We start from the raw sequence: 144,179 nt of genomic DNA, 5'->3' as shown, positions 1-144,179 counted from the left end.
TTTTAAAAAATCATATAAAATTAAATTCTTAGAACGCAGTTGCAAAACCAAAACCAAAGTACACTTTAGGATTCCTATTTAAAATAAATAATAATATATTAGAATTTCTTTCGCCCCTTTTTTATATGTATAATATATTAGGTATATGTATAATATGTTATGCCTTTTATATTTGCATATGGTTAAGTTAATTGCTATAGCTGAAAATCATATGTTGTTGGCTTTATTGACACTTTAACACTTGAAGTTGTATTGTTATGGCTGAAAATTGTTTGTGCAATTCTGGTTGTTGTAATTCTAGTTTTTTGCACTTCTGTTTGCTAGAATTCCTGTTTTTTTGTACTTTTGAATTTGTGCCTGAATTTGTGCATTTGTTTATCTTTGTCTATTGCCTGTTTATCTTTGTCTTCATTTATTTTGAATATTTCCTTGTTATCTTTTGTTGTTTTCTGCATCATTTGTAGCTTCAGTTTAACTCTTTTATTTGATTTGGGCCTGGAACTGTATTGTTCTTCTCCTGCTGCAGTTTATTTTCTTTTCTATTTTTGTTGGGAGCCTCTTCTTCTAGTTGTGTCTGGATTGTTCTATTTTTGTATCTTCAGGTTCGCTAGCTTCTCCAATAATTTCTTCTAGCTATTCCCATTATTTGCATCTTGCATATGCCCTTCTTTGGTTTTTCCTTTTTCTCTGTCATCTCCATCCTCTCCATTTGCTATTTTTACCCCTATTATTTTAGTCCTGATCGAAGGTCCCTATTCTCTAGATTTTCATTAGGTTCCATCTTCTTTCTCCTCTGCTTTCTCGCAAGACCCTTCATCATACCCTATCATCCTACAAAAATAGCATATTATTGGGATCTTCTCATACTTGAAGTCATATAAAGATTATTAGAGTTGTGCTAACTGAAGCAGCACAAAAAATTATGCTAACTTTATTTTTTAAGTTGACATAGTTTTGATAATTTATACAACTATTTTCAATTTGGTTTCTAATTATTTTCAGTTTGATTTTTAAATTTTTATAATTGCGAATGTCATTATAAATATTTTTCTAATTACTTTTCTATATAATTATGCAGGATAATATTAAGGATGATAATGAAGATTAAGCTGTTTATTGATGAGCGGATAATTTATACGCTTTTTGGCAATGTTTTTAGGTAGTTTTTAGTAGGATCTAGCTACTTTTAGGGATGTTTTCATTAGTTTTTATGCTAAATTCATATTTATGGACTTTACTATGAGTTTGTGTGTTTTCTTTATAATTTCAGGTATTTTCTGGCTGAAATTGAGGGACCTGAGCAAAACTCTGATAAGAAGGCTGACAAAGGACTGCTGATGCTGTTGGATTTTGGCCTTCCTGCACTCGAAATGGATTTTTTGGAGCTAAAGAACTTCAAATGGTGCGCTTTCAACGGCGTTGGAAAGTAGACATCCAGAGCTTTCCAGCAATATATAATAGTCCATACTTTATTCGAGATTAGACGATATAAACTGGCGCTCAACGCCAGTTCCATGCTGCATTCTAGAGTCAAACGCCAGAAACACGTCACGAACCAGAGTTGAACGCCAAAAACACGTTACAACTTGGCGTTCAACTCCAAAAAAAGCCTCTGCACGTGTAAAGCTCAAACTCATCCCAAGCACACACCAAGTGGTCCCCGGAAGTGGATTTCTGCATCAATTACTTATTTCTGTAAACCCTAGTAGCTAGTCTAGTATAAATAGGACTTTTTACTATTGTATTCAGTGCCTTTGATTGTATTTTTTTTTATCTTTTGATCACGTTTGGGGGCTGGCCATTTGGCCATTCCTGGACCTTCATCACTTATGTATTTTTAACGGTGGAGTTTCTACACACCATAGATTAAGGGTGTGGAGCTCTGCTGTACCTCAAGTTCAATGCAATTACTACTATTTTCTATTCAATTCCGCTTGTTCTTATTCTAAGATATTCATTGCACTTCAACATGATGAATGTGATGATCCGTGACACTCATCATCATTCTCACCTATGAACGCGTGACTGACAACCACTTCCGTTCTACCTTAGACCGGGCGCATATCTCTTGGATTCCTTAATCAGAATCTTCGTGGTATAAGCTAGAATTGATGGCGGCATTCATGAGAATCCGAGAAGTCTAAACCTTGTCTGTGGTATTTCGAGTAGGATTCCGGGATTGAATGACTGTGACGAGCTTCAAACTCGCGATTGTTGGGCGTGATGACAAACACAAAAGAATCAAGGAATTCTATTCCAACATGATCGAGAACCGACAGATGATTAGTCGTGCCGTGACAGAGCATTTGGACCTTTTTCACTGAGAGGATGGGATGTAGCCATTGACAACGGTGATGCCCTACATACAGCTTTCCATGGAAAGGAATAAGAAGGATTGAAGGAAGACAGTAGGAAAGCAGAGATCCAATAGGGACAAGCACCTCCACACACTTATCTGAAATTCCCACCATTGAATTACATGAGTAACTCTATCTTTATTTTCTGTTTTATTTATTATTCGAAAACTCCATAACATTTACTATCCGCCTAACTGAGATTTACAAGATGACCATAGCTTGCTTCATACCAACAATCTCCGTGGGATCGACCCTTACTCACGTAAGGTATTACTTGGACGACCCAGTGCACTTGCTGGTTAGTTGTGCGCAGTTGTGACTAAGTGTGATTCACGTTTGAGAGTGCTACCAAGTTTTTGGCGCCATTGTTGATGATCACAATTTCGTGCACTAAGTTTTTGGTGCCGTTGCCGGGGATTGTTCGAGTTTGGACAACTGAGGGTTCATCTTGTTGCTCAGATTAGGTAATTTTCTTTTTGTTTTGTTTTCAAAAAATTTTCAAAAAAAAATTATCCCTATTTTCGAAAAAAAAACCAAAAATATTTTGTGATTCTTGTTTCAGTCTTGGGTCATGTTTTAAGTTTGGTGTCAATTGCATGCTTTAAAAATATTTCTTGCATTTTTCGAAAATTCATGCATTCATAGTGTTCTTCATGATCTTCAAGTTGTTCTTGGTAAGTCTTCTTGTTTGATCTTGATGATTTCTTATTTTGTGTCTTTTATTGTTTTTCATGTGCATCTTTGCATTTATATTGTCTAAGCATTAAAGATTTCTAAGTTTGGTGTCTTGCATGTTTTCTTTGCATAAAAAATTTTTCAAAAATATGTTCTTGATGTTCATTATGATCTTCAAGGTGTTCTTGGTGTTCATCTTGACATTCATAGTGTTCTTGCATGCATCATTGGTTTTGATCCAAAATTTTCATGTTTTGGGTCATATTTGTGTTTTTCTCTCTCATCATTAAAAATTCAAAAATAAAAAATATCTTTTTCTTTTCTCTCTCAACATTTCGAAAATTTGGGTTGACTTAGTCAAAATTTTTTAAAATTAGTTGTTTCTTGTAAGTCAAGTCAAATTTTCAAATTCTAAAAATCTTATCTTATTAAAACTTTTTCAAAAATCCAATCTTTTTCATTTTTTATTTAATTTTCGAAAATTTAATGTTTTAAAATATTTTTCAAAAATCTTTTTCTTAGTTTTATCTTTATTTTCGAAAATTATGCTAACAATTAATATGATTGATTCAAAAATTTGAAGTTTGTTACTTTCTTGTTAAGAAAGGTTCAATCTTTAAATTCTAGAATCATATCTTTTAGTTTCTTGTTAGTTAAGTAATTAATTTTAATTTTAAAAATTAAATCTTTTCTAACTATATCTTTTTAATCATATCTTTTCATTTTATCTTTTATATCATATTTTTTTCAAAATTTTATCTTTTTTCAAAAATTTGATTTTAAAATATCTTTTCTAACTTCTTATCTTCTTATCTTCTTATCTTTTCAAATTTGATTTTCAAATCTTTTTCAACTAACTAATTAACTTTTTGTTTGTTTCTTATCTTTTTCAAAACCACCTAACAACTTTTCTATCTCTAATTTTTGAAAATACCTCCCTCTTTTTCAAAAATTCTTTCTTTAATTAATTAATTGTTTTAAATTTTAATTTTAATTTTATTTCTTATCTTTATTTTTCGAAAATCATTTAACTCCTTTTTAAAATTTATTTTCGAAAATTTCTCCATCTCTCATATTATTCTATTTATTCATTCATTTACTAACACTTCCCTTCATCTCAAATCACTGCCCTTATCCTCACCCTTGTGTTTGGATTCTCCTTTCTTTATCCCCTTTCTTCTTCTACTAATAATAAGGAACCTCTTTACTGTGACATAAAGGATCCCTCTTCTTTTTCTATTCTCTTCTCTTTCATATGAGCAGGAACAAGGAAAAAGACATTCTTGTTGAAGCTGATCCAGAATCTGAAAGGACTCTGAAGAGAAAACTAAGAGAAGCTAAATTACAACAATCCAGAGACAACCTTGCTAAAATTTTCGAACAAGAAAAGGAGATGGCAGCCGAACCCAACAACAATAATGCAAGAAGGATGCTTGGTGATTATACTACACCTACTTCCAAGTTTGATGGAAGAAGCATCTCAATTCCTGCCATTGAAGCAAACAATTTTGAGCTGAAACCTCAACTAGTTGCTCTAATGCAACAGAACTGCAAGTTTCATGGACTTCCATTAGAAGATCCCTACCAGTTTTTAACTGAGTTCTTATAGATCTGTGAGACTGTTAAGACTAATGAAGTAGATCCTGAAGTCTACAGGCTCATGCTTTTCCCTTTTGCTGTAAGAGACAGAGCTAGAGCATGGTTGGACTCTCAACCTAAAGATAGCCTGGACTCTTGGGATAAGCTGGTCACGGCCTTCTTGGCTAAGTTCTTTCCTCCTCAAAAGCTGAGCAAGCTTAGAGTGGATGTTCAGACCTTCAAACAAAAAGATGGTGAATCCCTCTATGAAGCTTGGGTAAGATACAAACAGATGACCAAAAGATGTCCTTCTGACATGTTTTCAGAATGGACCATGATAGATATATTCTATTATGGTCTATCTGAGTTCTCTAAGATGTCATTGGACCATTCTGCAGGTGGATCCATTCACCTAAGAAAAACGCCTGCAGAAGCTCAAGAACTTATTGACATGGTTGCAAATAACCAGTTCATGTACACCTCTGAGAGGAATTCCGTGAATAATGGGATGCCTCAAAGGAAGGGAGTTCTTGAAATTAATACTCTGAATGACATTTTAGCTCAGAAAAAATGTTGACTCAGCAAGTCAACATGATTTCTCAAAGTCTGAATGGATGGCAAAATGCATCCAACAGTACTAAAGAGGCATCTTCTGAAGAAGAAGCTTATGATCCTGAGAACCCTGCAATAGTAGAAGTAAATTATATGGGTGAACCTTATGGAAACACCTATAATTTATCATGGAGAAATCATCCAAATTTCTCATGGAAGGATCAACAAAAGCCTCAATAAGACTTTAATAATGGTGGAAGAAATAGGCTCAGTAATATCAAGCCTTATCCATCATCTTCTCAACAACAGACAGAGAATTATGAACAGAGTACCTCTAACTTAGCAAATTTATTCTCTGATCTGTCTAAGGCCACTTTAAGTTTCATGAGTGAAACAAGGTCCTCCATCAGAAATCTGGAGGCACAAGTGGGCCAGCTGAGTAAGAAAATCACTGAAACTCCTAGTACTCTCCCAAGCAATACTGAAGAAAATCCAAAAAGAGTGTGCAAGGCTATTGATATAATCAATATGGCCGAACCTATAGAGGAAGGAGAGGGCGTGAATCCCAATGAGGAAGACCTCATAGGACGTCTCTCAAGCAAGAAGGAGTTCCCTATTGAGGACCTAAAGGAATCTGAGGCTCATATAGAGACCATAGAGATCCCATTAAACCTCCTTCTGCCATTCATGAGCTCTGAAGACTATTCTTCCTCTGAAGAGGATGAAGATGTAACTGGAGAGTAAGTTGCTCAATATCTAGAAGCCATCATGAAGCTGAATGCCAAGTTGTTTGGTAATGAGACTTGGAAAGGTGAACCTCCCTTGCTCATTAGTGAACTAGATACATGGGTTCAGCAAACTTTACCTCAAAAGAGACAAGATTCTGGCAAATTCTTAATACCTTGTACCATAGGCACCATGACCTTTGACAAGGCTCTGTGTGACCTAGGGTCAGGCATAAATCTTATGCCACTCTCTGTAATGGAGAAAATGGGGATCATTGAGGTACAGCCTGCCATATTCTCATTACAAATGGCAGACAAGTCAGTAAGACAAGCTTATGGATTGGTAGAGGACGTGTTGGTAAAGGTTGAAGGCATTTACATCCCTGCTGATTTCATAATCTTAGACACTAGGAAGGAGGAGGATGAATGCATCATCCTTGGAAGACCTTTCCTAGCCACAGCAGGAGCTGTGACAGATGTTAACAGAGGAGAATTAGTCCTTCAATTGAATGGAAACTACCTTGTGTTTAAGGCTCAAGGATCTTCTTCTTTAACAATGGAGAGGAAGCATGAAAAGCTTCTTAAGGATCTTCTTCTTTAACAATGGGGACTACCTTGTGTTTAAGGTATTATTTGGACGACCCAATGCACTTGCTGGTTAGTTGTGCGGAGTTGTGACTAAGTGTGATTCACGTTTGAGAGCGCTACCAAGTTTTTGGCGCCATTGTTGATGATCACAACTTCGTGCACCATTTATCATTGTGGTTTATGGGTTAAGATGGAGTAATGTTGAGAATGGATACATGGTAGACTAATTACTTTTATTAGAAGATACTTATATAGAATATAATATTTTAGTTTTCTGTAGAGTATTAGTAGTAAATTCTAAGTGGTCTCATGCCTATTTTGATATAGCTATATTTAATTTAGTGTGAGATGTATGAATATTAGTACTTTTGGATCATTATAAATATATTTTATTTACAGATAATTTTTATTATTTAAAAAAATTATTTAGTGTAATTATGTATTTATTTTTATTTTATAATATTTAACTCATTTAATTAAAAATACAGAATTATATATGTAATCATATTACTAAATATTATGTACAAAAAATTATTAGAATATATATATATATAATGAGGAACCTAAGGCTACACTTTTATAGAGTAACTATGGGTATACAGAAAATTAAAAAAAATAATGAGGGACTTAAGGCTACACTTATATAGAGTAGCTATGGTATACAATGTGGCTACGCTTTACAGGTGATGCAGTATCGCTGAAAAGCGTAGCTTATTCTGATAAAAATGGAAGCTGAAAAGCGTAGTCTTTGGTCCTGGACAGCATCACTTGAAAAGCACACCCTATTCTCAAAGAGCAAAAGCATAGCCCTTGGTGCACAAAAGCGTAGCCTTTGAGAATAGGCAACGGCCGAATAGGAATCACCCCAAAAAGCTAGCCGTAGCCCAGAAAGCGTAGTTGTAGCCTAAGGCATCATTTTTTTTCACTTTTGGCTACACTTTTCAAGTGTATCTGAATGGATATTTTTCTTGTAGTGGAGCAATATGAAGAACTGAAGTTTCCTTGATCTTGGCTTTCCCAACCAAAGTCTGGTTAATTCCTCCATCCATAGTAATTTGAATCACTCATTGGGTGTGAGAAGAAACCCATGTGATCCCTCTCCATAATTGTTCCTCAGCACAAACACCAAACAAAATTAAACACACCAAGTGGTAAACAGAAAAGTAAGATTTTTTTTTCAAAAATAAATAAAAAAGTAGAATACTAATTTAAAATAAGAAAAATAGCTAGAAAATTCAAAAAATTAAACAAAAAATTAGAAAGAAAGGGGTTTAAAAATTTTTAAAAATAAAAAAGAAAGAAAGAAAGAAAAACTAAGGAAACTCTAAACTTTAAAATTAAAACAAGATAAAGTAAATAATTAATAAAAAAGATTTGAAGATAAAGATAGAAGATTTAGTTTTAAAGTTTTTTTTCGAAAATTAAAAGGAAAAAGTCAATTAAAGATTTTGAATTCCAAAATTAAAGAAAAAAACTAACAAAATACTAAACTTTTAAAATTTGAATTTAAAATAAAGATAGGATATCAAAATTTAAAAATCAAAGAAAAAGATAAGATAAAGATCAAAGATCAAGATAAGATATGATTCAAAAATTAAAAAAATTTAAAAAGAAAGATGAAAACAAGATAACTAGAACAAAATTCAAAAATCAAGGACAAGATACATAAGATAAAGATCAAGAATCAAGAAAGATAAACAAGATATGATTTGAAATTTTTTAGAAAGAAAATTAATTAAAAAGAAAAAGAAAAGATTCGAAAATTTTGAAATTTAAAAAGAAAAAAGAAATAATAGAAGACACTAAACCTTTAAAATTAAAAGAAGCTAAAACAAACAACTAACTAACAAGATTTGGAAATAAAATAAAAAATTTGATTTTGAAAATTTTGAAAAAGTAAAAAGAAAGAGGCAATCAAAGATTTTAAAATTTAAATTTGAAAAGAAAAAGTCAAATAAGATAAGATAAGATTTTAAAAGATTTAAGTTAGAAGATTTGATTTTAAATGATTTTGAAATTAAAAAGAGAAAGTCAAAAAAAGATTTGAAATTCAAATTTTAAAGAAAGAAAAACTAACCAAATATTAAACTTTTAAAAATTGAATTTAAAAAGAAAGATAAGATAACAAAATTTTAAAATAAAAGAAAAAGATAAGATAAAAATTTAAAGGCAAAAGATAACAAGAAAATTAAATGAAAAGATTACCAATGGTGCACCAACTTCAAATTAAAATTTAAAATAAAAAATTTTGAAATTACTATATATTTTTATTTTTTTCGAAAAATTAAAAAGAAAAGTCAAACACTAGACGGACACCAAACTTAAAAATTTTAAGATCAAAGAACATAAAATTCAAAAATTTTGAAAAATAAAAACACTAAAAGATACCAAAGTTAAAAATTTTGAGATCAAACAAAGAAAAATACCAAGAAAAGTTCGAATACAAAAAGAAAAGCAAGAACAATTTTGAAAGATTCAAGAAAAGAAACAAAAACCAAAGGGACACCAAACTTAAAAATTGACACAAGACTCAACAAAATAAAAGAAAAGATTACTAAAGATAAAAATTTTGAAAACGGTTTTTCAAAAAGAATAAAAGAAACACAAAAAGAAAAACAAGTAAAAGTACCTGATCTAAGGAGCAAGACAACTGTTAGTTTGTCAATCTTAAACAATCCCCGACAACAGCGCCAAAAATTTTGGTGCGCGAAATTTGAACTCGCACAACTTAACCGGCAAGTGCACCAGGTCATCCAAGTAATACCTCAGGTGAGTGAGGGTTGATCCCACGAGGATTGTCGGATTGAGCAAGTAATGATTATCCTGCACTTCTTAGTCTAACAAATAGAAAGTTGATTGGTTATTGTTGAATGCGCATAAAATAAATAAGAAAACAATAAAGAAATAGCGAAGAAACAATAGTGAGAAATCAGTTAAGGCTTTGGAGATGCCTTATCTTTTTGGATTGACTTTTCTTTTTGTCTATTTCAATAATGAATGATTCATTCCATAGCAACCTGTAAGTGATTAACGCCACGGTAATGGTCATTAATCTCCTCTGCTTCACATTAAACGCCACGCTAATGGTCATTCAATCTGAACGAGGGTAAAGCTCTAGCAATTCAATATTTGGTGATCCTACTCAAAATGCCACAAACATGGTCAGATCTTCCAAATCGGAGAATGAAGATTTATGATTTTGGCTTACACCACAAAGGCCCTAATCACCCCGGCTCGGCTGAATAGATGTTCCAATGTCCCCAATGAATGCGTGGATTAGCCGTCTAAGAGATGTATAATCAAGCTTGTAGTTCAATGCTATCCCTCTTAAGACTCGCAAGAACTTATGCAGAACAAGGTGTCATATGCTAGTTCCACCCCAGATTCATAAGGATCAAAGAACGAAGATACATCTTAGAATGGAATCAAACATAGATTGAAATAGAAATAGTAATATTATTAATCCATGAGAATCAGCAGAACTCCTAACCTTAACTTAGGAGGTTTAGTGACTCATGCTTTACAGAAAAGAAATATGAAATGTGTAAAGGGTCAAGTGTTCCTAATAAGGGTGAACTCTTGTCTATATATACTAATCTAATGACTAAGGATTACAAAAATATGATAAACTGGACTTATGGTGCGAAAATTCACTTCCTGGGCCCATTTGGTTAGTGTTTAAGCTGAGTTTGGAGTGAATTCACGTGCTTGGACTCCCCTTGGGATGTTGAATGCCGGATTTGGTGCATTTTGGGCGTCCAAATGCCATCTTGCTCCCTTTGGGGCGTTGAAACGCTAGGCAGGGGGTCAGTAGGGCCTTCAACGCCCGTTTTGGGCCATCATTTCCAAAGGTAAGTATGAACCATTATATATTGCTGGAAAACCCTGAAAGTTAGCTTTCCATTGCCATTAAGAATGCATCAATCGGACCTCTGTAACTCCAGAAATGCTCGTTTGAATGTATGGAGGTCAAGATTTGACAGTATCTGCTATCCTTCTTCGCCTCTGAATCAGACTTTGCCAAAACTTGCCAATTTCACCCAAAAATCACCTAAAATCATAAGAAAAATACAGAAGCTCAAAGTAGCATAAAAAATGTGAATTTTTCCCTATGCCCTATTAAAACATAATAAAACTTAACAAGATATACTAAAAAACACTAAGAAAACAGTGCCAAAAAGCGTATAGAATATCTACTCATTAGGATGCCAGAGGTGAGCCATACCAACTGGGCAAGCACGATCGGAGGCCAGTTGCTCGGGAGTGGTTGGAGTTTATTCAGCGCTCCATCATCCCTATTAGTAATCGATCTAAAGTTATAGTGGACCAAGTAGTGATTATTCATTGCATCATGCTCGGTAATGAGGTGGAGGTACACCGTGTGATTCCTCAGGAGCTATACTGAATAGCCGAGAAGGCCTCCACCTCTGCGAGATTGGCCTTCCCTCACCTCATCTTCTGCCTATGTTCTGAGGCCCGAGTTTATAACATCCTAATATTCAAATCCTTATGCTCGAGTCATAAGTCATTGATAATAAGGTGGTACGAATCTCAAGGTAGATTTTTAATACATAGTTTATAAGTATAATTGAAAGGAGTATTAATAAAAAAGCCTTAAAAGAGTCAAAAATAAAATCGCGAAGTCGTAACACTCGCGTATCGACAAAAAGAAGGTAAAGCGTGAATTGAGAAGATATAAAGATAATGCCATTGAGAAGAATAAGATAAAACAAAATATAGATAGGTAACATAAATAATTAGCCACTAGTCACGACCCGCAAAGTTTAGGCCGGCTAGGGTACAGTATGAAAGTAGTTGACAACAGTATCTCCTAATCTCTCCCAAAAGAAACATAAGAGCCTCTAAAGGCAAGTTCAAAAGAGTTCAATACATAATATAAGCTTTTCAAAATAAAGGTGGAGAGATTCTAAGCAAAATATAATGTAGAGAATATAAAGATCTTCGCCGTCTCTCAAATGAGCCACAGCTCACTTCTGAGCACCTGGACCTGTATCTAAAAAACAAGAGATACATACGGAATGAGAACCCTCGACCTATGGGTTCCTAGTATGGTAAAAGTGCCAAATAAATACAATGCATTGTAATAAAAACTCAGTAAGCATCCTAAACTTCCTTTCACCCAATGTTCACCCTATATTATCGCTAATCCATAAATAGGCAAATGTCGTAAGGGAATGCTAAATCTAATTCTTCTTCCTCATGCTTCCCAACTTTCTAAATCTCCAACAAACCAGAATCAGAATCATAAGCCAAACCATCACCATTTATTCTGTCTCAGCAATTCTATATCAATACTTCATATCCTCACCTGGAGCAAGTGAAATCACTTCACTGCGTCTACCCAGGGAGCTCAAATTATCTTATTTTCTACCTGGAGTAGTGAAATCACTTTACTGCATCTACCCAAGGAACTCAAATTACCTCGTTCAAAAATCATCATTTTAAATTAATCATATCATTACTCCATCTCAACAAGAACAGCCCTCAGTGTCAACCGACACCAGCATAAGGGGCCTCTCAGTTGTACAAACACAAGCAATACAAACAAGTAATACACAATAAGGTACAAGCAGAACAAGTAGCACATAATCAGGTAACATAGCATGCTTGTACAATTTAGCAATTCAAAACAAATAGGCAAACGCAAACAAGTCAAACATAAGCAAATGATGTATGCCTGCCCTATGGCTAATGATATCATCTGTCGGTTACAAAGCCAACCCGACATGTCCTGGTAGCTAAACATTGGACAGTCTGTGCGAGCGCGCATCCCCAATCTCAAAGTCATAATCAATCAAAATAAAATATCTATGGAGGAGAACTCATCCAGAAAGGTATAAGTGTCCGGCCACATCTTACGACGCAGGGTCAACAGAATCTCGGATCTCAACCTGAAGCAAGTGGAGCCGACGCACTGCATCTACCTAAGGAAATCCAAAACTCAGATAGTCTCACAAATCTCAAATCAACTTCGACTGGGAGCAAGTGGGGGCTAACCACTACTTCTACCCCATGAGTTGTAAACCAAACCCGGAGCAAATGGAATCAATGTCACTGCATCTACCCAGACAGGTATATCTCACCACATCCCAGAGCAAGTGGATCAATGCCATTGCATCTACCCGGGCAGGTTTTTAAAAGCTAAACCTGGAGCAAGTGGAATCACCACTACTGCCGCTACTACCACGACGTCACAATCTTTGACCTGGAGCAAATGGCACGAACCACAACCCTTGCTACTACCTAGGCATCTCAAACATACATACATTCATTCAAAACTCCATAATTAAACTCAATTATCATAATCCTCCTTCCCCATCTCATACCCGGAGCAAGTGGATAACGCCACTACTTACTACCCGGGTTCACACATCACATTCAACATTTTCCATCATTATTCATTTTTCACATTTAATCATTAATCATATACATATACATACTCAGCCATAATTCAATTCTTATCACAGCCATCTGGCCCATACTATACACAGCACTTTCACCATCATCCTCAGCAACTCATACAATCATCATTACTCATCATTCATAATTGATTCTTGCTTTACTTCATCCACAAGTCACCACATGTCCTAGCTTCTTTTCATTACTAGGCATACTATAAAAATTTAGGACTTAAAGGATGAAAATGGAGGTTTAAAAGTCTGAAATTCGGCTTTAAAACTCAAAAATCAACTTTTGCTGAAAATAGGGTCACGCGTGTGCGTTGCCCACGCGCACGCGTGGAAAGCGGTAAAAGGAAGAGATGCGTGAGCATCGTCTAGGCGCACGCATGGAAGCAGAAAGGTAGTGCGACGCGTGCACGTCAATCACGCGTACGGTGGGTGCGTTTTGTGCTCCTCGCACAAAACCAGGACAGTACCAGCGCAACTCTCTGGATTTTCTGCTAGGCATTTGTATCAATACAGCAACGCGTATGCATCGGAAAGGCACACGCGTGAGAGAGTAAAAATCGTGAGTGACGCGTGCGCGTCGGAGTACGTTTTCTTAAAAATTTTATTTTCAAACCTTAAACTTCTGACACACATAACTTTTTCTACAAAATTCTTTTTTCAACCATTTTTGAACTGTTGGAAAGATCGTTGAACAAAATTTCATAAAAATTCTATTTTGAAGAATTTTTAACTCCAAGGACCGAGTTACGGGCCGCTAAAGTTTGTCAAAAATCATTTTTTATCCAAAAACAGAAATCACCAATTTTTCCAATGTTCACAAGCCAAATTCATTTCCACTCATCCAAATGACTACAACCCAACCACATTCACATAATTACACTCAACTAAAACCAAATCTACCTCATCTACACAATTCAATTCAGTTTCGTCACCTTCCACTCCTAAATTCCTAATTACTTATTATTCCACATTCCTCCCATTCATTCACACACTCAATATTCAATATCAATTCAATCTCATATGACACCACACAATACACACATTACTTACCTTCCTTACCTCTTTTCGGCCTCCGGTTCAAAATTCACGGCCTCCGGCCCAAATTCACAATTTAAATGCATATTCCAAAACCAATATTCATTATCCAATTCATCATATTCTCAACACACCAAACATACAAATTCACACAATTCTCAACCAAATCATTAATTTACATTACATATCAACTATACATATTAGTACCAACCATTTACACAATCCAAACTTAATCCTAGGGGCATCTAGCCTAAGAATTCTCATAACACCACATGGTACTTAAATGAAACTTAAATCGTACCTCTTGTAGCCAAAATAATTGAGCTTATTCTTGGAAGTTTCCACCAACCCTTAACTCCAAGCCTCACCAAAGCTCCACAAGTAACACCAACAATCCAATTGTGCACCAAAATCAACAAATACTCTAACATAACCAATTTCACACTTATAATCAACCTAGAGTTCATGAAATTGATAAATCACAAGGGTTAGAGGGTTTCTTACCTTAACCCACGAAATTGGTTGATGAAACTCACCAATTGCTCATATTAGAGCACTCCTAAACAACCAAAATCACAAGATTTTCTCAAAACCCAAACCAAATTCAAATTTAAAAAGAAAAACAAAAACTGGAAAGAGGACAGTGAAGTAATCACCACAAAACTTAAATATAATTGTAGAGGATGAAAAGAGCAACGCGTGGCCGCAAACGGCTTGTCAATCGGAGTTCTGGAGAGAAAGTTATGGTGATTTAAAGTTTGGAAAGCTAGATTTTCTTTCTCTCTTCTCTCTATCCGCCCCACACCCTTTCTTTAGGGTAAATGAGCTGAAATACTCATAACTAATGTTTATATATATTGGGTCATGGGCCCACTTGGGTCCGGTTCATTTGGTTTAACCCGTTGGCCGAATTTTCGGCAAAAACCTTTAAGATTAGAGTTTTAATTGGCATTTTAAATTTTTCTACCTTCCCTAATTATAAATTCTAATTTCTTATCCTTATTTACTTATAATTAGTTTTCTCAACTGTAGTACCAGACAGATCTGAGTCGGTACTGCTGTTCAAAATTTCAGTGCGTGTTTTTACGCAAAAAACTATATTTTCCGACTAAAAAAAATCCACTGAGTCCAAATATCATATTTAAATAATCAAATTCTGATTGCTAAATTTTCTAGCCATATTCGCTCCTATTTTATCTATTTTTTAATTAATACGGTTTGACTGGGTTTTACAGAGTTCGCATTGATGGCGATACCCCTATTGAAATTGACCGACCTATCACTAGGAGGGGTATGGAGTATGCTAGGGAGCATGAGCATGCACCACCATAGGAGCCAATTCCTCCTCCTTAGCAGGAGCTTCTGGAGATGCCTCAGGAATTCTATTTCCCTCCCCGTAACTACTGGAACCACTTGACCACATCCATTGGGAAGCTGACATCATTTGTTGATCAGCTGAAGATTGAGCATCAGGCTCACTCAGCCCTCCTTCACCAGCTAGTGGAGGAGCAGCTGAGGCAGAGGCACGACTTAGATGAGTTGAAGCGCTAGAGAAGATTCCCAAGAGGGAGCAGCAGCCACCATGATTGAGTTGGTTGAGTTTCATTATCTCTTGCTTTATCTATTTTTCTATTTTTCAGTATTTTATCTTATTTCCTATTTTCGGTTTGAAGATTTGGCATGATCACTAGTAGTATTTTATTGCTTTCTAGTTTAGCTCTTTATTTTGGTATTCTATGTTTATTTGAAAGATGTCTCATGTATTACTCACTAATCTTGAAAAAATCAAAAGAAAAAGAAAAGAAGTAGCAAATACATGAGGCTTGAGTTATATATTATGAGTTTTTCTAGTTACTTCGATGCGGTGGCACTAGCTTTAATTCAGAATGTATGAATAAACAATGCATATTTGATATTGAAGTCAAGAGCGTTGGTTCTTGAGGTACAAGAACCTAGAGAAATATTATGAAGTATCTAAAAGTGAGTGAGACATTGATCCTTGAAGTAAAACAAACAGCAAAAAGAAAAAGAAAATAAAAAGCAAGGTCCAAGACTCTAAGCATCAATGGTTAGGAAGGTCAAAATTGATCAAAAAACTCAAAAGAGTTTTTTTCCTAACAATATGCTTGTGGTGTGAATGTGTCAAGTAATCCTGGAGACAGAGCACTAAGAATCGTGACCAAGTGCAATTACAAAGTATGCCAAAGGCTCTGAGTACCACTGTCTGGGAAAGATAAAAAGAAAAATCAGAACTCAAAGAATTCCCCAGTTAAGTGCTTGTGGTGTTCTTGTATCAGGTTAAGCTTGAAGACAAAACACTTAAAGTCACGGCTAGGCTCAAAGTACAAAGCACCAAAAGAAAAAAAAAAAAGAAAAAGCTGTGTTCAAGGATCAATTAGAGGCTAAAGAAGAGAACCCATAATATTATCCAAGTTCTAGTGCTAAAGGATATCAATATTTCTGGGTTTCAAAGGATAGTGAGATGCTAAACCTGTTCAGAATTAGAATGTCTCTAGCCCCACTCAGTGATTAGATATGAGCTTAAATGAATACTTAAGTCATAGACATTTTTTCTTTTCAGTCCTATATTATTTTTAGTTGCATGAGGATAAGCAACACTTCAAGTTTGGTGCTGTGATGCGTGAGTATCTTGTACCCTTTTCCCCCTTGTTTTCTAGTCAATTTTAATAAGAACTTGTTAAGTTTTATTATATTTTAGTGCAAAAATCCTCTTTGGACGCTACTTTGAGTTGTTTTAATGTTTTTATGATTTTAGATGAAATTCAGAGCAATTTGGCAGAGTTTTGTGCAAAAAGAAGTATATTTGAAGTTGTCCCCCCTGGGCGCTAAACGCCAGCTGGGCATTTAGCGCCAGCAACACAGCAAGCCAGGGACGTTTTCTATCTCTTTGGGTGCTAAACGCCTAACTATCATTTAGCACCAAGCAATCTGAGCCAAGCCCACACTTTCGGGGACCAGTGGAGGCTCAATTCAGAGGGGTAAATTGGCTAGTTGGGCCGACACGATCTGAAGCCGGTTTCTAAGGGATGGTTAGAGTTCATTCAGCGGTCCATCATCCCAACAAGCAGTAATGATTTACTGTATCATGCTCGGGAAGGAGGTGGAGGTAGAGCAGGTGATTCCACAGGAGATTTACAGTGCGGTTCCTAATGGCTCCACCAACGTGAAGCTAGCATTCCTGCACCTGATTTACTACCTCTGTGATGTTGCCAGAGTGCGGATTGATCATGATACACTCATACCCATTGAGAGGCCCATCTCCAAGAAGACAATGTAGTATGCTCGAGAGTATGCGAGAGCCCCGAGGAGCCAGTTCCCCCACCTCGCCGGAACAGCCAGTGATGCCTCAGGGACACTATTTCACTCCACGGGAGTATTGGCAGCCACTAACCTCATCAATTAATCAACTGAGGATAGATCACGAGAGCCACTATGCTCTCCTTCAGCGGCTTTTAGAGGAGCAGCAAAGTCAGCAGTGGGAGATGGAGCAGATGAGCCGTGACTTCGGCTGAATGAGAGGATTCCTAGGAGCTCCGTCAGAGGGAGGAGGCAGCCACCAGGACAACTGAGGTGGTTAAGTTCTTTTTATATTATTTTCCTACATCTACTTTTGCTTTATTTTATTTCCAGCTTTCTGTATTTTGTTTTCAATCCTTTGCATGAGTATTTGTAATTTTAGTTTTTCTATTTCTAGTCAATTGTTCTAGTATTTTTAATTTTAGTTGAAAAAGTTGTCTCATGTATCAATCATTGAGCTTGAATTTAAAAAAATAAGGAGAAAAGAAAAGAAGTGGTATAATGCATGAGAACTTGGGTTTATATATTCTGAATTGTCTTTTTTATCTTGATGTTATAGTATTTATCTGTGGTTCTGAATATATGAATAGAATAGTGCATATTTGATATTGAAATTAAGGTTGTTGATTCTTGAGGTACGGGAATTTAGAGAAGTATTATGAATTCTCTAAATTGAACAAGAAATTAATATTTAAAGCAAAGAAAACAGCAAAAACAAAAGAAAAAGAATATCAAAAGCAAAGTTCAAGACTCTGAGCATCAATGGCTAGGAAGGTTAAGTATGATCAAAAGCTCAAATAGTTATTTTCCTAACTATATGTGATGCGTGAACATCTTGTACCCTTTTCCCCCTTGTTTTCTAGTCAATTTTAGTTAGAACTTATTATGTTTTATTATATTTTAGTGTAAAAATTTTCTTTGGATGCTACTTTGAGTTGTTTTAGTATTTTTATGATTTCAGGTGAAATTCGGAGCAATTTGCAGAGTTTTATGCAAAAAGGAGAGAATTTGAAGCTGTCCCCCCAGGATGCTAAACGCCAGCAACACAGCAAGCCAGGGATATTCTCTGCCTCTTTAGACGGGCATTTAGCGCCAGGCAATCCGAGCCAAGCCCACACTTTTGGAGTATCTCTAGTAGATTTAGCTTTTATTAGCTATCTTATCTTCTAATTTTGTAATTTCTATTTACATACAATATCTTTTAGTTATAGAATTTAATATTTTTATTTTAGTTTCAAATCAAATTAGGTTAGATATAAAAGGAAAAAGATTCACCCTAGAGGAGGATATTCTCACTTCCGCAATCGGAATCAAGTGACCAAGACATTGGCGGTTGATGAAGGTTAGAGGAGACTAAATCACTAAGAGATTAGGGTTTAGTCAATTATAGTTTGCCATGAAATGAATCTTACATGATTAAAGTAGTAATTCGTAAAAGTAAACATCTTTGATACCTTAACTGCTTTCTCTCATTTATTTCTCACCAATTCTCTTATTTGCTTTCTTTACTCTTGAATTACTATTCAATGCTATTTCAAATCACCAAACCCACTCTTGAATTACTAGTCAATGCTATTCAAATTACTATTCAATTCTTTCTTTAATTGAAAACTCAAAATCTCAGGTGAATCCACTTCTCAGTTTCATATTGTTTGTAGTTGCTTGAGGACAAGCAACAATTCAAGTTTAGTATTGTGATGCGTGAGCATCTTTTCTATATTTTCTTATAATTTTAGATATGATTTTTTTTAGTTTTATTTAGATTTTAGTGTTTGAAACCTATTTGGATGCTACTTTGAGGCGCACTGTGGTTTTATTTATTTCAAAAAAAGTCCGGGCGAGTTTGGCAGAGTTCGTAAAGAAGAAAAAGGAAGAAATTTGATGCTGCCAAGCTGGCACTAAATGTCGCTACTGGGCATTTGACGCCAGACGCCTAGTAACGTGTGCAAGCTTACTATTGGGTTGGCGCTAAACGCCATGCCTAAGCATCCTTTCTATATTTTTTATTATTTCAGATATGAATTTTTTGGGTTTTATTTGGATTTTGGTATTTGAAGCCTATTTGGATGCTACTTTGAGGTGCATTGTGGTTTTATTTATTTTAGGAAAAGTCTGGGTGAGTTTGGTAGAGTTCGTGCAGAAAAAAAAGAAGAAATTCAATGCTGCCAAGCTGGCGCTAAATGCCGCTACTGGGCATTTGGCGCCAAGTACCTTGTAACGCGTGCAAACTTACTATTGTTAGCATCAGGTGCTTCGTAAATCATGCCGAATTCACATGCTAGTGGTGTTAAATGTCGAACCTGACATTTAGCGCCAGCTTGACAGAAACCACAAATCCATTCGGCCTCAGTGGCGCTAAACGCCGAGCCTGACATTTAGTGCCAATAGCGCAAAATTGATTTTCAAGAAAGGGGCTTTTTGGCTTAGTTTAGGTCATTATAATTATTTTATGTTATTTTATTTTCATTATTATTAAAACAAAAGATGATCTTTTGGGCTTTTAGTAGGTATTATTTTATTTTAATTCAAATCATTTATTTAGGTATAAAAGGGGAAAAGATTCATCCCTTCGGGCTTCTTCTCTTCTTTCTTTCTTATTCTGCACTTTACACATTTTTGAAATCCTGGTTTTCTTTGAGCCATGACTAACTAAATATCCTCTGTTAAGGTTAGAAGCTTTGTTTATTCTATGAATTAATACTATTGTCATTATACTTTCAAACAATGTACTGATTCACATTCAAGAATTACTTTCGTTCTTCATTCTAGGTATTAGAGTATATTGGAAGATAACTCTTTTTCTACTTGAATTCTTGTTGAATCTTGGAGAAGTTAACTCACTTGAATAATAGCTTGAAAGTAATTTCTCATAATTCTCTGGTTATCTAGATTTAACATGATACGTGACATATAATCACCTTATCTTTGGGTAACTAGGGTTTGTGTGGCTAATAAACTAGAATTGGACTTAAACCTTTAATCCTAAATTAAGTAACCAAGGAATTGACAGTTGATTAGGTTAGAGAAGATTAAATCACTAAAGAATTGGGGTTTAATCAATTAGGGCTCGCCATGAATTGAATCTTGCATGATTAAAGTAATTGGTAAGAATTGTTAATCCAGAAAAATAAATATCTCTGAAACCTTAACTGTTTCTCATACACTTTTTACATCCAAGTCATTATTTGCTTTCTTAATTTCTGAATTACTGTTTAATATGAATTGCACTCAAAACATCTCTTTTTGCTTGTCTGACTAAGTGAATCACTCAATTATTGTTGTTTGGTCCATCAATCCTCATGGGATCAATCCTCACTCAACTAAGGTACTACTTGGTACGACCAGGTGTGTACCTGTCGATTCAGTTGTGGTATTCTAAAATCCGCACCAGTGATTAGCAACTATTTCTTAGGCCATTAGTGATTGAATGAGTGCTTATGGGATTGAATCATTATTGGGTCTTATCAGCTTGTTATTGGGCTTGTTTTGATTACTATAATTTTCTACACAATGAACAAACAAATCACAAACATAATTAGATTTTTAACCTAATAATAAAGTTTAGTCATCATCAATTAATTATTCTTTTTTTCTCAAACTTAACAATCTCCTCTTTAATGACAAACATTATAAAATAAATTGTAAATAAAAAAATGAGAAGAGTTTAATAAATTTCTTTTTGACGATACAATTTTTAAGTTGAATTTCCCCTTTCTTTCATTCTTTTGGATCCCCTAAATGTTAGCATTTTCTTATCCTATGATTAAAATAAGAGAGTCTATGCAAAAACGTATATTCACAAATAATGCCAAACATCCAAGATTAATACACGAGCAACCTTATGTAACAATCAAACTAAATGAACTAGTCTGATAAATCATTTTTTAAAAAATATTAATAAGACTATTAATCCTCAAAAATTATCATTCAACATCAAGCAATCATAAAACCAATATATCAATCTAAACAGCGGTAAAAAAGTATTTTATCAAATCTAATCATTACTAGCAGCAATTTTAATAAGTCATTAGCACCAATAAAATTATTATTGCTAAAACAAAATAGCAACACTAACTAACCAATAATTCATCTTTTATACTCACTTTCCTTCTTATTACCCTGCACAAAAATTTTTTAGTTTTCAACAAATGTATCAGTTCAATAAGTTTAAAGTTAAATGTTTATAAATTATTATTACAGTTATCCAAAAGAACTAAAAAGTATCAAAGTAACATAAGTTAAATATCAGAAATTAGTTTTTCATAATCGGCAGGAGCGACAAAGGACTTAGACATCAGATCCTTCATCCTTAGTTCCCAAGATATCTTCTTTTTGCTCAGACATCATTTAGTCATCTTTCAAGGATTCAATGTACTTTAAAAGTACCTCAACTCGACTTTGGAATTTTCTCAAAAAATGTTCATTTTGAATAGCCAATCTCCTAGCTTGTTGGATCGAGTTAATCATATGCTTGGTGAGATTTACAAACTGTTGCAATACATCTTTTACAATACCATTTACCAAGTACTTGATGGATGAAGATGTACTAGCAGCCGATGGAAGAGGAAAACTTTCATATTCTTCTTTTTTCATAAACGTGTCTTTAGCAGCCTTAGTCCCTTTTTCTTTAGTTTGTTTGACTGCACCACCGCCTTTAAGAGATAAAATTATATTCTCTTGGGTCTCATTATTCAGATCAACACTAAAATAATCAAAGAAACTAGTAAAAAATATGTTATATGGTAATGAAACATTTTTATAACTTCGGATACAGTCATACATATAACGCATCATCAGATATGCAAATGAAATTTCAGTTATGTTAACCAAGGTGTCGCAACGAGTAACCCTTTGATATGAACTGCTTTGTGGCAGGAGAATATGGACAACGATATAGTGCAACTGGACTTTAACAGGACCTAAAGCTCTATGGCTAGGAGTGACACCATCCATGTGTGAAATGTTCTCACATATATTGGCCAAAACATCCTTGTGTGAAATGCCCATATCATTGTCATACTTACCAGTGATGTAAGCATTGGCACCAATATCATAGTAATCTAGGGCTTCACCAATAGATTCTTTATTCAAATGTATTTCGCGGCCTTTAACATAAGAGTGAACAGATTCTTCATGGTAGTACATATTGGAATAAAATTCTCGAACTATATATCGTAGTTAACAGGTTTTCAAATATCAAAAAAAAAAATTCAGTCCAAATAAATGATGTTATCAACAAAATTTATCTCCTTTTTAGTCAGAGCCTTTAAATCAGCCACATAGGTTGAGCATAAGGGATGATTAGAAACTATAGCTCTATGAAATTCAAAATTCATCCTAGAAGAGAGTCGAAAAGGATCAAAATGAGATTTTAGAAGGTTACTGAAGTTAGATTTGAACCCAACAAGATTAGGGTTAGAAGGTTCTTTCACAGATTTGAGAAATAGTCTACGGTTACCTTTGATTGCTCTACTTGAGGCTGCAGAACATCCTTGTGGACGAGATGAAGAACGTGGAGGAGGAGACAATGATGATTTTTCCTCGGTCGTGGGCTTCTCCCCTTTGGCGGCATTAGCCCTAGATGTTCCAGTCTCAGGTGATATCGTTGATGGATGGTGAGAGGTTGTCATTGTCCTTGTCGTAGTTTCTGGAGCGGGAGAGGAATGCGAAAAAGAATGAGAGTGTATATGGATGTTGGTGTGTTCTTGACCTTTTGGTGGAGAGGGTTTTTAGGAGCACAGTAGACACCAGAGTCTTTTCTTGTAGCAACTTTCTTTTTCATCCTAATAAATGCTTAATGAATGTAGTTATGAGAATGATGGAAGTTGAAAGAGAATATGGCGGTTTACAAAGAAAAAATGCTATAAATACTTAAGTTTTGACAACATAAAATGATATTTAAAGAGATAAATAAATGTTTAAAAAATAAATGATTCGAAAAGATTTGTAACCAAGTAGTTAAAAAGATAAGTTAAGAAATTTTTGTTTTAAATGAACATGATTTGACTTAGTAGAAAACTCTAAAAACAAGTTAAATAAATATAAAATAAATATATTAAAAACTTAAATTTTATATATTTTTAATGAACTCATGGACAAGATAAATAAACGCTACAAATAAAAAGTGGAAAGTAGTCGACATGAATTAAGTGCAAAAAAAAAAATTTATTTATATCGAAATGATTAATTGAAAGAGGACAAACGTTTAGTCAACACTCACTAGTCAACCCATAATCAATTCACATTTTACTTATGTTCCCACATAAGGTTTGACCTTAACGTGCACACCGTTGACTAAAGTTTCATCCCTTGTGGTTCAAGTCGTGACCGTGTTTCTACTTAAATTTACATAGTACTCAAGCTATCATTATTGCAACTTTAGTTTGTGCATTCATTATATGTAAAGGGAAAACTTAAAAAGAAATTAAAAAAAATATAAAATAAAAACGAGTTGCTAAATCACTTTGCCACATATACACAAATTTCAGTGTTTTATGACTCTCTCATGTCGTCAATAATTAGCAATAATTAGGACAGACAAAGTTGCTTACACGTCTTATATAACTATCTACTAGTAGCAATTAATTAACAAGGAAGATATCAAATGTAAAAATGATATTTAAAATTAGTTGGAAAAATGGCTTAATGTATATCTAAATTTGTAGTATATACTTTATAGTCTAATAATATCTTTTGTGCCTACATATATCCTTTGTGGTAATGATGATCAGTAGTCACTAGTCAGAGTAATACTTTAACTTCCACTATCTATATATATATATATATATATATATATATATATATATATATATATATATATATATATATATATATATATATATATATATATATATAGATAATATGGTAGAAAGAAATCAATATTTGGCCATAATACTAAAAAATAGAATTTTAGAATGGCACTTTATATATTCATAAAATAGAAAAGTTCTGTATACAAGTCATTAAGGCTTGTATATTTTACAAGTTAATTAATGAATAAACTCTAAAAATACAATATAAGGTCTACGTTTTTTTTCTTCTTTCTCTTCCTCTTTTTCTTCTTCTTTTCTTTCGTTTCTTCTTCTTCTTCTTCCTGCACGTTCTTCTTCCTCTTCTTTTTCTTCTTTTCTTTCGTTTCTTACTTTTTCTTTCTCGTCTTTCTTCTTCTTGCACGTTCTTCTTCCTCTTCCTCTTCTTCTTCTTTTCTTTCGTTTCTTGCCTTCTCTTTCTCTTTCTCCTTCTTCTTCTTCTTGCTGCACGTTCTTCTTCCTCTTTCTGTTCTTCTTCTTCATTTACGTGCTTTTCTCTCTATTTTTTTTTCTTCGTTATTCTCGATTTCCATTGTTTTTTGACATCAAACTCTGAAATCGTTTTTGAAGAAGAAGAAGCAGCAGAAGATGATGAGGAGAAAGAGAAAGAGTTCTGAAATATGCATAAGGTGTACTTCAACGAATTTTGGGTGTATTTCTTAAATCCTTTGGGTGTATTTCTGTAATCCTTTGGGTGTATTTCTATAATCGTTTGGGTGAATTCCTGTAACCGTTTGGGTGTATTTTTGTAATTCTTTGGGTATATTTTTGTAATCGTTGGGGTGTATTTCTGTAATCGTTTGGGTGTATTTCTGAAATTCCATTATCTTCAAATTTGGTAAGAAAATTGTTTTTATGGAGGAAGAAGAAGAAGAGTCGTTCATAATTCATGGTGAGTAGCGCGCTTTGAAAATAGGAAGTTGTTGAATAACGTGCGTTTTATTTACTCTTGAATGTGGAAGTGTGTAATGCGTTAATTAAGTATAATGCGTGTGTTTTATTGGACTTGTAAAATTTATAAACAAAAAAAATTTGTATGTGTAGTATGTCTCAATATAAAGATATTTATATTCTAAATCTTACAACAAAATTATATCAAAAAGAAATTATTGAATAACTTATTATAATAGATATAACTGATATGATGATCCTATACTGAATAATATATATATATATATATATATATATATATATATATATATATATATATATATATATATGGAGTTTTCTAGATAAGATTAGCTAATTCACGTTGATCAATTAGTTGTTGATAGTCATTTTCTTTGATTGATGAGTTAGGTCAGAAACGTAGGTTGATTGATGAATGGCATTATGGCAATATAGAGATTGATGGTTCCGATAACGCGGAAATTAAAGAAAATGGAGCTACTTTGAAAAGTGTGTGTGTGTGGGTCCATTTTATGAGATGGGGTACCAGTACCACACAGATATTTATTTTGCATACCCTGCATTACTATTATGAGTAATCAAGCTTTCTAGAAGTAATTTCTTTGAAACGGTGCGTTTAAAAAATTTTAAAAGTAATTTTTTTAAATTTTTGACTTATAAAAAATAGTTTGATATAATTTTAAAATTAAATTATAATTTTTTAAAAAATTATTTAAAAATATAAAAAAATAAAAAATAGCTTTTTTTATAATATTATGTTTTTAACACATTTTTTTAAATAAATATTTTTAAAATTAAAAATTAAAATATAAAATAATTTATTTATAAACTATTTTTAATATAGTCATTTATTATTTAAACTATTTTTTTAAAAATATTTTAATTAAATTATTTTTTCAAACTGAATTTAAGTAAAACATATTATAATTAAGAATTTGGCTAATTTGTAATTTAAAAATATATGTTAAGATAATAAATTAACATCTTTTTTATTTAAAGTATAAAATATTTAAATTTTTAGTATTTATTAAAATTTAAAATTTTTTATTAATAATAATTTTATCATGTGTTAAAAAATATAATAGTATATATATTCTTACGATATACAAAAAAATCTATTCAATTTATATTTTTATTAGTGATTTTTTAATTTATCTTTTACTAATTTATTTAGTTTATATAAAAATAATTAAAAGTTGTAACTCCTTTCTAATTATTCTCTAAATTTATAAATTAAAATTTTGTATTTTTATCTTTTCAATGTTTTAAAAAAATATATATTTAAATTTTTTCTCATTTAAATACTAAAAAATAAATTTAGTCTCTTAATCATTATTCATATTTTATTATTATATATATTATATTTTTGCACTAATATTTTTCAATACTTACTTAGAAAAATACAAATTTATGTTACATATGTAAACTTATTTTAGCGGAAGCATTAATTAGGATTTTAAAAGTTTTGATCTTCATATTTAAATTGGTTGCCATAATAAATTTTGGTTATGGTAGAGTTGAACTTTAAAACTAGTTTAAAAGAGTTTTGGTTACGGTAGAATTGAACTTCAATACTGGTTTCTCTCCCTTTCCTTTCTTGCAGACGTTTATCAGGATGGCGGTTTTACAGTATTTTCTGTGAGTGAAATCTGTAAAGACATCGTGTATAGAGACAGAGAAAGGACCACCTTTTATGTGTTATTATCTTTAAATCTAATGCATCCATCAAACATTAGAATTAACGAATGAGATTAAATCATTAATAGTTTATAGATAATTACAATTAGGCCACAACAGAAGTTTAAACTACAATAAACTTCCAACATTCTCACACTTAGCCTAAATGTAATCATATTTTCACACGTTACATAATTGTTTTAATATAGTAAAATACTTTGTGTGAGTTATGGCAGTCATGCATTTAATATGAAACACATTTTCTTCCATATACTACAACCTCTAGCATCTTACTATACAAGCTACATAAATAACACAATTTTATATCGGTCCCATAAAGTTTCTCGATCATTATGTTATAACTCATAAAATAATATTACTTTAACTAGAAACAACAAACTATCAATGTGCAGAAAACACATAAATAAACATTGTGAACTCAGAGTGTTAGCATCATTCAGAAGAATCAAGACCCATTCTATGTACATGTTCCTTAAATGTCTTTGGTTGCAATCCTTTAGTCAATAGATCAGCAATCATAAGTCCTGTTCTAGCATGTTCTATGAACACTCTTTGTTTCCGAACTTCCTCCTTAATGCCAAAGTACTTTATTTCCATATGCTTGGCACCTTTAGAATATCTATCATTTTTTGAGAAAAATACTGCTGCAGAATTATCGCAATAAATTTTCAATGGCCTAACAATTGAGTCAACAATGCCAAGTCCTGAAATGAAATTTCGCAGCCATAAAACTTAATTTGTAGCTTCAAAACATGCTACAAATTCTGCCTCCATAATAGATATTGCCACAACGCTTTACTTGGAGCTTTTCCATGATATGGCAGCTTCTCCAAATAAGAATAAGTAGCCAAATATAGATTTTCTTGTGTCAGCACATCCATCAAAATCTGAATCTGAATAATCAATTACTTCTAATTGGCTAGACCTTTTGTACATGAGCATATAATTCTTTGTACCTTGAAGATATCTTAAAACCTTCTTTCGGTATATACATACATCAACAACATTTTTTTCAAAACCAAAAGAAAGAATGGTATTATTAAACTTAATATACCATTGTCGTGAGGCTTGTTTTAGTTCATATATTGATTTTTTAAGTTTACACACCATACGACCTTTTTCCTTCAGTTGAAAAGCTTTCAGGTTGATCCATATAAACTTCTTCATCAAGATTACCATTCAAAAAGACAGTTTTTACATCCATTTGATGTAACTCTAAGTCATAATGAGCCACAAGTGCCATAATGATACGCAATGAATCTTTCTTAGAAACAGATGAAAATATTTCTTTATAATCAACACCATTCTTTTGAGTAAATTCTTTAGCAACAAGTCTAGCTTTATATCGTTCAACATTGCCTTTTGAGTCTCGCTTAACATTGAAGACCCATTTACAACCAATACATTTAGCACCTTCTGACAATGCAACAACATCCTAAACTTTGTTATCTTCCATGGATTTTAACTCTTCTTCATGGCATCAATCCATTTTTCTGAATCATCACTATTTATGGCTTGTGTAAATGAAACTGGATCTTTAGATATTCCAATATCTTCTTCTTGTAAATAAGTCTCATAATAGCTTGGAATAGCTTATTTTCTTTTCCTTTGAGATCTCCTCAATGATATTTCTAGAAATTCATTTCTTTCTGATATTTGTGGGTTAGTTTTTTCATTGGAAGTATTATCATTCAAATCTTGTTCATCACTATTAATGTGTTCAACAATAGTTAGAACAACTCTTTTAGTAGGTGTGGATAAAAAAATACTAACATGTATAGGAACATTAACTTTAATTTTCTTTATTTCTATATTTTGATGATTTTCACTCCCACTAACTTCACCATTTTCAAAGAATTTTGCATTACCAGTTTCTACAATTCTTGGACTATGATTTGGACAATAAAAAATATATCCTTTAAACTTCTCTAGATAGCCAATAAAATAGCCACTCACTGTTCAAAAATCTATTTTCTTTTTTTGTGGGTTAAATATTCTTGCTTTTGCTGGACAACTCCAAACATGTAAATACCGTAAACTAGATTCCTATTAGTTTATAACTCAAAATGAGTCTTTGGAACAGTTTTACTAGGAATTCTATTTAGCAAATACATAACAGTATTTAATGCATACATCCACAAGAATTTGGGTAAAGAAGAATTGCTCATCATACTTCTAATCATATCCGTTAACGTTCAATTATGCCTTTCTGCCACACCATTTTGTTGCGGTGTGTATGGCATTGTGTATTGTGCACATATGCCATGTCTTTTTAGAAGTTTTACAAATGGACCAGGACATTGTCCTCTTTCATTATGTTTTTCATAATATTCACCACTTCTATCTGACCTAACAATTTTTACCTTTTTGTCTAATTGCCTTTCAACTTCTTTAATATAAATCTCAATAGTATCAACTGCTTGAGACTTTTCTTTAAGCAAATAGACATATCCATAACGTGAAAAGTCATCAATAAAAGTGATAAAATATTTTTCTCCACCAATAGATGGAGCATCAAAAAGTCTGCATACATCAGTGTGTATAATTTCAAGAAGGTGACTAGTTCTTGTGGCACCTTTCTTATTTTGTTTGGTTTATTTTTCTTTAATACAATCCACACATAAACCAAAATCAGTAAAATTTAGATTTTGTAAAATCTCATTCTTTATTAATCTTTCCATTTTTTTCTTTGACATGTGACCCAAACGTTTATGCCACAAGAATGCAGAACTTTCTTTAAACATATTTGGCCTAACTACGTCATTTTGGTACTCAATAAGCAAGGATTCAAAAAATTGATCAAGAAGTTTTAATCTATATAAGTCATTAATTAAAATACTATAACCAACAATATTAGAATTTTTAAATAAATTAAAATAACTATGTCCACCATTAAAAGAAAAATCACAATTGTCCAACTTTAAAATAAAAATTAAATTTCTAGACATTGAAAATACATAAAAAGTCTTAGCTAAATCTAAATGAAAGCTTAGCTTGTATCCAACACCAAACGATAAGTTGCTATCCCTATAATTGGTGCTTTCACACGGTTTTCTATGTAGAGGAACATTTTACTTTGACTTGTGATTTGGATCGTAAGGAATTTCTGCATTACATTAGATACATGAGTTGTAGTACCAGAATCAAGCCACCAAAAATTATGAGAAATATCAATTAAATTTGATTTATAAGTACATACATATGTTTCAAATATATCTTTCTTTTCGAACCATGCCTTACGTTTAGGACAATCCTTTTGAAAATGTCCTTCCTTCTTACAGAAATGACACTCTTTTGTATTGACATGTCCTTTCTTCTTAAAATTTTTGGACTTTGTCTTTAATTTCTTTTTTGATTTGTCAGCTCTTTAAACTAAGTTGACAGAATGACCGCCACAATTTTTAAGTCTATTTTTTTCTGTATGAGCTTTTCAATCAATTCATTAACGTCCCATTTTTCCTTCATGATATTATAATTAATTTGAAAAGCTCCATACTTAAAAGGTAGTGAGTTCAAAATGAACTGCACATAAAGGAGTTGTCAACTGTCATAGTCAGTGCCTTTAATTTTGCAGCAATATTAGTCATCTCAATAGTATGCTCTTGCATACTCTTAGAGCTATCAAACTTCATGGCCGTGAGCTGTGACATTAATGTACTAGCAAGTGACTTATCAGCAGAACGAAAGCGGTCTTCCACAAATGCAAGATATTCTTTAAGTCTTAACATAAGACTTAATCCAACAGACTTAAAATGGAACTTCACTTGTTCACTCCATTCAGAAAAATTTAAACCATTAAACATGGTAACAGATGAAACTTGCTAATGAATTGAAATACTTGTCATTTAATCATACAATGCGCATATTAAGTTTAATTTTATCATCTACTCATCTACTCAGATTACAGGACATAACAAAGCATACTACAGTTTACTTTTGGGTAAAATTCTATAATATACTAACATACTAACATACAAATAAATGTCATATTTATTATACTTGAAGATTAAAATTCTTTGCCAAATATATATACCATCTTTGGACAATACATATATCTGACCTAAGAATAATAAATTTTCTCGTTCAAGTCTATTAATAATAGAAGAGATTTTCTTTGGGTAAATCTAATTCTAAAATTAATTAACACATTATTAACTATACTTACATTTTACGTTATAATTTGGTCACTTTGGTGTACACAAGTAGTAAATAATTAAAATAAATTTAATACTATAAATAAAATATTTATAAATTTTTCATAATTTCATAATTGTCATCAACACTAAACATAAACTTAAAATTAAATTCATACATGAGTATAATTTATGGTCAAATTAAAATATTCAAAAAAAAAACATATAAAATATATACAACCACAAATATCCAATTTTGATGGCATGAAATTTGAAACCCACTTAATTAAAATCCAATTATAAATAATTAATCAGAAACATCATGGATATCATAGTTAGATCAGAAAAAATCACATACTTTCAAAACACATGCTCTGATATCACATGTAAATTTTTTTTAGCGAAAGCATTATAGCATTATTATCAGTGTAGTGTAAAGAGTTGTACTGTATTAAGATAATGCACCACAGTATTAAGATAATGCAATAGTACAATATCAATAATATTATAGTCTTATTGACTTGAGTCATAATTAAACACCATTAATTGATGTTTCAGAAGTTTTAGTTACTCCATTAAGTTCAATGCTACTATTATTACTATAACTATCATTATTTCCTTTGTATTTGTACCATCTTGAACACATCAAAAAGTACCCCAAATTCATGACTTCTAGAGCTGCAATCATGAAATAGAAGTAGTCCAATCTGCCCTTGTTAAGATCCTCCGGCAACCAATTGCCGGTGGCCGATTTGGCCGTGGTTTTGTGAACAATTGAGATCAACAGAGTGCTCAAGTAACTTGACCCTGCCATGCCACAATAGAATAGTGATTGTCCAATGCTTCTCATGTTCTCAGGGAATTGCTTATAGTAAAATTCAACTTGTCCAACAGCAGTGAACGATTCAGATAACCCTGCTAGTGCCAATTGAGGAATCAAAACAAGTGCAGAAACACTTTAAGGGCCATGTCAATCACCAAATTTAAAAAGTATTAATTTTTATGCAATAGTAAAATATTAAATATTAAATATTAATTTTTTTAACAAATTAAATACTAAACTTTAAGGGCCATGTCAATCACCAAATTGAAATAGTAAAATAAAGGACAGAAACACTTTTTTTTTTCTTTCTTTCTTCTCATCTTGAAGACATTTCCCAAACAGAAGATTAGAAGTGGTAGCAGAATGAAACACAAAGTCTTGAAACATTACCTGAACTGATGAGTGTAAGGAAGCCTAGAGTTCAAAGTCTTAGGTGGGACATAATTGAAGAGTGAGAGCATTGGATACTCTTTTTGAGGTAGTTTTTTGAGTCCCCTTTTCTTGATTGCAACCACTAAAACTTGCACAATACTAGTTATGGGGCTACCACTTGGTTGAACCTTCACATAAATCTTGGTACCCAAGAAGAAGACCACAACTGAAAGAAGCATCAAAGCTGCAGGGATTCCAAGACCAAGGGCCCAACTCACATTTGATTGAACATACACAATTAGTGTGAGGGACACCATTTGTGCAAAGGTGAAGGTGAAGAAGTACCAATTGAAGAAGCTGTTGACACCTTTTTTTCCTGATTCAGTGTTTGGATTGAATTGATCTGCTCCAAATGCTAAGTTACATGGCCTAACCCCGGCTGCACCAATCAGAAGAAGGCCGAATCCGCAGAGAAGAAACGCCATTTGACCCGCTGTTGGACCCTTGCATGTGCTGCTCTCATTTCCACATTTTGGTGGATGAAGATTCTTGAATGCTGCTGTTAGTTGAATCACAAGCAAGCCCTGATTTCATGCAGATACAGCAACATCATCAATAAATATTTCATAGGTTCATATGTGTTGTGATGTAATAAAGATGCATATCAAATTAAATAAACTATAAAAGGCACAATCATCTCGCGGTAATACAGAGACAACTCAACAGTTGCTCCAAGACTCAGTTGGCATATCAAATTAAATAAAATAAATTGACCTTAAAATTTGGAGTAGTACCAAGAAGGAGGTGGTAGTGCAGAATCCAAGTGTTTTGTAGCGACCGAAGTAAGTATCAGAGAAGAAGGCACCAATCAAGGTTGCAAAGTTGGTGCTGCCGTTGAAGATGTTGATCATGTTTGTAGCTGTGATGTTCTTCAGGTTGAAAACTGTTGTTAGATACACCAACAGGTTTGCTAAGGTTCCAATGGCTCCAAGTTTCTCAAAAGTTTCATTTCCTGCGGCAAAAGAGAGTGATAGATAGAATGAAAGAGTTGTTCCAATTGTTCTCAAGTGGTTAATTAGTGGCTTACCTATGATGAAAGGCATGGCCTTCCAGCCTCTGTAGTTAATCTTCCGATCATCATCATCATCGTGTTCATGTTGTTGTTGTGTTTGTGTGACATATTTCTCATTATTCTCCAATGTTGGTTTCTTGCTTGTGTCACTCTTAGTCTCAGTTTCTACCATTGTTGTTCTTGTGTTGAGGAATATGTGTTATGGCTTCTTATCTTTTAATGGTGAGTGGGGCAAAAGAGAATTGAAGGAGGGTGTAGTTATTTATGTATGAATGAACGGTTGGGAAAGAGTTGAAAACACTAAGGTCAGTTATGAAGCATTAACTTTCATATATACCAGTGCTTTGTCGTATAAGTAAAGATATATTTTTATTAATTATTTTTATATAATATTATATATAAAAGGAAATTACCGCTCAATAACTAAAGAATTTTTAAGAATTACAATTTGAAAAAAAAATCAGATTTGGTTTTCCACGATAACATTTCAAAGTTATTTTCCAAAATTGTATGAAAGAATCAAAATTCAAATAAAATTATGAAGAGTGTTAAGGACTAACAAGTTATGAAATTTTCACTTTTCTTTTATTAGTTAAGTATTGACCAAATTTTAATAAAAATATTAGTCCCTAGACTTTCTCTAAAATTATTTCAGTTGTTCTCAATGTTTTATTAGATAAATATGTGTTGTAATAATAAACTCTTATAAAATTTGTTTTTATTAGTATTTGACGAATTTTTTAAAAGAGAGTTTGTTTTGTCTCAAATAATGATGTCAAGGGCTATGTTGCCTCTATTTTTTTGTTAAAGGTCGCATTATCTGTTATGTGAATAAATAAATATTAAATTGGGTGTTTAGTCTAATAAATATGAGATAATTAATATGTTAAATACTTTTTTTTCCTAATAAAAGGTCTTGACATTCAAGGTTTTAAATTCTATTTTCAATATATTTTTCTATCTTCAAAAATTGTTCTTAAGAAAAGGCATGCAGACATAGGGGAAAAAATATTGATAATGGTTAAAAAAATTATATAAATAAAAAAATACTCCTCATAAGAAACTTTAATTAATAGAATAAAGTTACGGTCATTAATTCTTTTTCTAAAACAAAAATATTATTTATGCATTAAAATAAATTATTAAAATTAGTCACAATATATTTACACATAATTATATGTATAGGCCCTTTGCTTGGTTATTCATAAAAAAAATAATAATTATATATATAATTTAACTTTTTAATATTTATTTTATATTTTAATGTGTATTTTATACTAATAACTAATTTTAATAACTGACTTTAGTATATACTTAAGATAATTATTTCTAAAAACTATAAGAGACTTAGGGAAAAAATATTGATAATGGTTAAAAGAATTATATAAATAAAAAAATACTCCTCATAAAAAATTTTAATTAATAGAATAATGTTTCGTTCATTCTTTTTCTAAAACAAAAATATTATTTATATATTAAAATAAATCATTAAAATTAGTTACAGTATATTTACACGTAATTATATGTATAGGTCCTGTGTTCGGTTATTCATAAAAAAAATTATATATATAATTTAACTTTTTAATATTTATTTTATATTTTAATGTGTATTTTATATTAATAATTAATTTCATTAACAGATTTTAGTATATATTTAAGATAATTATTTCTAAAAACTATATCATTGTTATTTATTAAGGATAAAAATAACGAAGAAATTAATACATATAACAAGTAGTATTATTTAAAATAATGATATAACTAAGAACCCATTTTATTATAAAAGTGTAACGACTGTTTTGACTTATTAGTTAATATTTATTAGTCATACTAACTAATTCAAAATAATAAAAAGAATAATGATGAGTCAAAAAGTGTCTGTATACGAAGCATTTGCTGCATCTGTATGCGGAATAATTTTAATATAGATGTTATTTAAAAAAAAAATTCATATATTAAATAATTAGATTTGTTAATATTCACTATAAAAAAATACTAATTATCGTCAGATTTAACATTGTACACTAACATCAGTTAAATTGATAGTTTTAATGTGAAATTCGTTTGGTCAAATCGTTATTGACGAATTTCCGATTTCGACCGTAAATTCGTCGGTAATACTTAGAAGAAAAACGGAAAAATAAGCGCAAAATCTAGTGTGGAATTTACCGTCGAAACAATCCGTCGATAAACCTATTTTAGTGAAACGCTGTGTTTTGGTCACCCGTAACGAGTTACTGTTGGATATTTGTCGATAAATCCGACCGTAATAAACCCTAAAATTCAAAGCACGAACCCCTCTCCTCTTTCAATTCGAAACTACTCTCTTTGATCGTTAACCTCTCTCTAGCCATCTCTAAACTTGCCGCACCGTCAGTCCCACCACCGCCAATGACGACGACGCCTCCTTCCTCTCCTTGCACTTCCTGTTTGTCGTGACGTTTCTATTGCAGCCGCCGTTGCAAATCCTAGCCGTTGCACACCCTAGCCTCTGTTGCAGCTGCCTCTCTTCTCACCGCCGACAAGCGCCATTCTTCGCGTCGGCAACTTCTTCCCCTCGTCCACCACGCTTCGTCTGCCGCTAGGTTCGTCATCCTCCGCCAGGTCCAAGTTAGAATTTGATTTAGCATTTTTTATAACATTTTTTGTTGTTGTTATTCCCTTTTGATATTGGTTTATATGGTACTATACATTTATACATATATTATGGGTTTTTTTTAGAGAATTTTATAAATTTGCTAACACTTGCTGCAATAGATTTATACTTAAGATTATATAGATAGATTTAGTTTATTTACCATGTGGTTGAAGATTTATTTTTTGCTGCATATATTAACAAGGATACATAATACTTCTCATTAGAAATCTTTGCAAACTTCTCTTTAGTTAACATGTAAATTTTATATTTTTATGTAGTTTCTTTATCTCACTTGTAGCAATTTAGTGATGTTAATGTTAAATTTTTTTTTCTGCAACCTATCATGACTTGTTCTAATGAAAATTTGTGATATTCTAGTCTGGCTATGAATTTGTGATATTACATATTATTTTATTAGAGTGTGAATTACTGTAAACTTATATTATTTATTGATATATATACAATTTACGTAGCATTTAAATTTTATATAATATTTAGATTTTATTGATATAATATTCTAATAAGGTGATGATTTTACTTTAGCATTATGTGAATAAAGATGTCTTGTTGAATTTAAGTCATATGAAATTAGTTGAGTAGTGAATAACGCTGTGGATTGAGATTAGTTGGATTTGTAGAAACTGTAAAGGTGGATATACGTCTAATTTAAAGGGAGGTTATGTCCAATTTTTCTGGAGAGTTTTGTTGAACGATTTGTGTAGTATATATGCCGATTAGGGTTAATAATATATTCTCTTTGCAAACATGATGAGTGGTAGTAGAAGTAGATCGAGTGGGTCTCGCTTGCGGTCGTGGTAGAGGGAGGATTTTCACAGAATCTCCAGGGACTGTTCAGTCATTGCCCTTTATCCCGACTATCCCGTCGATCCCTGTGACGTCATAGGCAGGTCCAGTAGATCAGCAATTCATCATGGTTAGAAATTCGAACTACGTGCCTCCTTCTACTACGCCCCATGTAGATCCAGTGACAGATACCGTAGTGAGTGAGACCTCCAGTGCCTTCAGCAGGATGTCCCACCACTAGCACCCGTCATCTGATTGAGGATTTGGCTCGATGGTATGCAGACATGAGTACATATAATTTTTTAATCTTAAGTTTGTTAATATTAAGTTTATGTGTTTATATGTGTTTGTTAATATTAGATTTTTTCTTTGACAGGTTTGTACCAAACAACAATGCTTGCACACAGGAGATCTCTGAGGTCATTAGTCAATGTACGACTATCCGTGGTCGAGCTACACGAAGATCCTGGCTGAGACCAAAGAGAAATAGTTTTAGAAGTGGGCGGTAAGAAACCAATAGTGCTGAATTAATTAATTGTATTTGAACTATATTTTATCCCAACTAACTAATGTGGTTGAATCACTTTCTGTAGTTGAAATTCATATGGGATACAGAACATAATCTCATGATCAGAAAGATCTACAATCATTGTGTAGCTAAACGGATTCAGCAGATGATGAGCAACGTTTATCAAGAGCACAACCACCTAACGACCTGGATCCGTTCATCCATCAAAAAGGAACTGGAGATCCATTTTATAAATAATAAGGGGTTCAAGCGTCACTGTTTGACGAATATTAATATGTTAGTGTTCGAATGGTAAGATTTATATATGATTAAAGCTATGATACGTGTATTAATATTTTGAATCAATTAATAAAAAAGTATATGATTATATTATTTAAAAAATAATATTTTAATTTATTATTAATTATATTAAACGTAATTTAATTATACTACAATTATATATTTTTTAAATTAAAGAATTAAATTATTGTATTATTAATTGGATAATATATTTTTTGAGGTCATATATTTAAAAAATAATTCTATCAAAATAAATTCTTATAACACATATAAAATATTAAAAATACAATTAATATATTATTATTATTATTATTATTATTATTATTATTATTATTATTTAGTATTTGTATAGATAACAAAAACTATAAATTATTTTATATAAATTAAATATTTTTATAAAAAATTTCTTTTAAAAATATATTTTAAATATAAATATAAAAAATTAATAAATATTTTCTATACATGGTATGGATATATATTAACAGTTGGGCTACGCATTTATGTAATAATTTTTCATCAAAGTCCATCCAAACTGGTCCAATACCAAAAAAGTCCAATCTCATCATTAAATAAAACGTGAATTTCACGCGCCCTAAACCCTCTGAAACGTTAACATTCATTTGCGCCTTGAAGATGAAACAATATTCCTTCTTCAATCTTGAAACTGCTAGTGGAGAACTTCGAATCTCTCTCAAAATCTCTCAAAGCTCGATCATTTTCTCTGGGGAAACTGCTTCTACTTAGGAATCGCGACAAGATTTCGAAAGGAAGAAGAAAAAACAAACGAAAACAAGAATAGAGACTGCGAAAGGTATGAGAAAAACTAATGTTCATTTAAAATCTCAAAATCTCGCATTTCTCCTAGTTGCATTTTAGATTTATTGGATTGAGTTGCTTCGTTTAGTAGATCGACTTATTTTGATTCTATTTTTTTTCGCATAACTAGGGCATAGAAATGGAAACGTGTTCTTATTTACATTCAGTTTAGTGGAGTTGGTCATTTTGATTCACTTGATTGTTAGTGTAGTTCTTTTGTATGCAGAAATGTTTTTCTTGTTGATTGAATGTGTAAGTTTTAATTAATATAATTTTTTATAATCTTTCATGTTATATGGTATTGCTGTTTCATTGTTCTTTTAAGTTGTAATTAGAATTCTTTTTCTTAATTTTAATGGTACAATATAATAATTCTAGATCGTTATTGAATATTTTTCTGTTTAATGCAGTAGTCCTTACGAAGAATAATATCCACCGTGCCAAAAAAACTCTGGTGGCACGACAATTAAAAGAATAAGCACAGTTTGATTTATAAATTTTTTGCTTGTTCAAATCTGAATAATTTTAATTCATTACATAATTTATTTGTGATTCAATTGAATTCAGGAATTAATTACTCTCTTCTATTTATTATAACTGCCTTCCAAAATTCGAAAAGCAGGCCAGCGAGAGATCTTCTCATTGAAATTCTAATAAATAGTAACTTTTGGTATCCAAATATTAAAATTCTAAAAACTAAAAAGTGAAAAATAATTTGGAACAAAATGATCGAATATTAGTAGTAGAAGGAATATAAGTCCAATGTGATTGAAGTTATATATGTCATCTAACTAGTATTGTGCCGCATATAGCCATATATGATGACTATATAAGTGCATCGAGTATTGTAAATCGTAAACATGAAACGTAAGGGAATCACACAGCTCATATACCTTACTTTTGTTTCCTTTCATTTGGAGTATGAAGGAAGAAATGGAGCAAAACACCCAAATTAGTGAAAAACATAAAAATAGAATAAAATTTTGAATGAGTATTTTTGTTATTGGTAAATCTCTTTATTATTCTCAGAAGAATTGGTTTAATTTATTTTATAATAATATTTTTAAAAAATTAATTACTTTTTAATACTTTTTTATTAAAAATTCATCCATTAAATTTAAAAAAGATTATAAATTCTTGGTTACTTGTTGGTGACCAAATTCAACTGTTTAATGTGATAACAATGGACAAAAAGAGGAGACGGAAATTAAATATGGGGACTAAATTTATGATAGTGGTCAAATATTAAAATTAAAATTTTATTTTAGATATTTTTAAAAATAAGAAGAGAGAATAAAAATTTTTGAGATCGAAAATCTTTGATAATTAAATGTTTATCACGTTTTATTCAAAATATAAATGGTATCCGATTTAGTGGAATTGGTCTTTTTTATTCGCTTGATTGTTAGTATCTTCAGTTGGGTTCTTTTTGCATGCATAAATGATTTTTTTGCCGATTGAATATTTATCACATTTTAATCAAAACATGAATGGTGTTCAATTCAGTGGAGTTGCTAATTTTGATTCACTTAATTGTTAGTGTATTCAATTAGGTTCTTTTGCATGTAGAAATATTTTTCTAACTATTTGAATATTTATCACGTTTTATTCAGAACATCAAGGGAGTTCGGTTCAGTGGGTTTGGACATTTTCATTCACTTGATTAAAATATGCATGCTTAGCTTGTGCTTGTCGGTGTATTTACAACAAAAATGAAGAAGACAATGGTAATAAAGAAGGAAAAGTCACGTTATAACGTAAGCATATGTACACGTTAAATATATTTATTGCCTTTCATTTGAATAAAATCTATTTTGTATTATAAATATATCATGACATTCTGTTTCGAAACCTTACAGAAAACTCACAATTGCAGATGTCAGACAAAGGCATTAGCAATGGTGTTCAAGGTAATGAGTCAGGAAAAAAAAGATGTTGTTGAAGAAATGGGATTCGGTGCGCTGGCACATGTCCGAAAATGAACGTCTCTCACAGCCTCTTGAGAGAATTGATTGATTGCTATGATGACTATAATGGATGCCTGAACACTCTCCATGAAAAAATATACATAACACTTGACAAGGTAGCCGCTGCGCTGGGCAGAAATCACGGCGGTAATACACTTTCCACCTTGTGCTTATTTTGATTCATTGCTTGCTTTATTTTCGGTTCATTTGTGTATAGAAAATAAAACTGAGCCTATTTGACTGGTTAAAATATTATAGGAAATTGTTTTCCTAAAAAAGTTGAGTACGGCAGTCTGAATGAGGCAAACAAGCAGATAATTGACAGCTTCAAATGTGTTACGTTGGCATCTTTGACAAAATCTGTCCTCAATATGAATATTAAAGGGGAGGAGAACCAGTAGAAATTTCGGAAGACTTTTGTCATCTTCGTCCAGAAACGCTTCTTGCTGCCGACAACGGTAAGCACGACCTCCCCGATCCTTGAGCTACTGCCCTTTGTGTGGACAACATCCGACAGTAGGATTGGGCAAATTATGTCCTGAGCTTCTTGAGGAAGGGGATTGAAAACAGGAGAAAGGGAAAGAAACAGTCCGTTGACGGCTATGTATTTATTTTGATGCTGATTTATTTCCATGAATCCAAGTTCCCTCGCTTGGGTGCAGCTGATGCTCTCGGGCCGCCGTAGGTGGCCCACTGGACATAGAAGATGATGCTCAACCGAATTTCTCAGGAAGCAACCGATACAATGGTAAATTAAACAAAAATTTCCCTAAAGTTTTGGTTCAGATGCTTCTAAAATACTCTGCTAACTAAATAAGCTTGTGTTTAGGGACTTTTGTATAGAGCACAATTAAGGGAGGAAAAGACAAAAGAAAAGAAGGTAGAAATGAAAATATCTTTTCTAAAGGAGGAAGAGAAGGGAAAGCGGAAGAAAGAAAAAAAGATTATTGTTATGGATTCTTCTTCGGAAGAAGACAGTTTTTTCGAATTTGAATCCGAATCTGAATCCGTGAAAACACCGCCAGCCAAAAGAACAAGACAACAAGAGGCTGGTGAAAAAACAAAAGATTGTTCTGGCGGATTCGAAAACAACAAGTGAATCTGAAAGTAGTCCCACGGATTCAGAAAGCACAAGTGAATCCAAAAACCAGTAAGTTTGATGTTCATTTGGTTTCGTTTTGCTTGTATTTGGTTAAAATTTTTCTTATGCGCTTGTTCCTATGTATTGCAGAGAAGAAGAAGAAATTGAAAAAATAAGGACAAAAAAAAGAAAACAACCACAGAAGATAGTTAAAAAAGAAAGCGAAAAAGGAAGCCTGTGCCGACGGATTCAGAGAGCACAAGTGAATCTGAAAAATAGTAAGTTTGGGAATTGATAATTTTTTATTCATTTTTATGATTGTATAATGTTCATCTGGTTTAGTTTGACTTTTCTTTGTTGAAAATTGTTTGTATGTGCTTATTAAGTAAATTATAGTTGTGATATTATTCTCCGATATAAATTCGATGAGTTTGAATGTGTTGCAGAAAAAAAAATTGAAAAAACTCCGACGGTGAAAAGAAAACAACCGGAGAGGGGTGCAAAAAAAAAAACAAATTGAGCAAGCTTGTTCTGACAGATTCAGAAAGCAAAACTGAATCTGAAAGTAAGTAAGTTTCTAAAATCATATCTTGGGTTAATTGATACTTTTATTTTAGCTTCATTGATACTTATTTTATGAATTTTTTGAAGTGAATGAGTAACGGTCAGCACTGTCGAAAGAAGAAGACAGGCATTGAAGCTGTTAAGAGAAAAGAGAGCAAAAAGAAGAAATGATGGAGTTCAAACAACAAACATTATTCCGAATTGCTTTGACTCGACAGAGGTGTGGAATGATTTATTCGAGACGTAAGATTCGGTTTCTTATATCGAGATCTTTTTCTTTGTTTGTTAACTTTTTCTAAAACCACTTCTAATTCCTTTGGATTCATTGAGGAATATTTATTTATTTTGCTTAGACTGCCGACTGTAAATCTGGATAGCGAACCTCTCTTACAGACTCAAACGAGCTCCACACCATCTGTAAATGCCCCAGCCAATACCAGGTAAATTCATTCATTGTAGGCTTTAAATTCGGTTCATTGGATTCCAAAAATGAATTTTAGGTGTTTATCAACCTTTGCTTTTAATCTTGGTTGCTGATTTTAATTTGGTATCCTTTTTATTAGGAAAAATACCCCGAAAACCCCGGTAAAAGTTTTTAGAAGAAAGAAAATCCATAAAAAACAGAGTTTACAAACTTCACCTGTGTAAGTTGAAAATATTTATGTTGGTATTTTAGATTTGGGTAATAATTTTTGTTTAATTAATCGCACGGAATCGGTATTTAAATGTCAGTAGCACTATACCTGATACTAAACTACAAATCATTGAAGTTCCAAAAGAAACTCTTTCTCAACCTTTGGATATGTGAGTTTTTCAATGTGTAGATTTTGGTTTCTCGGTACCTATTCTAATCATTCAACATTGACTTCTTCCTTGTTTACATTCCTTAGATTTCCCATTGCGGGGTCTCTTCCGAGTTCTCTTAAGGAAGAGCTAATAAAAGATCACTTTACCTATGTCCCTTCTGAAAGTCAAACACAAGAAACTTCTATTAATGAGTAAGTTGCACACGAAATTATTTTTATTAGTTTTAATGGTATAGAATAATAATTTGGGATCGTTATTAAACTGTTTTCTGTTTAATGCAGCAGCCCTCTGATGAAGGGGAAATTGTTGTGTTGGTAAAGAATTTCTCAATGAAATCTCGTTGCAAGTATAGTTCTAAACCAACAAACAATTCTCCCAATCAAAATTTGTTTGTCACAAGTAACAAACTCCAATAAAAATAACCCAAGTATTTAAACCTCGGATCGTCTCACAATGAATTGCAATGAAGTGATCAATTATTGGCTATGAAGGGGCCAAAGAGGTTTGAATTTATAATTGGCAAGAAAATATAAAAGCAAGAAAGTAAATGACAAGAACTAATAAAACAAAGGAAAAGTACTCTTGGCTAAACATAGGTAACTGAGATCACCATCCTTGTCTACAAACCAAATATTGACAATTATGAGGGACCAACTGATTGGCAAAATTGTGATTTACACTTTTTATAACTCGAACAATTCTTAGTAATGGCTCCAAAAACTTGGTGCACACTACTATGGTTTACTCACATTCTTCACAACTTCGCACAACTAACCAGCAAGTGCACTGGGTCGTCCAAGTAATAAACCTTACGTGAGTAAGGGTCGATCCCACGGAGATTGTTGGTATGAAGCAAGCTATGGTCATCTTGTAAATCTCAGTTAGGCGGATTCAAATGGTTATAATGGTTTTCGAAAATAATAATAAATAAAGCATAAAATAGATGAAAGAGATACTTATGTAAATCCTTGGTGGAAATTTCAAATAAGTGTATGGAGATCCTTTGTCCCTTCTGAATCTCTGCTTTCCTACTGCCTTCCTCCAATCATTCTTACTCATTTCTATGGCAAGCTGTATGTAGGGCATCACCGTTGTCAATGGCTACTTCCCATCCTTTCAGTAAAAATGGTCCAAATGCTCTTGTCACAGCACGGCTAATCATCTGTCGGTTCTCGATCATGTCGGAATAGAATCTATTGATTCTTTTGCATCTGTCACTACACCCAACAATCGCGAGTTTGAAGCTCGTCACAGTCATTCAATCCCTGAATCCTACTCGAAATACCATAGACAAGGTTTAGACTTTCCGGATTCTCAAGAATAGCCGCCAATAATTCTAGCTTATACCACGAAGATTCTGATTAAGGAATCCAAGAGATACACGCTCGGTCTAAGGTAAAACGAAAGTGGTTGTTAAGCATGCGTTCATAAGGATGGATGATGATGAGTGTCACAGATCATCACATCCATCAGGTTAAAGTGCAACGAATATCTTAGAACAAGAATAAGCTTAATTGAATAGAAAAACAATAATAATTGCATTAATTCTCGAGGTACAGCAGAGCTTCACACCTTAATCTATGGTGTGTAGAAACTCCACCGTTGAAAATACATAAGTGATCAAGGTTCAGACATGACCGAATGGCTAGCCCCCATAACGTGATCAATAGTCTCCTCAGATGAACAATAGATTAAAACTGAGACCAAAGATGTCTAATACAATAGTAAAATGTCCTATTTATACTAGACTAGTTACTAGGGTTTACAGAAATAAGTCTAAATGCAGAAATCCACTTCTGGGGCCCACTTTGGTGTGTGCTTGGGCTGAGCTTGAGCTTTACACGTGCAGAGGCTTCTCTTGGAGTTAAACGCCAAGTTGTAACGTGTTTTTGGCGTTTAACTCTGGTTTGTGACGTGTTTCTGGCGTTTTACTCCAGAATGCAGCATGGAACTGGCGTTGAACACCAGTTTGCATCATCTAAACTCGAATGAAGTATGCACTATTATATATTTCTGGAAAGCCTTGGATGTCCACTTTTCAACGCAGTTAATAGCACGCCATTTGGAGTTTTGTAGCTTCAGAAAATCCATTTCGAGTGCAGGGAGGTTAGAATCCAACAACATCAACAGTCCTTTTTCAGCCTGAATCAGATTTTCGCTCAGGTCCCTCAATTTCAGCCAGAAAATACCTGAAATCACAAAACACAAAAATTCATAGTAAAGTCCAAAAATGTGAATTTTGCATAAAAACTAATAAAAACATCCCTAAAAGTAGCTAGATCCTACTAAAAAACAACCTAAAAACAATGTCAAAAAGCGTATAAATTATCCGCTCATCACCAACCCATTAAGTCTACTCTTATGCTTGAAGTAAGTATAATGTCTACCTCAACACATTAAGTACGTCAAATAGGCTTGATCAACATCAGTCCATAAGTCTTAACCTAGCTACTAATTAACTTAGTAGTAGGCTAGAGTCAATGGTTATCAAATTGACCACCAATGGTTCTCAAATCACCAATTCAATGAGACCCAATGACTCAAAGTCAGTTAATTCCCTTAGCCTAGGCCAAGAGTAAGAAAACTACTCAAAAACTAGTGTAAACATTTTATCAAACACCTAGAGTGCAAGAAAAGTAAACATCACAAAATGCAAGAATTAATGAAACCCATAACTAACATAAGCAAGAAATCAACAATAGCAATGAAGATAAACATGAAAGAGACATGGAAACATAAAATTGCATTAGAAGAAATTAAGATCCAACAATGGTTCATCAACATAAAAGATGGCAAAATAAGAAATCAACAAGTAAAACTAGAAGAGTAAGGATATAACAACAAGAAATTAAAAGGAAAAACTAAATCAAAACAAGAATTGAAAGTTGGATCTAAGAGAATTAAACCTAAACTACCCTAAATTCTAGAAAGAAGGGAGAGCTTCTCTCTCTAGAATTCTAACCTACAACATGGTGAAAACTCAAACTATGACTCCTTGGTTCATTCTCCTTCAATCCTTGGGTTCAATAGCATCAGAAATGAGTTAGATTGGGCCCAAAATGTCTCAGAAACCGCTGGCCACGAGTTGCCTTTAGTGAGTCACGCTGATCCACCCACGCGTTCGCGTGGAATGACGCATACGCGTCTCTGAACGCCAGACAACTATGGCAAATTTTATATCATTTTGAAGCTCCGGTGTTAGCTTTCCAACGCAACTAAAACTGCCTCATGTGGACCTCTGTAGCTCAAGTTATAATTGATTAAGTACAAAGAGGTCATGCTTGACAGCTTTGCGATTCCTTCATTTCTTCATGAGTTCTCCCACTTTGCATGCTTTTCTTCATTCCTTCAACCCAATCTTTGCCTTCTAATCCTGAAATCACTTAACAAATATATCAAGGCATCGAATGGAATTAAATTGAATTAAATTTAGCTATTTTAAGGCCTAAAATGCATGTTTTCACACTTAAGCACAAATTAAGGGAGAATTACAAAATCATGCTATTTCATTGAATAAATGTGGGAAAAGTTGATAAAATCTCATAAATTACATACAAGATAAACCATAAAATTGGAGTTTATCACCCTCCAGAACCGCAACAACAGCCATGTGAAGAAGCACCGGCAAGGCAATCGGAATAAGAAGCACCTGTCGATGTGTAAATTTTACTGCTTGTTCAAAATTGGGTAATTTCAGTTCATTATATGCTTTAGTTGTGGATCATTTGACTCCAAAAATCAATTCCATGTGTTCTTATATTAGACTCTCTTCTATTCATTACAGCTGCCCTCTGGAACCCGAAAATCAGGCCAGCGAGGAATCTTTCCCAACAAAGACGGATCCAGAACCACCGTTGAATGTGTAAATTTTAATTAATATCATTTTTTTATAATCTTTCATGTTATATGATATTATTTTTTCATTGTTCCTTTAAGTTGTAATTAGAATTCTTTTTCTTAATTTTAATGGTACAGTATAATAATTCCAGGTCGTTATTAAACTCTTTTCTGTTTAATGCAGCAGCCCTCCCGAAGAACAACAGCAACCGTACCAAGAAGCTCTGGTGGCACGGCAATTGGAAGAAGAAGCACAGCCTGATTTGTAAGTTTTCTGCTTATTCAAATTTGGATAATTTCAGTTCATTACATGATTTAATTGTGGTTCAGTTGAATCCAGAAATCAATTACTCTCTTCTATTTGTTATAGCTGCCCTCCGGAACTCAAAAACCAGGCCGGCGAGGGATCTTCCCCAAGGAAGACGGAGCCAGAACCTCCGTTGAATGTGTAAGTTTTAATTAATATCATTTTTTTATTAGCTTTCGTATTATATGATATTGCTTTTTCATTATTGCCTAAAACTTTACTATGTCGTCTTGCAGTGCTGCTCGTCCTTCTTTGTGAGAACATGATGCACCTTCATTCGACCTTGGCATAAGTCCTCCGACATCTCAACCAACTTCCCGACCTCTCAGCCAATGGTGACACAGCTTGAAATCCTGGCAAAAGTGGTGATAGATGCTAGGGTGGTGGTGGCATTGAAATTTGTTGATGCAACAAGTGCCGAGCCGAGCTTCACAGCTGCTCAAGTGTACAAAACTCCAGAAAAAGAGAAAGAAATCACGGAAGAGTTGATGGAAAAGTGTTATCATTGGATAACACATGTGAAAAAAATCAAAGATAGTACCAACGAATATGACTCCACATTCATCTTGAACCATGAAGTGAATTTCGAGGGGCTTCGACATCATTTCTTGTCTCTAATGCCCAAACAACATGTGGAAAACACAGTAAATTCTTTGCCTATTACGTTAACATTAATGATTTTTCTAAAGACTCTTATACCATATATCTTATAAATTTTTTTCCTGTAGGTGGTCAATCCACATTGCATTATTCTCAACAACATAAAATGTCCCCGGTTTCAGGAAGAAATACACTGTGTGCTAACGGATATTGTGGTAAGCCAAATTTTTTATTCTCTAAGTAATTTACTGGTTTTGATAAATAATTCGGTTCATTTATGATTTGACTGATGTTCATTTTATAGATATTTATGTTGGGAAACTGATGAGTGGATAATTTATACGCTTTTTTGCATTATTTTTAGGTAGTTTTTAGTAGGATCTAGCTACCTTTTAGTATATTTTTATTAGTTTTTAAGAAAAATTTACATTTTTGGACTTTACTATGAGTTTGTATGTTTTTCTGTGATTTCAGGTATTTTCTGGCTCAAATTGAGGGACCTGAGCAAAAATCTGATTCAGAAGCTGAAAAAGGACTGCTGATGTTGTTGGATTCTGACTTCCCTGCACTCGAAATAGATTTTTTGGAGCTACAGAAACCCAAATGGCGTGCTTTTAATTACGTTGGAAAGTAGACATCCTGGGCTTTCCGGAAATATATAATAGTTTATACTTTGCTCGAGTTTTGACGACGCAAACTGGCGTTCAAACGCCAACTTCCTGCCCTATTCTGGCGTCAAACGCCAGAAACAGGATAGAAGCTGTAGTTAAATGCCCAAACTGGCATAAAAACTGGTGTTTAACTCCAAGAAAAGTCTCTACACATGAAAGCTTCAATGCTCAGCCCAAGCACACACCAAGTGGGTCCGGAAGTGGATTTCTGCATCATTTACTTATTCATGTAACCCTAGTAACTAGTTTAGTATAAATAGAACTTTTTACTATTGTACTGGGATAGATGGATCTTTTGGAACATATTTGGACCTTTTGATCATCTTTTGATCTTTTGATCACTTTGGGAGGCTGGCCATTCGGCCATGTCTGGGCCTTCATCACTTATGTATTTTCAACGGTGGAGTTTCTACACACCATAGATTAAGGTGTGGAGCTTTGTTGTTTCTCGAGTATTAATGGAAAGTATTATTGTTCTTCTATTCAATTCAAGCTTATTCTTATTCTAAGATGTTCATTCGCACTTCAACATGATGAATGTGATGATCCGTGACACTCATCACCATTCTCAATTTATGAACGCGTGCCTGACAACCACTTTCGTTATACCTGCAAAAGCTAGAGTGTGTATCTCTTGGGTTTCTAATCAATGATTCACATAGACTCTCCTCTGACAATGGGGAATCTGAATCCGAGATTAGAATCTTCGTGGTATAGGCTAGAATCAATTGGCAGCATTCCTGAGATTCGAAAAGTCTAAACCTTGTCTGTGGTATTTTGAGTAGGATCTGGGAAGGGATGATTGTGACGAGCTTCAAACTCGCGACTGTGGGGCATAGTGACAGACACAAAAGGATCATTGGATCTTATTCTAACATGATCGAGAACCAACAGCTGATTAGCCATGCGATAGCTGTGCCTGGTATTTTTCATCTGAGACGAGAAATCTGACAGTTGATTAGCCGTATAGAAACCGTAGAGGACCATTTTCACTGAGAGGACGGGAGGTAGCCATTGACAACGGTGATCCCCAACATACAGCTTGCCATGGAAATGAATATGAATGATTGAATAAAGACAGTAGGAAAGCAGAGATTCAGAAGGAATAACGCATCTCCATACGCTTATCTGAAATTCCCACCAATGAATTACATAAATATCTCTATCTTTATTTTATGTTCATTTATCTTTTAATTATCAAAACTCCATAACCATTTGAATCCACCTGACTGAGATTTACAAGATGACTATAGCTTGCTTCAAGCCGACAATCTCGGTGGGATCGACCCTTACTCACGTAAGGTATTACTTGGACGACCCAGTGCCCTTGCTGGTCAGCTGTGCGAAGTTGTGAAGAGACGTGTGAATCATGGTATTGTGCACCAAGTTTTTGGAGCCATGCCAAAGGATAACAATTTTGTGCACCAGAAACCATAGCGAGAATTACATTGATCCAAAGACCAACAAGGCCTACTGCATGGATGTCGATCAGTATGCCCACTACCGCCGTTTTCTTGACAAAAGAAACCTCGCATTGCAAGCATTTGTAAGTTGTGATTTCTAAAACTTCTTTCATAATTCTCTTGTTTGCTATCGTTTGGATTGAAATATTTTATCATTTTCCCAAAGTTCAGCTATTTGTGCTGATTTGCAATGAATGACACTAGTGGTTGTGGATTGTCGATGTCCAAAAAAAGGCATTCTATGTGCTTGACCTTGTGAACAAGAAGAAAGATGAAATACCTTACTTGAAAATTAAGCTGAACAAATTTGTTGTAAGTTATTTAAATCATACATATTTTCTTGTAAATTATTCAAACATGAGTAGAATTTGGTCGTTAGAGTTGGTGATTTATATTCAGTTCATCCTTAAGTGTTCAGTTGAGTTTTTTTACATGCACAAATATTTCCCTTGCTGATTGAATGTTTATCATGTTTTATTCAGAATATGAACATAGTTTGGTTCATTGTTGTTGCTGAGTTACATTCATTTCATCCTTATGTATTCACTTGGGTTCTTTTGCATACACAAAATGTTTCTCTTGCTGATTTAATGTTTATCACATTTTATCCAGAACATGAACAGAGTTCGGTTCATTGTAGTTGGTGATTTTCATTCACTTTTTTCTATTCCTTTTCAGGGATTAATAATCTCCCAAATGAGGGTTTACACTGGGGTAGAACCCTGAATTGAGGACGGAGAGGGAGAAGAAGCAGAGTATATGAGGCTGAATGGTCAATATACAAGGTAAAAATATTTCTTTGCTATAGTGCTATTTTTAATGTTTGATTTTGTATACTATCAATCATATTTTACTTAATTCTTGCTTAACTATGATTGCGCAATATACGTCATGAAATGACTTGAAATAATTTATCCTTGAAAGATAAAAAAAGGGAAGAGGTATCAATATAAAAGTTGGAAACAACTAAGTAGTTTCTAAATTAATAAAATTCTTTCATTTCTTATTTCAGTTGGATTCATTTCTTATGTAACTAATTCCTTTCAATTGAAATTTAGGAAGAGATTGATGCCTTCTTGCTCGAATATGGTCCAAATATTATGTTGCACAAACAGAACAAAATCAGAGACCAAGTGATTCAGACATCTAAAGAAATAAGACTCCCAAAGCCATCTGCTACCCTCTCCAGTCCTTATTGTAAATTCACATCTGGGGATATAGATAGTAAATAGGATATACTTTGTTTGACTGGTTGTAATTAACACTATTTTGTTTAACTTGTTTAAAAAAGCAAACACTGCTTCTTTCAATTTATATATGTGAATATTAATGTAAATGTTATTGGAAATCTAATTTTAATGTATATATCTAATTCAAGATGGATTAGTCCTTGTTCTATTGGTCTGAGATCTTAATGTATATATCTGTTGGAACTGTCTGGCTGCTGTTTTGTTCCAGGTTTACAGTGAATGGAATTAGGATATTTATCAAACATTAAGAGCCCCAAAAACACAAGGGAACCGAAATTAATACTCTCAGTTAACCAAAAAGTGCATATATCAATTTAACAGAGAGATAATTTTAAAAAAATGTTGCTATCAGTATTCATTTTCAGAAACACCTGAACTCTTTAACATAACAGAATAAATTGACTATTCAATAAACAAAAAAGTGACTATTCAATAAAGAATTTCAGAAAGCTAATATCAAATACCAAAAAGTGACTATTCAATAAAGACTAACATCAGTAAAAAATTAACCCTCCTATAACTTCAATGAACCAAAATTTTCTCATACATGAATGGAAATTTATGTTAATAAAAATTGAAACTCTTATAATCCTCTCCGGGATAATTCATATCCTTGTAAAGGCTGGAGCTTGACTGAATTGTTGATCCACCGTCTAAAAGGTTCAACTTCAAAAGAGAAAATAAATCGTATATTAGCAAAATGTACAAATGAATTTTTCCCTAATCGAAAACAAATCAATGTGAATCAGAGACTGGGACTTGCTAAAAAATTTTCCACTTACTATGAATTTTTCAGATGCACCATCGATGAATTGTTGTTGGCATGCACATCTCGATGGCCCTTTGTATCGATACACATTGGTCAGTAAGAATGCCTTTTGGTGCCTTCCCTCCCATGCAACGAAGCTAACACTTGAATAGCCATTTGAATGATTGGATGTTCTCGTTTTTCATCAGGACGCATCCGAGAAGTGTTGAATGACCATGGTGATTCATGCCCACAAAAGAACTAAAAATCAGATTGTACCTGCATACATGGACACTCCCACAAAGTTATGAACCGAAATGTGTAGATTCGGTGAACGTAAAGTCTTAATTTGGGTGAACCGAATACCTGTTTGTGTTGTAGGTGGTGTCGAATGAAACCACGTCTCTAAAAATACTTGCATGCAGCCTTGCTTCTTGTGTTAGTCCATAATACATTTTTGATGGAGTGATCGCTTTTGAGGTTGAGCTCGAAAAATAAATTTTGGTTCTTCTCTTTCATTCTTAATAGGTACTTCCCAAATTATTTGGCATCATCTTGTTTGGAAACATTTCGTACTTCCCTTGTGATGTAATTCTGCACATTCTTTTTTTTTATAAAACTTAGTTCCCGATGACTGCCGGTTGCTGCTACGAATAATTGGTAAGTTTTGCTTGGTCTAATTCCAGCTTCCTTGTTAGTTTCAAATTTAAACAGCTTTCTGCATAATGAACCGAACACGTTATTATGGTGAAACAATTGTATAGTATTAAATAAACGGAATATTATCCATTATATAAAATCAAATTCAAAACACCTATGTTTACAATTTAGAGATTATCAATTCAATTCAATTCAAAACACCTGCGTCCATTCAATTCAATTCAATTCAATTTAGCAATTGCATTCCATTTCAATTCGATTCAAAAATCAATCCAAACCTCGTCTGCTTGATTCGTTTCAGAAGAATAATCCAAATTACTTTCATTAAATTGATTTGAAGTTGAATTATTCATTATTTTGATTCAGAAGATAAATGCTATGTGCATATCGAAGAAAAAAACGAAGAAGAATGGAAAGAAGATAAATGCAACGTAAACAGATCGAAGAAGATGGATGCGAGTAGAGAAGAACGACGAAGCTTATTATGTTGAATGCAATGCAAATCAATAAAGAAGAATGCGAGCAGATAAGAACTAGGAGAGCAGCAGAAAGTTTATGTTGAGCAGAAGGTTTAGGTTGTAGGAAAGAAGATTTACGTTAATATATAGCGCGTGTATCACAAACGAGTAAGGAGTGAGGGAGACGCGTCTAACAAAAAATACTTGAATAACTTGAATGTATTTTTTGTATGGATGTGGAGTATTAATGATATACTAATTTTATTAAAATGATATCATAAACGAAGTGTGAACATTAATGCTATAATAGTGCTGAAACATTAATGCTCTGTGAGTTTTGGGTCAATCTTTATATGAGTTTTGATGATGTGAAGTGTGAACCAACTTACCTTAGTGCTTTGAGGGACCAGATATTTTCGTCACTAGTGACCTTATGTCCATTATCTATTTTGGAAATTTATTTGGTAAAAAACAAAATTATACAAAAAGTAAAGATTTTAATTAAATATGTAAAAAATATGTTATGATTTTTTTGTTATTATAAAATAAATAATATTTACTCTTTATTAAAAATACAATACATCTTAAAACTTGACCTAAATCGTACATCTGATTGTGATATATACGAATTCTTTAATGAAAATAATTATTTATAAAATTTGAAATCTTGTTTAAGCCATATACACAGTCATTGTTTATGTCTATTATATAGAGTAAATAGTTATGTATGACATTCAAAAAATTTTGACTTTGATAAAATGTACGTTAATTTTTGTTTTTGATAAAATAAAATTCTAAATATCAGTTTTATTTAATAAAATAAACTAATTATTAATTTATCATTCTAGACATTTTGGTCATTTTGTTAAAATAGAACTAATATTTAAAAGTTTATTTTGTAAAAAATAAAAATTAAAATCCGTTTTGTCAAATAAAAAACTTTCAAGTGATAAAATAACTATTTACTCGTACTTATATATCATTTAAAAATTAAAATAATCCTTTATTCTATTATCTGTAAGGAAAAGGAAAATAGGGAATGTCATTTTGATTTTTCTAATGGGAATGTCCTTTGCAACTCAAAGTCTCAAACCGTGTTTTGCACCTACCACTACAAAGCCAAAACAACAGATACTTGTGATTTACTTTCCAACTGGCAATTCCAAACGTTTTTATTTATATATTCTTTTTCATTTCATCAACAAGAAGACAAAATTATGAAATGATGTAGTATTATGTAACATCAGATTTTACGTGCAGCAAAGATTCATGGGAGATACACATTTTCTGGTAAAATCTTGTCACGTCCCTTAGGTTTTTAACGGCAAGTTAATGAGCCTTTTGTTTTGTTATTTTAATTAAATTCTTGTCTCCACCTTGACCATTATTTTGTCCAATATTAGGATATGATTGATTTCTATTTTTCTTTTTAATATTTTTTCTTTTACAAAATTTTGTTAAAAAAAACTAAAATTAAACAGTGAAAATTACAAAATCTTAATTTTACTATTTTCAATTTCTTTTACAAAATTCTAAAAAATAAAAATAAAAAAATAAAAAGCAGCAAATGAAAATAAAAACCAACCAATCCTACTTATCTGTTAATTTATTCTTTATGAATGTTGGAACGTAATCTTTATACATTGTTAATGATACAAAAGTTTTATTTATATATTAAAAGTAAAAAAGAAAATATACATGTCTTAAAATCTTTAAAAAATGAAGAAAACTCTTATATTTATTTAGTTATTTTAAAAGAATTTTGAAAAACAAAGCATTTCTCAACTTGGGATCCTATCATACATAACACCACAAGATTCCATGAAGTCAAACTTAGTCTCAACATTGAAATATAGGTTTCTTTCTCTCCATGTTCACATGTCACTCGCACGTGACATGTGGTAGCTAACGTACTTTTATAATAGTATATCATCAATGTATCATCATATACTTTAATTCAAGTTAATTCTATAAACATAAAAAATATATTTAACACACTTTTAGAAAAAAAAAAAAACATTAAGACAAATAAATGCCTGTGCCTCTGTGGTTTATCTTTTAATTTTCCGTCTTTATTTTGTGTTTTGTTTTTAGTAAAAATAGTAGTAAAATTTTTGTTCTTTTATTTTTTACAAATTCATAAAAATAGAACAAATAAAAAATTAAAAAGACAAACCAAATACACTATAATAAGTTAATTTTTTTTTGACGTGTTTCCCCGTGATTATAATGCCATATTGCCATAATGCCATTCATCTTCCGCAGATGTTCTTCCATCTACCCTTGGATTTGTATTTTACTATTTTATACCTACGAAGTAGGAAATATAGATTTTTTTCGTTTATAAAATAAAATAATTAGTTATTTTTGCAGAAAAGATTTTTTAGGTTTATTTTTAAGGATATCATTTTTTTGGAACTAAGAGCAAGTTCGCTATTCTCTCTAGCAAACTCTATAATTTATATAGAGTTCGCCTCTCTCTCCCGCCTCCGGCGAACTTTATGATGAGTTTGGAGATAAAAGCAAGCCTATTAGAGGAGATCAAGCAGTCACAATTTCTCTAATTACTTTCTTTTTCACTGTTAACATTGTCGGTACGATGTCAGAAAATTCATTGTTATCCATTTATTATGATAGTGAAATAGTGTATGATGAAAAAGGTTCAATTGTCTTTAGATCAGGCCAACCGATAATTACGTATATGACACCGGAAGTCAATAGTTTAACAGCTTTGAAGAATATGATATTGCATGCCCTCGGACAGCAGAAATCTAAAAGGGTAAAAAAATACTACAGATATCTGACCGAGTTAGATGGCAATTTGTTTTATAAAAGGTATATTACAATTGTGTTGTCTTTGCCTCTGTTACTAGTATATTTATCAGACCATCGTTATGAGCGGTATTTCTATTGTTTTGAATTAGGTACCGGTTGCGCAACGACGAGGATGTACGGCTTATAAGGTCGTGCCACAACCGATGGACCAATATTCATCTGTTGGAATTATACATGTTTCTTGTTAACTTTGGTGGCCGAGGATCATTTGCAGATACTGTCGATGATAGTTCGACGAGTGGAGTTGTTAGACGAAATATCAAAAGGACGATGGTGGATCTTAATATGCCACCTGAGGGTAGTCAGGAGGGTTCTAATGTTGAAGTTCGTAACGTTGACTTAATGGATGACGGTCTTGAAAGTCATGATGGTTCTGCTATCAAAGATCCGATGATGGAGCAGTATGAAGTCAACCCCGATGATGGAGATGATGCTGATGAAGAACCACCCAAAACTCCTGATGATGGTGACGAGAAAGAGGAGATGAACTACTACGGTGACACACAGATTGCTCTGACACAGCCTACCATTTCTCGACCATATGACTGGCCCGATCATTTCACTAGGTTGAATCTCGATGCAATGACTTCGGATTAGTCGTTTACCCAAGGAGGTCATGAAGAGGGCCTAAGCAACGAGTTTGAGGTTGAACAACAATTTGGGAACAAGGAAGAAGTCATATTGGCAGTTAAGTAGTACAGTATCAGGAGGGCTGCAGGGTACAAGATAGTAGAGAGTGACCATTGGAGGTACAATGCACGATGTATCCAGTTCGGACCCAATTGTAATTGGAGCATACTTATATCATATCGCTGAAAGCAAGAAAGGTGGAAGGTTATGAGATATACTGGTCCTCATACTTGCATGCAAACTTCGATAGGGCAAGATCATCGTAGGTTGGATTCGAAAGTGATTGCACAACATATTTTCACGATGGTCAAGGCCAATCCAACAATTAGCATCAGGGTTCTACAAGGAGGTGTGGAGAATCACTTTGGTTACAAGGCGTCTTACAGAAAGATTTGGCTTGCAAACAGAGAGTCATCGCTAGAATATATGGCGATTGCGAGGAGTCATACAACGAGCTTCCTCATTAGTTATTTGCTATGCAGATGTACTTGTCAGGTAAGATTTATTTCCGGTTTAGTTATTCGCTATTAAATAATTCAGTCTTGTACAAAAAGCCAACTAATGTATGCCCATTTAGGTACTTGGGTGCAACTAGTAACACAGCCCTGGCCTGTCTCCACCGACACTGTGATGTTTCATCGGGTCTTTTGGACATTTTCACCATGTGTTAAGGCCTTCAAGCATGCAAGCCACTTATCTCAATTGATAGCACCCACCTATATGGTAAATACGGTGAAACTTTGTTGATGGTCAGAGCGCAAGACGGCAATGCAAACATTTTGTCCGTTGCATTCGCAGTTGTTGAGGGTAAGACAAAAGAGGCGTGGTCGTTCTTTCTTTCGTACTTACGGGAGCATGTTACACCACAACCAGGGGTGTTAGTGATTTCAGACAGATACAAGTCCATTGATGGAGCACTCAATGTCGAAGGGAGTTTATGAAAACCGCCTCATGTCTTTCAAGCATTTTGTACAAGACACATTACAGCCAACTTCATGACTCACTTTTGCCAACTTCAATTTTTTGAGACATGGATCATTTTGATCTTTCAAGAGTATGCATAAATTTTTATTATTCTTAAAATATCTTTTACTATGTATATTGGAAATTATTATTATTATTATTATTATTATTATTATTATTATTATTATTATTATTATTATTATTATTATTATTATTATTATCTTAATTAATCTCATATTTAATAAATACATTTAGTAAATCATAATGGAGATTAATATATAGGGAGTGTTAGGTAAACAATAATTATTTTAAACAACATAAATAACCACCAATCAAATAAAGATACATTACACTCTTATTTAATATTATTAATTTAAATTTACTCTTTTAATCTTATTAATTCATATTATTCATACATTGTTTAAAAATGCTGTTAGTTATCTATATTTTTCCTTAATATATTATCTATCATTCTCTGTCAACGTCTAATTAGGAAACATAATCAGAGACAACCTTGAACTTTTGAATTTATATAATATTAGGTTACACTTACCGAAGTTAAAGAGTACAATTGATTTGAATTTTTTTAATAGTTAACTTATTAATTCACTTAAGTAAATATTAAAAATTTATGCAACAATTTATTAATTAATAACAAATTTTTAAATAAAATTTTAATTGAAATACTGTAGTCAAAAGAAAGAAGTTAAGGAATACGGATGGTTTATAATTTTTAACTTAGAGTTAAAAATTTATATAAGAGTTTAGTTAATATATATCTTAAAGGTACATAATAAATTTATTATTAATAAAAATTTTAAACATTTTTATTTAATAAATATAAAATAAATATATTAAAAATTTAAATTTTTTATATTTTTAATAGACAAATTTTAATTTTATAATCTTAACATACGTTTTAAAAGTACAAAATAGATAAATCTTTTATATAATGATTCCTTGCATTTAATTAATGGGTCAAGTTTTCACTAATTTAGATTGAGAACTAATGAGCAATTTGATGCACAAATCTCTAAAATATGTCCTATTTGTATTTTATCTATTTGAAACTCACATGCTACTTTTGTATTCATATGTTTTATATCAAGTGGTTTTTTCTTTTTTATTAAAAATAAACTTCTAACTATATTCATGCTACATTAATATATTTGTCTAAGGGTAAATACAATTTTAGTTTTTAATGTATAGGCTAAAAAAATTTTTCTTTTTTAATTTTTTTTAATATAAAACTATTTCTAAAGTTTAAAACTAAATTTTAAAATCATTCTTTTTATTTAAATATTAACATTTTGGACCAAAAAATAAGAGAAAGAATATTGATCTGCTCCTGCTAAGGAGAAAGAGAAAAAAAAGGAAGAAGAAAAGAAAAAATTGTCCACGATCTACTTCAACCTCTGTTTCCGCTGCCAATTTTGTATAGTTTTAGTGTTTAAGGTAAGAACGATTTTAAAACCAAGTTAAACTTTATGGACTATTTTATATGCAAAAAAAGGTTAGAAACGAAAAAAATTTTGGCCTATACTTTAGAGACCAAAATCATACTTAATCCTTTGTCTAACTATATTCTTATTATTTACAACTAGTGTAAAACCCGCGCGTAGTGCAAGCTAAATATTGATTTAATATAAAAATTAGTGGGTACATATTTATTGATATTAATAATTGTTACTTTTACTTTAAAAAATTTTTGTGCATAAAAATTCATTATACATAGTAAAATATTATTTCATCCTCTATTTTTGATAGTCCAAATAAACTTTTTTTTAGTTTATATTAGTGGATTTTACTTATATGTAAAAAAATTATGTATTTGTATTTAAATAAAAATTTGTAACACTATATTACTGATATACATTAAAAATCATTAAATAATTTATACAAATGGTTTTTATTATAATCACACAGACAACAATTACAATGTGATATTCAGTTATATATTTAGATCCAATCTAACTAATTTGGTTTATAATAAGTGTACTATTATGTAATCAAATAACAAATATAAAAATTGCATTGATGTGTTCATTTAATATCTACAAACCGAGTTAAAATGTGCAGTAAAATCCTAATAAGCATATTATAAGGTCTATAGATAGTGTCATTGACACATAACGAACTATATTAATTAAATCATTTTATTTTTGGAAAAATAATGGTTCTCACTACATCACTAACTACCACAATGCTACTTTCGGATGCTTTAAGTGCAAAATCACCATATACAATGTTTCAGCAATCCTTCCTTCTTTTATCTAATATGCGACCACAAAGAACAACTAAACGAAGAACAATCAAACTTTTAGCTGATATACACATATTAGTTACATTGTCCCATGTTTCACATATATGAAATTTTATTTCAGGATTTCTTTGTTTTTGTGTGGTGTGCAATTTTTTCTTTCATATGATCACTGAATGCGGCTTGTTTTTTTTCCTATAGTTGATGTGACAAAACTCGTGAATCGTGTACTTAATTTATTTATTTTATTTTATTTATGTATGTTTTGTTTATAAAAAATTAATTTACTTAGTAGACAGATAAATTAAGTGATTAAAAAAATTAATATATATAAATTGGCATAGATAATTTTTTTAATAGGTTAGTTTACATTAATTTGTTTTTTTTAATAAATTCGTTTTTCAATTGGTAAATTTTGAAGTACATTTTAACTAAATTTATAAAAAAAATAAAAAGATAAATTTAATATTATTTAAAGATGAAATTAACTATTGAAATTGTTTTCCCCGTGTGTTTTCTGCATTTCGTGTGGACGATTTCTAGGAATGGAACTAGATTAACTTTTAAAAAGAAACTTTATATAATCTTTATTGATTGAATCCCTTTTATATATTCTTTAATCTATTTATAAGACGCTATTTTTTAAAAATACTAAAATCATCAAAGGTTTTGATAAAATAATAAAATGTTGTCATTAATTTTTAAATGAATAATCTTTTACTACTACATACTTAATTTTTACTAACATTTAAAAAATATTACCAAATCATATTAAAATGATATCTATGTATATTAGTAACATTTTAATAAATGTTAAATATACCCAATGTTACTAAAGAGTTTTACTAATATTTTTCTAAAGATTTAATAACATTTAGTAAAAATGTTACGATAGATCTTCTATAATAATATTATGAGAAATGTTATAATAAACCTTTCTTGGTAACACTTAAAGAAATGTTACCATAGATATATTTTGTAACACCTAGAAAAATGTTACCATAGATATTTTTTGTAACACTTAAAAAATGTTACAATAGATATTTTATGTAACACTTAGAAAAATATTACCATAAATGTTTTTATGTAATACTTTAAAAAATATTACTATAAATTTTTTTAACACTTAAAAAATATTACAAAAGATCTTTAATAATATTTTTTTAGTTATATTATAATATTTTTTATTTTATATTATACATAATATAAATATACTAAAATTAATTACTACAACATAAAATATTTCATTAAATTCACAAATTCACAAAATGAAATTTTTATAACTTCTTTCATTAATCAATAATTGTTGTACAAGTTTGTTTCATGATGCAAATAAAATGAGAAAAAAATACTTATAACACTTAAATTCTATGAACATTCCACATAAATAAAAAAAAAGTAATACAAATATTTTATCAATCACACAAGAGAATAAATATTCAATGCTGACCAATAGTTCCAAACTTCTTTCTAAACTTGAAGGAGCTTCAGCCAAAGCACATGGGCCTTAATTTCACCCTCACAAAATGCTGGTCTTTACACTCTGCGGTATCCATCATAGCTCCCTTCTCCTCGTACTTGACTCCACCAAGTAGCATATTCTCACCTACTTAGGATCATAAACAGCATACTCATTGTATTCCAAAGGGCTATCTTTATGCTTTGATGCAACTATCCTTTTTCAAGAGACTTTGATGTAGCTTTTATAAACTAGTAACATATTTGGAATCTTCAAAAAAAAATCCCTCATCCTCAGCTAGTCCATCAAATTGTTCTAGATGAGAACCATTAAGGGGAATTATCTGTGATATCTGTAAGTGTCATATAATCTATCATACATATGTGATAAATCACTATTTTATGATATATTTTGGACAGAATTGAGTGGGTTTTGTTAACTATTCTCACACTTATTCATGTAAATTGCATGTTTTTTATTTCCTTTCTAATTTTATGATATGATTGAAAACATGTTTCCTAGGCTTTAAAATTGTTAATTTTTAATTCTCTTTTATTACCATTCGAAGTCGTGATGTGTTTGTGAAGTGCTTTCAAGTTTACAGGGCATGAATGGCTGAAATGATGAATATGAGGCATGTTAAAGTGGAAGGAACACAAGAAATTAGGGAGCTGAGAAGCGAGGAGCGACGCGCACGCATGGATGATGCGTGTGCGTGAGTTAGAGCATCGTACAGCGACGTGTACGCGTGAATGACGCGTACGCGTGACCAGCGCAGAAGTTCATCGATGCGTACGCGTGACAGAGCATCACGTACTGCACTTATCAGAACTCGTTGAGGACGATTTCTGGGCTGATTTAGACCCAGTTTCAAGCCCGAAAACACATACTAGAGCCAGGGGTAGAGCTGAGATTGAGGACACTTTCACTTTCACTTTAGTTTTTTTGTTTAGTTTTCTGTTCTAATTTCCCTATTACTCTGTTTTATTTAATTATTGTGCACTCATATTTGGATCTTGTCACTCTTGAATTTAATCAATGCATTGAATTATTTCTATATTTATTTTTATTCCTTGTTTGATCATTTTTAATTAATTGTCAGTGCCAAATTTTGATTTTATTAATTTATTATAATTATCATGTCTTTTATTTACGTCCATTATATGTTATTGAAAATGGCATTTATGTTAATGACTTAAAGCTCTTAACTTAACTTAGGGGTTGATTAATTGGGATCCCTTAAGTTGTGATACTCAAGTGTTGATCTGTAATTAGGAATTGCTAGCTATCTCAATATTCACCAACTCTAGTCCTTCCCTATGAAGTGACTAGGACTTGTGAATCAGAGTTAGTGACAACCACTTGACTTTCCTTCAATTGTTAGAGGATAACTAAGTGGAAACAATGAACCTTTACTATCATATTTGAAAAAGACAACAAGGATAGAAACCTCAATTATCTCCCCTAACCAAGGCTTTTTATTTCAAATACATAACATCTCTTGTTATTTGCTCATTGCGTTAATTTCTAGTTATATATTTTTTCATTCGCAACCTCAAAAATATTTAAAAAAATCCTGACCAATAATTTACATCTTGTGTCAACTCTTTGAAAAATGACCCGCGATTCTACTCTCGGTTATCTATTTTTAATTGTGACACACTTTTAAATTGATAGTGGAAATTTCATCGGTTAAGACTGTACTTGCAACACTACTTTTATCAAAATTTCTTAACCGGCATTTTTTCACTCATCAATATACAAATGCAATCAATCATGAAAGAACAAAAAAGATAAGAAATTAAGAAGGTGCCAGGCTAGAAGGGACACGAATTTTGCCAAATATCTATATTATACTACTGTAAACATTACTGTATATACAAAAATTTATTAACAAAAATAAAAAAAACTTATATAATAGTTTTGATTAGTTTACTAGTATTATTTCTGAACAATCTCTCCAAAAAATGATTTCTTTTAAAATATTTTAATTTTTAAAAAATATGTCTCTGTCTATAGTATTACCTCAAGGACAATCACAGAATACAAATCATTATAAAATTAAATATCATTTGTTCTTTTTAAGTTTGAGTAATTTATAATTCAATTTTTTTGTGGTGAAACTAATGAATTTGTAGTCTCACCAAATGATTGAATTTGAGAAAAGATCAAGATTGTGAAAATGTCTTATTACAATAAAGTAAGCTTTGAAGTTTGTAAAGATCTTGCAAAAAACCCAAGAATACCACCAAAGATTGCAATGTAAGTTCTTATTTTCCAAAAAAGAAAATTTTCATCAAATGCTTTTTCAATTAATGTGAAGGATATAAAAGACACTTCACAAAGAAAAATAAGAAGAGAAACATTTTAGAAACACAAAGGACAAAAAAAAAGAAAAAAAAGTATACATGATTCAAAGGCATATTAAAGCAAATGTATTTTAGAGGCGGTGTCAATAATATAGTGCATTCACATTGAAGAAGATGCTTACTTCTTATTTCGCTCATTGTATTATAATGTGCTATGATAAGTAAAATGCATCATATTGGAATTATTTCACTTATTGGATTATAATGGGTTATGATAAGTAATTATTTTACAAAGCTTAAACAAAAGTGAGCATGCATAGGTGTCAAAAGTTTTCAATATACAAATTTTAAAATTATAATGAAACTATTTCATCAAAGCATCACATATTTAAGCTGCAAACAAAAAATAAATTTGCTCCATATTCATCAAAATTCAATTGAATTAAACCCAAATCGTTTTTAGTTCTTATCAATAGTTTCAAATGAAGTATGAGTAAAATAAAGTTTAAGCTTTAATTACATGTTAAAAGTTAAAACAAACAAAAATAGATAAAATTAATGAACAACAACAAAAAGAAACAAATTATTTATTATATCATTAAGAAACAAACCAAACCATGAATAAACAGTAAAAAATGAACTAAAATGGCACAGACAACTCAAAAACCACCTTCTCTAGCCAAAAAGCATAAAAATATTCATGTTAAATAATTTCCAAAAGCGTAAATCTAATGAAACATATTGGCATTAATTCCTCCTTAACATTCACATAGACAAATACACAAACTTCTTATGAGAAATTAGTTTATCACAAATTAATCACGTATAGTTATGCGATTGTTGCACATATATTGCTAATCCCTAAAAGAGAAAAAAAAATTTCAGCAACGACTTCATAGTTCAAAGTAAGCATAGGAAAATAGTTTTTTGCTTAGTCTAAACCTTGAAGAAAGTTGAAAACGTGGAACTAATGCATAACTTGGATTGTTATTGCTTAAGCAAAAAAAATAGGAGTAAAAAAGCAACAATTTTCTTAATTGAAACAAAACAACTACCAAGTATAGCAAAAATTCAGAATCTAAGCATAGGCAACACAGACGAAATACGTTATAAAATTTAGGTAAAGTTTAAAAAGATGAATATGGTTTTAAACAAATCAAATTTTTAAAAAATAATACTAAAAAATTCTCTTCCCTAACATAATGTCAATAAATCAATGAAAATATTTGTCATACTTTCCAATACTCGAAAGTATGCTCAAAATAACTCCCTTGCACTGCTTCTGAAGGGTAAGCCTCCTCTAAACCAAAGAAATGCACAGCACCCATGACACAAAGTTTTACATTTTAATTTTCAACACAAAATTCAGTTTACAATCCATCTAAATCGTGGGAAAGCCCAAAAAACAAAAGGAGTACTATAAAGTTGTTCAAAAATGGCTAAAAATGTTTCACTTACCAGCATAAGTTTCCTCCAGAACTTGCAATTCACAATCTTCATTTTGTACATGATCTTGTTCTCACCTTCCACTGGCTTCTCCTTCCTCTTATCTTATTTTGAACCAACACCCTCCATACCAAAGATCAAAGCTTCCAATTGCACGAAATACTCGAAGCCAGAAACAAAGAACCACAAAAATCTCCCAAAATGAAAAAAAAAGAACCAAAAACCACAAAGGATGTTGAAGTTTATTCCCTTAGCCAGAGAATAGTAAAGAATGTCGTGAGGATGAATCTGCATATTATAAACAATAGTATAACACAATGAAAATTCAAATTATTTTTGAGATTGCAGTTTTGCATATAGGACTAAAAAAGTAGATTTTTATCGCAAGAAAATACCCGATGCATAAAATTGTCAAAGAACCAAATAGAAAAATTTATTTCCTTGAGATAGTCATTTAGGGTTTATTACTACTGCTAAAGAAGAGGTCAAAAAAACTAAATCTATCATATGATTTAATTAATCAGGAAATCAATGCATTGAACAAGAAGTGATCAAATCAAATACTGACATTGAAAAGTTGAAATGGATCTGTAAGATGGAATCTGATAGGTGTTGTCAAACTTGTCGTATACATTTCTGTTTCCTCTTCCATTCTCTCTTGATCTAGCCTCCTTATCTCTCACTGCCGCCGTTGTCACTACCCTCTTCTCCTTCTTCCGCCATGCTTCCTTTCTTCACCCTCATGTTTTCTTCTTCTCTGTAACATTCTTTCTCTCTCTCTCTCCCCCTCAATCGTTCTTTCTTTCTCTCTCCCTGACACCCGAAACCCTCTCTTCTTTGCGATGTCACCGAAGAATGTTTTTCCCCTACCGGTGCCACCTATTCCTCCAAGAATTGCACCTCTATCTCTCGCCTTCTCTTTTAATTTTTTCAATTTTTGTGCTCTCAGTTTTAAAATTTTTGAATGAAAAATGTGAGCATACAAACCTAATATATATGAGAATAAGAGTGAGAATGAATACTTTTGAAAGTGATCTCAAAGATGTACAACTATAGTAAAATGATTTTGAATTTGAATTTTATTATAATTCTCACCCAATACTTTCTTTATTCATAGAACTTTGATTTTTACCATTTTATTAATAGTAAAGTCCCAACCCGGTCCCTGTCCATTTTCTTTAAGGATATAGTGATCCTTGTCCAAAATAATGGTATCCCCGGTCCTTGTCCTTGCTTGCCGTGAGACATGGTGGTCCTTCCGTCATCTTCAGCATCAAGACCTAATGGAATTTGCATATGTGGCAATTAACATTGATGATGTGGTCATTAGATGTTGTGCTGGCTAATTGGAGGTTGGACAGAGATCGATTTGTTCCTTTTTTAGGTGGCCAAAACGTTGCCGTTTTGCTACATATAGGGTTATATGAAATGATTCTCATCACCTAAACCCTCCCACTCTCTTCCTCGTACATCCCTTCTATGAACCCTAGAAAACAATGGCAGAGAGCGGTGAGTGTTTGTCACTCTCAAATCGGCAAATTGGAAGAGAAGCATCTGACTCCAAAAGTTAGAGTCAGAATTCTGGCGCGACTTTAGGAGAAAGGAATAAGAAGAAGTGGGTTGCCCCAGAGTGTAACTGCGGTACTCATGCCATTCTCTTCATGTCTGAAACGGAATTAAACCCGGACAGGCTATTCTTTGGTTGCCTATACTTCAAGGTAGTTTATTTTTTCTCCATTTATTTAGATTTTGATCGAAGGGTTACAATATATCTCCCAAGGATAACAATCTTCCTCCCATGTTGTAGACTTCAGCACCTCATTGCAAGTATTTTGCATGGCTTGACGAGTATATTTCATCATTTAATGAGGATGCTAGAAAGAATCTTCGTTTTGGTGGGCTGATGCAAAATGAAGCTCATTTTGAAAGCCATAATCACGTTATTCATGACAAAGTGAAGGAGTTTGATAAAAGATTGGCTGAGTTAGAAGTTGAGTTATACAAATCTAAGGTGAATTTGATTTAAAGTAGATGCAATGGTGTTGGATGTATTGTTATGGCATTTGTTGTAGGAGTTGTAATTGCAAAGTTCTTGAAGACTTTTGGCTAGGAAGGAGAAAAATTTTGGTTGTTTTATTTTGCAGAAATGTGATCATGGTTGTAAGGGTTGTACCAATGTGAAAAAAAGAAAATATAATTTGTGTATGAATGAAGATGAAAATTTATAGTTTAAAACATGGTTGTATTTAATTATTTAAATATGCAGTTGCTAGACTTGGTATAATTAGTATAGATAATGACCAAACTATAAAATTGTAGTATAAAGCAACAAGAGAAATTTAATAGAGTATATATATATATATATATATATATATATATATATATATATATATATATATATATATATATATATATATATTAAGGTAATCAGTTCTTGGCACATATTTATAAGGAATGATGGATAATTCCAGCTTTTGCAACATAATATAATGACACAAAGTCAATATTGATAGCTCCAAAAGGCCACAGTTTTTCCAAAGAGAACAACTATTACAATAGCATGCATGGAAAATGATCTCAACAAAATACTGAAGATGAAGTCAAGTTTATTCAAGGCTCCAAACAGCCACGACAGTAACTTCCAAAATATGCATATCCAAGTAAACTAAAAACAAAATAAATTCATAAGGTTCCTAACTAACTTAAAAAAAACACAAACAACTATTTCAAAGTCATAATTTCAATTCTCTTTAGGTGGCTTCATTCCTGGAGTGGGGATGAACTTCAAGATCCTTGAGGCAGTCCCAGAACTTGCTGCGGCAATTGTTTTTGCAGAAATAGTATTGTTGGCAGTGGTATTCTTAGGACGAGGGGGCCTAAGGATATGCTTTCTTCTCACTCTAGTGTACTTCTTAAAAGCCCTTCTCTTTGAACCATTAGGCCCAACCCTATCATCACTAATTGGGCTGGATTTGTGAACTCATTTTGGGTCCCTGATCAGTCTTCTTCTTCTTCCTCTTATTAAGTTTCTTTCTCTCTGATTCACTATCTTTACTACTGTTAGAAAATCTTCAAACCCAGGAGGAGGAGACTTGTAAGCCTCATCCTCTGCACTCTCATATCCATCATCTGAGGATGAGGATGATAAATCACTCAGCACAACTTCAACCCTGGCCCCATCATTAACAACCTTAGGAACACTGACTGGATGATCAAAGTATAAGTAAAATTCATCAGTTTCCTTATTTCTGCTGATGTTATCCCTCATTTGATTTATCTCAGCATCACCCTTGAGAAGATCCAACGCAGTTTCCATATCAGGTGCAGTCATATCAAGCCAATACATGCTTTTATACTTTCTATATCCCATCTCCTTAAACAAAGTCTCCAAATCAAAGAAGTTAATGAAATCTAAATCCATGGGTGGATATCTATGCACCTTTCCATTAACATAATTTAGTACCCCTCTGAGTTCCTCTTAAAAGAACCTCCATAATTAAACACAGGAACTACCATGTCATCATCCATCTACATTAAGATTAATTATAACAAAAAAAGGATATGTAAAAAAACCTAATTATCACAACCATTTTAGTCAAAACAGCACAATTATTCAAACTTCTATTCAGTCATGCAGAGTTTAACTCAGTTCAATGATGCAACAATGGAGAACAATGAAAAAAAATCATGCTAACCCTTCAGTTCACCCCAATCTTGTGCAAAACTCTTTGCATTAAATAAAAACAAAATGAACATATACAAAATGCAGCTTCCCTAAATGAAAAAAAAAACTAGACAACTTCCATGTCTGCAACTTCAGAAAATACAAGCACAACATTTCAAAACTTCAAATTCACCAAATTTTTTAATACCCTAACCCCATTGTTTACCTCTGCATCTTCCACCTTCAACTTCTGTCGACGCCGTCAATGAGTCCGTTACTAACGTTGTCAAATCCCTTTCGTTACATCTTGTTAGTAGCACAGTTAGAGGTCCACTCAAGAACACGACCACGTGCACCGTCCCAGAGTCATCTTTTGGAGGGAGAAGAGGAAAAGATTCTAGGGTTTTCTGTAAACACAAGTGAAGGATTGGGGGTTATATGGAAAGCCAATACGTACACTCAACAAGCCATTTTTGCCATTTATAAAATGACAACGTTTCGGTAAAAAAAAATAAGGACAAATCAATCCCTGTCCAAATTTCACTTGCTAACATGGCACTAAATAGACAGATCCTTGTCACATCATCAACGTTAAGTGCCACATACGCAAATTTCGTTAGGTCTTTACACTGGAGATGATAAAAGGACCACCACGTCTCACGGCAAGCAAGGACAAGGACCGGGGTTACCATTTTTTTGGACAAGGATCGCTATGTCCTTCAAAAAAATGGACAGGGACCGGGTTGGTACTTTACCCTTTTATTAATGTTGTATTACTTTACCACTTGTCACTCAGTCAAAGCTAACATTTGTCAAATGTATATAGCTACACGTGTCAAGAAATTAACTATGTACCACCTCTTATTATATATATAGATCTTGCTTTTCTCATAAAAGCACTCAAAAGACATCTTTTTTTTCTTCACAAAAAAAAAATGATAAATTCTCGTAAGTGATAAAATGATAAATTATTATACCTTTACACAGTGTTTGATTTAAAGGAAATTGACTGGAAAGAAAATGTAGGGATGAAAAATTAAATTTTACATTATTTGAATCAGGATAGAAAATTGAGAGGAAAACAAAAAACTGGTATGGGACCATCCAAAACTTTTTTTCTCGGACATGAGATAAAAACTGATGGAAAAAGGGTAAATAATGGTAAAAATATAAATTTACCCTTTGTTTAATAGAGAAAGCAAAATCATAATTTCACTTTCTTTCCAATCTCTAAACATGTCTCTTGTCTTCTTCCCAGTTTCACCGTCGTTGTCAACAGCGCCACAGCTTCACCATCGTCGTCCGCAGCGCCACCGTAGCATCATCATCGTTGTGACAGCCCCATCGCAACTTCATCTCTTATTCCTCAAGATGAAGGTGAGTCATTTTTCAGTCGTTTGTGTAATTTCTCCCCAAAAAAATGGAAAAATCATCATGGCACATAGTTTGCCATTTTCTTTCATTTTTCAACTGAGAAGTTGTTGTGATTTTATATTCCATAGATGATTCTTATTTTGTAGTGAAAAAATGACCGATTCTTCTTTTTCTGCTTTCAAATGAGTCCTTCATCATAATCCAAAAGTTCAGCCATCTTTGAACTTATGTAAGACACAAACAGGGTGTGTTTAAAAATAAGGTTAACCCACAAGCAGTTTTACATACTCAGGTAAAGATGAAATATTTAGGAATTAAACCTTTTTAGTAGATGAATTAAATTGGTAGTAGATATGTCATAGTTGAATTTGCATAAAGTGAAAACGGATTGGATATGCAGTTTTTGAGAATGCACTTTTAGTGTATTATTAGCTTTGATTCAATAGAACTGTTTCTAGATATAACTAATTTTTGGTAGAAACTTAAACATTGATTTTGAACTTAAAAGAGTACCAACATACTAGATGTTATAATTGAGCTTAAAGCGATGTTCTTTTTGCAAACTTAAGATGTCATGTTTTAATTATTTTTACATCACTTCATTCAATCTTATTAGTTATCGTGGTTTCTATTCATACACTAGACCGAGCTACACGGTCCGGGTGGAACGAAGACAAAGAAATCGACCTCTTGAAAGGTTGGCCCATTAACGACCTCTTTATAAAGAGCTTGGAAGATTTTCACAGAGGCCCAAAGAGGCCCAAAAATGAAGATCCGCTGCCTACCAAGACGCGGTTAACAAAAGATATGACCTCGCCCATAAAAGATAAGATAAGATAATAAAACTTATCTTAAGGAAGGTCGCCGAGCACTACTATAAATACATTAGAGCACCCAGGTATAACATATACTCCAGTTCTACAAAAAAACTGCCTAAAGCCTATACTGACTTAAGCATCGGAGTCTCTTGCAGGTACCACCACCCTTCGGTGTCCAAGGACCAGTAGCATCTCCTGCGCCAATGATGAGCGGATAATTTATACGCTTTTTGGCATTGTTTTCAGCATGTTTTTAGTATGTTTTAATTAGTTTTTATTATATTTTTATTAGTTTTTAGTTAAAATTCACTTTTCTGGACTTTACTATAGTTTGTGTGTTTTTCTGTGATTTTAGGTATTTTCTGGCTGAAATTGAGGGTCCTGAGCAAAAATCTGATTCAGAGGCTGAAAAGGACTGCAGATGCTGTTGGATTCTGACCTCCCTGCACTCGAAGTGGATTTTCTGGAGCTACAGAAGCCCAATTGGCGCGCTCTCAATGGCGTTGGAAAATAGACATCCTGGGCTTTCCAGCAATGTATAATAGTCCATACTTTTTCCGAGATTTGATGGCCCAAACCGGCGTTGCAAATCAGCTTCAGAATTCCCAGCGTTTAACGCTAGAATGGCATAAAAATTGGAGTTAAACGCCCAAACTGGCATAAAAGCTGGCGTTTAACTCCAGAAAAAGTCTCTACACATGAAAGCTTCAATGCTCAGCCCAAGCACACACTAAGTGAACCCAGAAGTGGATTTTTACGTCATTTACTCATTTCTGTATACCCTAGGTTACTAGTTCACTATTAATAGGATCTTTTGACATTGTATCTAAACCTCATGACACTTTACACGTTTCTCATTGTATCGTCTATGGCATGAGTCTCTAAACCCCATGGTTTGGGGTGAGGAGCTCTGCTGTGTCTTGATGGATTAATGCAATTACTACTGTTTTTTATTCAATCATGCTTGCTTCCATTCCAAGATATCACTTGTTCCTAAACCTGATGAATGTGATGATCCGTGACACTCATCATCATTCTCAACTATGAACGTGTGCCTGACAACCACCTCCGTTCTACCTTAGATTGAGTAGATATCTCTTGGATTCCTTAATCAGAATCTTCGTGGTATAAGCTAGAATTGATGGCGGCATTCAAGAGAATCCGGAAGGTCTAAACCTTGTCTGTGGTATTCTGAGTAGGATTCAAGGATTGAATGACTGTGACGAGCTTCAAACTCCTGAGGGCTGGGCGTTAGTGACAGACGCAAAAGAATCACTGGATTCTATTCCAACCCGATTGAGAACCGACAGATGATTAGCCGTGCTGTGACAGAGCACGTTGAACATTTTCACTGAGAGGATGGGAGGTAGCCATTGACAACGGTGAAACCCTACATACAGCTTGCCATGGAAGGATTCTTGCGTGCTTGAAGAAGAAGACAGTAGGAAAGCAGAGGTTCAGAAGATAGAGCATCTCCAAAACCTCAACCTGTTCTCCATTACTGCAAACCAAGTATTTATTTTATGTTCTTTTGCTTTTTACAATCAACCCTGATAATTATTGATATCCTGACTAAGAGTTACAAGATAACCATAGCTTGCTTCAAGCCGACAATCTCCGTGGGATCGACCCTTACTCCCGTAAGATATTACTTGGACAACCCAGTGCACTTGCTGGTTAGTTGTGCGGAATTGCAAAAGTGTGATTGCAATTTCGTGCACCAAGTTTTTGGCGCCGTTGCCGGGAATTGTTCGAGTTTGGACAACTGACGGTTTATCTTGTTGCTTAGATTAGGACTGTTTTATTTTTTTGTTGGTTTAGAGTCTTTTATTTGAGTTTAGTTTCATATTTTAAGTTTGGTGTCAATTGCATGCTTTTGTTTTCTTTTATTTTTCGAATTTGCATATCCTTAGTCCTTTCTTGATCCTTAAAAATTCTAAGTTTGGTGTCTTCTTTGTGTTTTCCTTTAAGTTTTCGAAAATTTGTGTCTGATTTTCTAAAAATTTTAAGTTTGGTGTCATTTTGTTGTTTTTCTCTTTCCCCATTTCAAAAAAATCAAATCTTTTTCAAAATAATTTTCAATCATATCTTTTCAATTGCTAATTCCAAAATCTTTTTAATTAACTAATTGATTTAGTTTTCAATTTGCTTTGATCTTATTTTCTTTTAGTTTTCAAAAATTTATTTTATTTTCCTTTTGTTTTATTTTATTTTTTCGGTCAACTAAAAAAAAAATTTTACTTTACTTGTGAATTCATATCATATTCCCTTTCTCCATCATGGACCTAAGTGGAATTGAACAGTCCAGAAGGACTCTGGGGTCATATGCTAACCCCATTACAGCTGCATATGGGAGTAGCATCTGTATACCTCCCATTAAAGCAAGCAGCTTTGAGCTAAATCCTCAACTCATTATCATGGTGCAGCAAAATTGCCAGTATTCCGGTCTTCCACAGGAAGAACCTACTGAGTTTCTGGCACAGTTCTTACAACTTGCTGACACAGTACGTGATAAAGAGGTGGATCAGGATGTCTACAGACTATTACTGTTTCCATTTGCTGTAAAAGATCAAGCTAAGAGGTGGTTGAATAACCAACCTACAGCAAGCATAAAGACATGGAAACAGTTATCAGACAAATTCCTGAATCAATTTTACCCTCCAAAAAGGATGACACAGCTAAGGCTGGACATCCAAGGCTTTAAACAAGAGGATAATGAATCCCTTTATAATGCCTGGGAGAGGTATAGAGGTATGCTAAGAAAATGCCCCTCTGAAATGTTTTCAGAGTGGATACAGCTAGACATCTTCTACTATGGGCTTACAGAAAAAGCTCAGATGTCTTTAGACCACTTAGCTGGTGGATCTATACACATGAGGAAGTTGAAGAGGCTCAAGAGCTTATAGATACTGTTGCTAGAAGTCAATATTTGTACGCTAGCAATGAGTTCTCTACAAAAGAGGAAGTTATGGCAGTAGCCACTGATCCTAATCCTCAAGAACAGATGATTGAGCTTAATCAGCAATTACACCTGATGACAAAACAGTTAGCAGAATTTAAAGATATGCTCCAAGAAACTAAAATTGCTAACAAGAACATAGAATCACAGTTGAATCAGGCAAAACAGCAGCTATCTAAACAGATAACAGAAGAATGCCAAGCAGTTCAACTGAGGAGTGGGAAGACATTGAATAACACTACTCAAAGTAGCAAAAAGCCAAATAAGGAACAATTGACAGAGGATGACCAAACCACTGTCCAAAATCCCTCTAAGGACAGTAAGAGCCCAGAGAGGAAGACTTCTGGCGTTCAAACGCCAGAAAAGGGGGGAAAGCTGGCATTAAACGCCCATTCCCAGCCCAGTTCTGGCGTTCAAACGCTAGAAAAGGGAGAAAAGTTGGCGTTAAACGCCCAATCTTCACCCAATCCTGGCGTTCAAACGCTAAGGGAGGATCAAACACCTGAGAGTGCTGATAGTAGTCCCTCTAAAAAGGCTTCTCCAACCACCTCTGTAAGGAATAAACCTGCAGCAACTAAGGTTGAAGAATATAAAGCCAAGATGCCTTATCCTCAGAAACTCCGCCAAGCGGAACAGGATAAGCAATTTGCCCGCTTTGCAGACTATCTAAGGACTCTTGAAATAAAGATTCCGTTTGCAGAGGCACTTGAGCAAATACCTTCTTATGCTAAGTTCATGAAAGAGATCTTAAGCTATAAGAAGGATTGGAGAGAAACCGAAAAAGTGTTTCTCACTGAAGAATGCAGTGCAGTCATTCTGAAAAGCTTACCAGAAAAGCTTCAAGATCCAGGAAGCTTTATGATACCATGCACATTAGAAGGTGCTTGCACTAAGACAACCCTGTGTGACCTTGGAGCAAGCATCAATCTAATACCTGCATCCACTATCAGAAAGCTTGGGTTGACTGAAGAAGTCAAACCAACCCGGGTATGCCTCCAACTTGCTGATGGCTCCATTAAATATCCATCAGGCATAATAGAGGACATGATCGTCAAGGTTGGGCCATTCGCCTTTCCAACTGACTTTGTGGTGCTGGAAATGGAGGAGCACAAGAGTGCAACTCTCATTCTAGGAAGACCTTTCCTAGCAACTGGACAAACTCTCATTGATGTACAAAAAGGGGAAGTAACCCTGAGAGTCAATGAGGATGAGTTCAAGTTGAATGCTGTAAAAGCTATGCAGCATCCAGACACACCAAATGACTGCATGAGCGCTGACATTATTGACTCTTTGGTGGAAGAGGTCAATATGACTGAAAGTCTAGAATCAGAGCTTGAGAACATCTTCAAGGATGTTCAGCCTGATCAGGAAGGACCAGAGGAAACAAAAGAATTCTTGAAAATTCCTCAGGAGGAGGATAAGCCTCCTAAACCTGAACTCAAACCACTACCACCATCCCTGAAATATGCATTTCTGGGAGAGGGTGACACTTTTCCAGTGATTATAAGCTCTGCTTTAAATCCACAGGAAGAGGAAGCACTGATTCAAGTGCTAAGGACACACAAGACAGCTCTTGGGTGGTCCATAAGTGATCTTAAGGGCATTAGCCCAGCAAGATGCATGCACAAGATCCTATTGGAGGATAATGCCAAACCAGTGGTCCAACCACAAAGGCGGCTAAATCCAGCCATGAAGGAGGTGGTGCAGAAAGAGGTCACTAAATTACTAGAGGCTGGGATTATTTATCCTATTTCTGATAGCCCCTGGGTAAGCCCTGTCCAAGTTGTCCCCAAAAAGGGAGGCATGACAGTAGTTCATAATGAAAAAAATGAACTGGTTCCTACAAGAACAGTCACAGGGTTGCGTATGTGTATTGACTACAGAAGGCTCAATACAGCCACCAGAAAGGATCATTTTCCTTTACCATTCATAGACCAAATGCTAGAAAGACTAGCTGGTCATGATTATTACTGCTTTTTGGATGGCTATTCAGGTTACAATCAAATTGTAGTAGATCCTCAAGACCAAGAGAAAACAGCATTTACTTGCCCTTCTGGCGTGTTTGCTTACAGGAGGATGCCTTTTGGTCTGTGTAATGCTCCTGCAACCTTTTAGAGATGCATGCTATCCATCTTCTCTGATATGGTGGAGAAATTCCTGGAAGTCTTCATGGACGACTTCTCAGTATATGGAGACTCATTCAGCTCCTGTCTTAATCACCTAGCACTTGTCCTGAAAAGGTGCCAAGAGACTAACCTGGTTTTAAACTGGGAGAAATGTCACTTTATGGTGACTGAAGGAATTGTCCTTGGGCACAAAATTTCAAGCAAGGGAATAGAGGTGGATAAAGCAAAGGTAGAGGTAATTGAAAAATTGCCACCACCTACCAATGTTAAGGCAATCAGAAGCTTTCTAGGGCATGCAGGATTCTACAGAAGGTTTATAAAGGATTTTTCAAAAATTGCAAAACCTCTGAGCAACCTGCTAGCTGCTGACACACCATTTGTGTTTGACACACAGTGTCTGCAGGCATTTGAGACCCTGAAAGCCAAGCTGGTCACAGCACCAGTCATCTCTGCACCAGACTGGACATTGCCATTCGAACTAATGTCTGATGCCAGTGACCATGCCATTGGTGCAGTGTTGGGACAGAGGCATAACAAGCTTCTGCACGTCATTTATTATGCCAGCCGTGTTCTAAATGATGCACAGAAGAATTACACAACCACAGAAAAAGAGTTACTTGCCGTGGTCTATGCCATTGACAAGTTTAGATCCTATCTAGTGGGATCAAAGGTGATTGTGTACACTGACTATGCTGCTCTTAAGTACTTACTCACAAAGCAGGATTCAAAACCCAGGCTTATAAGATGGGTGTTGCTTCTGCAAGAGTTTGATATAGAAATAAGAGACAGAAAAGGGACAGAGAACCAAGTAGCTGATCATCTGTCCCGAATAGAACCAGTAGCTGGGGCGTCCCTCCCTTCTACTGAGATCTCTGAGACTTTCCCAGATGAGCAACTCTTTGCCATTCAGGAAGCTCCATGGTTTGCAGATATTGCAAATTATAAAGCTGTGAGGTTCATACCATAGGAGTACAGCAGAGTGCAAAGAAAGAAATTAATTTCAGATGCCAAGTACTACCTATGGGATGAGCCATATCTCTTTAAGAGATGTGCAGACGGAATGATCCGCAGATGTGTACCCAGAGAAGAAGCACAAAGGATCCTGTGGCATTGCCACGGATCCTAGTATGGGGGACATTTTGGAAGTGAGCGAACAGCCACTAAGGTCCTCCAATGTGGCTTCTACTGGCCTACTCTCTATAGAGATACCCGAGAGTTTGTGCGTAACTGTGACAGCTGTCAAAGAGCTGGTAACTTGCCTCACGGATACGCCATGCCTCAACAAGGGATCTTAGAGATTGAGTTGTTTGATGTATGGGGAATTGACTTTATGGGTCCATTCCCACCATCATACTCAAACACTTACATTTTGGTGGTAGTGGACTATGTATCTAAATGGGTAGAAGCAATTGCTACAACCAATAATGATACTAAGACAATGCTGAAATTCCTCCAGAAACACATCTTCAGCAGATTTGGTGTTCCCAGAGTCATAATCAGTGACGGGGGTACTCATTTCTGCAATAAACAGCTTTACTCTGCTATGGTCCGATATGGAATTAGCCACAAAATAGCTACCCGTATCATCCACAGACAAATGGGCAAGCTGAAGTCTCTAACAGAGAGCTAAAAAGGATCCTAGAACGGACTGTAATAGCCCGAAGAAAGGATTGGGCAAAGAGCTTGGATGATGCTCTGTGGGCATACAGAACAGCATTCAAGACTCCAATAGGAACCTCACCATACCAACTTGTGTATGGCAAGGCCTGTCATCTGCCCGTGGAACTGGAACATAAAGCCTACTGGGCAACCAGATTCCTAAACCTGGATGCTAAGTTAGCTGGTGAAAAGAGATTACTCCAGCTAAATGAGCTAGATGAGTTTAGACTCAGTGCCTTTGAAAATGCAAAGATTTATAAGGAAAAGGCAAAGAAGTGGCATGACAAGAAGTTGTCATCCAGAGTCTTTGAGCCAGGACAAAAAGTTCTGCTCTTCAACTCTAGGCTCAGATTGTTCCTAGGAAAACTTAAATCCCGGTGGAGGGGTCCGTATGTGATTACAGGAGTGTCACCATATGGATATGTTGAGCTTCAGCATACTGATTCTGACAAAAAGTTCATTGTTAATGGACAGAGGATCAAGCATTATCTTGAAAGCAATTTTGAGCAAGAATGCTCAAAACTGATACTTGAGTGATTCTCAATGAAGGTCCAGCTAAAGACAATAAAGAAGCGCTTGCTGGGAGGTAACCCAGTGATTAGCAGGGTATCTGTTCTGTTTAATCAAGGCCAAGATTTACCAAGATCATGGCTCCTAGAGGAAAACAAACCAATTCAAGAGGCAAGAAAGAGAATAATCCAAAGGATGTCTGGAGTCAAGAGAAGTTCTTAACCAAAGAACATGCAGACCATTACCACAAAATAATGGGTCTGACGTCAGTGATCCCGGAAGTCAAATTCAATCTGAAAGAAGATGAATATCCGGAGATCCAAGAGCGAATTCGAAACAGAGGATGGGAAGTTCTAACCAACCCTGAGACAAAGGTTGGAAGGAACATGGTTCAGGAATTCTACTCAAATCTGTGGCTGACAGATAAGCAGAGAATGACTGGAACTGCTTTTCATACCTACAGAACCATGGTCAGAGGGAGAATTATTTACTTCCATCTGGACAAAATAAAAGAGGTCTTCAAATTGCCTCAACTGCAAGATGATCCTGAATCCTTTAATAGGAGGATGGTGAGAGCAGATAAAGGGTTGGATCAAGTTCTAGAGGACATATGCCTCCCTGGAACTAAGTGGATAACCAATTCAAAAGGTGTCCCAAACCAACTCAAGAGGAGAGACCTCAAACCAATTGCAAGAGGTTGGCTAGACTTTATTGGGCGTTCTATATTGCCCACTAGCAACCGTTCTGAGGTCACCATCAAGAGAGCAGTGATGATTCATTGCATTATGCTTGGAAAAGAAGTAGAGGTTCATCATCTGATTGCTTGTGAGATCTATACAATTGCAAATAAGAATTCCACTGAAGCCAAACTGGCTTACCCAAGCTTGATCTCCTTGCTCTGTAAAGAGGCTGGGGTGAAGATGGGAGTAATGAATTCATACCCATTGAATATCCAATCACCAAGAAGTCAATGGAAGGACAAATGCAAGACAACTCTATCAAAAAGAGGGCGCAGGAGTTCCTCCCTGAATTTCTTGAAATTGACTACTGGGCCAGCCTAGAAGCATCTATCACCAAGTTTCAAGAAACTATGGAGCAACTTAAGGAAGAACAGCAGAATCAAAACTGCATGCTCTGCAAATTGCTGAAGGAACAAGAGAAGCAGGGGCGTGAACTTCAAGAGTTGAAACGCCAAAAGTTCTCCCCTCAATTTGAGGGAGCATCCACTTCTCAAAATCAAGGTTGTTGAGTCCTAACTCTGTGATAACCTCTATCATTAGGAGCCTATTTAAATTTTTGTTTTCTATTCCTACTAGTCTCATCTTATATCTATTTTTGAGTCTTGTTCTTAATTCATGATTAATAAAATTCAAAGTTCATGTCTTAAAGCTATGAATGTCCCATGAATCCATCACCTCTCTTAAATGAAAAATGCTTTAATCACAAAAGAACAAGAAGTACAGGATTTCGAATTCATCTTTGAAACTAGTTGAATTAGTTTGATGTGGTGACAATACTTTTTGTTTTCTGAATGAATGATTGAACAGTGCATATGTCTTTTGAATTTGTTGTTTTAAGAATGTTAAAATTGTTGGCTCTTGAAAGAATGAGGAAAAAGGAGAACCGTTATTGAGGATCTGAAAAATCATCAAATTGATTCTTGAAGCAAGAAAAAGCAGTGTTTCAAAAATCTGAAAAAAAAAAAGAAGAAATAAAGTTGTGATCCAAGGCAAAAAGATTGTGCTTAAGAACCCTGGACACCTCTAATTGGAGACTCTAGCAAAGCTGAGTCACAATCTGAAAAGGTTCACCCAAGTATGTGTCTGTGGCATGTATGTATCCGGTGGTAATACTGGAAGACAGAGTGCTTTGGGCCACAGCCAAGACTCATAAAATAGCTATGTTCAAGAATCATTATACTCAACTAGGAGAATCAATAACACTATCTGAGTTTTGAGTTCCTATGGATGCCAATCATTCTGAACTTCAAAGGATAAAGCGAGATGCCAAAACTGTTCGGAAGCAAAAAGCTAATAGTCCCGCTCATCTAATTGGAGCTAAGTTTCTTTGATATTTTGGAGTCCATAGTATATTCTCTTCTTTTTATTCTATTTTGATTTTCAGTTGCTTGGGGACAAGCAACAATTTAAGTTTGGTGTTGTGATGAGCGGATAATTTATACGCTTTTTGGCATTGTTTTCAGCATGTTTTTAGTATGTTTTAATTAGTTTTTATTATATTTTTATTAGTTTTTAGTTAAAATTTACTTTTCTGGACTTTACTATGAGTTTGTGTATTTTTCTGTGATTTCAGGTATTTTCTGGCTGAAATTGAGGGTCTTGAGCAAAAATCTGATTCAGAGGCTGAAAAGGACTGCAGATGCTGTTGGATTCTGACCTCCCTGCACTCGAAGTGGATTTTCTGGAGCTACAGAAGCCCAATTGGCGCACTCTCAACGGCGTTGGAAAGTAGACATCCTGGGCTTTCCAGCAATGTATAATAGTCCATACTTTTTCCGAGATTTGATGGCCCAAACCGGCGTTGTAAATCAGCTTCAGAATTCCCAGCGTTTAACGCTGGAACTGGCATAAAAATTGGAGTTAAACGCCCAAACTGGCATAAAAGCTGGCGTTTAACTCCAGAAAAAGTCTCTACACATGAAAGCTTCAATGCTCAGCCCAAGCACACACTAAGTGGACCCAGAAGTAGATTTTTACGTCATTTACTCATTTCTGTATACCCTAGGTTACTAGTTCACTATTAATAGGATCTTTTGACATTGTATCTAAACCTCATGACACTTTACACGTTTCTCATTGTATCGTCTACGGCATGAGTCTCTAAACCTCATGGTTTGGGGTGAGGAGCTCTGCTGTGTCTTGATGGATTAATGCAATTACTACTGTTTTTTATTCAATCATGCTTGCTTCCATTCCAAGATATCACTTGTTCCTAAACCTGATGAATGTGATGATCCGTGACACTCATCATCATTCTCAACTATGAACGTGTGCCTGACAACCACCTCCGTTCTACCTTAGATTGAGTAGATATCTCTTGGATTCCTTAATCAGAATCTTCGTGGTATAAGCTAGAATTGATGGCGGCATTCAAGAGAATCCGGAAGGTCTAAACCTTGTCTGTGGTATTCTGAGTAGGATTCAAGGATTGAATGACTGTGACGAGCTTCAAACTCCTGAGGGCTGGGCGTTAGTGACAGACGCAAAAGAATCACTGGATTCTATTCCAACTCGATTGAGAACCGACAGATGATTAGCCGTGCTGTGACAGAGCACGTTGAACATTTTCACTGAGAGGATGGGAGGTAGCCATTGACAACAGTGAAACCCTACATACAGCTTGCCATGGAAGGAGTCTTGCGTGCTTGAAGAAGAAGACAGTAGGAAAGCAGAGGTTCAGAAGATAGAGCATCTCCAAAACCTCAACCTGTTCCCCATTACTGCAAAACAAGTATTTATTTCATGTTCTTTTGCTTTTTACAATCAACCCTGATAATTATTGATATCCTGACTAAGAGTTACAAGATAACCATAACTTGCTTCAAGCCGACAATCTCCGTGGGATCGACCCTTACTCCCGTAAGGTATTACTTGAACGACCCAGTGCACTTGCTGGTTAGTTGTGCGGAATTACAAAAGTGTGATTGCAATTTCTTGTACCAGCCAACAAGTCGGACGTAGCAGCCCAGTCTAGATCAGCAAATCTCGTCTGAGATCGACATATCTGTTTTAGGTAACCCTTAGAACAGTTTCATAAAATAATTTGGGCAATCTGCCTATTATTTGGAGCTGATAACCAACGCATTAATTAATTTCAAGCTTTTTACCATAAGCATCCATAACTAGTAAAATCCTGAGGCTATTTACAATTCATAGGTAAAAGTTCATTAAGGCAAATCAAGAATAGATAATTAAAAGGGGCATCACCTGCACGTGAAGATCAAGGAGATGAAGATTAGTAATAACTGCCCTAACATTACTCTCTCTAGCAGAAGTAAATTCCTGCATGTCCCACAATATTTGGATTGAAATAATAGACTGTGAGGCCTATTCCATCTTCCCTTCAGGTACGTTAGCCAAATACAGCATATGGATCCCAACCTCGTAAATCAATCACATATGATTTTATTTTATTATAAAAATAACGAAAACTTAATTTGATTTTGAAATTAATTCATATGGAAGGAATTTATATCTTTAAGATACATAATATTGTTACTAATAAATAGATTAATTTTTTGAATGTCATAGACTGAGACTGAGATATTTTAGGTTTTGACGTTCACCTTATCCTTATTGAAACACACAAAGGATCATATGGATGCATTGTCTTTGAGTTCGAATTCTTGCAAGTTTAAATTTGAGTTCAAAAACCGTTTAATTGTCTTAGCATATGTGAAAGAAGGGAGTTTGAGACTAGTTTTCATATAATTTTACTTGCAGAAGATTATGTTTTTGAAATTGAATTCTCAAAAGTTCATATTTGACTTGCAAAATCCTTTAACTGTACTAGCTTATATGATAATTTTGAGTGAAAGTTGGCTTATTACACAAGATGAAAGGTTTTCTTTTTTGGTTAACTATATGCAATGTTCTGTTTATTTTGTAACTAATAAGTTATATGTATATTGTAACTATTATTATTGTTGAAGCTAAGTAGAAAATAAGTGATGTTGTTAAAGAGTAAAGTGAGGCATTGACTAAGCTACATTTTTAGTATCATGTGATTTACATTTTATGTTTATTGTTTATGATAGTGAGCTTTGAAATTCAGTTTGGCATTTAGGAATCGGAGATAAGTGCCTCAGAACAAGGTATTTTTATATTGCATAAGGTAAAACCAAAGGTTTATATAAAACTTTAGTTTTGATTTCTTTTTTCAACAAATGAATTATACTGTCACAAAAAATATAACTTTCTTGTTACTTTTATTATTGATGTATCCACCCTAAACATTATATTTTCATAGATGGATAGCGAAAATGTCGAAGATACAAATTTTGAATATACAACGAATGTCATACACAATTCAGAATTTCAAGTACATCAAATCACTACTACTGACCTATATCATCCTGAACCAATATAAATCTTGACTCATGTAAGGAAAGAGTTAGAAAAGAGACAAAATATCTGTGTCACAACTCTTTCGTGGGTTATAGTTCATGCGTTGTATTTTTCGAAATTATTATCACAATATAGGCCTAGGCAAATTAATGACGACAACTTGAAAAGAGAAATTAGGCGTACTCAGTTAATGACACGGTTACTGAAGTCTAAAAAATGCCGAGATGTCTATGTATAGATCCTAAAGCATTTAGGCAGTTATGTGAAAAGTTAAGAGAAATTGGTAGAGTAAAAGATTCAACTTACTCTACGGTTGAAGAGCAAGTCGCAAAATTCCTACATATTAATGTTAAAACTAGAACCATGTCTTCCTTCTTCCACCGCTCCGGGAAGACAGTTAGTCGTCACTTTCACAATGTCCTACATGCTATTCTATCCTTAGAGGGAGAGTTCTTCAAGCAACTATCTGGTGAGAATGCTTCTCAAGAAATATTTAATAATAGTCGATTCTATCCCTTTTTTAAGGTACTAACTCTTTTAACTTAGTGACATTTATGTATTTGTCAATGAAATAATTATAAAGGTCTTATGTTAATATGTCAATTTATCTTCTAAAAAAGAATTGTATTGGAGCCATAGATGGAATTCATAGTCATGTGAAGATACCAAGGGTAGACACCCTTCATTTTCGTGGAAGAAAAGATCACCCCACAAAGTATTTTAGCCACCCTTGGGATTGATATGAAATTCACTTGTGTGTTGTTTGGTTGGGAAGAAACCGCCTTTGACTCAAAAAATTTTAAACATGCTTTAAGTAGGGAATATTCACTTCGAATTCTTAAAGGTCTGTGATAGTGTAATTTATGAAATCGTCTACATAAAGTTTAATTCATAGTCACAGTATGTTATAATTTAATATCCGTATGCAACTGTTGTAGGAAATTTTATCTAGGCAATGCTAAATTTATGCTAAAGTCTAGGATATTTACACCATATAAATGTGTTCAGTATCACTTGAAAGAGTATTTAGTGCGTGAGCCACAAAATCCTAAAGAATTATTCAACCATAGGCATTCTTCATTAAGAAATGTCATTGAAAGATGTTTCGGAGTTCTAAAGAAAAGATTCCCAATTATAGCTGACAACATTGAACCTTATTATTCATTTGAAACTATGAGAGACAATTTTTTGACATGTTGTATACTACATAACTTTTTGATGGGTGTCGATGTTGATCAGTCTATAATTAATGTAGTTGATCGAGAATTGCTACAAGAACGCAATATAGATAGATCATAATTAAATTAACCACGTGATGAGGAATATAAACATGAAACATTGTTACGAGATAACATTGCAGCTGAAATGTGGAATGTGTATCGAACATTATGAGTGATCACATGTTTCAACATATATGAATATGTATCTACATGTGTAGTTTACACTCAGAATTGTTTGATTGGATTTTTTAAAAGATTGTTACAGGTTAGATAATGTCAAATAAAAAAAAATAAAACAACAGAAGCTAATCAACCTTCTAAAGTCAATTTAAGATGGTCTGATAATATACATGAAGTAAATGTGTATAGATGACTCCAGCTATATGTAGAATTAATTTTTTTAAAGTAGGCATATGCTGATGACTATAACTATGAAGAATTACCCTTTTTGAAACTGGTGTGTGGTGATAAAATATTATTTTCCTGGAGTCCTAGTCATTGTTACTCTTTTGATGTTTTGTTATATGTTTATAAAAAGGGAAAATTCCACTCCCCTCCCCCTGTGAGATGTTAAAATGACACTCCTCTCCCCTCTATTTTATAAATGTACATTCCCCTCCCTTTTAACTTTTAAGAAACCTCCTCTTTAATCTATTTTAAACTTTTTGTGTTAACTTTATCCATTTTTTAAGAAAAAATAAATTATTTTTTGAAAAAATATCCATTAACAAAAATTTTTATTTTTTATCATTAAATTTTACTTACCAAAATACCCTTTAATAAATTATTTTTTATTAATTAAATTGTATTTTTATTAAAATACTTTTAAAAAAATTAATAATTAAATTATTTTTTTTTAAGATATCTATCCTTCAATAATTTTTTAATTATTAAATTTTGATTTTACCAAAATTTTTATGAACAATTATTTTTATATTTTACTATTAATTTTTTGATATCAATATATATTATTTTAACATTAAATGAAAAAATTTTACCACTGTTAATATATATAACAATTAATATATATTGATATTGAAAAATAATCTTACTAAAATTTTTTATTTAATGTTAAAATAATATATGTAAATATCAAAAAATTAATAGTAAAATATAAAAAAATCGTTAACGAAAATTTTGGTAAAATTATAATTTAATAATTAAAAAATTATTGAAGGATATTTTAGAAAAAAAATAATATAATTATTAAATTTTTTAAAAAATACAATTTAATCAATAAAAAATAATTTATTAAAAAATATTTTAGTAAAAAAATATAATAATAAAAAATAAAATTTTTGTTAATGGGTATTTTTTTAAAAATAATTTATTTTTTCTTAAAAAATGGATAAAGTTAACATTAGTTAACACAAAAAGTTTAAAATGGATTAAAGAAAAGATTTTTTAAAAGTTAGAAGGGAAGAGAATGTACATTTATAAAATAGAGGGGAGGGGAGTGTCATTTTAACATCTCGCAGGGGAGGAGAGTGGAATTTTCCCTTATAAAAATTGTATATGGGTTTTTGTCGCATTATCAAAAAAGAAATGCTAGCCACTTCTTATGTTAATATTTTATTTTGTAAAAACGATTAGTGAAAATTTTTCTCAAATATGATTAAAGAGATTAATGAGGTAACCTATGAGTAATTTTTATTATTCTTTTATGAAATCATTTATTTGTATATGTTTAAGAAATAATGATACATCTTTTTGTTTATGACATTTAAAAGACAATAGAAAAGAATAACTTCAAACAAATATTATTGTTAACAAAGATAATATGTTAAAATCTTAAAATATAATTTGGATGACTTTTTTTATTAGAAATATGACTTGAATACATTAATAAATTATAATTTATATATAATATAAGTAAGGGTATTAATGTAATTTTAATCTGGTATAATTTTCTCTCTTCTTACTTTTTCTTCCATCCAAATAAAAGAAAAATTTCCTCCTATTTTCTTTCCATCTATTTTCTCTTCATCCAAACAACACAAAAAAAATTACTTTTTTTTCATTTTCTTTTCTGTATTTTCTTTTCTCTTATTTTCTATCTTACATCCAAACAATGCCTTAATTTCTAAATAAAAAAATTAATCTTTTATATTTTCAATATATTAAATTGTTAAAAGTATTGTATTTATTTAACTATTAAGAGTATTATTACTTAGTAGACATGCTATTAAGAAGCTCTATCACTACTCTTTTCATAAAATCTCAATTATAATAAATATAATTTATTTGCTATTAAGTAATTATAAAATTTTATCCAAAAATTTATTTTAATACATTATTCACCCAAAAAAAGCTATATCTTTCTTTTACTTTTGTAATTCCAATTCGTGATTATTAGCAAATAATAATAATGAGAAAAGTACTGTTGTGAAAAAAAATATAAAAAATATTAAACAGTTATCGTTGTTTTCATATGCAGCAAGCAAACTAAGAAAATATTAATGCCAAAACATAATGTTAAGCTGTAACTTTACTTTCTCTTCCGTTATGAGTGTTTCAAGAAAAACATCTCAAGGAATGAACCCAGCACTTCAAAAAACAAAACAATTAGTACATTCATCCGTTTACCTAACCTACATATAACATATCTCTGAAAACTATATAATTTGAAGGGGAAGAACATTGTTTTCGATGCAATAATCTATTTGATTTTGATCTCTACAAGTGTAATGGCTCCACATGATGAAGTGAGATTTCATGTTAGGGTCATGGTTCAATGAAGGTTGAGTGTAGTTATAGACCTATGACTACAAAGAGCAATAATAAACTCAAACCATTAAACACCATTTGCAGTTCTTTCAGATTGTTGTGTCAATTTTTCAAGCTCGGTGGAGCTGCTGTCCGTCCCTTTGTACCGATACCACTGTGAACATATCAGAAAGTAGCCCAAATTAACAACTTCTATAGCAGCAATGATGCAATAGAAGTTATCCAACCTCCCCTTGTTCAGATCCTCCGGCAGCCAATTCCCAGTTGCAGATCTTGCGGTGATTTGGTGGACGGTCGAAATCAGCAAAGTACTCAAATAACTTGACCCTGCATGGCCGCAGTAGTAAAGAGAGCCTGCCATGCTTCTCATGTTTTCAGGAAACTGTTTGTAGTAAAATTCGACTTGTGCAACGGACATAAATGCCTCGGCTAAACCAGCCAATGCCAGCTGAGGAATCAGCCACATACCTGACATTGATGAAATCACACCTTTTCTCGTTTCAATTCCAAGTGGTTCGGTCAGAGCCAGATTTCTCCGGTGCCGTTCAACCTTCGCAGACACTAGCATGCTGATTATAGAGAAAAAAATGCCAGTGCCCATCCTCTGGAGGAGTGTGATGCCACTCTCTCTTCGGGTGAGCTTCTGAAGCAAAGGCATGACTTTTCTGTCATAGAGAGGTAACCATATTGCCACGGTAATCATCAGGAAGACATAATAGGATGCAGCTGGGATCATGAAATTGCTACTCCCAATACGCCTGTCAGATATAAGGGCTTGGAACACTACAACAGTGTGCTGTTGGACAATAACAACAAAGTATAAAATTGATGAAACCCAGATTGGTAACACTCTCAACAAGCATTTGACCTCCTCCACTTGCTGCATACTGCAAAGACTCCAGGGATCAGCAGCAGATCCATTGGGATTTAGTTGATCTTGAGGAGTCATAATTGCTGCTTTGTCGAGGAACCTGTTAATGTACGCCACCCAGTGAACATGTCAGACCATCAATCATATTTGTTAATCATGGTAGGAATTCTTTGTGCCATTTACCTGAATTGATATGTATAGGGAAGCTTAGAATTCACTGATTTTGGAGGCAAGTAGTTGAAGAGGGAAGGATATAGATATTCTGATAGCTTCAGCTTCCTTTTCTTAGCTGCGACCACTATAACTTGCACTATACTAGTCAGAGGACTCCCACTTGGTTTAACTTTTACATACATATTCGAACCCAAAAAGAAGATTACAGAAGATAACAACATCAACGCAGCGGGAATTCCCAGACCCACTGCCCAGCTAACATTTGACTGTATATAGACAATAATTGTTAAGGATATCATTTGAGCAATGGTAAAAGTGAAAAAGTACCAATTGAAGAAGCTATTGATCCCTTTCTTCCCAGAATCTGTATTAGGATTAAACTGATCAGCCCCAAACGCCAAGTTACATGGTCTTATCCCCGCAGCTCCTATCAACAATAATCCAAGACCAGTCTTTAGAAATGTCATTTGCCCCTCTGTTGGGCCTTTGCATGTGGTGTTCTCTTCGCAATGAGGTGGATGCAGCTTCTCAATTGCTGCTGTCAGTTGTATTACTAATAAACCCTGTATTACCCAGGGGAATCTAGGAATTAGTTGCACAAATTGATAAGTTTATTTTCTTAGCAAAATGGAATCATGCGGTGATGATCTCGAATGTTTCTCAATATCATTGGTATTTCCGAATTCCGATATCCCTAACTGTATTTTGATGCTGATAAACAAATGGAATGGAACATAATGGTTAGGGCAAGAGGCAAAATAATATACCAGAAATGAAGCCACCGTGCAGAATCCTAGAGTCTTGTAGCGGCCAAAATAGGTGTCAGAGCAGAAAGCTCCAATTATCGTAGCAAAGTTGGTGCTGCCATTGAAGATGTTGATAATATTTGTAGCTGTGATGTTTTCTAAATTGAATACTGTAGTGAGATAGACCAAGAGATTGGACAATGTACCAATAGCTCCTAGCTTCTCAAAAATCTCATTCCCTGTGAGTTACACAAACAAGTAATTCAAGAGAAAAAAAAACTAATCCGGACAGAACAAAGTATCATGGAAGCATTTAAGAACACAAAGATTCCACTTGCAATCTCATTCACCTATTATGAAGGGCATGACCTTCCACCCTCTATAGTTAATCTTAGGTTCGTCATCTGTTCCGCTATTTTCGTTCTTAAGCAAGATTTCCTCTTCATTATCCACAGCCTCTCTCGATGTCCTGCTCTCTCCAATATGATGCATGATCGGATGCTTCAAGCGGCCAACCTTGACAAAATGAAACCAATCCGAAGTATCATCACCCCATCTACCCAAAAACTCACTCTCTATTGCTCATTTGCAGATCTAGTCCTCAATCTATGGCAAATTTAAGTCAAAGGTTTAAACATTTTCTCCATTATTCCCTTTTTTGTTCTGATCTCATTGAATGGTCATAGTTTCAACACACTAGAAATTCATTTGCAACCTAACCCGCCTCACAACAAAGACAAATTAAAAAATATCTGTTGCATTCACAAACAAACAGAAAAGAAGCAAACCAAGATCACAACAAAAGTTTGTTACAGAGTTGTTGCAAGTCCCTATTCCCCTCTTAAGGCTTACATTGTACAAAATGCTGTTTCAGAATTAAAGGAAGCCAAAAAAATCCCACAAAAAGGATCAAAATTTGGTAGAGAAACAAGTCAACTCAGCACATCTTAACAGGATACGAATATGTCCAAGTAAACATACGCAAAATTGAAACCCGGAAATGAAAGTGACTAGAAAATAATAATAATTTCAGATTGGAGCAGTAACGGAAACTAAATATGAATAGAAATTACCCGAAATGAGAGAGGGTGGGAGCTGTTAGTTCATGCCGTTGAGGAACAAGACGGACTCACAGGCTTCGAAGTTCGAACTGTGAGCTCCAACACTTGACGCAAAGAGAGAGAGATTAGGGGGATGCGTGTCCCGTTTTTGCCGTGTAGATTAATCAAAGATTTTATTTATTTTTTTGTTATAATGTCAAAATGTCCATAATGAGGGTTATGAAAATAAATAAATAACAATAATAAGTCATTGCTACTATGATGAAGCCATTGTTTTCTTCACATTATACTTTAGGAAACATTTCAAATGCACCATTTGATTTATCGGTGATCTTAATTATAAAAAATATATATAATATATATTAATTAAAATCAACGATTAAAATAATTGATACATTATTTCTCTCTAATGCACTTAAAATATTTTCTATATTTTACAGTTTACACAATTAATATTAGTGTATATTCACTACTTAATATGTTTTTGGATTAAAATTTGTAAACAAAAATTTGTATTAAATTAATTTTTATAAATTTAATTTTAATAAAAAATAAGTTGGTATTAATAAAATTTATTTTCGATACTTTTATATTAAAATAAATTATAAAAAAATAAATATTATTTGAATTACGTTATTTAAAATTCCGTTTAAATAAAAAAATATTAAAAAACTTATAAATTTATATAATTTAAAATTATTTTTTAACACTCTTTTATTATATTTTTTATTATAAATTTTCAGTATTTTTTTTAGTCTTTTTTTTGTATTTAACTTGGTGAGTTAATACTCAAAATAGTTTTTTAAATTTGACTTTTAAATCAATTTGTCCTTCCAATTTTTAATTGACTCAAATTGTATCATAACGTGGCTTAAGTTAGCCCTTTCATCCAACTTTGTCATCATGTAGTTCCTTTTCGTTAATGTATAGCTTTAGTTCCTCCTTGTAAACTCCCATATATTCTTTTAAAATGTTCTTCTAAATCTCATAATGGTTGATCGTTCACTGCAGCTCCTCAGTCAATTCTTGTTCGAACTCCCGCCTCTCATCCGCCATTCTCCATAACTAGTTGGATTCGATCTCCACAGAGCTCTTCTCGTTCTAGAGTCGAAGAATCATGGCCATGGCCTTTTTGGCAAAGGAGGCAGCCATAATGCGCTCCTTCTCGAGGTCGGACCAAACGATATTAGCCTTCCGACGTTCTATCTTAACCAATCTTTTGAGAGAGATTACGTCAAACACGTCGTCTTCATTAACAATTAAGTTCTCGATCTCCAATGCTTCTACTGCCTCTCTTGGAAAGAGAAATGGCAGTGATGGAAAGGAATTTAGTGGGTCAATTTTGGCGATAATGAACTTGAGAGGTTTTAGAAAAATGTCGTTATCGAGGATGATACGGTATTAAGATACCGTCGAAATCTCAAAAGAAGCAAAAGTGATTCTTAAAAATTAACGTCTGAATTTCACATTGAAATATGATGCATTTGAATTTGGTTTTGTTCAGTTATGTGGATTGGTTGCCTTGGATTATTTATTCTACTTTTCTATATAATCAGTATTGGAATTAGAACTGAATCAGATAAAAAAGTTGGTTGGAAATTAGAAGTGAATATGCCGAGAAGGTTGAGGAGACGCGAGAAGCAGGAGAGGAAGACATAGCCGCATTCGAGTTCGATGAGAAAGCTAAAGGCGGGAGCAAAAGTCATGACGGTGGAATCAGCCCAAAAGTCAGCATCTGAGGTTGAATTGAGTGAATCGTGACGCAATAACCATATTGAAGAGGAAGATGGTGGTGTGTGAGGAACATGACGAAGGATCAAGTGGCAGATGAAGAGAGAGGAAAAATTAAATATGTCACGTCATTTTTTTAGTGATAGAGTCGGATGAAAGGGCCAACTTGAGTTATGTCTTAATTTTTTTGGTATAATTTGAGTCAATTAAAAATTAGAGGGCCAAATTAATTTAGGAGTCAAATTTCAGTGGTCATTTTGAGTATTAACTTTTAATTTAGAATTTCTATTGAAATCAATAATTTATATTATAAAAAATATCAATAGTAAATAAAGTACATATTAATTCAAGAACACATGGTTAAAAATAGGGTAAGTCATGCATTCTAAACACAAGGACAAAAATAACGTTTTAAATTCAATTATTATCTTAAATCAAAAGTTTGTCGGACAAAGGGCTTGTTTGTGTGAGTTTTTAAAAAAAGATCTTTTTCGAGTTATCTTTTTTTAAAAGATCTTATGAAAAAGTAAAAGTAATTTTATGTTTGGATATCTCATGCAAAAAAATCTTTTTATTTATCAATTATGTTTGGGTAATAACAATATAAAAGTACTTTTTTGTTTATTTATTACATAAAAAACATCTTTTTTTAGGGAAAAAACATCTTTTAAAAAAAGATGTAAATTACAGCTTCTCAAAAAAGATGTTTTTCTGATTTTTCTAGTGCTTTTACTTTTACTACTAAAAATTTACCAAACACGCTAAAAAATAAAAAAAAAGATCTTTTTTCATTAAAAAAAGATCTTATTTTGTTAAAATAATAGCGCCCAAACAAGTACTCATCTCACTCTGCCAAAACCCATAAATTAAGGAGTGCAGCTTAGCGGATTTTTTTTATTATAATAATATCAAATTTTTAGCCCAACTAATTTTTTTTTAATGAATTACACAAATCAATCCGACCATCTTTAATAAATATTGTCTTAATACAAACTTTCTAATATATTTATTCCTAGCATAATATTAAATATTCTTGATCTTTTAATTTAATCCAAAAAATCTACATAAAATTTTACGAAAGTGTGTACTCAATCTACTAGCAAAATTGTGTTAGGTACAATGCTAACGACTTCAAACACAGTAACTCGACATACTTCAATATTGCACTGTCGAACAAATTTTTTAAACTATAAACTCAAACTCAATACTATACTTTTCTAAAGATAACATGTTTCTTTATTATTATTTATTATTAGGATAAAATATTATTTTGATTCCTAATATTTAAATTAAGTTATAATTTTGTCTATAATATTTAAAATATCTTATTTTTATTTTAAAGATTTTATTTCATTTTATTTTAGTTCTCTAATTAAAACTAAATATTTTTTTTCAAAAATACTCTTTCTTTCATTATAATTTTTTTATAAATAGCAACAAAAATCATTATTATAATGATTATAGTGATTGTTATAGTTATTTGAGAACAAAAATGATAGAATAATAAAAAATAATAATAATAAAATAAAAAATTAAAAAAAATATTTTGATCAAAAACTAAAATAGAACAAAATAAAATATTTGAGATAAAATAAAATATTTTAAATATTTAAAATAAAATTAAAAATTAACTTAAATGTTAGAAAATAAATAGTAACGTACCCTTATTATTATTATTAAGGATTAATTATTCTATTAGTTTTATCAAAATTTTTGGTTAAATCTTTATAATTTAAATGTCTATATTTAAATTCATATACTATATTAAAATTTTTAATTAGATCATCTCTAACTATTTTTTGTTAATTTTTTTTAAATATTTGTATAAGTATTTAAAGTAGGATAAATTATAAAATATTTTAAAAACAAATATTTTAGAATTATTGTATTTTTTAAAGTAACAATTAATAAGAATTTAATTATAAATTTTTATTTATTATAATAATTTAATTATAAATTTTTAAATTTTAACAATCTAACTAAAAATATAGTTAAATCATAAAAACTAATAAAATAATTAAATTTTATTAATATTATTTGATGGATCATTTTTTTATTTTGAAGTTTTGGTAAAAAAATTAGGCCAGAAAATTTTAGTTCAAAAAAACACAATAGCCAGAACAGTACTAACCAAGTCCAGAGCATCGTCCCTCACTTAACTCTCTAACAACTCAATGGACAAAAAAAAAACTCTCTAACAACTTCTTTTCCTAATCTAAAATAACATCATAGATTCAACAAACACAAACAATTATAAAAAAGAATGGTTCTAAGAAGAGTAGAAAAAATATAAAAAATATTCAATTTGAAAACAACCCTTTTCTTGACAAATTTGAAAAGGAGCTTGCGGCAGAATTAGAAGTTATTCATGAATAAGAAGAAATTTTTTGACTTTAAAAGTCGCTACAAAAATGGATAGTAGATAGAGATTGGAATACTAATTTTTATCATATCAAAACTTTGATTAGAAGGAGTAAAAATAAAATTCTCAAGTTGAGGGATGGAATGGGTAATTGGTGCGATGAACCAAAAGCTTTAAAAGAAATGGTTTTAGTTTTTTTTTTAAAGAACTTTATAGAAATGAAGAGAATGAAGAAACTTTTATCTATACAACTGGTTCCTACTCTGAGATGGGGGCCGATCATAGAGCTGGTATGGATGTGATCTCTTTGAGAGAAGAAATTAAAAATTTCGTTTTTCAGATGGGCTCTTTGAAAACTCCTAGTGAGAATGGATATCTGTCTCTATTTTATAAAGAGCATTGATCTCTTATTTAAGATTCGGTGGTCTCATTCCTCACTAATGTGTGGAGAACTCCTTCCAAGATCAAGGATATTAATCAAACTTTGATTGTCTTAATCTCTAAAATTTAGCAACCGCGATAGATATCATAGTTCCGTCTCATTGCTCTCTGTAATATTATATATAAAGCTTTGGCTAAAATATTAGTGGAAAGAATCAAGCCCACCATGGTGAACCATATTGTCCCAAATCAATCCAGATTTGTGGAAGGGCATATGATTCTTAATAATATTATCATTTCCAAGGAAATGGTTCATAAGATGAGAAAAATGAAGGAAAAAAAATGCTTCATAGCAATTAAGACTGATTTCAAAAAGACATAAATCGGTTAAGTTGAAATTTTGTATCAAGATATTTGACTGAGTTTGGAATCCCTAATCACATGAACACTGTTATCAAGGAATGCATGTCTTCTATTTCGTATAGTATTCTTTGGAATGGGTGCAAAGTTGATAGATTCTTGATACTTATAGATGAAAACATGTAATTGAGCATCAAACTCTCACCAGATGTATTTGCACTCTATTCGCTCAAGTGTTTAGGGTTGACTCTCTCAATTCTCCTCTATTTCATACTTTCTAAGATTTGTTTTTTTTTCTAACAATCAACAAATATTTCATGCATGCATACATATATCATGAGGTCTTTTCATAGGTTGTAATGGGGCTAGGGTTAAGGTTGGATGCATATTTGGTCAAGTGAGCTTAAAATTTGAATCTTTGATAAACTTAGACTTCCCACCTAACCTATGACATCCTATACAATTTCAAAGCTAGCCTAACTACCCATTTTTCACCTTTTAACATACTCATGCATTTTCTTTTTCATTTCATAACACTTATGCATTGATCTTATTGAGCTTCACTTTGCTTTGGGGCATTTTGTCCCCTTCTTATTTTTTCTTTTTCTTCTTTTTCTTTCTTTTTCTATATTGTTTTTTTCTTTTCTTTTTCTTTTTCTCATTTTCCCTTTTTTTTTTCTTTTCTATATACAAGAACATCAATGCATAAGGTTTTACATTTGATCAATATATGAGTATGTACCCAACTCTCAATATTTTCAACAAAATACAAAATACACCCTTTTATTCACCCAATGTCCCAAGATTCCCACACTTGAATGATACTCACATACACTTGCCTAAGCTAATCAAAGATCCAAATAAGGACTTTTATTGTTTTCCGCTTTAAGGCTTGTAATATGCTAAATTAAGAACAAGTGGGTTAATCGTAGGCTCAAAGTTGGCTAACAATGGAAGATAAAAGGTAAGGCTTTTTGGGTAAGTAAGCTAAATGAAATGATGGCCTCAATCATATAAATGCATGAATACAAGGAATAATGGACATAAAGAATCAAACAAATCAAAGATTACAATCATAGAAAGAGAATAATGCACACAAGAAGGAAAAATAAGTGGTTATAAGATGTAACCACACCATTAGGCTCAAATCTCACTTGCTTGTGTTCTTAGCTCAAAAACATGATCCACAAGATATATAATTCAAGCAAGTTTAATGAAAAATTTTCACTCAAATCAATTGGTGCCCTATAGATAGAAATCTTGAAAATTTTCATTATTTTGACTAAGCTTATTGTGTATACATATGCAAAAATTAAGAGAATGCAAGTAAAAATCCTAAAAACCTAAAATGAAATGCAAAAGTGTTGGGATTAGAAATTTGTCACCCAAAATCGCCGAACGGTCGGACGACCTCCCCACACTTAAAAGTTTGCACCGTCCTCGGTGCACTCAAAGATGAGCAAGGGGGTACGGCGACTCTCCGGATTGCTACGTGTTCTTAGTCTTGCTTCCGTTATTGCTTGTGGTGCATCATTTATGAAAAACAAAAATATAACACTATAAGATGAGAAGATATAAAAGCAAGAAAGCATACTTTGTTGGAATGAGGTAAATCACTAGAATTGAGTGAGTGAATTAGTGTGACATTAGTGACAAATAAGTGTGTGAATTCTAAATTAGGCGGTTTAGAACACACATTAGCATAAAAAGTTATGTCACCAAAGAAGCATGCACTTTACTCATTCTAGTATGCTTGAGATGCTTTAAGTAAACTTGTAAGGTAAAACAAGCATTAAAGAAGCATGAAAGAATTCAAGTTAAAGCCTATGGATGCATATGATCATGAAACACAATGCATTAAGGTAAATGCACAACATCATCTATCAAGAGGTTGCCTAATCAAGGAAAAGGATTCAAATCACATGATGGCTAGCTACAACATGCAATTCAAAAGAGTTATAAGCTCGAAGGCAATTCTCATCACTTGGTATTCTAAAAAGGTAAGCATGAAAAACTCAAAACCAAGTAGCAAAATATAATCTCAATCATAAAATCCAACAAATATTATCTAAAAAAAATAGTCATGCTAAAATAGCATTTAGGCAATAAGGAGGTAGCAATGCGTAGTAAACAAGATCAATAAGCCAACACTTATGATGAAAATGGAGAAAATAAAATGAAAACTAAACTAAAGCTATCTAACAAACTAACTAACTAACTAATTAACTAACTAAAATAAACGGTTATCCATGGTGTTTGGAAGTGTTGGATGAAGGGTAGAAAAAGGGAAGAAGAAAGAGGAAGGAAAGAAATGGAAAGAGGAGAAGAAAAGAGAAGTGGATGGAAGAAAGGACATCCACGCGTACGCACGCATGGCGCGCGCGCGTCGATGGCTTATTTCGAGAGTGGCGCGTACGCGTCATGTGCGCGAGCGCGCAAATAGGTTTGTGCCAAAGGCCCAATTTCCGCACAGTGCAGGCCTAACTCTCGGGTCAAGGTATGGAAGGTGGAACTTCTCAATCCACGCGTACGCGTGCATGGCGCGCTCGCGTGGATGGTCCAAAACGCTTGATGCACGTGTACGCACGCAGTGCACGTTCGCGTGGATGGTGCTCTGTTTTTCAAAAATTTTTTCTATGTTTTTGCACCAATCCAAGCATTCTAAACCTCCAAGCAACTACCAAAACACCCTAAAACTTTATTTAACATGATAAAATACTAATTAAACTCAACCAACTAATCTAAACATGAAATTAAACTAGTTCTACCAATATGTACAAAAGAGAAAATGAAAGGATTTTACCATGGTGGGGTGTCTCCCACCTAGCACTTTTATTTATTGTCCTTAAGTTGGACTTATGGGGAGCTCCTCATCAAGGTGGCTTGTGCTTGTATTCATCTTGGAACTTTCACCAATGCTTGGTTCTCCATTGTGCCCCAAGATTTCTTATGGATTGAGCCAAGTGTTGATGGAGTTCTTCACAAGCTTGGGGCTCCCAAAGTTGATCCTTTTCTTGTAATCCGGGATCCCACACTTTATTTTCACACCCGTCTTGAAGTTGATTATCATTATTAGTCCATCCGGGTGGTAAGTAAGATGAATTCTCTATATAGTGGCCAACAATCCTCCTAGACCCATCTATTTGAGCACTACTCCAACCTTTATATCTCATGTTTGATGCATCAACCATAATGAGCCTTGATTTGCAACGCCAACCACAAAACCTTTTCCGCTTACGCTTCATCCCACAAAGCATCCTAAGTTGACCATCCGTTTCAAGCAAACCATATTCAAGTGGGATAATAAAACTAATAGAAATGAATTTCACCCACTCAAATGAAGGTGTAGATGGCAACCTAGGCAAAGATGCTTCCAAAGATCTTGACAAAGCGTATTCCACTCCCATCTTTCTACTTCTAAGGACTTCCACCTCTTCACAAGATTTCTCTAATTCAATCATTTATTCATTAATACTATCTAAGCCTTTTCCCTTAAGTAAACTATAATTGGGAGGGTGAAAGAAGTTTACCTCCACAATATTTTCAAATGCATCGGGAGAAGGTTCTTCAAGTCCAAAGGATTCCCTACCACTAGGACTTGATGCTTGCTCTTCATTGCCATGGGAACTCAATTCTTGCTCTATCCCATCCAAGCCTTCATATGGAATATGCCTTGGAAGGTGTGCACTTTCCTCCCTAGCATCAATTTCAATCATCTTGGAGGGGTTTTCTTCAACTCTATGTTCCCATGGAAGCTCCGCATCTCCTAAGTCTTCTACTACTTCTTCCTTGTCTTCAACAATTAAAGCTTCCTCCAATTGTTCCAATACAAAGCAACTTCCTTCATTTCCCACCGGGATTTTCAATCTCTCCTTCATTCTATGTTCTTCATTCGATTCTCCACATGTAGCCATGGGAGTTCCTTGAGTGTTCAAGCATTGGGAGGCTAATTGATTTGTTACCGCATCCAAGGCGGCTATGAAATTTTGCACATCCCTTTTCATCTTTTCTTGCCCTTGAACAAGAACACCAAGGGTTTCATTCATTAGAGATTGGGGTGGGTGGAAGGGTTCATCAAATTGGGGGAAGGGTTCATAGTAGGAAGGTGGTTCTTCTTGGTAGAGTTGTGGTGGTTCTATGTTTTCCACTCTTTCCACTTGTTGCACAACACACTCCATGGTTGCTTGAAATTGATCCAATGCTTCCTTGAGATGATCCCTTGACTCTTGTTCCTCTTGGATAATATGATTAGGATCATGTGGCTCTTGGATCAATGGATATGAGTATTCTTCCATGAGAGGTTGTGGTGGAAAGTAGTATTCATCTTGTGGTTGAAAATTTTCATATATTGGAGGTGGTTCATCTTGGTAATAATATGGAGGAGGTGGCTCTTGAAAATATTGATATTGTGGTGGTTCCATATATGGCTCATATGGCTCAAAAGTTGGTTGGTGTGATGGATATGGATTAGGGTCATATGAAGGTGGTTGGTAAGAAGGGGCTTGTGAGTATGGTTGAGAATTATGTTGAGGGTATGGATCATAGGCATATGGTGGTGGTTCTTGAAAGTCACAAGGAGATTCACCATAGCCATTTGATTGGTATGCATCATAGAATGGCTCTTCTTCATAGTGTATTGGTGGAGGTTGTTGCCAAGAAGATTGATCATATGCATATGGCTCCTCCCACCTTTGGTTATCCCATCCTTGATACATTTCTTCATTGTAATCTCCACTTCCTACAACATAATTGTAATCACACTCATAGCCAAAGTGAGAATTCATGATAGCAAAAGAAGGCAAAAACAAAAAAATAGTAACAAATAAAGAGAACAAACTAAAAACTAACAAAGAAGCAAAAAGTAAACATATTCACAGTATTCACATATATACAATAACCAATAACATAACACCATTGCAATTCCCCGGCAATGGCGCCATTTTGATGATTAGATTTTTGACGGTTTATAATTTCACTAAGGAAATCTCGTTGTAAAGTATAGTTTCTAAACCAACAATAATCCTCTCATGCAAAAATTTGTTTGTCACAAGTACAAACCCCTAAAATCTATAAACCGAAGTATTTAAACAGCGGGTCGTTCTCCCTAGGAATTACAATAAAGTGTCTTGTTATTGGTTGTGAGTTGTTTTGAGGTTTTTGAGATTTTAGACAAGAAATATAAATGGCAAAGAAAATAAACTAACAACTAATAAAACTCTTGGCAAGATATGAGAACTAGAAGTCCTATCCTAGTTATCCTTCTCAATTGTGATGAGAATTGTGTATTGCTCCCACTTAGTTAACCTCTAACCATGGAGGAAAGTCAAGTGGATGAATCAATTTGATTCCTCAAGTCCTAATCAACTCCTAAAGGAAAGACTAGCTTTAAAGGCATTCAAATCAATTAGCAACTTCTAATTATCAATCAACAAAGGAATTAGATAACTCAAGAGTCACTAATTACTCTACCTAGGCCAAGAGGAACAAAACCTACACTAAAATCCAACCAAGCATTTCATCAAAGACTTGGGAGGCACAAAAGAAAAGCAAAGAAAATTGACAACGAGAATAGAATCTAACAACATTTATGGCAATGAATTAACAACAACAATTAAAAGAAACACATTTATTATGAATTACCTTTTATTGAATTGGAAGAAAGTAGAAGGAACAATAGTAGATCTACAACAAAACATAAGAACAACATAAAGGAAATTACAACAAAAGAATGGAAGAAGAATGAATGTAACTACAAGGAATTGAAAGGTAGAAGTAGAAGAAAGCAAAGATTAAAATCTAGATCTAAGAACTAAACCTAATCCTAATCCTAATTCTAGAGAGAAGTGAGAGCTTCTCTCTCTAGAAACTAACTCTAAAACTAAACTATGCTAAACTAAACTAATGGTAATTAGATTGTGTTTCCCTCTTCATTCCTTGGGTTAAATAGCATCAGAAATGAGTTGGATTGGGCCCACAAGGCTTTAGAATTCGCTGGCCACGTTTTGCTTTAAGTGAACCAGATGGCAGCAACGGTGCGTGCGCGTACTATGCGCGTGCGCGCCACCATACGTGTAGCAACTATGGCAAATCTTATATCGTTTCGAAGCCCCGGATGTTAGCTTTCTAACCCAACTGAAACCGCATCATTTGGACCTCTGTAGCTCAAGTTATAGTCGTTTAAGTGCGAAGAGGTCGGCTTGACAGCTTTCCGGTTCTTTCATTTCTTCATGAGTTCTCCAACTTTTCATGCTTCTTTCTTCATTCCCTTGATCCAATCTTTGCCTCATAAACCTTAAACCACTTAACAAACATATCAAGGCATCTAATGAAATCAAGGAGAATTAGATTTAGCTATTTTAAGTCCTAAAAAGCATGTTTTTACTCTTAAGCATAATTAAGGGAGAAGTTATAAAACCATGCTATTTCATTGAATAAATGTGGGTAAAAGGTCATAAAATCCCTTAAATCAAGCACAAGATAAACCCTACAAATGGGGTTTATCAATTCTTTCCAAAAGGGAGTCTAAGACAAGGTGACCCTCTGTCATCATACCTTTTTTTATTGCTATAAATAAGCTTTCACAATTTATTGAGAAAAAAGTGCAATCGAAAAATTGAAAAGCAATAATGGCTAGAAATAAAGAATCATTCATCTCTTACCTACTTTTTGCTAATGATCTCCTCTTTTTTGCTGAAACTTCCTATGAACAAATAAAAATCATTCTGAAGTGTTTAGATAATTTTAGAGTCGTCTCTGGTCTGAAGGTTAGTGCAGCGAAAATATCCATCTTTTTCTCAAAGAATGTGGATAAAAATACTAGAGAAGATATCATCAAAATTAGTGAGTTTGAAGAAACCACAAACATTGGAAGATACCTGAGAGTTATGCTAATGAACAGTGAAAAAGGAAAGGAGCGTTTAAAGGGCACCCTTGATAGAGGAGTGACAGCAAAACTAAAGGGTTAGAAAGCTAGTTTCTTATCAATGGCAGGTAGAGTGACTCTTGCTGAATCAGTGATTGGATCGGCGGTCAATTTTGATATAGATCACTCTCTATTACCAAAAGGGATATGCAAGAAAATTGAGAAGCTTCAGAGAAATTTTATTTGGGATGAAGAAGAAGGGAGAAGAAGTTTACATGTGGTGGGATGGGAAACTATATGTAAACCAAAAAATTTGGGAGGTCTGGGGCTCAGGAATTTATCTATTGTGAATAAGGATTTCATGATGAAGAATATCTGACGCATGATAATTGAAAAAGATGAATTATGGGTAAGAATCCTCAATGACATCTATGGTAGAAATCAGGATATTTTGCAGGCGATGATTAGTAAAACTAATGATTCTTCGATGTGGAGAGACATGACAAAGTTGTGGGATGAATTTAAGAAGCATCTTGTAGTTCTTTTAGGAGATGGCCAATCAACTAATATTTGGAAGGGTTCTTGGATTAGAGGAAGCCCACCTCTTATCCAATGTACAATTGCACCGATTGAAGATAACATAATCAACATAAAAGTAGTTGAAGCAATTAAGGAAGGCCAAAACTGAAACTATGAATTACTGGAACAATATGTTTTAGGTGACATTTTACAAAGAATTAGAGTTATACTTTCTCCTGATAATAACTTGGGAGAAGATAGTGTCGTTTGGAACTTAACCAAAGATGAACAATATACCATATCAAGCAATTATAATGGTCTAACGTGTCATGGAGAGCCAACAGATCAAGCCTGGGACATCATATAGAGGTGGCAAGGCTCTCAACGTATAAAACTTTTTATTTGGATGACACTTCATCAAAGACTAATGAAAGATAGAGGAGAGCTAGGCTTGTTGGAGCCAGTCTGGATTGCCACAGATGTACCAAAGAGACTAAGACTCTCTTGCATGTGTTGCGGGATTGTCTGGTGGCATCTCGAACCTTGGCAAGCATCGTACACCCATAGCATCTTTAACTCTTTTATATAGCTCCCTTCAACTTATGGATCCATTGAAACTTGACAATGGATATCAGAAAAGCCAATAACCTTAAACAATAGAGGATAATTTTCATGATAACCTGTTGGTGGCTGTAGAGATGGAGGAATAAGGAGATTTTCTCCTCCGCATTTCAAAGGCCAACTAACATAGTTCCTGTGATCCTGAATTATGCCAACATGATTTTGGTAACTTTTGGAAAGCAGCCTAGGCTAAGTTAAATTCGGATGGGGGCTGCGAAGGAAATCCAGGAAAAGTAGGGTGTGAAGGCTTGATTAGAAACCATCAAGGACGATGGGTGGCCGGATTTATGGTCTTAGTGGACACTTGCACAACCTTTCAAGCGGATCTATGGGGATGTATCATGGTTTAAGAATAGCTTGGGATTTAATACTTGTTGTGGAATTAGATTCATAAGTGGTGATTTCTGCCGTGTGTGGGAAAGAGAAAAAGGAGAACCACCCAGATCAATTGGTGAGAAGAATTATACAATTTCTGGATAGAAACTAGATTATCAGAATTCAACATGTGTATAGAGAGAAAACTCATGGAGCTAATTTCTTGGCGAAGGAGAGCTTGAAATTATCGACGGGATGCATATTCATAGATCAATCCCCAACTATGTTTTTTTTTGTCGATGGATTGGACAACCCCCAATCCTAGTATCCCGTGAAGTCTTTGTAGTGTAATCTTTTCTTTTCTTTGGTCTTCCGGCCCATATATTACCAAAAAGATAACATAAACAGAGAAGCAATAGACCTTTTTCCATGAAACTAGAAGGAGCTACTTCGTTCTTAGCCTCATCGCCAGAGGGAATTAGGATCCTACACTCTGCTTTCTTGTTGCTACTATGGCCATCATGGATGGCTTCCATCACTATGACTCTAATGATAGGTATTCATATTTATGGTTATGCCGATGGAAAGAAAAATTATGAGAGATGGGTGATAGCGAATTAACGACTCGGAGTGCTACTTGGAGTAAACTTTTGTTGCTGGCTTCCTTCTCCATGATCTTCGGCACCTTCCTTGGTGGATTTAGGCTCCAATTTTTTGGCGAAATTCCACGCTCCTTCATCTCTGGAATGACATGTGCTAGTTGATTCTCCTACCATGGTGTCCAAGTAAAGTCACATAGAGGAAGTTCATGGATCAAATATTAGATATCTTGAATAATGGCATCTATCTCCCAGTAATCATTTTCGTTCTTGATCGCCTCCACTAAAATAAAATTAATTAAGATTAAATCAAGTGATGGTATGGGAGACAAAAATGAGAACCTAACCTGACTTTCTCTCAAAATCATGAAAAATTGTGTCAATACAAAAAATGACTTTGCTAGATAATCAATTAGGATATCAATCGACTGATGCATGAGCATCTTTAGTAGTTTTATTTGTTACTTTTTGAATAAAGTTAGTGGTTTTCTTGTTATAATTGAGATTTTTGTGCTTTAATCAATGTTTCTTAGAGTTGCTTTGTGATTTGATATGATTAGGAAGTTATTGAAAGATTTTAGGCAAAAACAAAGAAGGAGAAAGACAACCAAAGAAGCCCTTAGGATAACCAAAGAAGAAGGCATACAAAAGAAAGCAACCTCCCAGGGAACCAAGAATTGAAGACAAGTACAAAGAGAATTTGTGTATATTGTCACCATGTCCTCTTCATATTTGAGTGAGCATAACTTGATCTACAAAGGTCCAAATGAGCAGTTCCAACAGCATTAGAAAGCCAACTTTCAGAACTTTTCAACGATATATAATAGTCTATAGTGGACATGTGTCTAACGCAGCCTTCTCATGTATTGAATGCATCCCCATCTCAAGCGCAAGCTTTCCTGTGCCTCACTTGCCTTCCCTGTGCCTCACTTGCCTTTCCTACGTCTCACGCAGCCTCCAAACCTCACTTCCAGGGGATACCCTCTCTCCTTGTGTCTCATGCAAGCTTGCCTACGTCTCACACAGCACTCCAGAGACCTCCAAGATCTTAAATTTGGGCCTGCATTTCACGCATGCCACCTTGCGTCTAACGCATGGCTTGGACCACCTCCAAGGACATCTCATTCTTTCACTAATCTCTCCAATTTCAAGTGCTCTCTTTGACTGGCCCAAGATTAAGTTAAAGTCCATGATTTCAACTAAGCAAGACATCAAGTTTTGGACTTCAAATTACAAGAAAGATCACTAATTAGTTAAGAGTCATTAAGAAAAGATTTGATTTTATTTTGATTTAGTTTGAATTTAAATTCTAGATCATTGTTTAGGTTTTAAAGTAGTCCTAAACTTTGTCTACGGGCACCCCAATTTCCACCACACTTTACATTTTTATTTCCATTTCACCATAAGCAACTAATCTCCTTTGTTAAGGATATGAGCTATGTTCATCTTTTTATGGATTATTAATCTAAGTGTTTTACTTTATTTGAGGTTTATATTTTGATCTATTTCATGATTGAATTTTCGTTCTTCATCCCTAAAGATTTAGAATTATTGAAAGATATTCTAACTCCGTTTTGGATTCTAAATATTGTTTTGGAAAAAGTAATATTGGAATTAACTCTAAAACTCTTTCTCACGACTTTTTGATTTAACTAGAAATAGTGTTTCAAAGAGTGTGCGGCACTTTGTGATTTTCAATTGCTCTAACTTGAACAAGTGACATAAAATTTGGATTGAAAACTTTTGGAAATCATTGCTTCTCATAAGTTTCAATTATTTAGGACTACTTTGGATAAGTGACATAAAATTCAACCTAAGGACTATTCTTGAATCTTATTTGAAACTAAATCAGTTTTGTGCTTAACCTCTTTTTTTAAATAATTGACTAAGAAATTAGTGATTGATTAGGTTAAAGAGAAATTGAATTGCCAAGGAATTGGAATTTGATTATTTATGATTTGTCGTAATCAATCTTTGCATGCTTCGAATAAATGAACACAATGATTGTTTTTCTAAAGAGTGAATATGTTTAAAAACCTCAACATCCTTACCATCACTATTCTCATTCACTCATTGTTTGCTATTTTATTGCCTCTATTTACACATTTGTCATAATTCCTCATTCATTCCTCTGTTTCTTGATTTGTCTAATTAGAATAGTCAATTAATCATTCCTCATGTTTAACAAAAGAAACACACTAAGTTTAATAAAAAAATCCAATTTTTAACAAAAAATCCCACAATTACCTTTGAATGTATTCGTTGTAATAGTCAACGAGGGAGTTCTTTGTCGACCTTTCATGACAATCGACTCATGGGAAGAGGGGCCGGCATAGGGCTGATGGATGGCGTGGTTGGGCATGGCGCAGCGACGGACTACTGAGAAGAGACGCTGTTGTTGACATAGGTGGGCATGGTTGTTGACATCATCTTCGACGAGGAGGAAACGCGGGAGGTTGCCTTGTCGGGAGAACGGTCATCACTGGGTCGAGGCGGGCAGTCAAGTTGCACGGGACAGCGACGACGCGTGGGACTCCTTTTGTGGGGGCTGTGGTCATTGTTGCCATCGAGATGACACGCGGTCTTGCTGTTGTGGTGAGAGAGTCGTCGGCACCGGTTGGGAGGCGGCTGTGCAACCGCATGATCCAAAGTGACAACGTGAGTGAAAGTGGAAGAGAAAGGTGAGTGAGTGTGCAGTTGTTTTTTTAATTTTATTATATGAAAGTGAAAAGTGAAACTAGGTTTAGGTTTGGATAGGGTGTGGGGTGGTTTTTCATATTATTGGACTTTTTTTGTTGCGACCTACATTGTATTTGCCAGAGTTAGCTGGCTCCAGTGTTAATGGTCCCAAAACGTCTGGATTATTAAATGGTCCTAGTAATAAAATATGTTTTTTTAAGTATTTTAATAATTGTGAAATAGTCCTTAGTTAAGTTTTTTTGTAATTGACCCTTCATATATTATTTAATTTTAACATTTACTCGATATTTTATTTTTATTATTGTATTTTTCATGATATATTTTATCTTTAAAATTCTATCATTAAGTTTTACAAAGATCAATCTTAAAATCAATTTTATTTTAATTTAAAAATTTTAGTTTTATCTTTTTCAATCTTAAGATTACTAATTTCATAATCTATTCATCATTAATTTATTTTTCAATTACCTAATTTTATAAGTGTAATTGTTTATGAATCTCTCTACTATGATTATCAATTTTTTTTGCAGCGATGATCATCGTTTATAAATTAACAGGTATACGATCTTTGAAGTTGAAGAAATTATAATATGTAAAAAAATCAGTCAATTTTTCATTGAAGAAATCAGTTGATTAGTAATTAGAAATCTTCTCTTTTAAATTGTTTAAAAAACAATCGATTGGTTCGTGATGAATATTTTTTAAAATTGCTCGTAAAGTAAGAAATTCCAAAAATTGATTGATTAGTTAAAATTTTTTTTTATAACAATCGATTATTTTGTGAAAAAAAAATTAACTTTTGTGCAATTGAATCGATTTTATTATCCATTCAATTAAGGGAGATTCTATGATGCTTACTAAAAAAATTAACATAACATGCTGTCCTTATGTGTTAATTGTTGAGAATTATTAGAGACTATTTTTTTTAAATAAAAAAGGAAAATAAGATTAAATTAAAGTAATATAACAAAAATTTTATTATAATAGTTTATTATAATAATAAAAATTTTGAGAAATTTTTTAAATAAATTAATTAAATATTTTATTTATCAAAATATATTATTATAAAAATATTTATTAATTAATGTAATATTATTTATTCCATTTATATTAAAAAAAATGTATATACATATATTTTGTTTATATTATAAATAAAATAATATAAACAAAATATTAAAAAAGTCTATTAATGTCTGAAATAATAATAAGTATAAAATTAATTAAAATAATAAATATTTGATATTTTTATTATAAAATTGTTAGAACATAAAACCTAAATGAGTTATGTAAATCGATTTTAGTTTTTAAAATAATCCAAAATAAACTATAAATACGATCTTTTTAGTTATCCAATAGTTTATTCACAACAGCATCATGAATAAAAAAAGAATAAATTATTATTTATTAAAATTATATTAATTTAATAAAATTAAAAATTATTCAACAAAATTATTTATTATATCATTTTAATAATTTTATCAAATTTAATTTTAATGAATATAAAATTAATTTATATATTTTATGAATTAAAATATCAATGCTTGAATCTTTTATATTGAAGTTTATAATGATTAATCAAATTATTTAAGTTTAATTATTTTTTATGATAAAAAAATAAAACAAGAACTCATATTATATTTGTACAAAAAACAACTCTAAAAAAATGATATAAGATCAATAGTTTAGATTTAAGTATTAATTCCACACTCGTAAGCTATATTTTTTTGTCGAACTTAGGATGTAAATAAGATACATATTAATTTTTTTTAGCCAATTTTATTTAAAGTGTAAATAAGATACTTATATATCTATTTAATTTTTATGATAGACTATTGAATAACTAAAAAGATATAATTTATAGTTTACTTTGGATTATTTTAAAAAGTAAAATCGATTTACATAACTCATCTAAATTTTATGTTTTAACAATTTTATAATAAAAAATCAAATATTTATTATTTAATTAATTTTATACTTATTCTTATTATTTCAGACATTAATAGACTTTTTTAATATTTTGTTTATATTATTTTATTTATTTTATTTATAATGTAAACAAAATATATGTATATACATCTTATTTTTAATATAAATAGAATAAATAATATTACATTAATTAATAAATATTTTTATAATAATATATTTTGATAAATAAAATATTCAATTTATTTATTTAAAAAATTTCTCAAAACTTTTATTATTATAATAAACTATTATAATAAAATTTTTATTATATTACTTTAATCTTTTTTTCTTTTTTCATTTAAAAAAAATAGCCTCCAACAATTCTTAACAATTAACACACAAACATAAAATGTTATGTTAATTTTCTAGACTCCCCTCAATTAATTGAAGAAATAAATCAATTGATTGAATTTATACCTTCTAATTCATTGAAAGACTGTTTTGGTGATTTTGGTTCTTATTATACAAATCTTGCTGAAACAAGAAGCGCACAGGGAATTTGTTCTTCTTTAATTTAAACGTAATATAAAACCAGAATCTTTTTCTAGAACTTTCGCATTACCATTAAGAAGCGAACAAAGAATAAAATGAATGAACAAAATAGATAGAATTGACGGGGAAAAAGGCAATTGACAGCGAAAATTTTGTTGAGTTTGAGAAGGAAATTGAAGAAGATGCTGGAATCTCTGGATCAAATATGCATTAAAACAAAGATAAAGGAAAGATTTATGTAGAGCCGTGATTTTTTTTTCTTCAGCCTCTCCGCAGTGTTAATAATTACTTGGATGGTGGTTTTCCTGAAGTGGAAATCATAAGACATTTTATCGATTAATACTAATTTTTAGTCGAATTATTTAACACATATTATTACTTAGTAATTGATTAGTGTCAAATTAAATCGATTGGATTAACGACAAACACGATCTTTTCATCATTTAGGTATCGAATGGATAAAACAACGAAAGTCAATTATATTTTTCCTGTTGTTTTTAATTGTTAACGATACAATTATAAGAACATAAATAATGATTAATAGAATACTAATTTATAAAATAAAAAGTCAATTTTAAAATTAAATAATATATGATGAATTAATTAATAAATAAAATTAAATAAAAATTATTTGACAATTAATAAAAAATTAAAAAAATATATTTTGTTATTAGATTATTTTAATAGTCTAAACGTTTTAAGACTATTAAAATTTTTATCGAGTTAAATTGACATTCTAATTGATTTTTTAGACTTTTTTCTACAGCAAAACGGGTACTACTGGAGAGTGCGACAACAATGAAGTTCATCATGTGAAGATAAAATATAGCTTCATCACCATAGTAAGACCCATAATAATAATCTTAAAATCAATTTTATCATATGGGTAATCACCACGTTTGTTAATTATCTATATAGTTTTAGGATTTAATTCTTCTTGCAAAGTTGGGGTATTGTTTGTAATAAATAATGCAAGACTCTGTACGATAAAAAAATGTGAAATTTATTTAATGTAAATCTCATATTTCAGAAATAAATATTCTCACTCGTAGTTTAATAACGTTATTTATTATTTTTTAATATAAATTTTTGTAAATATACAAGACAAAAATTCATGTATGATACTTGTGGAATGACATTATAAAAAATAAGTGAATAATATATTTCTTTAATAAAAGATTTGCTAATTTGATATACAAATCAATGAATATATAATTTTTTTTAAATTATAATTTCTAAAATAATCCTTATGGATTATAAAAATAGTATTTGAATAATTTTTAGAGTAATCATGATATATATATATAGGTCTTGTTTATTTTGTCTCTCTACTGTATTCCTCATTTGCTATTCAAAAACTACAAATCATTCATGGAATATTCCTTATTTTAGTAGTTCATGATCAACATTATCTTAAATCAACTTGAATCAGTCCATACCATCTTTTTGTTCTGATAAATTGGAAGGTTTACAATAAAAGCATCTTAAAACATCCAAAGAAAAACACCAGATTTGTCATTCTATTTTTTTTTTCTTAAACCAAAAATTAAATATTATAGCACATCCTCTATCCAAGGGAATTTTCCTTCAAACACCATTAACCATTATACACCATTAACACTCCTTTCATATTTTTTAGATACATGATCAAGTTCAATGCTACTACTGTTATCATTGTTACCATCACCAACCCCTTTGTACTTATACCACTTGGCACATACTATAAAGTAACACAAATTAATCACTCCAACACCAGCAATTATGAAATAAAAGTAATCTAATCTCCCTTTGTTCAAATCCTGAGGTAACCAATTCCCAGTTGCAGATTTCTGTGTCACTTTATGAATAACTGAAATCAGCAAACTACTCAAATAACTTGATCCAGCAAGGCCACAGAAGAATAGTGATCCTGCAAGGCTTCTCATGTTTTCTGGAAACTGTTTGTAGTAAAATTCAACTTGTCCAACCAATGTGAATGCTTCAGATAACCCTGCTAGTGCTAATTGAGGGATTAGCCATGAACCTGACATTGAAGAAATTGCACCTTTTCTTGGCATAATTCCTAGTGGTTTTGTTAGAGCCATTGTTCTTCTTTGCTCTTCAACAATACCAGATACTATCATGCATAGTATTGAGATGAACATTCCAATTCCCATTCTTTGGAGAAGTGTGAATCCACCTTCTTTCTTTGTTACCTGTTACAATAAAGATAAATAGTTATCACTGCTAGGAATAGAAAAGGTTCTAGAATCTTTCTGGCTTGGTTATAATTTTTAACATTACTTACCCTTTGAAGAAGAGGCACAACTTTCCTGTCATAGATTGGAAGCCATATTGTCAAGCTAAGCATGGTGAAGATGGTGTAGGAGGCGGCTGGGATCTGGAAATTGGAGTGGAATAATCGCCGGTCGGATTGAAGGGCTTGGAACACCAGCATGGTGTTCTGTTGGACGATTGCGACGTAGTAGACGATGCCTGAAAGCCAAATTGGGATCACTCTTAGCAAGCATTTGAGTTCTTCCACTTGCTGTATGCTGCAAAGGTTCCAAGGATCAGATGCAGATCCATCCTGGTTTATATGATCTTGTGGGGTTACAATTGCAGCTTTGTCAAGGAACCTGTTAAAAATCTCAACATTTCAGAACAAATCACTTGACATGTTCAAAATTTATGTATCTTTTTTAGAAGAATCTCTTACTCTTAGTTACCTGAATTGACATGTGTGAGGAAGCTTGGAATTGATAGAGTGTGGAGGCATATAATCAAAAAGTGAAAGCAATGGATCCTGATCAGGTAAATTCAATCCCCTTTTCTTGAAAGAAACAACCACCACTTGAACAATACTAGTTACAGGGCTACCAGTTGCTTTAACCTTCACATATGACTTGCTTCCCAAGTAATAAACGACACACGAAAACAGCATCAATCCGGCAGGGATTCCGAGCCCCACAGCCCAGCTCACATTGGACTGAATATACACAATCAATGACAGAGACACCATCTGTGCAAATGTGAATGTGAAAAAGTACCAATTGAAGAAGCTATTGATTCCTTTCTTTCCTGACTCTGTGTTTGGGTTGAATTGATCTGCTCCAAATGCTAAGTTACATGGCCTTATCCCTGCAGCTCCAACGATAAGGAGCGCAAATCCGGCCAGTAGGAACGTCATTTGGCCGGCGTTTGGTCCTTCGCATATGGTGCTAGAGTTTCCACATTGTGGTGGATGCATGGTCTTGATTGCCGCTGTTAGTTGTATGGTAAGCAAGCCCTGTTTGGAGATACAAACATGAAGTAAATGCATGTTTCAAAGTGAAATTTGTATAATCTTTATTTTTGATATGGTCTTTTAACATATATCTTGTGGTGATTTCAATTCAATTAATGTAAATATGTAGTTATGTGAATTTGAACAGGATGCGCATACGTCGGCCAGGCCCAGATGTGCATTGGCCTAGCCTTGGTGCACATATGCTAGGCCAAGGTGCACGCGGGCCAGGCCTTCATGCTCGCCGACTAGGCCTTAATAACTAAATTCACATTTAGTTGTACTTGTACTGCAATCCACCACCATGTGATTTTAGTGATGAACTTGCTATTAGGTTTTTGAATTCCATTTTGTGTAAAGTGATATATCTTTGGTTTATTTGGATCTTTTTGAGTTAACTACTATCCACCAATGATTAAATTGAATTAGGGAATAAAGTGATTTCCAAAGTAAGATACTTAAAGTATGTATTACATACACTTAAAATGAATACAATATTAGATTAAATTAATACCAGAAAGGAGGCAACAGTGCAGAATCCAAGAGTCTTGAAGCGACCAAAATATGTGTCACATAGAAAAGCTCCAAGCAAGGTTGATAAACTTGCACTACCATTGAAGATGTTGATGATGTTTGTAGCAGTGATACTATCCAAGTTGAACACTGTTGTAAGATACACTAGCAGGTTTGCTAAGGTTCCAATTGTTCCCAGCTTCTCAAAGGTTTCATTTCCTGCATGAATTTGATTTAATAATAATGTAACAAAGAAGCTAACCTAAGTTTATTTGACTTGCTTACCAATGATGAAGGGCATTACTTTCCATCCCCTGTATGTAATCTTGTTATTTGACTCGTCTTGGTTTGTAATAACAACACTTTTCTCATTGTTTTCTAGGCTTTTCCTCTCATTTTTTTCTTCCATGGTTTCTTTTTTGCCAACAAGGTTCATGGATATGGGAATTGCTATTTAAGAAAGCCAAAGAAGAATGAGGATGAAAAGATTAGAAGCTCTGAAGTGATGGAGAGAGATCTAAACCACATAAGTAATTCCTTTCTTTCTTTCTTTCTTTCTGTTCTTTTGGACACTAGCAGTGTTTAATTTATTTTCTCAGTAGCTTGTTATGAATTTATAGGTGTGAAGCGCAGTTTTATTTTATTTTTTGTTTTGCGTTATATTTTCGATTGAAAAAATGATATCATATACTTATTTTTTTTAAATTAATAGGTCAAAAATTAAATTTAAACTTTATTTAACAATTTGTCATTAATCAGTATATTACTATATACGCAAAGTAGAATACGGGAGACTCTAATTGAAGATTTCGTTCTATCTAATAATAAAAAGAATATGAGTCGATTTAGTATATTATGTAAAATAAATAATTCTATTTTTTTCCCTTTAAATTTTGGTGTCAATTTAGCAGCCATGAAAAAAGAGGGGCATGGAGGATTTGAGATTGAGAGGGCCTCACCTTGTTCTCATCTTCTCATTGTGGGTCTCACCCTTTAACTACAATAATTTGATAAATTTACACTTTTCCCTAAAAAAAAATTTCTTTCTATTAACTAAAAAAAGTCAAAGGGTAATGTTTTACTAACATAAGTTCTCAAGACATCCATTGCCAGATTAAGAAATTTAAGTTGGAATATAAAAATTTGTATAATTAAATATTGTATTATATATTTAGTGTTGTTGGTTTCTTTTATTATTTCTAATAAAATTTTATTAAAAAAATGATAAATAGATTTTTGACTTTTTGATTTGCAGATATTTAAATTTTTAAAAATTTAAAAATATATTTAAATTCTTGATATTTTTAAAATTTGGATATATCGATCCCTCGTATTTACTTAGGTCAGTCAGACTCAATAAAAAAATCAAATATGACTCCTGTTGTCCTGATCTAGTTGATAGGGATATACATGTGAGAAAGTTTTAAAAATAGGACAAATTAAACCCAAGGATCAATGTGTCTAAATTTTAAAGAACTTAAATGTATTTTTAAATTTTCAGAAACTTAAATATCTGTGGACCAAAAAGTCAGGGATCAATTTATAATTTTTTTAATTTTGTTTAACAAATATTAATTTATAATAAAAATATAACTTTATATTTTAATATTATTGATAACAAAAATTATTTTTTTTCCTCTAATATTTTCTTTGTATGCCTTTAAAATAAATTAGTAAATACAGTATGTAAAATATATTCATATTAAAAAATATTTTACTTAATATGTTCTAATTTATAAAAAAATAAATAAAGTTTAAAATAAATTAACTTTATATATATATTCTTAATACTTTCAATTAGAAATTATTATAAAAATTAAAATATTTTTATATAATAATAGATGTAAGAATTTAAAAAACTAAAAGATAAAAGAAATAATAAAAAATTATTGAACAAAATGATTTGACCTATAAAAATATATTGTTATTAGTGGAAAAAAGCTAATAAGATTTAAAAAGTAAAAAATGAGATTTAAACTTAGGTTTTGCAGTATAAAAGGTTTACTAGAAAATTATTAGAATAGTAAGACTATCATTAATTTTTCTTATACCGTCTAATTTATAATGAAAGCTTGAAATCTATTAGAGGGGCTATGGCCACCACTTGCCCTCTTGTCCGCCTCTGAATATATCCAAATTAAACTTAGATTTGGCAATATCTAAGACAGAGTATATATATATATATATATATATAAAAGAAAAGATAAAAAATACATTCTTAAAAGATATATTTTCTCATTTTTTTATAATGAATTCAATCTTTATCGTTAGATGAGATTTGATAAAAAAAAATAATAAATAAACTTGAATATAAAAACACAAAAAATAAAAAAGAATAATCATACGAAGCCGTAGATAACACACATGTATGATGACCCTAGTGAATATTGGACTTGAATCAAACAAGACGAGTGGTTGAAACAATGTAATCTCACACGCTTCTTTTAACCAAAGTGATTAGATATTGCTTGTTTAATTTGACAATGATTGAATGAATGCTTATATCACCTTAAACTTTCGTGGAATGAATGACTCAAATCCTATACACACTTCACTCACACGTGACATACTCGTGCAAACAATAATTGTTCCATCCTTTTCGTTTCAAAATATATATATGTTCATGGTAAATTTTATGGTGCTTATAAATTAGTGTCTAAATTTTATTTAACTTACTTTTTATAATAATTTTTAATATTTAATAATTATTTATTTTTATATTTTTAAATTTAAATATTAATTTTTAACTCTTTTTAATAAGTTACGTAAATATTTTTACACACTATAACAATCACCTATGTTCATTTGTCAAAACCACGTGTGTTCTGACCAAATCTTGAGATCATTGGTAAGAAGATATTGTTTCATGTGAGCTGTTCGATTATTGCATCATCACTACAACATTAACAAACAAAAACGCTATCAAAATAAGTAGTGAGACTCGCGCGGAGAAAGTTATTACCCTTTTCCCCCTTCATTGAACAAAAAAAAGAAAAAAGAAAAAAAGAAAACTTATGTCTTTTATTTGAGTCCATACATTCACTTATGCATTTGTGTCATTATGTGTGTTCCGTGTGTGAAAGTAAGATAATTAGATTAGATATTGTTCATACCTTATCCTAATATTAAGGCCTAGGTCTAAATGAGCCAAAAGAGTTCAATTTAAAGATTGGTCTATGCTACTCGCGACTTCCTCAGAATAGGTCGGATTCTACTTTAAGAAAGTCGAGACCGAAGGTTAGCTGGCAGATAACACTTATTCAAATAAATAACTGTCTCTAAAATCTCGCAACCCACTTCTAGGAGCCATATCTCAACTTTCCTAAGATAAAGGAACGGTTATGTACCTTAAAAGGTGGAACTACTCCAACGGTGGTTATTGGTTCGCCACTATAAATACACTGACACCCCTCATGTATCTCTAAGTTCCAATATATTTAAACCTGCTATAAACCCTTTGCTGACTTAGGTATCGGAGTGTCTTTACAGGTACCACCCCCCATTCCTTCACACACACAAGTCGGACGGCAGCTCCCTAACACAATCCAGGTCGAAGATCTCCTCCTCCAGACGTTTGAGCCAACCTTACAAGGCCAGCCCATTAATCTCTGGTTACTCATCGTAACATTGGTGCAGTTGTCGGAGAACCGAGAGATCAACCAGTGATGGCAGACGACTTGCACGAAGATGAAAACACAGCGTCTGATTCTGAGCAAGAGAATCGGGACGTTGATAATAATGATAAAGCGATAGTCACTCACCAAGGGGTGACTAACCAGCACAAAGAAGGAACCTCAGGGGTGAAGGACCCAAAGAAAAACTCCTCTAAGGGGCATGAATCAGGAAAAGAAGGACAACCCCATGCAACTGACTTCATGGGATTGTTCTGTGGCCACTAGGGACGACGGGAGCAGTTGGAACAAGAATTGGAGCGACAACGAGAAGCGAAGAGGAATTTGAGAAGCGAGATTGAACGACAAAAAGAGCTTGAAGAAAAGCTCCTAAGACTAGAATCCGCTCTCCGAAGTCAAAAATCTCGTAGTGACCGAGAAGATTCTCCCTTGAGAGGAGAAAACCCATTCAGTGAGGACATAATGAGGGCAAAAGCTCCAAGGAACTTCAAAAGCCCTGATATGGACCTCTACGATGGAACTACTGATCCAAATCATCATTTAAGCAATTTTAAAAGTCGGATATATTTGGCCGACGCTTCTGATGCTACTCGTTGCAAGGCTTTCCCGACAACTTTGACGAAAGCAGCGATGAAGTGATTCGATAGTCTTCCCCCAAGGTCGGTCACCAGCTTCGACGACCTCTCGCGAAAGTTTCTGATGCGATTCTCCATCCAGAAGGACAAAGTAAAGCACGCACCGAGTCTCTTGGGAGTAAAACAGGAGGTCGGAGAACCTTTGAGGGACTACATGAAAAGGTTCAACAATGCGTGTTTGGAGATCCAAGACCTGCCCACGGAGGCAGTAATTATGGGCCTAGTAAATGGACTCCTAGAAGGTCCATTCTCCCAATCTATCTCGAAAAGGCACCCGACCTCCCTGAGTGATGTATAGGAAAGAGCCGAGAGGTACATCAACATGGAGAAAAATGCCAGGCTTCGAGAGCCAAGTTGGCGACCTGGGCACTCTCACTCATTAAAAGAGAAAGAGAGAGAGAGCCCAAGAAAAAAGAAGAAGTCAGCCTTGAAAGGCCTAGGAGATATCACTCTTATACTCCTCTACGAGTTCCCTAGTTGATGTCTACAGGAAAATTTGTCATACTGAAAGACTACCTCCCCTAAGACCCATCAAAAATAAAAGGGGGGAAGTCGGGACGATTACTGCGAGTACCATAAACTAAATGGTCACTCAACAAATGATTGTTACGACCTCAAAAATGTGATAGAAAAGCTGGTCAGAGAAGACCAGCTGGACAGATATCTCATGGAAAGGTCGGACCATCATGGCAAGAGAAAGCGAGATGACAAGGATCGAAGAGATCCACCACCACAGACCCCAAAAAGGCATATACATATGATCTAGGGAGGATTCGGTGGAGCCTCACAAAGTCATGTCGCAAGAGGCACTTGAAGGAAGTCGAGCTCCCGACCTCCCAACCATCTCCTTTACTAAAGATGATGGGCAAGGTATCATTCCTGCACATGATGATCCAGTTGTGATAACCATGATCCTTGTCAATGCGCATCTTCACAGAACCCTAGTGGATCAGGGAAGCTAAGCCGACATCCTGTTCAAACCGGCATTCGAGAAGCTGGAATTGGACGAAAAGGAGTTAAGAGCTTACCCCGATACTCTATATGGACTGGGGGATACGCCAATCAGACCATTAGGATTCATACCCCTACACATGACTTTTGGAAAAGGGGCAAAGTCCAAAACTCTAAGCATCGACTTTATAGTCGTCGATGTGGGTTCGGCCTATAATGCTTTAATAGGCAAAATAACCCTAAATCGGCTCAGAGCAGTGGTGTCCACCCCCTACCTTTGCATGAAATTTCCAACGCCAGAGGGAATAGCAACCATCAGGGGAGATAAAAAACTGGCGAGGAAATACTACAATGAAAGCCTAAACCTGAGAGGAAAAGGCAAGGAGGTTCACACCATTGAGCTCGGAGGAGGCAGAGCTAAGGAAGAGTTGCGGCCATAACCTGGGGGAAAGACTAAAGAGGTACCGGTAAAAAAAGAGGAAGGAAAAAATACCAACATAAGAGCCAACCTAAAAGAAGATCTGAAGCAGAAGCTCGTAAGGCTTCTACAAGAGAATTCCGACCTCTTTGCCTAGAAACCCCCTGACATGCCAGGGATAGATCCCGAACTCATGTCTCATAAACTTTCAGTATACCTCGGATCGCGACCTCTTCAGCAAAGGAGACGAAAGCTCGGGCCTAAACAAGCCCAAATGGTGGAAGAGCAAGTACAAGCTCTCCTGGAAGCCGGCTTCATTAAAGAAGTCAAGTATCCGACATGGCTAGCAAATGTGGTGCTGGTCAAAAAGCAAAACGGCAAGTGGAGGATGTGCGTCGATTACACTGACCTGAATAAAGCGTGTCCCAAAGACTCATATCCACTACCAACATTGATACCTTAGTAGACTCTGGCTCAGGGTATCAGTACTTGTCGTTCATAGATGCATACTTGGGATATAACCAAATCCCGATGTACAAGCCGGATCAAGAAAAAACATCATTCATCACGCCTAGAACAAACTATTGATATGTGGTCATGCCCTTCGGGATAAAAAATGCTGGAGCCACATAGCAAAGGCTGATGAACAAGGTGATGGCTCCTCACCTTGGGAACCTAATGGAAGTCAATGTAGACGACATGCTAGTAAAAACCAAGGATGAGGTCGACCTCTTGGCAGACCTCTTACAAGTTTTCAGCACCATAAGGATGCATGAGATGAGGTTGAATCCCGTAAAGTACACCTTCGCGGTAGATGCTGGAAAATTCTTGATATTTATGCTAACACAAAGGGGGATCGAAGCCAACCTTGACAAGTGCAAAGAATCCTAGAAATGAAAAGCCCGACTTGCTTATGGGAGGTTTAGCAGTTGAATGGCCGACTTTCAGCCCTCTCCAGGTTCTTGGCAGGATCAGCATTAAGATCCCTACCACTCTTCTCTCTACTAAGAAAATGATGCCAGTTCGAATGGACTCCTAAGTGAGAAGAAGCATTCCAAGAGTTCAAAAGGTTTTTAAGCCAACCTCCCATTCTGACCTGACCTATAGTTGGAGAAGAACTCGTCCTGTATTTATCCGTAGCCGACAAAGCTGTGGCATCAGCTCTAATACGGGAACACAAGGTCGGCCAGCATCCTGTATACTTCACCAGCAAGGTTCTACAAGGCCCTGAATTAAGGTATCAAAAACTTGAGAAGTTTACATATGCCTTAATAGTAGCCTCTCGAAGGCTACGGCCTTATTTTCAAGCCCACACAATAAGAGTTCGAACGAACCAGCCCATGAAGCAAATTCTTTAGAAAACGGATATTGCGGGCAGAATGGTTCAATGGGCCATAGAGCTCTCCGAGTTTGACCTAAAGTACGAAACTCGGACGGCAATTAAAGCTCAATGCCTCACCGACTTCGTGGAAGAATATGCAGGAGATCAAGAGGAAGCCTCCACTGCTTGGGAATTATATGTGGATGGATCTTCCAATAAAGTTGGAAGTGGTGCAGGCATAATACTAGTCAACCAAGAGGGAACGCAAGTGAAAGTCTCCCTCAAATTCGAATTTTCAGCTTCTAACAATCAGACAGAGTATGAAGCCTTGATTGTTGGGCTAAAACTAGCCGAAGAAGTCGAGGCGACCAAAGTGGTCCTGTTCAACGACTCTCAGGTGGTGACCTTACAAATCAATAGAGAGTACCAGGCAAACGACCCCAATATGAAGAGGTACTTGGACAAAACCTTAGAGTATCTCAGGCGCTTTGCAGAAACCGAGGTCAAGCACATAACCTAGGATCTCAACAGCAAAGCAAACGCCCTCTCCAAGTTAGCAAGTACAAAACCTGGAGGAAATAATAGAAGCCTGATCCAAGAAACTCTCCAACAATCCCCTGTTACAAAAATAGAGGGCAGACAAGAAGTCCTTGAAGTATCCGGATTGGACCTTGGATGGATGAACCCACTAATCGAATACCTGAAATTAGACATCCTACCGAAAGAGGAAAAAAAGGCCAAGAATATCCGGAGGGAAGCTCAAAATTACACTTTGGTAAAAAGTATCCTCTATAAAAGAGGGATATCTACACCATTGTTAAAGTGCATCCCAACCTCAAGGACAACAGAAGTCTTAGAAGAGGTCCATAATGGTATCTATGGAAACCATCTCAGAGCAAGGTCCTTGGCTAGAAACGTCATACAAGCCGGGTTCTACTGGCCGACCTTGCAGAAAGATGCCACCGAATTCGTAAAGAAGTGTCAGCCATGCCAAATGCATGCAAACTTCCACGTCGCTCCCCCCGAGGAGCTCATGAGCATAACTTCTCTATGTCCTTTTGCAAAATGGGGATTGGACATATTAGGACCCTTTCCCCAAGCGCCTGGACAAGTAAAATATCTAACAGTAGGAGTAGACTACTTCACAAAGTGAATAGAAGTAGAACCATTAGCCACCATCACAGCCCAGAGAAATCGGAAGTTCCTCTGCAAGAACATTATCACAAGGTATGGGGTATTCCACTTCATCACCACTGATAATGGCACTCATTTCACCGACTCTAGCTTCAGAAACCTAGTAGCCAGTATGCAGATCAAGCATCAGTTCACCTCGGTAGAGCACCCACAAGCAAATGGGCAAGCCGAGGCAGCCAACAAAGTTATACTGGCAGGGTTGAAGAAAAGGTTACAAGACGCAAAAGGAGCCTGGGCTGAAGAACTCCTCCAAGTACTATGGGCTTATCGGACTACACCTCAGTCTGCCACAAGGGAAACACCCTTCTGACTTGCTTATGGCATAGAAGCCATGATACCAGTTGAAATCAATGAGCAAAGTCCAAGGGTGAGCTTCTATGACGAGGTTGGCAATGTACAGGGCCACAAAGCAGAACTCGAGCTACTTACCAAAGTTTGAGAACAAGCCCAGATAAGAGAAGCAGTGCTAAAGCAAAGGATGACGAACAGATACAAAAAGAAAGTCATTCGAAGAAGCTTCACTCCAGACAACTTGTTGTTTATCAGAAACGACATTGGCATCAACAAATCTGGAGATAGAAAGCTTGCTGCTAACTAGAAAGGATCATACAAAATTAGTGAGGTCCTAGGAAAAGGATACTACAAGGTGACCAACTTGAACGACACAGAATTACCTAGGTCATGGCATGCTTGTAATATGAAAAGGTACTATAGTTAAAAGCGAACTCCATTCCCTGATGTACTCTTTTTTCCGACTTCATGATTTTTTTTCCAAAGAAAGGGTTTTTCTGAAGGGGGTTTTAACGAGGCATCAAAGTGGAGGCTAAGGGGCAATAATTTTCAACCCCTTAGTAGCAAAAAGTACCTTCATTAATAAATAAAGATTTTTTTCTACATCTCTTTGTAAATTCCATAAGTTATTTTCTTTCTATGAAATGCACCAACTTAAGTTTGACAAAACGTAAAAATCCCATGCCCGACCTACGTGGTCGGCAGGATAAAACGACGAGGTACAAGTCGGTGTAAAGAGGTTATAAAAGCAGATCATGTAACTTGAAAATATTATGACCAAAAAGTTGGAAAAGCCGAGAAGAATTGAAATGCACCGCGAAAATAGCCTAGGTTATGAATTCATGAGGAACACAAAAAAGAGATGAAAGGAAAAACCAGAAAAAAAAGGCACGAGCTATCTCAAGTCTTTTGAAAAATCCAAATAACTTAGACAAAACACAGCTCGCCAAGATAGAATGGTTTTTCCAAAAAAAAAGATAAAAAAATTTCTTTCTGTAAAAACCTAAACATAATAAAAAAATAAAAGCACGTACACCAACAGATCATAAAAGCCCTTATCCAAAAAAGGGCAAAACATTAAAGGCATTTTTTGTTTATGGCCATAAAGGCCAGAAAGAGTCAGGAGCAACCACCACTAAAGCAAATAATAAAATTGTTCAAAGAGGGGGCCACAGGCCGGGCCCCAAAAATAGCCAAACATCAATGAGAAGGAAGGTCAGCATCACCAGAGGGAAAGGAGGACGGATCAGCAGTAGGGGAGGACAGAGCAGTCTCTTCAGGATCTTGAGCAGGAGCCTCTGAAGAACTCGGCAGATATCCATCTTGCAGCTCCTCACGAGGAGGAGATTTTGTTATCCTCTGCCCGTGAGTCTTCAGATCGGAGTCATTCTCAGGTCGAGGAGGAGAAATGATAGCCCCATCCACAACAATCTTATCAGGATCGAGAGGAGAAAGGTCCAGGCCAGGAGCGATAACTCCGACCTGATCCTTAAAAATCCTCCAGGCCTCCTCCGAGCTCTCCGCCATGGAGTCTTCCAAATCCTTATAAGCCTCCCAACCTCTTGCCAGCTTCTTCTTTAGGTCAAGGTTCTCCCCAAAGAGCCAGACATAGTTTTGCTCTGCCTTCTCCTTAATGTCCTCTACCATGGCACACTGGCCCATCAACCTTTTCTCCCTTTCCTGAAGCTGGGTCCTCTCCTCCCTCAAGTCGGTGACCTCCTCCTCAAGCCTCTTCTCTTCCTCTTGATAAAGGAAGATCCTCCCCTCCAACTCCTCAACCTTTTGGGTAGAACTCAAAGAGTTAAGGGGAGTCTTTTCCAAAATATCAAGGAGTTTTGTGCACATCCCAGTAGCCCGAACACTCCCCTGAACCATAATATTAAGATGGTTTTGAATGAAAATATCATCCATATCAATTTGAGTATAGGAAAAGATGTAATTTCGAACGAATTTGGGACCATTAAAATTAGAACCTCCAGAAGAAGAGCCAGAAGTCTTGCACTTTTTCTTCTCGGGTTCAGGGAAAGATCGGGCCGGGGAGATGGGAGGAGGAAAAGAAGAAGAAAAAGAGGAGGATACCAAAATAGGATGAGAAGAGGTCCCCAAATCACGAGGAGGAGGAGGAGGAAGAGGAAGAGTGCCTGTAGCCCTCGCGGCATCAACCCGAGCTCGAGACCTCCTCTTGGCATCCTGGACCTTCTAGTAGGAGGAGCTGTAACCTTTCTTCACCATCTCTGAAAAGAAGAAAACAAAAAAGTTAGTCTACAAATTGGAAGACTACAAGTTGAAAATAACAAATCGGAACACTACAAGTTGAAAACAACAAATTGGAAGATTACAAGTCGGAAGCTATCGAAAACAAAGCTACCTAATTGGGTCCGCACAAAACTCGAAGACCCCTGAAAAAACTTTTTGGTATCCAAGTAAGGGGCTCTCCCCCAAGCTTCCCGGAAGAACCCCACTATGACCTCCTCAACCTCATCCAAATCATCTGGACCGTACTTCTCTATAGGAGAAGCCTTTTGCCAATATAAAGGAAAGAGGGGGCTAGAATGTTCATCAAGAAAAAAAGGGATGGTAACCCTCTGCTGCTTGGATTTTAAAGAAAAAATTCTTAAAATCATGAAAGGACTCGTTAAACATAGAGAAAATCCTCCGACCTTGAATGGCCCGGAAAGATACCCACTGTTGCTTATTATTTCGCCCACTGAAGGGCTTGGTCATATGAAAAAGATAAAAGAAAATCTTTAAAGAAGTCGAAAAATCTAATTCTCGACTAACAAGTTGGTAAATTTTCATGAAATCCCAAGAGTTTGGGTAAAGCTGGGTGGGAGCGACGCAGCAATGAGACAATACAGCTATTTCAAAGTCAGAAAATGGTAGAAGAACCCCCAGACGGGTAAACAAACAATCATACATAAAAAAGAAAGAAGGGTCAACTTTAGTAGCCTTCCCAAAACAAACCCGATCTTCAGGACCCGGAGTAATCAACTCATACTTGGACTCATCATCATCAGAGCCACAAATCCTATGGTGAGTGCGGAGATCGATGATATAATCTGTGTCTACTAAGGTGCTCTCCCCAAGAACAGTATCATCTACCCACTTAGAAACGTGAGAAGTCATCTTTTCCAGTAAAAAGAAATGGGAGAAAAGATGACAAGACCTACAGAGAAAAAATGGAAAAAGATCAAAAACAGGGTCTCTAAAGGGCCAAAGCAGTCCCTCAAAAAGAATAGATTCACTAGACCTACCAACAAACTTACTGCAAACACGCAAAACTCCTCTAAATGCGCAAAATAAAGCATTAAGAAGAGAGAAAAGCTAACCTTTGTTGGTAGAAGCAGAGGCAACAGCAATCGCAACACTCCAAGAAGGAAGGCTAAAACACTTTCTCTTTAAAAAGATAAGGATTGCAGGTGATGGATTTTTAGAAGACGAAAGAAGATAAAGAAAAGAGAGGGAAAAGTATTTATAAACATGCGAGGGGCAAAATGGTAAAATTGGCGCCATCATTAAAGAAATGCGCCGTTACCAATGTAACTGCTCCCACGTGTAAATACGAAAAACTCTAACGGATGTGACGTTTGATTAGATGCGACTGTTGAGAAATTTAAATCACGTCGATTTCAAAAATCACGATGGCTTCCATGACACATTGGCTACAAGCCCGAGTTCAAATACTCGAGCCCAACTCATAAGTGAAGGAGATCGAACTTGAGTAGGGGCATTGTTCATACCCTGCCCCAACATTAAGGCCCAGGTCAAAATGAGCCAAAAGAGCCCAATCCAAAGATTGGCCTACGCTACTCGCCGACCTCCCTAGAATAGGTCGGATTCGATACAGACTCCACTCTAAGGAAGTCGGTACCGAAGGTTAGCTGGCAGATAACACTTATTCAAATAAGTAACTGCCCTTAAAATCTCGCAACCCACTTCCAAGAGCCATATCTCAACTTCCCTAAGATAAAGGGATAGTTATCCACCTTAAAAGGTGGAACTACTCTAACAGTGGTTATTGGTTCACCACTATAAATACACTGACACTCCTCAGGTATCTCTAAGTTCCAATATACTTAAACCTGCTATAAACCCTTTGCTGACTTAGGCATCGGAGTGTCTTTGTAGGTACCACCCCCCATTCTTTCACACACACAAGTCAGACGGTAGCTCCCTGACACAATCCAGGTCGGAGATCTCCTCCTCTAGACGTTTGGGCCAACCTTACAAGGCTAACCCATTAATCTCCGGTTATCAATCGTAACAGATACAGTTTGACGCCAAATAAATGTTCCAAAAGCAACTAACTTAACTTACATGCATATTTAGTGTTTTGGATCACTAAAGGCAACCTAAGAAGCAACCACACTACCGAAATACGAGACATGACACAATATAAAATACGTAGATACACAAAAAAAATTATACAAGATATGAGAACATGACATATATATAAAATTAGATAAAATATTATTTTAGTTTTTAACATTTAAGTCAAATCTTAATTTAGTCTCTAATATTTCAAACGTTCTATTTATGTTCTAAAAAGTTTCAAATAGTTTTAATGTTATTTTTTTATTAAATTTACACAAAAAATTAACGGAATAAGTGACATAGACATTCTCAATATTATTGTTAAGTCATATCTTCTTCCTTCTGTTATAGAGACGTAACCAAAACTTTCTTAAAACATTTTTTCTTCTCAATTTTTCTTGTAAAAAAATCAAAAATCTTATTAATCAATCGTCAATACTCTAAAATAAAAAAAACTTTTACGTTAGTGATTAGTGATGTGTCAATTTTATTTATGCATTGAAACCAAACATTATTAACTCTTAAATATGCTAATTATTCATATCAAATTTAACAGTGGATAATATTGAATCCATTTGAAATTTTTGAGACTAAAATAAGACATTTGAAATATTTTAGGACTGAAAATGACGTTTAAAAATGACGTCTGAAACGTTAGGAACTAAATTACGACTTAATCCAAATGTTGGGAACTAAATAATATTTTAATATTTCATTCATATTAAAATATAAATGATATATTTTAACTATTTTTATATCTTTTTAATTATATAAAATATTTTAAATAATTTTTGGTATTAATAAATAATATATATACTATTTTTAAACTTATTGATACATGATGATATTTAAATATGTCTAAATATATTAAAAAAATATTTCATATTTTATATTAAGACATGATGAAACACTGACAATATCTGTGAACAAATATCGAATATAAGTATTGCATTTGGACACGACAATTTAAAAAAAGAATAAAGTATCGTTTTTATCCCCAATGTTTGGGATAATTTTTAAAGTTGTCCCTAACATTTCAGTCGTCCTATTTAAGTCTCTAACATTTCAAAATTGGTTCAATGTTGTCCTGCTGTTAAGGATTTGTTAACAGAATTGACGGTAGGACAAAATTGCTTATTTTCAAAATAAGCAAGAAATGAAGCTTTTTGATAAGAAAACACACATAGGATTCAAGTACGATTCAATCGGGCCCAAACCAAGCCCAAACCAGACGCTCAATCCTTCGAGCAAGGATGTCCGACGGTTGTCCTCTCAAGCTTGGCAACCCCTACTTGCCTAAGCACACACCCGGCGGCTGCTCCTAGAAGCCCGACATCCCCTCTCTAAATTGCATGCACGCCCGACAGCTCTCAATGCAAGCTCGGCGTTCCTTCACTTTCCAACCACAAGCCGGGCATCCTTATTACCTCCAAGCCCAAGCCCGGCCTACAAGTATCTCTGGAAGGTGTAATTGGACTTATGCCCAAAATCTCCCACACAAGGCCGGCGGGAAGACATCCCTCAACTCTCAGAATTCAATACTTCAACAATTGATAAGACCCAAATTCAGTTATCAAATCATTAGAAGGCTTAATCTCATCTGAAGATTGAAGATTCAAGAGATTAGTTATCACTAATTCCTTCTAGAAAATATGAAGATTTGGTTGTTAGGAATTATTTTTAGAATTAGATTTCAATTACTGTTTTGGTTTGAATTAAAAGTAAGAAGTTAGCTATCTTATCCTTTCAAGAGATAAGATTAGGGTTAGTTTTGAATATGAATTCTAGAACTTAGGATATAAATAAGTGAACCTTGTTCACAATAGGAGGATCGAACCATCCTTTTGGAGATCATTTTCTCATAATTAGGATTAGTTTCTTTTATCATGAGTCATAAACCTTCCCGTTGAAGGTTAGGAGCTCTATTTGGTTTCAACATTAATAATGTAAGTGTTTTTTTATTTCAATTCATGCTTTTTTATTTTTTCAAGATTGAATTTTGTTCTTCATCAATAAGGACTAAAACTATTGGAAAATATTTTAATCTGTCTTGGATTCGGATTTTATATTTAGAAAAATTAATTTTGGAACTAGCTTAAAACCCATCTCATAATCTTCACTTATCTAGATCTAGTTCGAATATGTGACATATAATTCGACTAGTGATAGTTCTTGAAGGCTGTGCGAATTAAAATCGAAACCGTTCTTCACCTCTTCTCTCGATTAGTTGACCAAGGAACTGGCGATTAATTGGGTTTAGAGAAATTAAATCACCAAAGGATTGGGGTTTAGTTATAAATGATTTGTTGTGAAAATATTTTTGCATGAATTAAATAAGAAAGCATAAGCATTGTTCTTCTAAGAATCAAACATCTATAAAACCTTCACCATTCTCATCATTGATTTTCTCTTAACTACAAGCATCCTCCAAATTCTCTTCTTCTATTTCTTCTTTTCTTCAAGATCCATAATCCAAAATTCAAGATTTGATCGATCTAATTAGATATTTAATTAAGCGTTGTTTGTCTCAATCTGTTAGCCCTCGTAAAAACGCTATCCATTCACCTTGCTATTACTTGAACGATCCGTGCATTTGCCGATATCCGTGAGCTTTAATTTTTGCTCATCAGGACACAATCTAGAATGCCATTATTCTTTCCTGAACACATCCAAAATTGAGTGAACAACATAAACACATTCAAAATACATTAATATTATAAAATATATAAAAATCTCTTCAAGCCATTTTATTTTATTATTGTTCAGAAAGAAGAAAAGGATTTTATACAGAATAATAAAAAAACAATGGTAATAGAAAATGCGTAAAAAAAATTTAAATACAGACACATCCAAATACTTGAGACGCGTTTTCAGTGTGGAGGAAATGGCGATGCGGAGGATGCAACGGCGACGCGGAGAACACAATGGCGACGAGGATGAGCGCCGAAGACGCAACGGCGCAGAGGAGGACCCACCGACTTGAAAGAGGATGCAACGGCACAGAGGAGGACGCAACAACGCGGAGGATGAAGCGGCGACAAAAAAGAAGAAAGAGACGAATGATGTGCAACTCTGTGATTTTATAGCATTAACTATTTAGATTGTTGAAATCTGATTTTTCTTTTAGGTTTTTATTTAGAATATTAATGTGTTAATAGTTAAAAGCTTTAAAATTAATTTGAAAATTTTAAAATTAAAATTTTAAATTTTGTTTTACTTAATCTCAATTTTGAATGTGTATTTAAATTAGGATGTGTTAGTAATTAAAATTTTAAAATTGGAATGGAGATTTTAAAATTGAAATTTTAAATTTTAGTTTTATTTTGTTTGTTTTTTAGATGTGTATTTAAATTTAAAAAATATTAAATCTATTTGGATGTGTTTGTTTTATTTTTCTTAAATTAATATAATAAAAAACTGAATAAAAAAGTTTTAAAAGATATATAGTTCAACTGTATTTATAAACACATGAGCACTAAATATTTTGTGGTGAGACTCCTTTTATTGGGCTAAAAAATTTATGTAAAATGTATTTTAAAGGTATAGATTCAGATTACATTAATAAAAAAAATTAAAATTTTTTATATATTTAACATATTAAAAATATTTTTTAATATTTTTTATTAAATAATTTTCTATGATGACTTTTTAGAACACAAATTGTTAGTAAAAATCTAAACTTTTAATATGATATTTAATAAGATGATATCCTAAAAAGTAGAATTACAGTTGATTTTTAGAAAATATAGAGTTGACAAACAAAAATAGTTGGGGCATTTTTAAAATTAACAAATTTATAGGGCGAATTTATTTATTTTTTATTTTTAAAAAATGAATTCACGTGGGAACAAATTCTAAAAATATTGGTTGCATGAGTCAAAGTTCACAATTCGCTCCCTGCAAATTCACTGTATAGTAAAAGTTATTTTTTCAACCTACATATTTATTTGTTAGAATTCGTTCAAAACATGTTTTTAGTTTTACACCAAATTTGCGAAAAATGCCAAATCGCATCATTATTCTGTAATTCACCTCAAATAGAATGATATACAACTTATAAAGCGCACTTTTATTATTATATTGACTTTTTAGAGTGATTTTTATCTTTTAGTAGTTATTGAATATCTTGTTTCAATTAAACTATGGCTAAATGAACCTTATTTATAAAAACACAACTAATTCGACCAAACTGAACTAAAGCATTGTAAAAGAAGCGAGAATTTCTCTATACTTTTTTTATAATAAAATATTATTTTACTTCCTAAAATTTTTGTTAAGTCTTAATTTTATTTTTAATATTTAAAACTTTTTATTTTGCCTCAAATGTCGTATTGTCCTATTTTTGGTTTTTTGTCAAAATTAAATTTTTTTTCCACAAATACTCTTTTTTGCCGTTATCATCTTCTAGACAATAATCCTAGTTATAGTAATTTTAATAATTATAGTGAAATTAGTAAAAAAATAATAGAAAAAAATTGTAATAAAAAATAATATTCTTAAAAAAGTATTTTAACTTTAGTAAAATAATAAGACAAAATAAAACTTTGGAAACAAAAGTATAATATTTTAAATATTAAAAAAGAACTTAAAATTTAATCCAAATTTTATTCTGACAACTCAAACTCAAAACCTGAATATATTCATGATGCAACTAGTTGTTGGCAAAGGGCCCCTATTTATTTTGACTTGTATTCGCTTTTATAATAATAAAGATCAACTTTGAGATTATTACAGCATTTAGAAGAACAAAACTTGATCAATCAATGCCGATGAAACAATTAAGAGTAATTGTCCACATTTAAACAATTTTATATTTAAGTTGATTTGAGTTATGCATTTTTTTTTTACGTTTTTTCTTCTTCATCTTTTTCTTTACTCTAAATACTATGTCTCCTCTTTTTTTTATTATTTCTTAATTTTGTGACCGTCGTCACCAACAATACATTTTTCTCTTCCTATTGGAATTTCGTCTCTTTCTTTCTTTTTATCGTTCTCTTCCATCGTCATCATCATCATAATCATCATTGTTATCATCATTGTCTTCTTCTAATAGGTGTCGTCGTTATCATTATCATCGAATTCGAATTTATATAATGGATAATTTTCGGTTTATTTGGTATTATACAATGATTTCGTTTTGCGCTAATTTTCGGTTCATTCGAGACGCAAGTGTTTCTAAATTCGAATTTATATAATGGACAATTTTCTATTCATTTTTGATATTATACAATAATTTTGTTTTGATAATATTTTTGGCTCATTCGAGAAGCAGATGTTCTTAAATTCGAATTTATATAATGGATCATTTTCGGTTCATTTGGTATTATACAATGATTTCATTTTAATAATATTTTTGGTTCATTCGATCACCGTATAAAATTAGAATCAATAAAAATGTTAGCAAAATGTTGGTGTTGTTAATGATGACAATAAGTCAATAATAATGATGGAGAAGGAAGAAGAAAAAAAAGGAGAAGATGAAAGAAATTTAAATAAAAAAGAAATAGAAAGAGAAAGAGGAGGAGATGAGTGTGATGGTATGGTGGTAATGACCATGACAATAATGAAAAAAAAAAAAGAGAAAAGAAAAAAAAGAAGAAAAGAAAAAAAAAAGACAAAATCCTGCGGCAAAAATGTAAAATTATTTAAATGTGTAATGGAACTCAACAATTAAATAATACTTATCATAGAGAAAAAGATAAATAAACACGGGTAGAAGAAATGTAGAATATTCATATGTGTAGGAGCATCTGCGGTATCAGTGTGGCAATAAATAAGTATACGTAATTCAACAACAATTTTGATACTAACTTCAAATGTGTGAAGAGACTCAACGTTCAAAGTTGGAGGCTTTGATGTGTCAGGGCACTAACTAGCATTGCTCTAATCAATGATTGATCCATCTCCATGTCTTCTACTGCTACTTGCCTCATGTTATTGATTAGTTATGCTCTCCAAAGTGCAAACGCAACCTCATGTGACCAAAATAACGGAGTAGCGAAATTTTCTCATACTCTCTTAATCAAATGTTCAATTTTGAGGTTAAAAGATTTTTATATGATTTGTTGGGAGGCAAAATTTCTCAAAAATGGAGATTATTAGTGATTTACAGAAAATGTAGAGACAAACAATTTTTTTTGGAGAAAAATTATCATTTTTTAATTAATTTTTGAAAAGCAAAATGATGAATTGCAATATTTTTTAATTTTCAAAGAGAGAATTCGCATCTTTTTCTTTTGAAAAATAGAATCGAATTTATTTCGGAGAATAAATTGTATTTTTTTATTTTTTAAGAATACAATTCGCAAAAGATGAATTATGATCATCATATCTCAATAAATAACGATATTACATTATTTTTCTGAAAATTATCAAATCTAAAATCACATACAAATTAAAAAGTGCATGTTTATTCTCATTTTAAACCAAGAAATTATTTGTTTCATACATTGAAGTGCTCATAAATTTATAAAAAGAAAAAAAATTAAATTTAATAGTAGATAATTCAATCATAAAACAAAAGAAATAAAAATAAAAATTTGGGTTTCTCACTCAATTTTCTTTCTCTTGTATTTTTTTTTTTTTTTTGTCTTTTGTTTTGTTTTGTTTTGCGGTGTGCCTATAGACAAGTCTGCTCATAAATGACAAAATATGTGCAAAAATGTGTGTGTAAATATCACATCTATTTGTTTCTTTGTTCACACTGGTCTCAAGTGTGAATCTCATCTAATCTATATAGAAGAGCACAAAATTAGTCAGTTGGAGAGTGAGTTGGTTTTTGTATAAATATCATCAATTTTTTATATTAGATATTTGCATGGAAGTTATTGATTTCCAAAACTCTGGCATGAGACACATACTTACGGGTCAGAATTGAACAGAATGTTTCAGAAACTTAATAATCTTTTCTCTTTATCATGTTGCATGAGTTTTAATTTTTTTTTTTTTATGAACAGAAAAATCTTAATGTTTTATTATTTTAGAGGAAAGAAAGAAAAGGTAGGAAAAAAAGATAGTGGGAATTATATCACTAGAGAAGAAGAAGATATGAAACCAGAAAATAAAACCGAGGCATGTGCATAAAAATTCTGTTGGCACAAAAAAATGTCAGTTTTTACCTTGATTTTTTTTTATCTTAAACGGGGCTTAAAGCCCAAGATTTAAACATACAAATTTATATAATATGAAAATTAGTAAGTGCACAGTTTAAAATTGTGTGCGAGAAAGTAACGTAACCAACTATAATCACTGGTGAAGGCTAGTTCATCAAACTTGATATCTAAATCTAAATTATGATCTGCAATATACCACACATAATTAGCACAACAAAGTGTTCAAGGCAAAAAAGATTGTGACAGTCACACCTAAACTAAACAACAATAAAATAAAATGTATCAAATTAGCATGATCATGTTCCCTCTTTCATCTTGGATCAATTGTTATGTCAAATACCTTCTCTTGAGGTGGCTCTCCATTCTGCTGGTTTGGTATTGAATTCTTTGGCTGCACCTTTTTTGTATCATTGCTAGGTTTTTTACCCAAGAAATGGCTAGCAAAGAAATTGAAGTAAACAAAATTCAAAACACCAAGTGCAGCAATTAGATAATAGTAGTAATCAAGCTTATTGTCATTCAAATCATTCCCACCAAGCCATGAATTTCTCCCACCATGTGATGTAGCTTTATGGATAATGTTCACAATCAATGATCCTAAGTAGTTTGCAATTGACAAGCTCAGAAAGAAAACAGCACCAGCCACAGTCCTCATGCTCTCGGGCATCTCCGTGGTGAAGAATTCCATTATGGACACAGCAGCGAAGGGCTTCATTGAGACCCGACAGTGCAAACTGTGGCAGCAGCACTGCAAAGCTCATCGGCGAAGTAAACGATTTTGCTCTCAAAGCTGAGTCACGGCGCTTCTGCTCAACAATTGCGGCCACTAGCATGCACAAAATTGACAAAAGAATCCCAATTCTGATTCTTAGGCTCATGCTTAACCGAGTAGCCTTTTTGTTAATTTTCTTTGTCACTCTAATGTAGATGCATTCGTAGATGAAGATCCAAATTGAAAGTGCTACCATTGAGACCAAGTTCATCCAACCTGGTGGAACTTTGAAATGTTTCCCAATTGATCTGTTTGTTTGAATAACTTGAAGAACACCAAATGTGTTCTGCTGATCCATTACGATGAAGCAACATATTCCTGTCACCCAAACTGGTAGAATTCCCAATAAGCATTTTAATTCTTCAACTTGCTGCAAGCTACAAAGCCTCCAAACATTTTTCGGTTTCAATTGTTCATTCAACTCACTAGGATCAGAAATTATAGCAGCCTTCTCAAGAAATTTGAACCTATCTGTACGAACAAGCCTAACATTGTTGTGGTCCAATTCTGATGGACCAGGATCATAGTAACGTGTTCTATCAGAGGTCTTAAGCTTGCACTTTCGACACACTGCAGTGATCACCTTTGCCATATCAGAGAAGACACTCCCCTGAGGCTTCTTTCGAATGTAAGTGTGCTGACCGATTAAGAAGATTGCTATTGAGAAAGCAAGGCAGAGTGTTGGAATGGCGAATCCTAAGGTCCAGCTAACATTGGTTTGAATGTAGACAATGCCGGTTAGCGCGATCACAAGTGCAATGGTGAAGGTGAAGTACCACCAATTGAAAAAACTTTCCAATTGTGCCCTGCCTTTCTCTGTTTTGGTATCGAATTGGTCAGCACCAAATGCAATGTTGCACGGCCTAATTCCACCTGCGCCAACAGATAACATGGCGAGGGCGAAAAAGAGTATACCAAGCTGCCACAGTTGTGGCCACTGGCAATGTGGCCTATCAGTGCAGTTAGCAGGCCTCAATTGATGTATACCTGCTGTTAGGGTCATTATCAATATACCCTGTCCATGTAATTCATGTTCTACCCCATGTTAATAACTCAATCAATAAAACATTTAACAATTTCACAATAGAATAAATGATCATTTCTTATCATTAAGAATTTAAGCACAGACAATATAAACTAACGTAAATATTCGATAAAACTATATCAAAGTCAAAATTATAAGCATTGGATATTTTTTATGGTCAGAAATGATAATTTATTCCATCAAAATATATCTCTTGGGTTTTAACTTATTTCAACTTAAAAGTTCATTAGAGTAATTCCTTGACATAAACCCTAATTTGTTAATGTTACACTACCAAAAGGGGGAAATATATTTAATAATGAAATGAAACATTATCCTGGTAATTGTGACATTGATGTGATGATTGATTTGCTTACCAGAAGTGATGCAATGGAGCCAAATAAGAGGGTGCGAAACCTTCCCAAATAAGTATCAGAAATGAAAGCACCGATTATGGATGCAACATTGGATGATCCATTCCAAATTTGAACCACATTCACCACAAATATTGCACTCAAATTGTACCTCGTTAGCAGGTACATCGTCAGATTCGATATCAAACTCATTGATGCCAATTTTTCGAACGACTCATTACCTTCAAAAACCCAAATTAAGCAACAAAATTATAAAAAAGATTAGGGTTTTTACTAATTAATATTATAGGAAAAACGTTGTTTATCTTTTGTTTTTTTACCAATAATGTAGTAGACTGATCTCCATCCTCCTGCTTCTTGTGCCTGTGGTGCAGATGCATGCTCATCTTGTTTTGGTTCCTCTTCACATGGAGAATTGGTTGTTGCATTCTCCATTTCCTTCCTTGAGATATGGTTCTAACTCAGTTCATCTCTTTCACACACACAGTGTATTATGTTATTCTGTGTATTTATATGTAGTCTCGTAATGCCACGTCAAATTTTTGTGAGCACCTTTAGCTTCCAGTCCTCAAACAAACCCACGAATTTGCCTGCAAAAACGTCAAAGGTGGCTAGGGTTTTAAAAATCAAGATTGTTCATTCACTTGATTTTATTTAGAAACTAATTAAAATATAAAAATACTATGTGCACATTATAAACACAGACCCATCCAAACCTTAGGTATGTTTTCGGCGCTGACGAACGGCAACGCTGATGTGGACAAACGGCGACGAGGAAGATGAAGGCGGCGTTGTGGATGACCGCTGAGGAGGAGGAAGGCGGCGTCAAGGATGAGCGCCAAGGAGGAAGGTGGCACAGATGAACGGCGGTGGAGGATGACGAACCACGGACGGCCTGCGCCTCTGGTTTTATGATGTGCGGTGAATGTGACTGTTCTGCCTCCTTCAGAGTTTTAAATGGTATTAGTTAATAATTAGATGATTTTGTTGTAGAATAAAAGATATATAAAGATGTATAAATAGAAGACTCTAGTATTAAAATAATTAGCTCAATAATAATTTATATATATATAATAATATTATATGTTGTAATGTGTATATATATACAAAGATAGAAAGAAGTATTAAAAGTAAAGAGAAAGAGAATTGCATATGTTTATTGTTACTATCTCAATATAATAAAGATGATTAATATTGCTATTAATATTATATGTAAAGAGTAATAGAAAAGAGAATTTAAAATACTTATAAAATAAAAGAAGAGAAAGAATTGTAGTAGAAAAATAAAGAGAAGAGTATTTGATTGCAACATAAAGAGATAATTGATTTATTATTACTTGCTTGTGTATAATATCCCTCAAATGGCTTCTCTATTTATAAGCAGTTTGCTTTTTCAACTTAATTCTTATTGGAAATGGAATTCAACCGTCCATATTAATGGGCATCTAATGTGATCTTATCACAACACTCTCCCTTAGATGCCCATTTAGAATTATGCCTCATTAAAACCTTACTAAAGAAAAACCCAATGGAAAAAAACCTTAGTGAAGGAAAAAGAGTACAAAATCCTTTAGTGATGGGGACTGCCTCATTAAAAACCTTGTCAGGAAAAACCCAATGGAAAAAAAACCTGACTAAGGGAAAAAGAGTACAGTTTCCTCCTCTTGCCGACATTATTTAATGTCTCGAAATCGGCGCATCCCAATCTCATGTACCAATCTTTCAAAGGAGGATTTTGAGAGGGACTTTGTGAATAAATCTGCCAAATTGTCACTTGAGTGAATCTGTTGGACATCAATTGTCCCTTGATTTTGAAGATCATGAGTGAAGAAGAATTTGGGAGAAATGTGCTTTGTTCTATCGTCTTTAATGTATCCGCCTTTAAGTTGAGCAATGCATGCTGTATTATCTTCAAACAGGACAGTTGGAGCTATCTTATGATCAATCAGTCCACATGATGACATAATATATTGAATCAGACTCTTCAGCCAAAAACACTCGCGACTAGCTTCATGAATTGCCAGTATTTCAGCATGATTAGAGGATGTTGCAGCAATTGTCTGTTTCGTGGACCTCCAAGATATAGCTGTACCACCATATGTGAACATGTATCCTGTTTGAGATCTCCCTTTATGTGGATCAGACAAGTATCCGGCATCTGCATAGCCAACTAGTTGTGACTTGGATCCGTAGGGATAAAATAATCCCACATCAACCGTTTCATGAAGATATCGAAAGATTTGCTTGCTTCCACTCCAATGTCTTCTGGTTGGAGAGGAACTATACCTTGCTAGTAAATTCACCGCGAATGATATGTCAGGTCGTGTATTATTAGCAAGATACATTAGTGCTCCAATGGCACTAAGATATGGTACTTCAGGACCAAGGATATCTTCATTTTCTTCTTTAGGACGGAATTGATCCTTTTTCACATCTAAAGATCTTACGATCATTGGGGTACTTAATGGATGTGACTTATCCATATAAAATCTCTTCAAGATCTTTTCTATGTATGTTGTTTAATGAAGAAAGATCCCGTCTTTTATATGCTCGATCTGCAGGCCGAGACAAAATTTAGTCTTTCCAAGATCTTTCATCTCAAACTCTTCTTTTAGAGTTTTTATAATTGTTGGAATCTCTTCAGGAGTCCCAATGATATTTAAATCATCAACGTACACAGCAATTATAATGAACTCAGATGTAGTTTTCTTTATGAAAATACATGGGCAGATGTCATCATTCTTGAAACCGTTTTTGGCCAGATACTCAGTAAGACAATTATACCACATTCGTCCAGATTGCTTTAGACCATATAAAGATCTTTGCAATTTGACTGAGTATAACCCTTGCGAATATTCCTTGGATGGTTTAGCTATCTTTAGTCCTTCAGGGACTTTCATATAGATATTCCGATCTAATGAGCCGTATAAATAGGCTGTTACCACATCTATTAAATGCATATGCAGTTTATGATATGCAGATAAACTGACCAAATAACGCAATGTTATCACATCCACTACAGGGAAATACGTTTCTTCATAATCTATACCGGGCCTTTGTGAAAAACCTTGTGCCACAAGTCGGGCTTTATAGCGCACAACTTCATTTTTCTCATTTCGTTTTCTCACAAATACCCACTTATATCCAACAGGTTTTACATCTTCAGGTGTACGGACTACAGGTCCAAAGACTTCACGTTTTGCAAGTGAGTCTAATTTAGCCTTCATGGCTTCTTTCCATTTTGGCCAATCCTTCCTTTGTCGACATTCTTCGATCCTTACTTTCATGCATGATATTTAATGCCACATTATATGCAAATATTTCATTGACAATTGTCTTATTTCGGTCCCATTTCTCTCCTGTAAAGACATAATTTATCGAGATCTCGTCATTTTCACAATTTTCAGGTACCTGAACGTCTTCTGGCGTTATATCAGAATTTTGGACAACTGCAGGTGTCTCTACTATGTCTTTTTCAACAGGAATAGTATTTACCTCTTTTCTCTTTCAAGGATTTTTGTCTTTGGAACCGACAGGCCTGCCACGCTTCTGGCGTGAATTTGCTTCAGTGGCTACTTGTCCTACTGGGACATCAATTCGAATTGGAACATTTTCCGCTGGTATATAAGATTTGGTTATTCTCTTTGTATCGGAAAATGCATCAGGCAAATCATTTGCTATTCTTTGCAAATGTATAATCTTTTGAACTTCTAGTTCACATTGCCCTGATCGAGGATCTAAATGCATCAACGATAACGCATTCCAATTAAGTTCCTTTTAAGGAAGCTTCTTCTCTCCCCCTAATGTTGGAAATTTTGATTCATCAAAATGACAATCCGCAAACCGGGCTTTAAATACATCTCCAGTTTGTATCTCAAGATACCTCACTGTAGAGGGAGAATCATATCCAACATATATTCTCAATTTTCTTTAGGGTCCCATTTTGGTGCGATTAGGTGGTGCAATGGGAACATATATCGCACACCCAAATATTCTTAAATGGGAAACATTTGGCTGCTGGCCAAAAGCTAATTGCATAGGAGAGAACTGATAATAACTCGTTGGCCTCAAACGAATAAGTGCTGTGGCATGTAAAACAGCATGTCCCCAAACCGAGGTTGTGAGATTTATTCTCATAAGTAAGGGTCTAGCAATTAATTGGAGGCGTTTAATAAGTGATTCTGCTAACCCATTTTGTGTATGAACATAAGCTACTGGATGTTCAACACTTATTCCATTAGCCATACAATAAGCATCAAAAGCTTGGAAAGTAAATTCACCAGCATTATCAAGACGAATTGCTTTGATTGGATTTTCAGGAAATTGTGCTTTTAATCGAATAATTTGAGCCAGTAATCTCGCAAACGCCATGTTGCGAGAAGATAATAAGCACACATGTGACCATCTCGAAAATGCGTCTATCAGGACCATAAAATATCTAAAAGATCCACATGGTGGATGAATAGGTCCACATATATCACCTTGAATCCTTTCTAGGAATTCAAGGGACTTTACTGGTGATGGCTTTAAAATTAACTTTTCCTGAGAACATGCAGCACAACAAAATTCACTAGTTTTAAGAATCTTCTGGTTCTTTAGTGAATGTCCATGAGAGTTTTCAATAGTTCTCCTCATCATGGTTGTTCCCGGATAACCCAATCGGTCGTGACAAGTTATGAACTCATTTGAGTTAGTAAACTTCTGGTTTACAATGGCATGTGATTCAATTGCACTAATCTTGGTGTAATATAACCCAGATGAAAGTGAAGGTAATTTTTCTAATATAACTTTTTTATTTGAATCATGAGTTGTGATACATAAATACTCATGATTTCCCTCATTCATCGTCTCAACATGATATCCATTTCGGCGAATATCTTTGAAACTCAAGAAGTTCCTCAGAGACCTGGTAGATAATAGTGCATTATTTATTATAAATTTTGTTCCTCCAGGAAATAAAATTATAGCTCTTTCGGAGCCTTCTATCACATTGCATGAGCCAATAATAGTATTAACATATTCCTCTTTTGGCACAAGATGGGTAAAATATATATCACTTTTGAGAATAGTGTGCGAACTTGCACTGTCCGCAAGGCATACTTCTTCATTACATATTCTTGCCATTTTCTTCAAAAACAAATAATAATAAAATGAATAATATGCACAGTTAAATTGAATACTTGATCAGAATTATTTTTCTAAGAAACACTGTACATAAAATAATGTCATATACTAAAATTTTATTTTAAAATTTGACACATTTAATAATTTCAAAATTCATAAACATTAATATTTCATTATTTATGTACATCACATTTGAAACTTAAATACATAGAAAATAAAACTTAACAATAAGTTCTTTACATTATTTATTTACATAGATATTTCACAATCCCACATATTAAACTATTCCATCATTGATCAAATGACCAATATTTCCTTCAGGATCCTCAAAGAAATCAGATACATCATAATGAGTGGTGGAGTTCTCAGCATCATTCGAAACAAAATTTGTTTCCTTTCCTTTATCATTCTTTTTTAAAGATACCTGGTAAAGATCGACTAGGTGCCTTGGGATACGACAGGTACGAAACCAATGGCCCTTTCCACCACAACAAAAACACTTATCCTCTGTTGATTTATTCTGCCCGATATTCCTTTCTTTATCCCACTTCTGGTGAAATCCTCTCTTTTAAACGTAATTCTTTTTCCTTCCATAATTTTTCTTGTTATTAAAAGCTTGTCATTTACCTCTTATGGGATAATGATTTGCCGCATTTACTTCAGGAAATGGGGCAGCGCCAGCTGGGCGCGCTTCATGATTTTTCAAGAGTAACTCATTATTGCTTTCAGCAACAAGAAGGCAAGAAATTAACTCAGAATATTTTTTAAACCCCTTTTCTCGATACTGCTGCTGCAGGAGCACATTCGAGGCATGGAAGATTGAAAAAATTTTCTCCAACATATCATGATCAGTTATCTTTTCCCCACATAATTTCATTCGTGAGGTGATTCGAAACATTGCAGAATTATATTCATTTATAGATTTAAAATCTTGTAGACGCAAGTGCGTCCATTCATATCGGATTTGAGGAAGTATCACCGTTTTTTTATGATTGTACCTTTCTTCAAGGTCTTTCCAAAGATCTGCAGGATCTTTTAATGTGAGATATTCATTTTTCAACCCCTCGTCAAGATGACGACGAAGAAAAATCATGGCTTTGGCTTTATCCTTCTAGGATACATTATTTTCAGCCTTAATGGTATCTCCAAGATCCATTGAATCAAGATGAATTTCAGCATCTAGTATCCATGATAAATAATTGTTTCCAGATATATCAAGAGCATTGAATTCAAGATGAGAGAGTTTCGACATAATAAAAAATTGTTACCTGAGTCTTCCTAAAAATTTGATCAGAGTCTCGTGCTGATAACGTATTGTAGAATAAAAAATATATAAAGATGTATAAATAGAAGACTCTAGTATTAAAATAATTAGCTCAATAATGATTTATATATATAATAATATTATATGTTGTAATGTGTATATATATACAAAGATAGAAAGAAATATTAAAAATAAAGAGAGAGAGAATTGCATATGTTTATCGTTACTATCTCAATATAATAAAGATGATTAATATTGTTATTAATATTATATATAAAGAGTAATGAAAAGAGAATTTAAAATACTTATAAAATAAAAGAAGAGAAAGAATTGTAGTAGAAAAATAAAGAAAAGAGTATTTGATTGCAACATAAAGAGAGAATTGATTTATTATTACTTGCTTGTGTATAATATCCCTCAGATGGCTTTCTCTATTTATAAGCATACACGAGGTTTGCTTTTTCAACTTAATTCTTATTGGAAATGGAATTCAACCGCCCATATTAATGGGCATCTAATGTGATCTTATCACAACAAATTTAAGGTTTATTTTAGAATTTTAAAATCAAAATTTTGAATTTTAATTAATTTAATTTTTGAATGTGTATTTAAATTGTAATATATTAATAATAATAATTAAATATATTAAATCTGAAATAGAAATTTAAAATTTAAATTTTAAATTTATGTTTTATTTAGTTTGTATTTTGAATGTGTATTTATTTTTAAAAAGACACTAAATCTATTCATAATTTTTAGATGTATTTATTTTATTTTTTTTAATCATTGTACTAAAGGCTGAATATTGTATAATTTTTAAAGAATACTTAGTTAAATTATTAAAATAATAATAAGTATTTTAATTTATATAAATTTTAAATGAATTTAATCTTGATACATAAAATATTTTACATTACTATTTAATATGTCTATTTGTTGATGATAATTCATGTAATCAATTTTTAAAAAAATATTATTTAGATGTTTTTTATATATACAAAAAATTAGCTACCAAATATAAAATAAGAATTAATATAAAAAAGTATATATTAAAAATATATAAAATAATATATATATATATATATATATATATATATATATATATATATATATATACACACACACGTGACTAATTTGATCACTAATTTTGCTATATGCATAATATTTTTTATCAAATATTTTAATTGAATTGTCAATGATAATACTAATATTTCAATTGAGATTACTAGAAGTAAATCAATGAAACACTAGGATGAAGATAGATTAGAAATGTCACGTGGCCTTTTATGTTAATTTTGTTTTTAACATGTGATGAATTATAAGCTTGATATTTAGCTCAATACAGCAACAAATTCAACTCAATACAACAATAAATTTAACTCAATACAGCAACAAATTCACATCAATAAAAGATGGTTCAACAAAATTGATAGGGACAAGAGAAAAGGAAAAATTGAAAAGGATAGAAGACGGGAGTGCAGAGACTCACCAGCTACCACGATTGACGGCGACTTAGCGACGAAACCGGCGAGGAGCCTGTAATGAGGAAAATATAGGCCAAGTCCCAATTAGGATAGTTTCATTAGTATTTGATTTATTATAAATAGATATAGTAGAAATGTAATAGAGGAACCATGAATTGAGTAATGAATATATTTCCTTTTCTGAAATTCCTTCCATGGAATTATCGCTCTCCCTCAAGATTCTTCCTAATTTCTCTCTGATTGATTAATTCTTCCCTATTCTAATTTCTTTCCTCCTTACAATGGTGCTTTCATTGGCCACCATTCTCCATTTTTATGGTGGTTTGCCGGACTCAATTAGAAATCAATCCGGTACTGTTAGTGAATATTATGAGGATTTTCTGACTTATGCTAACAGTGTTGCTGTGAAGGATTCTGAAATTTTAATTCCTTGTTTTATCAATGGTTTGAAAATTTATATTCATAGAGAAATTTTTGGAAAAAATTACAATTCTCTTTTAGATGTTTGGCTGAAGCCTGCAAGGATCCGTGAAATCAAGTTTGACGAGGAAGGGCATCCAAATCCAGAATTTCAAGCTCACATTCAAACAAAAATGCATCAACAGAACCCTACTGTTTCATATTCAGCAACAATCAAGGCATCCAAGGAAACCAGATCAAGAAATTGCAAAACATTCAAAAACAGATTGTGATACATCAGAAATTCCAGCACCAGAATCACCAAGAAAATTTTCAGAAAATTCAAAATTAGATTTCTCGAACACCCCCAGAACAGAAAATAATTTTCACACTAAATCCATTGCTCACAGATCCAGATTTATTACCTCCAAAGCGTTCTCAATTTCACAAAACCAGCAACACACCCACAAAACAAGACATAGACATTCTATATCTGCAATTGGAGGAAGCCGATGACGTCCATGGAGGCAGAATCAGTCCACGCGACGGTGGCGCGCAACGCACAACCAACAGCGGCGCCGAGGACGGCGCCGTCGCGAAGAGGAAGGTGGAGGACGCAGATCAGAGCAGAGGTAACGGCGTCGGAGATCTTCGAACAAGTGGCGGAGGTTTACGTCGCGTCTGCCCGATCGTGGCCAAGCCACCACCACTCATAGCGGCAGTCTTACCTTGGGAAGGCAAGGATGAGATGCGAACAGAGAAGGTGGCGCTCACGTACGTCATGGCGGAGGAGGCTCTTAATACGGCGGAGCAGCATAAGGTCACTGCCGATGAAGGAGACCACACATGATTTAGAGAAGAGAGGCGACAGAGTCGTGCATAGATGCCACTGATGTGGACAGAGCCACTAGAAAGAACAGTAGCACTGTAGCAGGTAAGAGAGAGAGAGAGAGGAGAAATGGGGGTTGGCTGGCTGAAGATTCTGGAAAGTGATGGAAGACTGATTACCCCTAATCTTGAGTTGGGCCTTTATTTGTTGGGCTTTCAGTACCAAGTCCAATCAGAAATCATTCATAAACACAAGCATATGTATTATGTCTTAAGGTTTAGTTATAAACAATAGGATCCTGGAGGAATTTTTTTTTTAAGTTGGATAGGAGATAATAAAATAGATAAAAGATATTATTAATTGTTACTTTTATTATTTGTAACATATCTTAGGATTTGGATTTTTTTTAAATAAATAAAATAAATATATTAATTACTGAAATATGTATTTACGAGTGTTTTTATTCAAAAAATATCATATTACATATCTCGTTTACAGTATAAATGAAATAAGTTAACACGTATCTCGTTTATACTGTAAACGAAATAAGGCTCATATTTATACATGTGTTGTGTAATAAAATAGGATATGATGTTAGGTACAAATTAAATTGGATGTTATTGATTTAGTTATTAATTAAAGTTATTAATTAAGGTTAGGATTTGTTTAAATACACGGATATGATGTTAGGTTTAAATTTTAGTATGTTATGTTATTGTTAAGCATATGTCTCTTAATGTAGTTATTAATTTAGGGTATTAACAATTTGTAATAAACCTAATGATTAGCAAAATGTTTATGTTTATATTTACTAAATATCTAAGTAAATTGTTTGTTCTCGAGTTTTGTTGTTACTTAGACTAAGTAGTACTTGTTGCTTAGTAAGTAAATGTTTTCACTTAAT

General features: G+C 33.4%; 4 protein-coding genes, 2 long non-coding RNA genes and 1 pseudogene across 6 annotated transcripts; 2 read left to right on the top strand and 5 right to left on the bottom strand.

Annotated features, from left to right (window-relative positions):
- Positions 1-31,237: 31,237 nt before the first annotated feature.
- Positions 31,238-33,397, bottom strand: LOC112710633 (protein NRT1/ PTR FAMILY 2.11). Its single transcript, XM_025762946.2, has 4 exons — positions 33,091-33,397; positions 32,798-33,015; positions 32,022-32,587; positions 31,238-31,723 (listed from the first exon to the last, which is right to left on the bottom strand). The coding sequence occupies exons 1-4, from the start codon at positions 33,245-33,247 to the stop codon at positions 31,714-31,716; spliced, it is 951 nt and encodes a 316-aa protein (XP_025618731.1). The 5' UTR covers positions 33,248-33,397; the 3' UTR covers positions 31,238-31,713.
- Positions 33,398-36,462: 3,065 nt separating this feature from the next.
- On the top strand, positions 36,463-37,427 carry LOC140184064 (uncharacterized). Its single transcript, XR_011880690.1, has 3 exons — positions 36,463-36,791; positions 36,894-37,022; positions 37,111-37,427. It is a non-coding gene; the product is annotated as an uncharacterized lncRNA (long non-coding RNA).
- An 18,895-nt stretch (positions 37,428-56,322) lies between these two features.
- On the top strand, positions 56,323-56,960 carry LOC112775481 (uncharacterized). Its single transcript, XM_025819152.1, has 2 exons — positions 56,323-56,503; positions 56,692-56,960. Exons 1-2 carry the CDS (start codon positions 56,323-56,325, stop codon positions 56,958-56,960), a joined length of 450 nt encoding a protein of 149 aa, XP_025674937.1.
- Positions 56,961-86,343: 29,383 nt separating this feature from the next.
- On the bottom strand, positions 86,344-89,696 carry LOC112710626 (protein NRT1/ PTR FAMILY 2.11). The gene is made up of 5 exons (XM_025762936.3): positions 89,465-89,696; positions 88,742-88,907; positions 88,413-88,630; positions 87,655-88,208; positions 86,344-87,571 (listed from the first exon to the last, which is right to left on the bottom strand). Exons 2-5 carry the CDS (start codon positions 88,881-88,883, stop codon positions 86,668-86,670), a joined length of 1,818 nt encoding a protein of 605 aa, XP_025618721.1. The 5' UTR covers positions 88,884-88,907; positions 89,465-89,696; the 3' UTR covers positions 86,344-86,667.
- Positions 89,697-109,851: 20,155 nt separating this feature from the next.
- On the bottom strand, positions 109,852-112,796 carry LOC112710625 (protein NRT1/ PTR FAMILY 2.9). Its single transcript, XM_025762921.3, has 5 exons — positions 112,423-112,796; positions 112,139-112,356; positions 111,068-111,627; positions 110,647-110,977; positions 109,852-110,554 (listed from the first exon to the last, which is right to left on the bottom strand). The coding sequence occupies exons 1-5, from the start codon at positions 112,571-112,573 to the stop codon at positions 109,964-109,966; spliced, it is 1,851 nt and encodes a 616-aa protein (XP_025618706.1). The 5' UTR covers positions 112,574-112,796; the 3' UTR covers positions 109,852-109,963.
- A 14,399-nt stretch (positions 112,797-127,195) lies between these two features.
- LOC112782989 (uncharacterized) lies at positions 127,196-127,958 on the bottom strand. The gene is made up of 2 exons (XR_003193262.3): positions 127,739-127,958; positions 127,196-127,552 (listed from the first exon to the last, which is right to left on the bottom strand). It is a non-coding gene; the product is annotated as an uncharacterized lncRNA (long non-coding RNA).
- A 4,197-nt stretch (positions 127,959-132,155) lies between these two features.
- Positions 132,156-143,396, bottom strand: LOC112710618 (protein NRT1/ PTR FAMILY 2.8-like; annotated as a pseudogene).
- Between the last annotated feature and the right edge of the window lie 783 nt (positions 143,397-144,179).

This window comes from Arachis hypogaea, chromosome 1 (assembly GCF_003086295.3).
Source record: "Arachis hypogaea cultivar Tifrunner chromosome 1, arahy.Tifrunner.gnm2.J5K5, whole genome shotgun sequence".
In the NCBI taxonomy this organism is placed as follows: domain Eukaryota; kingdom Viridiplantae; phylum Streptophyta; class Magnoliopsida; order Fabales; family Fabaceae; genus Arachis; species Arachis hypogaea.
This window is presented reverse-complemented; position numbering and strand designations above follow the sequence as displayed.

What these genes read in the sequence shown, in the direction of transcription:
- LOC112710633 (XM_025762946.2), bottom strand. Translation starts at nt 33,247, where the DNA reads ATGGTAGAAACTGAGACTAAGAGTGACACAAGCAAGAAACCAACATTG. An exon ending in GGCCATGCCTTTCATCATAG is followed by an intron (nt 33,016 to 33,090) that starts GTAAGCCACTAA and finishes CTTTTGCCGCAG; the next exon opens with GAAATGAAACTTTTGAGAAA. An exon ending in GCACTACCACCTCCTTCTTG is followed by an intron (nt 32,588 to 32,797) that starts GTACTACTCCAA and finishes GCATGAAATCAG; the next exon opens with GGCTTGCTTGTGATTCAACT.
- LOC112775481 (XM_025819152.1), top strand. Translation starts at nt 56,323, where the DNA reads ATGGTCAAGGCCAATCCAACAATTAGCATCAGGGTTCTACAAGGAGGT. An exon ending in TAGTTATTTGCTATGCAGAT is followed by an intron (nt 56,504 to 56,691) that starts GTACTTGTCAGG and finishes CCATGTGTTAAG; the next exon opens with GCCTTCAAGCATGCAAGCCA.
- LOC112710626 (XM_025762936.3), bottom strand. Translation starts at nt 88,883, where the DNA reads ATGCATCATATTGGAGAGAGCAGGACATCGAGAGAGGCTGTGGATAAT. An exon ending in GGTCATGCCCTTCATAATAG is followed by an intron (nt 88,631 to 88,741) that starts GTGAATGAGATT and finishes TGTAACTCACAG; the next exon opens with GGAATGAGATTTTTGAGAAG. An exon ending in GCACGGTGGCTTCATTTCTG is followed by an intron (nt 88,209 to 88,412) that starts GTATATTATTTT and finishes TGGGTAATACAG; the next exon opens with GGTTTATTAGTAATACAACT.
- LOC112710625 (XM_025762921.3), bottom strand. Translation starts at nt 112,573, where the DNA reads ATGAACCTTGTTGGCAAAAAAGAAACCATGGAAGAAAAAAATGAGAGG. An exon ending in CCTCACACATGTCAATTCAG is followed by an intron (nt 110,978 to 111,067) that starts GTAACTAAGAGT and finishes GATTTTTAACAG; the next exon opens with GTTCCTTGACAAAGCTGCAA. An exon ending in TTGTGCCTCTTCTTCAAAGG is followed by an intron (nt 110,555 to 110,646) that starts GTAAGTAATGTT and finishes TTATTGTAACAG; the next exon opens with GTAACAAAGAAAGAAGGTGG.